This window comes from Bubalus bubalis, chromosome 1 (assembly GCF_019923935.1).
Source record: "Bubalus bubalis isolate 160015118507 breed Murrah chromosome 1, NDDB_SH_1, whole genome shotgun sequence".
Classification (NCBI taxonomy): domain Eukaryota; kingdom Metazoa; phylum Chordata; class Mammalia; order Artiodactyla; family Bovidae; genus Bubalus; species Bubalus bubalis.
In genome coordinates this window covers 193084403-193210217 of record NC_059157.1, presented here as the reverse complement: position 1 = coordinate 193210217, position 125815 = coordinate 193084403, and the positions used below count along the sequence as shown (strand labels likewise).

General features: G+C 47.2%; 10 protein-coding genes and 1 pseudogene across 20 annotated transcripts; 1 reads left to right on the top strand and 10 right to left on the bottom strand.

The window, feature by feature from the left end:
- Positions 1 to 9326: 9326 nt before the first annotated feature.
- Positions 9327 to 17117, bottom strand: LOC102414687 (annotated as a pseudogene).
- A 325-nt stretch (positions 17118 to 17442) lies between these two features.
- On the bottom strand, positions 17443 to 22611 carry LOC102415914 (carbonyl reductase [NADPH] 1). Its single transcript, XM_025293516.3, has 3 exons — positions 22293 to 22611; positions 21670 to 21777; positions 17443 to 18119 (listed from the first exon to the last, which is right to left on the bottom strand). Exons 1-3 carry the CDS (start codon positions 22579 to 22581, stop codon positions 17683 to 17685), a joined length of 834 nt encoding a protein of 277 aa, XP_025149301.1. The 5' UTR covers positions 22582 to 22611; the 3' UTR covers positions 17443 to 17682.
- A 1431-nt stretch (positions 22612 to 24042) lies between these two features.
- Positions 24043 to 27413, bottom strand: LOC123466179 (carbonyl reductase [NADPH] 1-like). Of its 2 annotated transcripts, XM_045166700.1 has the most exons (3): positions 26578 to 27413; positions 26216 to 26278; positions 24043 to 26046 (listed from the first exon to the last, which is right to left on the bottom strand). In XM_045166700.1, the coding sequence occupies exons 1-3, from the start codon at positions 26864 to 26866 to the stop codon at positions 26000 to 26002; spliced, it is 399 nt and encodes a 132-aa protein (XP_045022635.1). In that variant the 5' UTR covers positions 26867 to 27413; the 3' UTR covers positions 24043 to 25999. The 2 variants fall into 2 exon arrangements, with proteins under 2 accessions (XP_045022635.1, XP_045022634.1); XM_045166699.1 differs by having other exon boundaries at positions 24043 to 26278.
- Positions 27414 to 27737: 324 nt separating this feature from the next.
- Positions 27738 to 33234, bottom strand: LOC112586983 (carbonyl reductase [NADPH] 1). Its single transcript, XM_045166704.1, is given in 3 exon segments — positions 27738 to 28414; positions 31966 to 32072; positions 32581 to 33234. Coding segments are annotated over 3 exon segments (840 nt in total). The 5' UTR covers positions 32877 to 33234; the 3' UTR covers positions 27738 to 27977.
- Positions 33235 to 35773: 2539 nt separating this feature from the next.
- On the bottom strand, positions 35774 to 37928 carry LOC112577647 (carbonyl reductase [NADPH] 1). 3 transcript variants are annotated; one of them, XM_045166695.1, is made up of 3 exons: positions 37711 to 37928; positions 36867 to 37091; positions 35774 to 36567 (listed from the first exon to the last, which is right to left on the bottom strand). In XM_045166695.1, the coding sequence occupies exons 2-3, from the start codon at positions 37048 to 37050 to the stop codon at positions 36392 to 36394; spliced, it is 360 nt and encodes a 119-aa protein (XP_045022630.1). In that variant the 5' UTR covers positions 37051 to 37091; positions 37711 to 37928; the 3' UTR covers positions 35774 to 36391. The 3 variants fall into 3 exon arrangements, with proteins under 3 accessions (XP_045022630.1, XP_025149348.3, XP_045022627.1); XM_025293563.3 differs by lacking the exon at positions 37711 to 37928 and having other exon boundaries at positions 35774 to 36335; positions 36505 to 36567; positions 36867 to 37698; XM_045166692.1 differs by lacking the exon at positions 37711 to 37928 and having other exon boundaries at positions 36867 to 37698.
- Positions 37929 to 38026: 98 nt separating this feature from the next.
- Positions 38027 to 43278, bottom strand: LOC123464567 (carbonyl reductase [NADPH] 1). Its single transcript, XM_045166688.1, has 3 exons — positions 42879 to 43278; positions 42256 to 42363; positions 38027 to 38703 (listed from the first exon to the last, which is right to left on the bottom strand). The coding sequence occupies exons 1-3, from the start codon at positions 43165 to 43167 to the stop codon at positions 38267 to 38269; spliced, it is 834 nt and encodes a 277-aa protein (XP_045022623.1). The 5' UTR covers positions 43168 to 43278; the 3' UTR covers positions 38027 to 38266.
- Positions 43279 to 44631: 1353 nt separating this feature from the next.
- LOC102414811 (carbonyl reductase [NADPH] 1) lies at positions 44632 to 48174 on the bottom strand. The gene is made up of 3 exons (XM_025293615.3): positions 47167 to 48174; positions 46805 to 46867; positions 44632 to 46635 (listed from the first exon to the last, which is right to left on the bottom strand). The coding sequence occupies exons 1-3, from the start codon at positions 47540 to 47542 to the stop codon at positions 46589 to 46591; spliced, it is 486 nt and encodes a 161-aa protein (XP_025149400.2). The 5' UTR covers positions 47543 to 48174; the 3' UTR covers positions 44632 to 46588.
- Positions 48175 to 48325: 151 nt separating this feature from the next.
- LOC123466176 (carbonyl reductase [NADPH] 1) lies at positions 48326 to 53597 on the bottom strand. Its single transcript, XM_045166674.1, has 3 exons — positions 53177 to 53597; positions 52554 to 52661; positions 48326 to 49002 (listed from the first exon to the last, which is right to left on the bottom strand). The coding sequence occupies exons 1-3, from the start codon at positions 53463 to 53465 to the stop codon at positions 48566 to 48568; spliced, it is 834 nt and encodes a 277-aa protein (XP_045022609.1). The 5' UTR covers positions 53466 to 53597; the 3' UTR covers positions 48326 to 48565.
- Positions 53598 to 55436: 1839 nt separating this feature from the next.
- On the bottom strand, positions 55437 to 57905 carry LOC123464543 (carbonyl reductase [NADPH] 1-like). 2 transcript variants are annotated; one of them, XM_045166672.1, is made up of 3 exons: positions 57460 to 57905; positions 57098 to 57160; positions 55437 to 56928 (listed from the first exon to the last, which is right to left on the bottom strand). In XM_045166672.1, exons 1-3 carry the CDS (start codon positions 57746 to 57748, stop codon positions 56882 to 56884), a joined length of 399 nt encoding a protein of 132 aa, XP_045022607.1. In that variant the 5' UTR covers positions 57749 to 57905; the 3' UTR covers positions 55437 to 56881. The 2 variants fall into 2 exon arrangements, with proteins under 2 accessions (XP_045022607.1, XP_045022606.1); XM_045166671.1 differs by having other exon boundaries at positions 55437 to 57160.
- Positions 57906 to 58618: 713 nt separating this feature from the next.
- LOC112577706 (carbonyl reductase [NADPH] 1) lies at positions 58619 to 63862 on the bottom strand. The gene is made up of 3 exons (XM_025293538.3): positions 63471 to 63862; positions 62848 to 62955; positions 58619 to 59295 (listed from the first exon to the last, which is right to left on the bottom strand). Exons 1-3 carry the CDS (start codon positions 63757 to 63759, stop codon positions 58859 to 58861), a joined length of 834 nt encoding a protein of 277 aa, XP_025149323.2. The 5' UTR covers positions 63760 to 63862; the 3' UTR covers positions 58619 to 58858.
- A 5920-nt stretch (positions 63863 to 69782) lies between these two features.
- Positions 69783 to 92164, top strand: SETD4 (SET domain containing 4). 7 transcript variants are annotated; one of them, XM_006071979.4, is made up of 11 exons: positions 69783 to 69933; positions 73019 to 73188; positions 75340 to 75435; positions 79812 to 79849; positions 82228 to 82316; positions 83855 to 84284; positions 85084 to 85258; positions 86946 to 87027; positions 87916 to 87996; positions 90989 to 91112; positions 91995 to 92164. In XM_006071979.4, the coding sequence occupies exons 2-11, from the start codon at positions 73116 to 73118 to the stop codon at positions 92127 to 92129; spliced, it is 1323 nt and encodes a 440-aa protein (XP_006072041.4). In that variant the 5' UTR covers positions 69783 to 69933; positions 73019 to 73115; the 3' UTR covers positions 92130 to 92164. The 7 variants fall into 7 exon arrangements, 6 of the variants coding, with proteins under 6 accessions (XP_006072041.4, XP_044804051.2, XP_006072046.4 ...); XM_006071984.4 differs by having other exon boundaries at positions 69875 to 70024; XM_006071983.4 differs by lacking the exon at positions 69783 to 69933 and adding an exon at positions 70050 to 70287.
- Positions 92165 to 125815: the final 33651 nt, after the last annotated feature.

Sequence of the window (125815 nt, the reverse complement as noted above, 5' to 3'; positions counted from 1 at the left end):
GGCAAACAATGGAAACACTGAGAGACTATTTTTTTGGGCTCCAAAATCACTGCAGATGGTGACTGCAGCCATGAAATTAAAGGATGCTTGCTCCTTTGAAGAAAAGTCATGAGCAACCTAGACAGCATATTAAAAAGCAGAGACATGACTTTGGCAACAAAGGTCCATCTAATTAAGGCTATGGTTTTTCCAGTAGTCATGTATGGATGTGAGAGTTGGACTATAAAGAAAGCTGAGCGCCAAAGAATTGATGCTTTTGAACTATGGTGTTAGAGAAGACTCTTGAGAGTCCCTTGGACTGCAAGAAGATCCAACCCATCAGTCCTAAAGGAAATCAGTCTTGAATATTCATTGGTAGGACTGATGCTGAAGCTGAAATTCTAATACTTTGGCCACCCGAAGCGAAAAACTGACTCACTGAGAAAGACCCTGATGCTGGGAAAGATTGAAGGGAGGAGGAGAAGGGATGACAGAGGATGAGATGGTTAGATGGCATCACCAACTCAATGGACATGAGTTTGAGCAAGCTCTGGGAGTTGGTGATGGACAGGGAGGCCTGGTGTACTGCAGTTCTTGGGGTCAGAGAGTCGGACACGACCGAGCGACTGAACTGAGGTGGGATTGTGGTCCCTTCCTGGTATTTCTTTTGGCCTGAGGTGACCCAGACCTTAGGTTTACAGGCTGTGTCATCAATGGTGACTGCCAAGAGGGTTTATGCCAAAGGGGACCTTCCCAGACTGGTCCCCCATCCCAGTGGTGAACCCCTGCCAAGCCGTGCCTCCACAGGAGACCCTACAACACCAGCAGGTATTTTGGTTCACTCTCCTGCTCTTTTCCTCCGAGTCTTGGTTCAGGCAAGGTTTTGTTGAGCCCTCCAAGACTGGAATCTCTGTTTCCCCCAGTCCTGTGAAAGTCTTGTAATCAAATCCTTTGGTCTTCAAGGGCAGATTCTCAGGGGGTTCCCAGGCCCTTTGTTGGATCCCCAGGCTGGGAAACCTGATATGGGGTTCAGAACTTTCACGACAGTGGGAGAATTTCTTTGGTATTATCGTTCTCCAGTTTGTTGCCTACCTGATGAGTATGGGACTTGATTTTATCATAATTGTTCCCCTCCTACCATCTTGCTGTGGCTTCTTCTTTGTCTCTGGACACGGGGTATCCTTTTTTTGGTAGGTTCCAGCACTCCAGAACTCTTGCCTGGAGAATCCCAGGGATGGAGGAGCCTGGTGAGCTGCAGTCCATGGGGTCGCAAAAAGTCAGACAGGACTGAGCGACTTCACTTTCACTTTTCACTTTCACGCATTGGAGAAGGAAATGGCAACCCACTCCAGTGTTCTTGCCTGGAGAATCCCAGGGACGGGGGAGCCTGGTGGGCTGCTGTCTCTGGGGTCACACAGAGTCGGACACGACTGAAGCGACTTGGCAGCAGCAGCAGCATCCTTCTGGGCTTCCCTGCTGCCTCAGCTGGTAAAGAATCTGCCTGCAATGTGGGAGACCTGGGTTCGATCCCTGGGTTGGGAAGATCCCCTGGAAAAGGGAAAGGCTACCCACTCCAGTATTCTGGCCAGGAGAATTCCATGGACTATAGTCCATGGGGTGGCAAAGAGTCGGACACGACTGAATGGCTTTCACTTCACTTCACTTTAGCATCCGCCTGTCGTTGGTTGTTCAACAGCTAGTTGTGATTTTGGTTCACAGTTAAGGATTCTTGCTTACATATATAGTGTTTGGTTTTCTTTTTCTATCATTTGCTCTTACATGTTTTCTATCATCATAGAAATTATATATGATAACTTTATGTTTTTTGTTATGTGATAATAGTTAAGTGTCTCTAAAGAAACTTGATTGGATTGTTAGCTTTCTTTCCTTTCCCTCCCTTCCTGGCTTTTAAAAAAATGGTAGATAATCTTTATTGAGTTCCTGCTCTCAGCATTTAATGTGTGTATGCTGAGTTGTGTAGTTGTGTCCAACTCTTTGAGACACTTTGGACTTCCCCTCTGTCCATGGGTTTCTCCAGGTAAGAATACTGAAGTAGGCTGCCATGCCCTCCTCCAGGGGGTCTTCCTGGCCCAGAGATCGAACCCATGTCTCATGTGTCTCCTGCATTGCAGGTGGATTCTTGACCAGCATTTAATACTGCAGCTCAACTTATTATGACAGGAGGCTTTCTAATGGAGCCAAACTTGAGGGACCCCTTTTGGAAGCAGACTTGAAAGCATCTTGGTAGCCACACTAATGTTCTTTCACAGCTTTCTCGCTGTTCTCCACTGATGGGTACTCCCAGTTATCAGTGGTCTATCAAAGAGAAGATTGTTTGAGCAGTTTCCAGAGACGTTATATTCCTTGGGGAAGAATCTTTGTGCTGCTGTCAAAAGATGTATTTGTCCCCTGCTTTTTAGCAACTGTTATTCTTTGAACCTGTCCTTTATTATGAGGTAATACTGAATAATACACCCATTTAAAGCATACATTTCAATGGTTTTGATATGTTCACATAATTGTGCAACCATCACCACAGGTTTAGGACAGTTTCATGGCCCCGCCTGTGCCCCGCTCCCCGAAGATATCCCATACCTATTGGTGGTTGCATCCTTTCCCCCAGCCCTAGGCAACCCCTGATCTAATTTCTGTCTGTTGTTATGCCTATATGGAACACTTCACATGGATGGAGTCGTAAGATATGTGCTCTTTGTGACTAAATGATTTCTTTCACATTGTGTTTTAAGGTTTACTTGTTTTGTAGCATCTCATTGGCTTTTGAACTTCACATTTAGCAAGTCTGATTTTTGGTGGTATTTTATATTGAACTTTTCGGAGAAAGCAATGGCACCCCACTCCAGTACTCTTGCTTGGAAAATCCCACGGATGGAGAAGCCTGGTAGGCTGCAGTCCGTGGGGTCTCTAAGAGTCGGACACGACTGAGCGACTTCACTTTCATGCATTGGAGAAGGAAATGGCAACCCACTCGAGTGTTCTTGCCTGGAGAATCCCAGGGATGGGGGAGCCTGGTGGGCTGCCGTCTATAGGCTCGCACAGAGTCGGACACGACTGAAGCGACTTAACAGCAGCATATTGAACTTTTAGCTTGCAGGAATATTAATTTCTACAGGTATTAATTGAACAAAATGAAATTGATAGAATATTGGCTTTAGAAGTCACTTTTAAAGATTATAAGTAATTATAACTATTGTCAAAATTTCAGAATTTTAACTAGGTAAAACATTTCAGTATTCAGAATTTTTACTTAGTAAAACATTTCAGTGTTCTATTTTGCTCATCAATACTTAATATAAAAATTTTGTTTTAAAGTGCCAAAAAATGGTTGGTGTAAAATATATACTCATGAGAGTCCCTTGGACTGCAAGGAGGTCCAACCAGTCCATTCTAAAGGAGATCAGTCCTGGGTGTTCATTGGAAGGACTAATGTTGAAAGTGAAACTCCAATACTTTGGCCACCTGATACGAAGAGCTGACTCATTTGAAAAGACCCTGAGGCTGGGCAAGATTGAGGGCAGGAGGAGAAGGGGACGACAGATGATGAGATGGTTGGATGGCATCACTGACTCAATGGACATGGGTTTGGGTGGACTCCGGGAGTTGGTGATGGTCAGGGAGGCCTGGCGTGCTGCAGTTCATGGGGTTGCAAAGAGTCGGACACGACTGAGCGACTGAACTGAACTGAAAAATATGTAATCTGTAATACCAAATTTGTGAAGCTATAAAAGTCTTCAATACCTTAACTAAGTTATATCTAAACAAAATTTTACAGATATAGATTCCCCATTGCCAATTTTAATTTTAAAATTAAAGCTGTGTATTGGTAACTTTTGTTCTATTACAAATTAGTGAAACTTAGTGATTAAATCAAGAAGCATTTGTTTTCCCGGTTTCCATAGATGAGGAATTTGGTATTGGCTTAGCTGGGCAGTTCTGGCTCAAGGCTTGTGAGGTTGTAATCAAGATGTCAGTTGGAGTGTATCTTCTAAAGGCCCGACCTCAGCTGGAGGACCCCTTCCAAGTTTATTGGCTCATGTGGCTCTTGGTTGGAGGCTTCACTTCTTAGCCAAGTGGACTCTCTGTAGGCTCTTTGGGCATCTTCAAGATGTTGCTGCTGGCTCCATCCAGGGAACAGTGATAAAGACAGAAGGCAAAAAGGGTCTTTTATGACCTAGTTTCATAAATTACATACCACTACTCTGCCATGGCTGTTGGTCACACAGGCCAATTCTGGTCTAATGTGGGAGGGGACTACAAAGGGTTTGAATAGGCGATGGGGGTCAAGGGAACATCTTGGCTGGCTACTGTGAGTTGGAAAGTCATCTGACTCCCCAGACTGACAGTCCCAACATAATATGACGTCAATCATCAGGTAAGGTTTAGGTCAACTCTGGTCTTATATGTATTTTTAATATTTGCATGTGTGAACTTAAAGAATATGGCACAGACCATATGAAAATACAGTTTTTGGGTGTGTGCCATGTGGAACTTCATCAACTGGGGATGGAACTCATGTTCCCTTCATTGACAGCTTGAAGTCTTAAGCACTGGACCACCAGGGAAGACCTGACAATACGTTTTATATCTGTGTGTGGATGACAGATTTGAGTCCTGGTGGAATAATCATAGTTCACACAAACATAATGGGGTTGGGCAGCCATTGAGGATCTGGGCTCTGACATGTCCCTGTATCACTAAGAACTGAATCTTTCTGAACTGTATCAAATCCAGGGGAACACCTGCTACCCTCAACCTCGTTTTCTCAGATTCCCACTTGCACCTTTGTAAACATTGCGGAACTCAACCAATCCTTGTTTAATGAAAAACAAAACAAAACCCTTAATTTTTTGCCAGCTCCAATCATAATTCTTGGCAAACAACTTCTGTAACTGTGACTTTACTTTTCTTTTTTGCCTTTATATGCTTCCTTCTATTTTGTAGTCTAGTGGCACACAATTGAAGTACTTGAATCTACGTCTCCTGGATGCAGTCCTAACAAACCCCAAATATTAATAAATCTTTCCTTATTTCAGGTCTTTGTTTCTGAGATTTTGGTTTACAATGTGTGTATGTGTGTGTATGAAAGTGAAAGTCACTCAGTCGTGTCCGACTCTTTGCCACCCCATGGAGTATATAGTTGATGGAATTCTCCAGGCCAGAATACTGGAGTGGGTAGCCTTTCCCTTCTCCAGGGGATCTGCCCGACCCAGGAATCGAACTGGGGTCTCCTGCATTGCAGGCAGATTCTTTACCAACTGAGCTATGTTTTAAAAGTTTGTGCATTTACGATACTGGATGCTTGGGGCTGGTGCAGTGGGACGACCCAGAGGGATGGAATGGGGAGGGAGGAGGGAGGAGGGTTCAGGATGGGGAACACATGTATACCTGTGGCGGATTCATTTTGATATTTGGCAAAACGAATACAATTATGTAAAGTTTAAAAATAAAATAAAATTAAATAATAAATAAATAAATAAATCCACCAAAAAAAAAATAAAAAATAAAAGTTTGTGCATTTAAGGCAAAAATTCAACTTTTGAAAAAAAATTAGAAATTGTACACTAGCCATCACTAGTCAGTCTTATAAATTGAATCCTGAAGGAGAATTGTAATTAGTAGAGTAACATCTTCACATACTTGAGGAAAGACTGCATCATTATATTGAAGGAAAAAAACCCTTGTTGCCTAGTTTGGTAGTCACTCTTGCCTAGAGAATCCCATGGAGGGAGGAGCCTGGTAGGCTACAGTCCATGGGGTCACAAAGAGTCGGACACGACTGAGTGGCTTCTCTTTCACTTTTACAAGCACTCAACATTGTAAACAGTCTAAACTGTGATGTGCTGTAACTCTTAAAATGTCAAGACTGGACTTCCTTTGTGGTCCAGTGGTTGAGAATCTGCCTGCCAATGGAGGGGACATGGGTTTGATCCCCGGTGTGGGAAGATCCCACATGCTGAGGGACGACTAAGTCCATGCACTACAACTACTGAGCCTGTGCTCAGGAGCCTGTGCTCTGCAACAAGAGAAGCCACCGCCGTGAGAAACCTGAGCGCGGCCGCGAGAGACAGCCTGTGCAGCAAGGAACACACAGCACAACTGAAAATGATGAATTATCTCACTAATTTCCATCCTCAGTACATATTACAGGGATGATGTTCTGGTTGTGGTGGGTTAAATAAAATATGTGAGCAGTAATTTCACCAATTTCTTTTCACCTTAATGCACTTCATGTACATGGCTGAAATATCAGAGAGGAAACGCTTCCACAACCAGAAGAGGCAAAAAATGCTTTCCAAGAGTTCACTGAATCCTGAAGCACGGAATTATGCTACAGGAATGAACAAACTTATTTCTCATTGGCAGAAACGTATTGATTGTAGCGGTTCCTATTTTGATGAATAAAGATGTGTTTGAACCTGTCAACTAAAAAAGATGCCCAATGTGAGAGTTGCGAGTTAAGTTTTATTTGGGGCAAAACGAGGACTGCAGCCCGGGAGACAGCGTGTCAGGTAGCATGCCAGGATCTGCCAGCAGAGGTCACGCACGACGGCAAGGCTGATGCCCTTGTTGGCTCCGGTGACCAGTGCCATGGGGGTACAGGACATAGACATGGCAGGGCGCACGGGACCCTTTCCAGTTAGTAGAGCTTACCAGGCTGGGGGCCACCCGTAGTGGGGCAGAGTGGGATGTGGAGGCCCATCACAGGCAGAAAAGCCAAGGACTGTGTTCCCGGGTCCAGTGTTGTGACTTGAGAAGGAGAACCCGCCCCTTTCCCTCCCTCCGAGGAGGGGCCAGATGTTCCAGAAGGTTCCTAATGACCACTCCTGACTGCACCCCTTCCTGGTGCAGCATCCTGAGCCAAACCAGGACACAGCCCTCTCTTGATTCCCCTCTGAGATACACTGTGGTTTGCAGGGTGGAGTGGTGAACGTCCTCCAAACAAAATTGCTTGGTGAATGGTCATTAGGGGACTAGGGATTCCTGGCAGAGGAATAAAAATCATTAGAGTTGCTGCATGCACGCACATGTAGGTCTCCAAAAAGAGGAAGGAGTAGTTACTATCTTTTGCTGGGTCCATCAAACCCGCAGAATTGGAATGGTTGCTTCTTCCTAAGATGCAATGAAATTACTTAGTGTAACTGCTTTGAATTGCGGTGTTGGAGAAGACTCTTGAGAGTCCCTTGGATAACAAGGAGGTTAAATCCTTTTAGGTCCATCCGAAAGAAAATCAACCTTGAATATTCATTGGAGGGACTGATGCGGAAGCTGTAGCTCCAATACTTTGGTCACCTGATGCAAAGAGCTGACTCATTGGAACAGACTCTGATGCTGGGGAAGACTGAAGGCAAGAGGAGAAGGGGGCGACAGAAGATGAAATGTTGGATGGCATCACCGACTCAATGGACATGAGTCCGAGCAAGCTCCAGGAAGTGGTGGAGGACAGGAAGCCTGGTGTGCTGCAGTCCATGGGGTCGCAAAGAGTTGGACATGACTGAGTGACTGAGCAACAATACAACTACTTCTAAGGACACAGCTCTGCCTGCTCTCTTGATAGAAACTCAGCTTTTGACAATAGGTCCTGTGATTAGACTTTCTGTGTGGGCAGCTATCTGACTCTGGAATTCAGTGTGTCCCATATTGAAGGGTTGTTTATGAACCTCTAACTGTGCAGGGTCATAATTGGAATGTTGCATTTAAAAGTTACATATCCCTAGGTTTGTTGAAAGTGCATACATTTTTTTTTTGCCTTTTTTTTTTAAACTTTACAATATTGTATTGGTTTTGCCATATATCAACATGAATCCGCCACAGGTATACACGTGTTCCCCATCCTGAACCCTCCTCCCTTCTCCCTCCCTGTACCATCCCTCTGGGTCGTCCCAGTGCACCAGCCCCAAGCATCCAGTATCGTGCGTCGAACCTGGACTGGCGAATCGTTTCATATATGATATTACACATGTTTCAGTGCTATTCTCCCAAATCATCCTATATATCCCAAAAGTGCATACATTTTGATTTGTCTTAGGTCACAGTTAACAACTGGTTTATCACGTGGGCTTTATTTTTCTGGAACTAAGGGTGCATGATCATTGTGATTCCACTGTCCATTTCCAAACTAGCAGGTGTGATGCTGACTGTTGGTCTAGACATTGATGATCCTCTGCTGTCATATGGTGTGGGGTGTGGGGGAGGAAAATAACAGACTAGTTGAAGGCCTACAGTTGTGAAGTCAACCTGACTCTTCAGGAAGGGCCCTGTCTTTGCCTTCAGGGGCTGTCCCTTTTTACTTCCCCAGGGCTGACAATGAGAGGTGGACAGTGTCAGGTAACCATGACAGAAGGGGCATCTGTGCAACACGGAGCTTCTGTGAAGAGGCGATGTGGCAGACTGTCTTTGGGGCCTTGGGGACCCAGACGTAGTTCTGGGCAGCAGGAAGCTTCTCATCAAGGCCCTGGGTGCAGCTGCGCCCCTCTTACAGGGACTCATGACATAGGACACTTGGCACCTCCAATGTATTTTCAGCACTATCACCGATATCTGGACAATTTACAGCAATCCTATGACTGTTCTCTTCATTCTACAATTTAGGGGATAGAGTAGATGCGGGATTTTGCTCAAGGTTGCACAGGAAAGGGCAGAGCCAGGCTGTTTCAGTTCAAAGATTTTAAACAGAAAACTTAAAGCATAGTAAGGTGGTCACCCAGGTGTCCTCCCATCTAGGTTCAACTGTTATGAATATGTTACTCTAGTTATGTGTTCCACTTCTGTGTGTATTTTGCAGAACCATGCTAATGTTGCAGACCTCCTGACACCTCATCCCACAAAAATGACACATTCACCCTGAAGAGATTTGACAGTGGTCTCTCATACCCACTCATACCCACCCATTCTCAATTTTCCCCATTGTCTCAGATTCTTGTAGGATGTTATCTTTCATACCAGCACCCCCTCACATTTCACATTTACATTGCTTTTTTTCCCAATGAGTTTGGTGTTTACAGGCACCAGAGCAGATGTTTTCCCTGATGGTGTGGTCCATGTTATACTAGAGGCTGGTCAGCTAAAGCTGGCAGACCCAATATGGCCATGCTTGTTGGCTTATATATTGTCTCTGGCTACTTTCTTGGTAAAAGAGAACCGGTGAACAGTTCTCACAGAGACCACTTGAACCTGAAAACTAAAAGTATTTCCCATCTGGCCCTATTGATGATAATTCTTTCCCCAAGTAGTACTCTCACTTTCCTTGACCTACATTTTGGTCTATTAGACTTCTGAGCTGGTTCTGCATATAATCAGTTGGAACAAACAGACATTTATAAAGAACCATGTATTCATCTATTGATGTTTATTCATTATTTGTCATCCATTCTTCTTTTATTCCCTGGGATCACATAAGAAATCACAAAAGATCTCACAGAATAGTAGCCATTTCAAAGTGGCTTTGAAATTTACATAGAGGTAGGCATGTTTGGTTTTTTTCACGGGGAGATATTTTGAACACTGTATTTTCTTAGTCTAATCAGGACAGGTAACCAAGTGGGGCCTATGGGTAGAACTCAGGCATGCATTGCCATTTTGCAACTTTTTTCTCATGGACAAACTGTCCATGAGGCCCCTCGGCATCCGAGGGCAGAAGGGCCAAGTATACGGGGTCTCTATTCCTTCTTCTAGGCTTTGGGGGCTTTGGATCCCCCCATGTCGGTTCTCACCCACCCTGGGCAGCAGGCATTCAGAAGGATCTTGTCTCCTCGTCTCTGCTCACTCAGTTTCCTGGCTTGGATTCTGGACAGGGCCGTGATGCCGATTTTCGCCACTCCATATATATTATTATCTGGCCAGCCCTCCTTCCTGTGCACCCCGTTCTTTGTGTCTTCCACAAACTTGTTCATGAGCCCCACCAGCTCCTCCTCTGTGATGGTCTCACTTCTCAATTTCTGCTGCAGTTCAGGGCTGCAGCTTTCAAGAGCTTTGAAGGCCCATCCGCTAGACATGTTCACCACTCTGCCTAAAATGCAACACAAACCATTACTTGGGAAGGTATGTATGAGAATAATGAACACCCAATTTGCTGAGATGTTGGACTCGATTACCACTGGAGAGCCAGGTACCAGTTTCCTACAAGATGAATTTAGACTGCATTTGTGAGTGAAGCATCCACCTGCAATGTGGGAGACCTGGATTTGATCCCTGGGTTGGGAAGATCCCCTGGAGAAGGGAACGGCCACCCACTCTAGTATTCTGGTCTGGAGAATTTCATGGACTGTATAGTCCATGGGGTTGCAAAGAGTCGGACACAGCTGAGTGACTTTCACTTCACTTCACTATGAGTGAAGGGCATTAGACAGTCTTGTAACCTGCCCTAACCATGATCCTAGGGTAACTAAAGAGAAAGACATGGTATAATGGGGAGGGCAGTCCCCAGATTTCCATAAGAAAATGAAAATGGTATATCGAGGAAAGAGCTCCATAGGTTGGAGGACACCTTGCTGCACTCAGGAGCAGACAGCATCTTTTTCTCAAAGGCCTCCTCTGGAACCAGCTGAGGACCTTAGGTCACTTGGGCAGGGCTCTATGCCAGGCCTCTGTTGACCAGCAAAGGGCTGATGGGTTTGTGGATGGCAGTTCCAAGTTGACCAGAGAGCATCAGGTTGAAGGACAGTGAAATTAACTCAGTTCACAGGGCTGAACTGATGCTTGTTTCTTTGGGTTCGGGTTTATATCAGCTCGGGAGTGGTGAATCAAGTCCTGGCTGTATGATGACAGAGGCAGGCAGCAGACACTAGACTATTTAAGGGACGGTCACATGAGCATAATACTCTGGGAGTCAAATGGGAAGTTAGGAGGAATTAAAGTACAACTACTTAAGGCTCATCAGAAGAACCATTTCCAAAATTGGAAGGCAATTGGAACCACTGAGTGTTTTTCAGGTGTGCTTATTTGAAGTCCTACCTGGCCCCATGAAAGTGAAAGCCGCTCAGTTGTGTCTGACTCTTTGCAACCCCATGGACTATACAGTTCATGGAATTCTCCAGGCCAGAATACTGGAGTGGGTAGCCTTCTCCTTCTCCAGGGGATCTTTCCAGCCTAGGGATCCTACCCAGGTCTCCTGCATTGCAGGCAGATCTTTACCAGCTGAGTCACAAGGGAAGCCCAAGAATACTGGAGTGGGTAGCCTATCCCTTCTCCAGTGGCTCTTCCCAACCCAGGAATCGAACTGGAGCCTGGCCCCATGAGATGAGTGCAAATGGGGGTGCTGCAGGAATGGAGAGATGGGATCCTTGTTCATCCATGCCTCTCCCATTCCTGCTGTATCTGACAGCATGAGAGAAGAAGTCTTTGCCTGGTATGAGTCATATTCTTTGAGCCAAAGGATTGGCACAGAGCAGGTGAGTTGCAGGTAGTAGCCCTGGGAAGGTAGAAAATGTCCTGATGAGGTGGGATGCTGTCTGTGGGCGCGGCTCCATGTACCCAGCAGTAGATCCTTGTGCCCAAGTTGTATAATGGAGCAGAAGACACTGCATGATTTGGACTGATGAGGTATATTCCTCAGGCCAGGGAACACACTTTCATGCTCAGAGTAGAGGTTTGATACAGAACTGGGACAGGAAATGAAACTCTGGTTGTCTCAAACATTGGCTTACAGAAATTTGTGAGCTTATGCCCACAACCAGCATGATGGGAGCCTTGGAAGAAGCCCCCGGATAGATTCCTCTCTCCTCTGGGGAAGAAGGGGTGTGGAGGATGCCAGGGTGACTCTACAATCTTTTCCCTACTTCATTTCAACCTTCGTTTTTCTGGCTATACTGTAGTTCTGGGACCCATCTGCAATTTATGATCTGGAAGTCAGGGGATAACTGGTAAGCAAGAAAGTTAACTATAAACTTTTTTTTTGGTCAGAATTCTGAAAGGCCCGATGAAATGGACTGTGTCTTCACCTATCTGGCCAATTTGGAGGAAGAGCAACTGTAGCTGTTATTGTGTAGTCAGCAGCTTAAACAGTCCACCAGTCTGGGTCTGTGCAACCCGACTTGTGTGAAGGGGGTGGACTAAGGGGAGGCACTTGTTAGGTGAGTATTGCTGAGGGCAGTCAGCATCAGCAGTGACGGAACTTAACATCCCTCTGAAGGATGAGAAAGTATGGGTAAAAGTCGATGACATATGGGGAGTAGGGGGAATGGAACTGAGGATGTTTAAATGGGTTATGCAATAAGAGAAATCAATATTACTCTGAGAGCAGGAGGTGATAGCCTCTTTTAGCTCACTTATCCCAGATGCCTGACAGAGTGAAGCTCCCTGCAGTCAAGGTCACTCCTGCTTTAGGACCTGCCAGAGTCAAGCATGGATGTAAGAGTTGGAGTATAAAGAAAGCTGAATGCCAAAGAATTGATGCTTTTAAACTGTGGTGTTTGAGAAGACGCTTGAGAGTCCCTTGGACTGCAAGGAGATCCAACCAGTCCATCCAAAGGAAATCAGTCCTGAATATTCATTGGAAGGACTGATGCTGAAGCTGCAACTCCAATACTTTGGCCACCTGATGCAGAGAACTGACTCACTGGAAAAGCCCCTGATGCTGGGAAGGACTGAAGGCGGGAGGAGAAGGGGATAACAGAGGATGAGATGATTGGATGGCTTCACTGACTCAATGGACATGAGTTTGAGTAAACTCTGGGAGTTGGTGATGGACAGGGAGGCCTGGCGTGCTGAAATCCATGGGGTCACAAAGAGTTGGACACAACTGAGCAAGTGGATTGACCTGAAAGTCAAGCAGAAGCCCTGGGATGTATGTGGGATATTTTTATCCCACAGACGTGGGATGGATTGAACCAATCGTTAATCACTGAGTGTTTCTCTAGCCAGGTGCCAGCATCTCGTGAGTCTTAGTCTTCAGGTCACATGTGCTACCTACTGTCCTGTGATGGGGGTTATCACTGGCCTTGCTGGTAATAGTCAACTCTCACATGTAAAGCAGCCGTAGGAAGATACTGATAGGGATGACCAAGTGTGATGGGAGATGGAGGTCAAGTCTCTGCAGGGTGTAATACTAACGGAAAAGAACTAGTTGATGAACTCGGCACAGCTAACCATGAGCCAGTTTCCATGATGTAAATGAGTGAAACACGGAGGTCATTAGGCTGAGCTGGCTCTAATTCCTTGGTGGCCTCTGTAAGCAAAACAAAACGGAAGCCTGAAAATGCCTCAAGGTGACAAAATGGGAACCTAAGGACTGATAGTCACAAAGAGCCACCTGGGCCAGAAGCTGAAGACAGTGCACAGTTTCCTTACTTTGCTTCAGCCTTCTCTCCACGATAGTCTGTTCCTGAGTGCCTGTCAGCCGGGCCACGCTCAGTAATTCTGGTTTGGTGATTTCCCATTCAAAGAGTTCTTTGTCTCAAACTGAAATAATTTTTTTTTTTGGCCTCTTTTTCTCTCTTAACAATACTAAATAGACTGCACAAACAGTTTTATGCTAAATAAAAATCTGAGCACTGAAGAATTGATGCTTTTGAACTGTGGTGTTGGAGAAGACTCTAGAGAGTCCCTTGTACGGCAAGGAGATCCATCCAGTCCATCCTAAAGGAGATCAGTCCTGAGTGTTCACTGGAAGGACTGATGCCGAAGCTGAAACTCCAATACTTTGGCCACCTGATGCGAAGAGCTGATTCATTTGGAAAGACCCTGATACTGGGAAAGATTGAGGGCAGGAGGTGAAGGGGACGACAGAGGGTGAGATGGTTGGCTGGCATCTCCGACTCAATGAACATGGGTTTGGGTAAACTCTGGGAGGTGGTGATGGACAGGGAGGCCTGGCGAGCTGTGGTCCATGGGGTCTCAAAGAGTCAGACACGACTGAGCGACTGAACTGAACTGAAGGTACAAGTAGCAGTTGATCAAGGCGAGAATCAAGTTAGTATGAACTTGATTCATTCAAGTTCATCAAGGTGGATGAACCTAGAGCCTACTGTACAGACTGAAGTAAGTCAGAAAGGGAAAGATGAATATTGTGTATTAAGGCAGGTGTATGGAAAGTAGAAAGATGGGACTGATGAGCCTATTTGCAGGGTAGCAGTGGAGATGCAGATGTAGAGAACTCACTTGTGCACACAGTGGGGGAAGGAGAGGATGGGAGGCACTGAGAGAGGATCCCGGAAACACACACATTGCCACATGCAAGATACGGAGCCAGGGGGAATCTGCTGTGTGACTCAGGGAGATCAACCCAGTGCTCTGCAACAACCTAGAGGGGTGGATGGGATGGGAGGTGGGAGAGGTTCAGGAGGGAGGGGACGTAGGTATCCCTGTGGCTGACTCATGTTGATGTATGGCAGAAACCAGCACAATACTGCAAAGCAACCATCTTCCGATAAAAATTGAAAACAAATTAGTATCAGTAGAAACACATGAAAATGGAAGTAGTGGCTTTAGAAGCTGGAATATCTGTTGCTCTCAACTACTCCAACCCCACTCTGGCTGCCCCCGATGAGAGATGTTATTTCTGTACTCTTTCTGTATCTGTTAAATAAAATCTAGGCTAAACTTAGATGCTCGATGATCCTTTTGATGTAAGGGAGTCTTAAGGAAGGTGCAGAGGGTGTTCTCTATAAGTAAGGGGCTAAGCTTGGCCAGAGGAAGCTTCAGCCCTATTCCAGGACATCTGGGAGGTAACAGTGAAGCCTGAACATCCTTGCCTGAGAAGACTGTCCTCAATTACTTGTTTGAGGGTCAGGTTACCTAGTCCATGTTCGTGTGTGAGTATGGTGGCGGCCTTGGCCTAGCTGGTATTAGCTGGACCCCTGGATGGGCTGGAGAGCAGGGCCCGCCATGAGGGCAGTGGGCCATGCCTGCGTGACCACCCCTCACCAAGAACCCTGGACATCAAGGCTGGGTCGAGCCCACTGCTTGGTAATACCCCTTGTGTCTGACACAGGCTGTTTGGGGGAGAAATACGTGGTGCCCCCAGGGTCTGCAGGGAGACGTCAAGTCCCAGCTCCATACTGGGCTTCTTAGACCCTGGGCCATGAGACCTTTAACCACTGCTGAACTGAGTAACTGTCCACCTTTCTAAAACCATGTCCTTTTGAATATAATAGCTGTTTGCCTAGTTCTCGGTCCTTACAGTGAATTATTGAACTTCAGGATAGTCTGGGGACTTCCTGAACCTTAAAGACCGAAGTATGTATACTTGGTTTAGCATCTAGAAACCTGTATTGGTAATACACCATGTCAGTGCCATAGGAAGAAACACTCTGGTGGCCAGAAGCAGAAAAGTCTTCAGGGGTCGAATGAATGTGGTAGTATGAGCACCACAAACCCAAATCAGGTCACTCTGAGAGGGGCACGGGAGAGAGAAGGTCTGGGAGAGACTCCTGAGAGGACACCCCCTGTGATGGGCATGGAGCACGTGAAGGGCCTCTTGGAGGAGACCTTTGAACTAAGATGGGAAAGAGAAGAAAGAGCCAAATGTGCAAAGTGCAGATGGACAGAGAGCACCAACGACTCGGGCAGGGTGTAGAGGGACCAGAGGCCACCGGGCATCCTGCCGAGTGACCACCAGGTGGAAGTCAGTGCAGCTGAGAAGGATGAGACCAGATGCAGGTGGGCTCAGATCTTGCCAGAAACCCTGCAGTTTGGGCTCCATTGGACTCACCTCGGCATTTTATCAGAGGCCAGAGCTCTGTGCACACAGCTTGGGTACCAAGGATGTTTGTTTACATGGTCGCTTCTGCCTGAATTTCAATTGGTGTGGGATCACCAACTTTTAGGATAGAAAAAGAATAGGGCTAATAAACACAAGCCATATGGTAAAAATGCTTACTTGATACAGTATTTTTTCCGTGAACTCTGTTTTCCTCTAGTAATGTTTGGTGTTAGTGAACGGTATTGCACCAATGGGTGTTTTGTGGTTGATACTGCTTTATACTTACATAAGATGGCATCATCAGGGGAGGCTGAGTGAAAGAAGCCCATATGACCTCCTGTGTACCACTCTGCAATTTTAAATTGGTTTCAGAAGTTAAAAATTCACCCAACTCATCCAAAGTTCAGTGAAATCAATACTGTGAAAATCTGGGCGCTGTCCTTTACCCTGGTCAAAGCTATTTCAAGGCCTTCTTGCTGGAAAAGCTTGTAATGGCGGAGGACCTGCTCTCCCTGTGACCTCCGGCCTGTGCTCCCTCCCTAGGGAGAGGGTTCTAGATCCCACAGCGGAGGTTCAGGCAGCAGCCCCGCCCCGCCCGGTCAGGCTCCCCCCACAGTGGCTGTAACCCCCCAGCTCCCATTCACTTACTCTGGAAGGCGATGGCCTCGTTGTTGACCAGTGCGTCGAGGCTCCCGTACTCCTTGCGCAGGAAGTCTCGCAGTGCCCGGATGCTCTGCAGGTCAGTGATGTCCAGCTGGTGGAAAAGGGGGCTCGGGCCCTTGGTCTGCAGCTGCTGTGTGGCTGCCCGACCCCGCGCCTCGTCCCGTGCCATGAGCACCAATTTCCCCGGGAACCGCCGACACAGGTCACGCACTATGGCAAAACCAAGGCACTTGTTGGCCCCGGTGACCAGCGCCACTCGGGTGGAGGATGACATGGCCTGTGGGCAGGGCCCTTTGGAGTAGAGCTGACAAGGCTGGAGACCGATGGGGTGGCGCAGCGTGGGACGTGGAGACCCGCCACATTCCAGAAGGCAAAGAACTGTGTCCTGGGATCCAGTGCAGTGATTGCTTGAGAAGGAGGAGGCCCTGCCATCTACCGGCTTAAGGAGGGATCAAATGTTCCAACACCACTCCTGGCTCCACCTCTTTCCTCATGCTGTACCCTGAGCCAAAAGAGAGGACACAGCCCTCTTTTTCTTTAAACTTCTTATTTTATATTGGACGACAGGGCTTCCCTGGTGGCTGGGACAGTCAAGAATCTGCCTGCAATGGGGGGAGACCCAGGTTTGATCCCTGGGTTGGGAGGAGCCCCTGGAGAAATAAATGGCAGCTGACTCTAGTATTCTTGCCTGGGAAATCCCATGGACAGAGGAGCCCAGTGGGCCACAGTGCATGGAAGTGCAGAGGGCTGTGCATGGAACCGCAAAGACCTAGACAGGACTGGGCGACTAGCACTTTCACAGCTGATTGACAACGTTCTGAGTTCTCACCACAGTTTCAGCTGGACAGCACAGGGCCTCAGCCACACATATACACGTATTGGTTCTCCACAGTCTCCCCTCCTTCCCAGGCTGCCACGTAACACTGAGCAGGTGTCCCTGTGTTAGGGAGTAGTATCCTGTTGGATTTTGGTTCAAGGTCATCCAGGAAGGGGGCCGAACCAGGACTCTCTGGTTCCAGATGTTTGTCCTGAAAAATTTTAAATAGAAAAGTGGAACTAATACTCGACACCCACAAGTCCACCAAATTAGCTTCCACTATTATGAGTAATGGAGCAGATTCACCATTTAAGAGTTTGCACAAAGGGACATTTATAAAGAATTATTTATTTTTATTATTTGTCATCCATTCCACTTTTCCTCCCCTGGGATCACAGAAGAAGTCAGAAAACTCTTTACAAGATTAGCAGCCCTCTCCTAGTGAGACCTTGATCTGGATATTTTGATTCCTCTTTCTTTTTTCTGCACAGCGATAATTTTGTCAGTGTCTGTTTGGTGAATCGGGGACAGCAATATAAATGGATCCATGGTGTAGCCGTGAATGAGCTCACCATTGCAGAACTTTTTTCTCAGAAATGAACTCTCCGTGAGGCCCCTCGGCATCCGAGGGCAGAAGGGCCAAGTACACGGGGGTCTCTGCTCCTTCTTCTGGGCTTTTGGGGGCTTTGGGTCCTGCCATGTCGGTTCTCACCCACCCTGGGCAGCAGGCATTCAGGAGGATCTTGTCCCCTCCTCTCTGCTCACTCAGTTTCCTGGCGTGGATTCTGGACAGGACTGTGACTCCGATTTTCGACACTCCATATGCGGTATCGGGCCAGCCCTCCTTCCTGTGCACCCCGTTCTTTGTGTCTTCCACAAACTTGTTCATGAGCCCCACCAGCTCCTCCTCCGTGATGGTCTCACTTCGAAACTTCTGCTGCAGTTCAGGGCTGCATTTCTTTAGAGAGTTGACACTGACAAAGCTGGATACATTCACCACTCTGCCTAAAATAGAGCACAAATCAGTACATAGAAAGGCGAGCACGAGAGGATGATACCCAATTGGGGACAGGACTGACCTCTTGAAAGAGGACATTAGGGAAGGAAGGGAATGTATTTTGGGAGGGGGTTCCTCAATGAGTTTTATCTTTTTTATTATTATAAGTAACAACATGTTACTTCTAATGTTTTTTAAAATTAAGCTACATCTAATTATTTTAGAAATTACCAGAATGAACTATTTCACTCAAACTCAATAAAGAAGTCATGACCAGAGGAAGAAGTCTGTGAACCTATTACCCAGCATGACTTGTGAAAAGTATTTTCAAAACTGAACTATTTAGAATCTCTGGAAATGGTCCTGAGTGTGTGCAGCAAATGAAGAAACATTTTTTTCCAGACTATCTCCAATACCTCAGGTGAGAACAGAAAGAATCTATTTCAACCATGACTGCTCCTTCCTTTCCTCCTTTCTGACCGTAGCAATGGAAACTTCACTCTGGGATGGTGCATCTGAGATGCAGGACTCCCTCCCTGCCAAGGGGCTGTGGCATCTTCCCACCATGCGGATGACATCACATTTCTCATCCTATTCCTCAGCTACCTGCTGCAGAGGTTCAGTTCCTGGTAAGTGTACCTAGGAGATTAGGACTTCCTTCTCCAACCCAGTCCTCACTCGTGGGACCAAGGCTCTAACCTTGGGCTGGGCATCTTGAGAATGCCCTGAGACTATCACTGGTCATAGCAAATATCCTTTTTTATCAGCACAAGAGACAACTCTACACATGGACATCACCAAATTTTTGGTCAATACCAAAATCAGAATGATTACATTCTTTGTAACAGTTAGCAAAAACAAGACCTGGAGCTGACTGGGGCTCAGACCATCAGCTCTTCATAGCAAAATTCAGGCTTTCACTAAAGAAAGTGGGGATAAGCATTAGGCAGGTCAGCCACGACTTAAATCCAGTTCCCCATGACTATACAGTGCAGCTAATGAATAGATTCAAGCAATTAGACCTAGTAAACAGAGTGCCTGAAGATCTATGGAGAGAAGTCTCTAACACTATACTGGAGGCAGTGAACAAAACCATCCTAAAGAAAAAGAAATGCAAGAAGGCAAAGTGGTTGTCTGAGGAGGCTTTACAAATAACCGAGGAAAGAAGAGCAGCGAAAAGCAAGGGAGAAAGGGAAAGGTTCACCCAAGTGAATGCAGAGTTCCAGAGAATAGCAAGGAGAGACAAGAAGGCCTTCTTCAGTGAACAATGCAAAGAAATAGAGGAAAACAACAGAAAGGGTAAGACTAGAGATCTCTTCAAGAAAATCAGAAATATCAAAGGAAGATTTCATCCAAAGATGGGTACAATAAAGGACAGAAGTGGTAAAGACTAACAGAAGCTGAAGAAATCAAGAAGAGTTGGAAAGAATATACAGAACTATATGAAAAAGATCTTAAGGACCCGGATAACCACGATGGTGTAGTCTCTCATTCAGAGCCAGACATTCTGGAGTGTGAAGTCAAGTGGGCCCTAGCAAGCACTGCGATCAATAAAGCTAGTGGAGGTGATGAGATTCTGGCAAAACTATTTAAAATCCCGAATATGATGCTATTAAAGTGCCGCACCCAACATGTCAGCACTCTTCGAAAACCCAGCAGTGGCCACAGGACTGGAAAAGGTCAATCCTCATCACAGTTCCCAAGTTGGGGAATACTAAAGAATGTTCAAACCACTGGACAATTATGCTCATCTCCCATTAGCTCAAAATCCTCCAAGTGACACTTTAGCATTATGTGAATTGAGAATTTTCAGATGTTCAAGTTGGGTTTAGAAAAGGAAGACAAATCAGAGATCAAATTGCCAACATTCGCTGAATCATAGAGAAAGCAAGGGAATTCCAGAAGAATATCCACCTCTGCTTCACTGGCTACACTAAAGCCTGGGACTGTGTGGGTCATAACAAACTGCGGAAAGCTCTTAAAGAGACAGGAATACCAGACCTTCTTACCTGTCTCCTGAGAACCCTGTATGCGGGTCAAGAAGCAACAGTTAGAACCCTGTCTGGAACATCTGATTGGTTGAGAAAGGAGTATGACAAGGCTATTGTCACCGTGTTTAACTTTTATGCAGAGCACATCATGTGAAATGCCGGGCTGGACGAGTTAACAAGCTGGAAATCAAGATTGTGGGAGAAATATTAACCTCAGATATGCAGATGGTCTCTAATGGTAGCAAGCGAAGTGGAACTAAAGAGCCTCTTGATGAGGGTGAAGGAGGAGAGTGAAAGAGCTGGCGTAACGCTCGGTATTTAAAAAATGAAGCTCGTGGCATCTGGTCCCATTAGCTCACGGCAAATAGGAGGGCAAAAGGAGGAAGCAGTGGCAGAGCTCCTCTTCCTGGGCTCTAAGACCACTGCGGATGGTGAAGCCAGCCATGAAATCAGATGAGAGCTGCTTGGGAAGAAGCTATGACAAACGCAGACAGGCTGTTAAAAAGCAAAGACATCACTTCGGAGAATCAGGGGACACTTAGGAGCTGACTCCTGCGGTCCTAGTGAACCAAGTCTTTGAAGGGGTAGCACCTTCCAGAAGGCGTGGACAGGGAAACAGGTTAGAAGCTGAGTGTAAACTGTAAACACGTGTGCTCAATGTCTAGGCACTCTCTGAATCCTTCTTAAAGTATCTGCTTGTCTTACTTTGTGTGTTTAATGGGGGGTGGTTCCTCTCCTGGCCCCTTACGTCAGGGTAAACATTACAGTAGTTTAAGCTAGAGGAATGAGTTTGTTTTGTCCAGAACACCGAGCACACGGAAGGGCAGTGCTCAGATTAGAGATCTCTATTAGCCACACTCAGGGCTTGAACTTCATTCACACTTGTAGGATTTTGGGGAGGGGCAGTGAGCCTACCGAGAAAGAAAAGGATTCAAGAAGGGCAAGGGGTCCCTTAGGAGGGTTTACAAGTGTTTAGAGACAACAGCTGAGGGCCTGTTTGTAGAGCTAGGATGGGGCAGATGGCTGGGGAGAAACTCAGCTGGACGAATTTAGGACCTGGTCATGACAATAAGCAGGCAGGCTTACCTCCCACGTATGGGCAGGGTGCCCTCCAGGTTCCTGGTGCTAGGATGACGGGATTAGTTACCAAGATGTTTTGGGGAAAGGACGAGTCTTTGGAGGGAAGGGGTGAACTGGTGGTGGTGCGGGCTCCACTAGCCTGTGTAAGAGGGGGACAGGGGAAAGAAGGTCTGGGAAGGACTCCTGAGGGAACTCCCCCTGTGATGGGCACAGAGCAGCTCAAGGGCCTCTTGGAGGAGGAAACCTCTGAGCTAAGATGGGAAAGAGAAGAAAGAGCAAGATGTGCAAAAAGCAGGTGGACAGACAGCACCAAGGACCTGGGCAGTGTGTGGAGGGACCTCAGGGTGCAGGACACCCGGCTGGGTGGAGACACGGTGGAGGCCAGGGAAGCTGAGCAGGAGCGGCAGGGGACCTGTAGATGAGGCCAGAGCCAGGTGGGCCCAGATCTTGCCAGAAGCACTGCAGTCTGGGCTCCAATCAGACTCACCTTGGGGCTTTATTAGAGGCAGGAGCTCTGTGCACACATCTCTGGTGCCGAAGAAGTTTGTTTTCAGAGTCACCTCTGCTTGAATGTGAAATGGTGTGGTGTCAGCAGCTTTCAAGAGAAAAGCAAAGTGGAGTCAAGAAACAGTTCTCGCGGGGTAACATTCCATAAGAAGGCATCGCTCATGAATTTTGTGTACAACTAGTGAAGGTAAAAATCGGTTGAATTTTGTGCACAATACAATCAGTATTGTACCCGTGTGAATTTCCCAGTTTGATAATGAAGCATAGTTATGTAAGAACGCACCACTGGCACGGCGCTGTTCTAAGGGTGCAGACATGGGGCCTCTGTGTATCAGAAAGGGGCTGTGCATCAACCTGGAAAAGGTGCCCAGGATTCTGAGCCAGAGAAACTAAGTTCTCTCCGGCTAGAGAGCAGCCAATTCCTCGCAATTCCTCTAGCCGCACCCCCTTCCCCCTTCCCTTCTCCTTCTCTAGGGAGTCATTCTGGACCCCACAGGCGGGAGAAGCCCCTCTACAGCGATTCCCCGACAGATTTGGTCCATTCTGGACCGAGATGCTCAGAGCGGGTGACCGCCTCTCCTGGAGCACCCAGCCGCTTCTTACTCTTGAAGGCGATGCCCGCGTTGTTGACCAGCACATCGAGGCCCCCGTACTCCTTGCGCAGGAAGTCACGCAGGGCGCGGATGCTCTGCCGGTCGTCGATGTCCAGCTGGTGGAAAAGGGGGCTCAGGCCCTCGGCCTGAAGCTGCTGCACGGCCGCCCGACCCCGCGCCTCGTCCCGCGCCGTGAGCACCACGTCTCCCTGGAACTGCCGGCACAGGGCACGCACGATGGCGAAGCCGATGCCCTTGTTGGCCCCGGTGACCAGCGCTACGCGGGTGGAGGACGACATGGCCGGTGTGCAGGGCGTCCGGGTGCCTTCAGAAGGGAACCGCGGCTCTTGGCCTCTGAGCTAGATGCAGTGCGCGGAGCGATCACCCGCAGGAATCACCCCGGGGCGCCAGGGCTGAGGCACAGGCGCAGATGCAGGCTCCGCCCCTCGGGGCTGGGCTCCCTCTGACCCCCGGCGGTTCAGGGCACTTAGAGCGGGGCTACCTGCCGAGTTTTCAGAACAGTCCTGCTGAAAAGTGCTGCTGGCGATTTGCAGCCTGGAAGCAGAGCATCATTCTGATTGGTCGTGTTCTCTACGTTTAAACAGCCCCATCCTCATGGTTGGAAGCATCACCAACTCAATGGGCATGAGTTTGAATAAACTCCGGGAGTTGGCAATGGACAGGGAGGCCCGACGTGCTGCAGTCCATGGGGTCGCAAAGAGTCGGACATATTGACTGACTGGACTGAACTGAACTGAACTGAACTGAAAGTCAAGCAGAAGCCCTGGGATGTCTGTGGGATATTTTTTATAAGACGTGGTGATGGATTGAACCAATCGTTAATCACTGAGTGTTTCTCTAGCCAGGTGCCAGCATCTCGTGAGTCTTAGTCTTCAGGTCACATGTGCTACCTACTGTCCTGTGATGGGGGTTATCACTGGCCTTGCTGGTAATAGTCAACTCTCACATGTAAAGCAGCCGTAGGAAGATACTGATAGGGATGACCAAGTGTGATGGGAGATGGAGGTCAAGTCTCTGCAGGGTGTAATACTAACGGAAAAGAACTAGTTGATGAACTCGGCACAGCTAACCATGAGCCAGTTTCCATGATGTAAATGAGTGAAACACGGAGGTCATTAGGCTGAGCTGGCTCTAATTCCTTGGTGGCCTCTGTAAGCAAAACAAAACGGAAGCCTGAAAATGCCTCAAGGTGACAAAATGGGAACCTAAGGACTGATAGTCACAAAGAGCCACCTGGGCCAGAAGCTGAAGACAGTGCACAGTTTCCTTACTTTGCTTCAGCCTTCTCTCCACGATAGTCTGTTCCTGAGTGCCTGTCGGCCGGGCCACGCTCAGTAATTCTGGTTTGGTGATTTCCCATTCAAAGAGTTCTTTGTCTCAAACTGAAATAATTTTTTTTTTTTTGGCCTCTTTTTCTCTCTTAACAATACTAAATAGACTGCACAAACAGTTTTATGCTAAATAAAAATCTGAGCGCTGAAGAATTGATGCTTTTGAACTGTGGTGTTGGAGAAGACTCTAGAGAGTCCCTTGTACGGCAAGGAGATCCATCCAGTCCATCCTAAAGGAGATCAGTCCTGAGTGTTCACTGGAAGGACTGATGCCGAAGCTGAAACTCCAATACTTTGGCCACCTGATGCGAAGAGCTGATTCATTTGGAAAGACCCCGATACTGGGAAAGATTGAGGGCAGGAGGTGAAGGGGACGACAGAGGGTGAGATGGTTGGCTGGCATCTCCGACTCAATGAACATGGGTTTGGGTAAACTCTGGGAGGTGGTGATGGACAGGGAGGCCTGGCGAGCTGTGGTCCATGGGGTCTCAAAGAGTCAGACACGACTGAGCGACTGAACTGAACTGAAGGTACAAGTAGCAGTTGATCAAGGCGAGAATCAAGTTAGTATGAACTTGATTCATTCAAGTTCATCAAGGTGGATGAACCTAGAGCCTACTGTAGAGACTGAAGTAAGTCAGAAAGGGAAAGATGAATATTGTGTATTAAGGCAGGTGTATGGAAAGTAGAAAGATGGGACTGATGAGCCTATTTGCAGGGTAGCAGTGGAGATGCAGACGTAGAGAACTCACTTGTGCACACAGTGGGGGAAGGAGAGGATGGGAGGCACTGAGAGAGGATCCCGGAAACACACACATTGCCACGTGCAAGATACGGAGCCAGGGGGAATCTGCTGTGTGACTCAGGGAGATCAACCCAGTGCTCTGCAACAACCTAGAGGGGTGGATGGGATGGGAGGTGGGAGAGGTTCAGGAGGGAGGGGACGTAGGTATCCCTGTGGCTGACTCATGGTGATGTATGGCAGAAACCAGCACAATACTGCACAGCAACCATCTTCCAATAAAAATTGAAAACAAATTAGTATCAGTAGAAACACATGAAAATGGAAGTAGTGGCTTTAGAAGCTGGAATATCTGTTGCTCTCAACTACTCCAACCCCACTCTGGCTGCCCCCGATGAGAGATGTTATTTCTGTACTCTTTCTGTATCTGTTAAATAAAATCTAGGCTAAACTTAGATGCTCGATGATCCTTTTGATGTAAGGGAGTCTTAAGGAAGGTGCAGAGGGTGTTCTCTATAAGTAAGGGGCTAAGCTTGGCCAGAGGAAGCTTCAGCCCTATTCCAGGACATCTGGGAGGTAACAGTGAAGCCTGAACATCCTTGCCTGAGAAGACTGTCCTCAATTACTTGTTTGAGGGTCAGGTTACCTAGTCCATGTTCGTGTGTGAGTATGGTGGCGGCCTTGGCCTAGCTGGTATTAGCTGGACCCCTGGATGGGCTGGAGAGCAGGGCCCGCCATGAGGGCAGTGGGCCATGCCTGCGTGACCACCCCTCACCAAGAACCCTGGACATCAAGGCTGGGTCGAGCCCACTGCTTGGTAATACCCCTTGTGTCTGACACAGGCTGTTTGGGGGAGAAATACGTGGTGCCCCCAGGGTCTGCAGGGAGACGTCAAGTCCCAGCTCCATACTGGGCTTCTTAGACCCTGGGCCATGAGACCTTTAACCACTGCTGAACTGAGTAACTGTCCACCTTTCTAAAACCATGTCCTTTTGAATATAATAGCTGTTTGCCTAGTTCTCGGTCCTTACAGTGAATTATTGAACTTCAGGATAGTCTGGGGACTTCCTGAACCTTAAAGACCGAAGTATGTATACTTGGTTTAGCATCTAGAAACCTGTATTGGTAATACACCATGTCAGTGCCATAGGAAGAAACACTCTGGTGGCCAGAAGCAGAAAAGTCTTCAGGGGTCGAATGAATGTGGTAGTATGAGCACCACAAACCCAAATCAGGTCACTCTGAGAGGGGCACGGGAGAGAGAAGGTCTGGGAGAGACTCCTGAGAGGACACCCCCTGTGATGGGCATGGAGCACGTGAAGGGCCTCTTGGAGGAGACCTTTGAACTAAGATGGGAAAGAGAAGAAAGAGCCAAATGTGCAAAGTGCAGATGGACAGAGAGCACCAACGACTCGGGCAGGGTGTAGAGGGACCAGAGGCCACCGGGCATCCTGCCGAGTGACCACCAGGTGGAAGTCAGTGCAGCTGAGAAGGATGAGACCAGATGCAGGTGGGCTCAGATCTTGCCAGAAACCCTGCAGTTTGGGCTCCATTGGACTCACCTCGGCATTTTATCAGAGGCCAGAGCTCTGTGCACACAGCTTGGGTACCAAGGATGTTTGTTTACATGGTCGCTTCTGCCTGAATTTCAATTGGTGTGGGATCACCAACTTTTAGGATAGAAAAAGAATAGGGCTAATAAACACAAGCCATATGGTAAAAATGCTTACTTGATACAGTATTTTTTCCGTGAACTCTGTTTTCCTCTAGCAATGTTTGGTGTTAGTGAACGGTATTGCACCAATGGGTGTTTTGTGGTTGATACTGCTTTATACTTACATAAGATGGCATCATCAGGGGAGGCTGAGTGAAAGAAGCCCATATGACCTCCTGTGTACCACTCTGCAATTTTAAATTGGTTTCAGAAGTTAAAAATTCACCCAACTCATCCAAAGTTCAGTGAAATCAATACTGTGAAAATCTGGGCGCTGTCCTTTACCCTGGTCAAAGCTATTTCAAGGCCTTCTTGCTGGAAAAGCTTGTAATGGCGGAGGACCTGCTCTCCCTGTGACCTCCGGCCTGTGCTCCCTCCCTAGGGAGAGGGTTCTAGATCCCACAGCGGAGGTTCAGGCAGCAGCCCCGCCCCGCCCGGTCAGGCTCCCCCCACAGTGGCTGTAACCCCCCAGCTCCCATTCACTTACTCTGGAAGGCGATGGCCTCGTTGTTGACCAGTGCGTCGAGGCTCCTGTACTCCTTGCGCAGGAAGTCTCGCAGTGCCCGGATGCTCTGCAGGTCAGTGATGTCCAGCTGGTGGAAAAGGGGGCTCGGGCCCTTGGTCTGCAGCTGCTGTGTGGCTGCCCGACCCCGCGCCTCGTCCCGTGCCATGAGCACCAATTTCCCCGGGAACCGCCGACACAGGTCACGCACTATGGCAAAACCAAGGCACTTGTTGGCCCCGGTGACCAGCGCCACTCGGGTGGAGGATGACATGGCCTGTGGGCAGGGCCCTTTGGAGTAGAGCTGACAAGGCTGGAGACCGATGGGGTGGCGCAGCGTGGGACGTGGAGACCCGCCACATTCCAGAAGGCAAAGAACTGTGTCCTGGGATCCAGTGCAGTGATTGCTTGAGAAGGAGGAGGCCCTGCCATCTACCGGCTTAAGGAGGGATCAAATGTTCCAACACCACTCCTGGCTCCACCTCTTTCCTCATGCTGTACCCTGAGCCAAAAGAGAGGACACAGCCCTCTTTTTCTTTAAACTTCTTATTTTATATTGGACGACAGGGCTTCCCTGGTGGCTGGGACAGTCAAGAATCTGCCTGCAATGGGGGGAGACCCAGGTTTGATCCCTGGGTTGGGAGGAGCCCCTGGAGAAATAAATGGCAGCTGACTCTAGTATTCTTGCCTGGGAAATCCCATGGACAGAGGAGCCCAGTGGGCCACAGTGCATGGAAGTGCAGAGGGCTGTGCATGGAACCGCAAAGACCTAGACAGGACTGGGCGACTAGCACTTTCACAGCTGATTGACAACGTTCTGAGTTCTCACCACAGTTTCAGCTGGACAGCACAGGGCCTCAGCCACACATATACACGTATTGGTTCTCCACAGTCTCCCCTCCTTCCCAGGCTGCCACGTAACACTGAGCAGGTGTCCCTGTGTTAGGGAGTAGTATCCTGTTGGATTTTGGTTCAAGGTCATCCAGGAAGGGGGCCGAACCAGGACTCTCTGGTTCCAGATGTTTGTCCTGAAAAATTTTAAATAGAAAAGTGGAACTAATACTCGACACCCACAAGTCCACCAAATTAGCTTCCACTATTATGAGTAATGGAGCAGATTCACCATTTAAGAGTTTGCACAAAGGGACATTTATAAAGAATTATTTATTTTTATTATTTGTCATCCATTCCACTTTTCCTCCCCTGGGATCACAGAAGAAGTCAGAAAACTCTTTACAAGATTAGCAGCCCTCTCCTAGTGAGACCTTGATCTGGATATTTTGATTCCTCTTTCTTTTTTCTGCACAGCGATAATTTTGTCAGTGTCTGTTTGGTGAATCGGGGACAGCAATATAAATGGATCCATGGTGTAGCCGTGAATGAGCTCACCATTGCAGAACTTTTTTCTCAGAAATGAACTCTCCGTGAGGCCCCTCGGCATCCGAGGGCAGAAGGGCCAAGTACACGGGGGTCTCTGCTCCTTCTTCTGGGCTTTTGGGGGCTTTGGGTCCTGCCATGTCGGTTCTCACCCACCCTGGGCAGCAGGCATTCAGGAGGATCTTGTCCCCTCCTCTCTGCTCACTCAGTTTCCTGGCGTGGATTCTGGACAGGACTGTGACTCCGATTTTCGACACTCCATATGCGGTATCGGGCCAGCCCTCCTTCCTGTGCACCCCGTTCTTTGTGTCTTCCACAAACTTGTTCATGAGCCCCACCAGCTCCTCCTCCGTGATGGTCTCACTTCGAAACTTCTGCTGCAGTTCAGGGCTGCATTTCTTTAGAGAGTTGACACTGACAAAGCTGGATACATTCACCACTCTGCCTAAAATTGAGCACAAATCAGTACATAGAAAGGCGAGCACGAGAAGGATGATACCCAATTGGGGACAGGACTGACCTCTTGAAAGAGGACATTAGGGAAGGAAGGGAATGTATTTTGGGAGGGGGTTCCTCAATGAGTCTTATCTTTTTTATTATTATAAGTAACAACATGTTACTTCTAATGTTTTTAAAAATTAAGCTACATCTAATTATTTTAGAAATTACCAGAATGAACTATTTCACTCAAACTCAATAAAGAAGTCATGACCAGAGGAAGAAGTCTGTGAACCTATTACCCAGCATGACTTGTGAAAAGTATTTTCAAAACTGAACTATTTAAAATCTCTGGAAATGGTCCTGAGTGTGTGCAGCAAATGACGAAAGATTTTTTTCCAGACTATCTCCAATACCTCAGGTGAGAACAGAAAGAATCTATTTCGACCATGACTGCTCCTTCCTTTCCTCCTTTCTGACCGTAGCAATGGAAACTTCACTCTGGGATGGTGCATCTGAGACGCAGGACTCCCTCCCTGCCAAGGGGCTGTGGCATCTTCCCACCATGCGGATGACATCACATTTCTCATCCTGTTCCTCAGCTACCTGCTGCAGAGGTTCAGTTCCTGGTAAGTGTACCTAGGAGATTAGGACTTCCTTCTCCAACCCAGTCCTCACTCGTGGGACCAAGGCTCTAACCTTGGGCTGGGCATCTTGAGAATGCCCTGAGACTATCACTGGTCATAGCAAATATCCTTTTTTATCAGCACAAGAGACAACTCTACACATGGACATCACCAAATTTTTGGTCAATACCAAAATCAGAACGATTACATTCTTTGTAACAGTTAGCAAAAACAAGACCTGGAGCTGACTGGGGCTCAGACCATCAGCTCTTCATAGCAAAATTCAGGCTTTCACTAAAGAAAGTGGGGATAAGCATTAGGCAGGTCAGCCACGACTTAAATCCAGTTCCCCATGACTATACAGTGCAGCTAATGAATAGATTCAAGCAATTAGACCTAGTAAACAGAGTGCCTGAAGATCTATGGAGAGAAGTCTCTAATACTATACTGGAGGCAGTGAACAAAACCATCCTAAAGAAAAAGAAATGCAAGAAGGCAAAGTGGTTGTCTGAGGAGGCTTTACAAATAACCGAGGAAAGAAGAGCAGCGAAAAGCAAGGGAGAAAGGGAAAGGTTCACCCAAGTGAATGCAGAGTTCCAGAGAATAGCAAGGAGAGACAAGAAGGCCTTCTTCAGTGAACAATGCAAAGAAATAGAGGAAAACAACAGAAAGGGTAAGACTAGAGATCTCTTCAAGAAAATCAGAAATATCAGGGGAAGATTCCATCCAAAGATGGGTACAATAAAGGACAGAAGTGGTAAAGACTAACAGAAGCTGAAGAAATCAAGAAGAGTTGGAAAGAATATACAGAACTATATGAAAAAGATCTTAAGGACCCGGATAACCACGATGGTGTAGTCTCTCATTCAGAGCCAGACATTCTGGAGTGTGAAGTCAAGTGGGCCCTAGCAAGCACTGTGATCAATAAAGCTAGTGGAGGTGATGAGATTCTGGCAAAACTGTTTAAAATCCCGAATATGATGCTATTAAAGTGCCGCACCCAACATGTCAGCACTCTTCGAAAACCCAGCAGTGGCCACAGGACTGGAAAAGGTCAATCCTCATCACAGTTCCCAAGTTGGGGAATACTAAAGAATGTTCAAACCACTGGACAATTATGCTCATCTCCCATTAGCTCAAAATCCTCCAAGTGACACTTTAGCATTATGTGAATTGAGAATTTTCAGATGTTCAAGTTGGGTTTAGAAAAGGAAGACAAATCAGAGATCAAATTGCCAACATTCGCTGAATCATAGAGAAAGCAAGGGAATTCCAGAAGAATATCCACCTCTGCTTCACTGGCTACACTAAAGCCTGGGACTGTGTGGGTCATAACAAACTGCGGAAAGCTCTTAAAGAGACAGGAATACCAGACCTTCTTACCTGTCTCCTGAGAACCCTGTATGCGGGTCAAGAAGCAACAGTTAGAACCCTGTCTGGAACATCTGATTGGTTGAGAAAGGAGTATGACAAGGCTATTGTCACCGTGTTTAACTTTTATGCAGAGCACATCATGTGAAATGCCGGGCTGGACGAGTTAACAAGCTGGAAATCAAGATTGTGGGAGAAATATTAACCTCAGATATGCAGATGGTCTCTAATGGTAGCAAGCGAAGTGGAACTAAAGAGCCTCTTGATGAGGGTGAAGGAGGAGAGTGAAAGAGCTGGCGTAACGCTCGGTATTTAAAAAATGAAGCTCGTGGCATCTGGTCCCATTAGCTCACGGCAAATAGGAGGGCAAAAGGAGGAAGCAGTGGCAGAGCTCCTCTTCCTGGGCTCTAAGACCACTGCGGATGGTGAAGCCAGCCATGAAATCAGATGAGAGCTGCTTGGGAAGAAGCTATGACAAACGCAGACAGGCTGTTAAAAAGCAAAGACATCACTTCGGAGAATCAGGGGACACTTAGGAGCTGACTCCTGCGGTCCTAGTGAACCAAGTCTTTGAAGGGGTAGCACCTTCCAGAAGGCGTGGACAGGGAAACAGGTTAGAAGCTGAGTGTAAACTGTAAACACGTGTGCTCAATGTCTAGGCACTCTCTGAATCCTTCTTAAAGTATCTGCTTGTCTTACTTTGTGTGTTTAATGGGGGGTGGTTCCTCTCCTGGCCCCTTACGTCAGGGTAAACATTACAGTAGTTTAAGCTAGAGGAATGAGTTTGTTTTGTCCAGAACACCGAGCACACGGAAGGGCAGTGCTCAGATTAGAGATCTCTATTAGCCACACTCAGGGCTTGAACTTCATTCACACTTGTAGGATTTTGGGGAGGGGCAGTGAGCCTACCGAGAAAGAAAAGGATTCAAGAAGGGCAAGGGGTCCCTTAGGAGGGTTTACAAGTGTTTAGAGACAACAGCTGAGGGCCTGTTTGTAGAGCTAGGATGGGGCAGATGGCTGGGGAGAAACTCAGCTGGACGAATTTAGGACCTGGTCATGACAATAAGCAGGCAGGCTTACCTCCCACGTATGGGCAGGGTGCCCTCCAGGTTCCTGGTGCTAGGATGACGGGATTAGTTACCAAGATGTTTTGGGGAAAGGACGAGTCTTTGGAGGGAAGGGGTGAACTGGTGGTGGTGCGGGCTCCACTAGCCTGTGTAAGAGGGGGACAGGGGAAAGAAGGTCTGGGAAGGACTCCTGAGGGAACTCCCCCTGTGATGGGCACAGAGCAGCTCAAGGGCCTCTTGGAGGAGGAAACCTCTGAGCTAAGATGGGAAAGAGAAGAAAGAGCAAGATGTGCAAAAAGCAGGTGGACAGACAGCACCAAGGACCTGGGCAGTGTGTGGAGGGACCTCAGGGTGCAGGACACCCGGCTGGGTGGAGACACGGTGGAGGCCAGGGAAGCTGAGCAGGAGCGGCAGGGGACCTGTAGATGAGGCCAGAGCCAGGTGGGCCCAGATCTTGCCAGAAGCACTGCAGTCTGGGCTCCAATCAGACTCACCTTGGGGCTTTATTAGAGGCAGGAGCTCTGTGCACACATCTCTGGTGCCGAAGAAGTTTGTTTTCAGAGTCACCTCTGCTTGAATGTGAAATGGTGTGTGTCAGCAGCTTTCAAGAGAAAAGCAAAGTGGAGTCAAGAAACAGTTCTCGCGGGGTAACATTCCATAAGAAGGCATCGCTCATGAATTTTGTGTACAACTAGTGAAGGTAAAAATCGGTTGAATTTTGTGCACAATACAATCAGTATTGTACCCGTGTGAATTTCCCAGTTTGATAATGAAGCATAGTTATGTAAGAACGCACCACTGGCACGGCGCTGTTCTAAGGGTGCAGACATGCGGCCTCTGTGTATCCGAAAGGGGCTGTGCATCAACCTGGAAAAGGTGCCCAGGATTCTGAGCCAGAGAAACTAAGTTCTCTCCGGCTAGAGAGCAGCCAATTCCTCGCAATTCCTCTAGCCGCACCCCCTTCCCCCTTCCCTTCTCCTTCTCTAGGGAGTCATTCTGGACCCCACAGGCGGGAGAAGCCCCTCTACAGCGATTCCCCGACAGATTTGGTCCATTCTGGACCGAGATGCTCAGAGCGGGTGACCGCCTCTCCTGGAGCACCCAGCCGCTTCTTACTCTTGAAGGCGATGCCCGCGTTGTTGACCAGCACATCGAGGCCCCCGTACTCCTTGCGCAGGAAGTCACGCAGGGCGCGGATGCTCTGCCGGTCGTCGATGTCCAGCTGGTGGAAAAGGGGGCTCAGGCCCTCGGCCTGAAGCTGCTGCACGGCCGCCCGACCCCGCGCCTCGTCCCGCGCCGTGAGCACCACGTCTCCCTGGAACTGCCGGCACAGGGCACGCACGATGGCGAAGCCGATGCCCTTGTTGGCCCCGGTGACCAGCGCTACGCGGGTGGAGGACGACATGGCCGGTGTGCAGGGCGTCGGGGTGCCTTCAGAAGGGAACCGCGGCTCTTGGCCTCTGAGCTAGATGCAGTGCGCGGAGCGATGACCCGCAGGAATCACCCCGGGGCGCCAGGGCTGAGGCACAGGCGCAGATGCAGGCTCCGCCCCTCGGGGCTGGGCTCCCTCTGACCCCCGGCGGTTCAGGGCACTTAGAGCGGGGCTACCTGCCGAGTTTTCAGAACAGTCCTGCTGAAAAGTGCTGCTGGCGATTTGCAGCCTGGAAGCAGAGCATCATTCTGATTGGTCGTGTTCTCTACGTTTAAACAGCCCCATCCTCATGGTTGGAAGCATCACCAACTCAATGGGCATGAGTTTGAATAAACTCCGGGAGTTGGCAATGGACAGGGAGGCCCGACGTGCTGCAGTCCATGGGGTCGCAAAGAGTCGGACATATTGACTGACTGAACTGAACTGAACTGAACTGAAAGTCAAGCAGAAGCCCTGGGATGTCTGTGGGATATTTTTATAAGACGTGGTGATGGATTGAACCAATCGTTAATCACTGAGTGTTTCTCTAGCCAGGTGCCAGCATCTCGTGAGTCTTAGTCTTCAGGTCACATGTGCTACCTACTGTCCTGTGATGGGGGTTATCACTGGCCTTGCTGGTAATAGTCAACTCTCACATGTAAAGCAGCCGTAGGAAGATACTGATAGGGATGACCAAGTGTGATGGGAGATGGAGGTCAAGTCTCTGCAGGGTGTAATACTAACGGAAAAGAACTAGTTGATGAAGAACTCGGCACAGCTAACCATGAGCCAGTTTCCATGATGTAAATGAGTGAAACACGGAGGTCATTAGGCTGAGCTGGCTCTAATTCCTTGGTGGCCTCTGTAAGCAAAACAAAACGGAAGCCTGAAAATGCCTCAAGGTGACAAAATGGGAACCTAAGGACTGATAGTCACAAAGAGCCACCTGGGCCAGAAGCTGAAGACAGTGCACAGTTTCCTTACTTTGCTTCAGCCTTCTCTCCACGATAGTCTGTTCCTGAGTGCCTGTCAGCCGGGCCACGCTCAGTAATTCTGGTTTGGTGATTTCCCATTCAAAGAGTTCTTTGTCTCAAACTGAAATAATTTTTTTTTTTTGGCCTCTTTTTCTCTCTTAACAATACTAAATAGACTGCACAAACAGTTTTATGCTAAATAAAAATCTGAGCGCTGAAGAATTGATGCTTTTGAACTGTGGTGTTGGAGAAGACTCTAGAGAGTCCCTTGTACGGCAAGGAGATCCATCCAGTCCATCCTAAAGGAGATCAGTCCTGAGTGTTCACTGGAAGGACTGATGCCGAAGCTGAAACTCCAATACTTTGGCCACCTGATGCGAAGAGCTGATTCATTTGGAAAGACCCCGATACTGGGAAAGATTGAGGGCAGGAGGTGAAGGGGACGACAGAGGGTGAGATGGTTGGCTGGCATCTCCGACTCAATGAACATGGGTTTGGGTAAACTCTGGGAGGTGGTGATGGACAGGGAGGCCTGGCGAGCTGTGGTCCATGGGGTCTCAAAGAGTCAGACACGACTGAGCGACTGAACTGAACTGAAGGTACAAGTAGCAGTTGATCAAGGCGAGAATCAAGTTAGTATGAACTTGATTCATTCAAGTTCATCAAGGTGGATGAACCTAGAGCCTACTGTAGAGACTGAAGTAAGTCAGAAAGGGAAAGATGAATATTGTGTATTAAGGCAGGTGTATGGAAAGTAGAAAGATGGGACTGATGAGCCTATTTGCAGGGTAGCAGTGGAGATGCAGACGTAGAGAACTCACTTGTGCACACAGTGGGGGAAGGAGAGGATGGGAGGCACTGAGAGAGGATCCCGGAAACACACACATTGCCACGTGCAAGATACGGAGCCAGGGGGAATCTGCTGTGTGACTCAGGGAGATCAACCCAGTGCTCTGCAACAACCTAGAGGGGTGGATGGGATGGAGGTGGGAGAGGTTCAGGAGGGAGGGGACGTAGGTATCCCTGTGGCTGACTCATGTTGATGTATGGCAGAAACCAGCACAATACTGCAAAGCAACCATCTTCCAATAAAAATTGAAAACAAATTAGTATCAGTAGAAACACATGAAAATGGAAGTAGTGGCTTTAGAAGCTGGAATATCTGTTGCTCTCAACTACTCCAACCCCACTCTGGCTGCCCCCGATGAGAGATGTTATTTCTGTACTCTTTCTGTATCTGTTAAATAAAATCTAGGCTAAACTTAGATGCTCGATGATCCTTTTGATGTAAGGGAGTCTTAAGGAAGGTGCAGAGGGTGTTCTCTATAAGTAAGGGGCTAAGCTTGGCCAGAGGAAGCTTCAGCCCTATTCCAGGACATCTGGGAGGTAACAGTGAAGCCTGAACATCCTTGCCTGAGAAGACTGTCCTCAATTACTTGTTTGAGGGTCAGGTTACCTAGTCCATGTTCGTGTGTGAGTATGGTGGCGGCCTTGGCCTAGCTGGTATTAGCTGGACCCCTGGATGGGCTGGAGAGCAGGGCCCGCCATGAGGGCAGTGGGCCATGCCTGCGTGACCACCCCTCACCAAGAACCCTGGACATCAAGGCTGGGTCGAGCCCACTGCTTGGTAATACCCCTTGTGTCTGACACAGGCTGTTTGGGGGAGAAATACGTGGTGCCCCCAGGGTCTGCAGGGAGACGTCAAGTCCCAGCTCCATACTGGGCTTCTTAGACCCTGGGCCATGAGACCTTTAACCACTGCTGAACTGAGTAACTGTCCACCTTTCTAAAACCATGTCCTTTTGAATATAATAGCTGTTTGCCTAGTTCTCGGTCCTTACAGTGAATTATTGAACTTCAGGATAGTCTGGGGACTTCCTGAACCTTAAAGACCGAAGTATGTATACTTGGTTAGCATCTAGAAACCTGTATTGGTAATACACCATGTCAGTGCCATAGGAAGAAACACTCTGGTGGCCAGAAGCAGAAAAGTCTTCAGGGGTCGAATGAATGTGGTAGTATGAGCACCACAAACCCAAATCAGGTCACTCTGAGAGGGGCACGGGAGAGAGAAGGTCTGGGAGAGACTCCTGAGAGGACACCCCCTGTGATGGGCATGGAGCACGTGAAGGGCCTCTTGGAGGAGACCTTTGAACTAAGATGGGAAAGAGAAGAAAGAGCCAAATGTGCAAAGTGCAGATGGACAGAGAGCACCAACGACTCGGGCAGGGTGTAGAGGGACCAGAGGCCACCGGGCATCCTGCCGAGTGACCACCAGGTGGAAGTCAGTGCAGCTGAGAAGGATGAGACCAGATGCAGGTGGGCTCAGATCTTGCCAGAAACCCTGCAGTTTGGGCTCCATTGGACTCACCTCGGCATTTTATCAGAGGCCAGAGCTCTGTGCACACAGCTTGGGTACCAAGGATGTTTGTTTACATGGTCGCTTCTGCCTGAATTTCAATTGGTGTGGGATCACCAACTTTTAGGATAGAAAAAGAATAGGGCTAATAAACACAAGCCATATGGTAAAAATGCTTACTTGATACAGTATTTTTTCCGTGAACTCTGTTTTCCTCTAGTAATGTTTGGTGTTAGTGAACGGTATTGCACCAATGGGTGTTTTGTGGTTGATACTGCTTTATACTTACATAAGATGGCATCATCAGGGGAGGCTGAGTGAAAGAAGCCCATATGACCTCCTGTGTACCACTCTGCAATTTTAAATTGGTTTCAGAAGTTAAAAATTCACCCAACTCATCCAAAGTTCAGTGAAATCAATACTGTGAAAATCTGGGCGCTGTCCTTTACCCTGGTCAAAGCTATTTCAAGGCCTTCTTGCTGGAAAAGCTTGTAATGGCGGAGGACCTGCTCTCCCTGTGACCTCCGGCCTGTGCTCCCTCCCTAGGGAGAGGGTTCTAGATCCCACAGCGGAGGTTCAGGCAGCAGCCCCGCCCCGCCCGGTCAGGCTCCCCCCACAGTGGCTGTAACCCCCCAGCTCCCATTCACTTACTCTGGAAGGCGATGGCCTCGTTGTTGACCAGTGCGTCGAGGCTCCCGTACTCCTTGCGCAGGAAGTCTCGCAGTGCCCGGATGCTCTGCAGGTCAGTGATGTCCAGCTGGTGGAAAAGGGGGCTCGGGCCCTTGGTCTGCAGCTGCTGTGTGGCTGCCCGACCCCGCGCCTCGTCCCGTGCCATGAGCACCAATTTCCCCGGGAACCGCCGACACAGGTCACGCACTATGGCAAAACCAAGGCACTTGTTGGCCCCGGTGACCAGCGCCACTCGGGTGGAGGATGACATGGCCTGTGGGCAGGGCCCTTTGGAGTAGAGCTGACAAGGCTGGAGACCGATGGGGTGGCGCAGCGTGGGACGTGGAGACCCGCCACATTCCAGAAGGCAAAGAACTGTGTCCTGGGATCCAGTGCAGTGATTGCTTGAGAAGGAGGAGGCCCTGCCATCTACCGGCTTAAGGAGGGATCAAATGTTCCAACACCACTCCTGGCTCCACCTCTTTCCTCATGCTGTACCCTGAGCCAAAAGAGAGGACACAGCCCTCTTTTTCTTTAAACTTCTTATTTTATATTGGACGACAGGGCTTCCCTGGTGGCTGGGACAGTCAAGAATCTGCCTGCAATGGGGGGAGACCCAGGTTTGATCCCTGGGTTGGGAGGAGCCCCTGGAGAAATAAATGGCAGCTGACTCTAGTATTCTTGCCTGGGAAATCCCATGGACAGAGGAGCCCAGTGGGCCACAGTGCATGGAAGTGCAGAGGGCTGTGCATGGAACCGCAAAGACCTAGACAGGACTGGGCGACTAGCACTTTCACAGCTGATTGACAACGTTCTGAGTTCTCACCACAGTTTCAGCTGGACAGCACAGGGCCTCAGCCACACATATACACGTATTGGTTCTCCACAGTCTCCCCTCCTTCCCAGGCTGCCACGTAACACTGAGCAGGTGTCCCTGTGTTAGGGAGTAGTATCCTGTTGGATTTTGGTTCAAGGTCATCCAGGAAGGGGGCCGAACCAGGACTCTCTGGTTCCAGATGTTTGTCCTGAAAATTTTAAATAGAAAAGTGGAACTAATACTCGACACCCACAAGTCCACCAAACTTAGCTTCCACTATTATGAGTAATGGAGCAGATTCACCATTTAAGAGTTTGCACAAAGGGACATTTATAAAGAATTATTTATTTTTATTATTTGTCATCCATTCCACTTTTCCTCCCCTGGGATCACAGAAGAAGTCAGAAAACTCTTTACAAGATTAGCAGCCCTCTCCTAGTGAGACCTTGATCTGGATATTTTGATTCCTCTTTCTTTTTTCTGCACAGCGATAATTTTGTCAGTGTCTGTTTGGTGAATCGGGGACAGCAATATAAATGGATCCATGGTGTAGCCGTGAATGAGCTCACCATTGCAGAACTTTTTTCTCAGAAATGAACTCTCCGTGAGGCCCCTCGGCATCCGAGGGCAGAAGGGCCAAGTACACGGGGGTCTCTGCTCCTTCTTCTGGGCTTTTGGGGGCTTTGGGTCCTGCCATGTCGGTTCTCACCCACCCTGGGCAGCAGGCATTCAGGAGGATCTTGTCCCCTCCTCTCTGCTCACTCAGTTTCCTGGCGTGGATTCTGGACAGGACTGTGACTCCGATTTTCGACACTCCATATGCGGTATCGGGCCAGCCCTCCTTCCTGTGCACCCCGTTCTTTGTGTCTTCCACAAACTTGTTCATGAGCCCCACCAGCTCCTCCTCCGTGATGGTCTCACTTCGAAACTTCTGCTGCAGTTCAGGGCTGCATTTCTTTAGAGAGTTGACACTGACAAAGCTGGATACATTCACCACTCTGCCTAAAATAGAGCACAAATCAGCACATAGAAAGGCGAGCACGAGAAGGATGATACCCAATTGGGGACAGGACTGACCTCTTGAAAGAGGACATTAGGGAAGGAAGGGAATGTATTTTGGGAGGGGGTTCCTCAATGAGTCTTATCTTTTTTATTATTATAAGTAACAACATGTTACTTCTAATGTTTTTTAAAATTAAGCTACATCTAATTATTTTAGAAATTACCAGAATGAACTATTTCACTCAAACTCAATAAAGAAGTCATGACCAGAGGAAGAAGTCTGTGAACCTATTACCCAGCATGACTTGTGAAAAGTATTTTCAAAACTGAACTATTTAGAATCTCTGGAAATGGTCCTGAGTGTGTGCAGCAAATGACGAAACATTTTTTTCCAGACTATCTCCAATACCTCAGGTGAGAACAGAAAGAATCTATTTCAACCATGACTGCTCCTTCCTTTCCTCCTTTCTGACCGTAGCAATGGAAACTTCACTCTGGGATGGTGCATCTGAGATGCAGGACTCCCTCCCTGCCAAGGGGCTGTGGCATCTTCCCACCATGCGGATGACATCACATTTCTCATCCTATTCCTCAGCTACCTGCTGCAGAGGTTCAGTTCCTGGTAAGTGTACCTAGGAGATTAGGACTTCCTTCTCCAACCCAGTCCTCACTCGTGGGACCAAGGCTCTAACCTTGGGCTGGGCATCTTGAGAATGCCCTGAGACTATCACTGGTCATAGCAAATATCCTTTTTTATCAGCACAAGAGACAACTCTACACATGGACATCACCAAATTTTTGGTCAATACCAAAATCAGAACGATTACATTCTTTGTAACAGTTAGCAAAAACAAGACCTGGAGCTGACTGGGGCTCAGACCATCAGCTCTTCATAGCAAAATTCAGGCTTTCACTAAAGAAAGTGGGGATAAGCATTAGGCAGGTCAGCCACGACTTAAATCCAGTTCCCCATGACTATACAGTGCAGCTAATGAATAGATTCAAGCAATTAGACCTAGTAAACAGAGTGCCTGAAGATCTATGGAGAGAAGTCTCTAATACTATACTGGAGGCCGTGAACAAAACCACCCTAAAGAAAAAGAAATGCAAGAAGGCAAAGTGGTTGTCTGAGGAGGCTTTACAAATAACCGAGGAAAGAAGAGAAGCGAAAAGCAAGGGAGAAAGGGAAAGGTTCACCCAAGTGAATGCAGAGTTCCAGAGAATAGCAAGGAGAGACAAGAAGGCCTTCTTCAGTGAACAATGCAAAGAAATAGAGGAAAACAACAGAAAGGGTAAGACTAGAGATCTCTTCAAGAAAATCAGAAATATCAAAGGAAGATTTCATCCAAAGATGGGTACAATAAAGGACAGAAGTGGTAAAGACTAACAGAAGCTGAAGAAATCAAGAAGAGTTGGAAAGAATATACAGAACTATATGAAAAAGATCTTAAGGACCCGGATAACCACGATGGTGTAGTCTCTCATTCAGAGCCAGACATTCTGGAGTGTGAAGTCAAGTGGGCCCTAGCAAGCACTGCGATCAATAAAGCTAGTGGAGGTGATGAGATTCTGGCAAAACTATTTAAAATCCCGAATATGATGCTATTAAAGTGCCGCACCCAACATGTCAGCACTCTTCGAAAACCCAGCAGTGGCCACAGGACTGGAAAAGGTCAATCCTCATCACAGTTCCCAAGTTGGGGAATACTAAAGAATGTTCAAACCACTGGACAATTATGCTCATCTCCCATTAGCTCAAAATCCTCCAAGTGACACTTTAGCATTATGTGAATTGAGAATTTTCAGATGTTCAAGTTGGGTTTAGAAAAGGAAGACAAATCAGAGATCAAATTGCCAACATTCGCTGAATCATAGAGAAAGCAAGGGAATTCCAGAAGAATATCCACCTCTGCTTCACTGGCTACACTAAAGCCTGGGACTGTGTGGGTCGTAACAAACTGCGGAAAGCTCTTAAAGAGACAGGAATACCAGACCTTCTTACCTGTCTCCTGAGAACCCTGTATGCGGGTCAAGAAGCAACAGTTAGAACCCTGTCTGGAACATCTGATTGGTTGAGAAAGGAGTATGACAAGGCTATTGTCACCGTGTTTAACTTTTATGCAGAGCACATCATGTGAAATGCCGGGCTGGACGAGTTAACAAGCTGGAAATCAAGATTGTGGGGAGAAATATTAACCTCAGATATGCAGATGGTCTCTAATGGTAGCAAGCGAAGTGGAACTAAAGAGCCTCTTGATGAGGGTGAAGGAGGAGAGTGAAAGAGCTGGCGTAACGCTCGGTATTTAAAAAATGAAGCTCGTGGCATCTGGTCCCATTAGCTCACGGCAAATAGGAGGGCAAAAGGAGGAAGCAGTGGCAGAGCTCCTCTTCCTGGGCTCTAAGACCACTGCGGATGGTGAAGCCAGCCATGAAATCAGATGAGAGCTGCTTGGGAAGAAGCTATGACAAACGCAGACAGGCTGTTAAAAAGCAAAGACATCACTTCGGAGAATCAGGGGACACTTAGGAGCTGACTCCTGCGGTCCTAGTGAACCAAGTCTTTGAAGGGGTAGCACCTTCCAGAAGGCGTGGACAGGGAAACAGGTTAGAAGCTGAGTGTAAACTGTAAACACGTGTGCTCAATGTCTAGGCACTCTCTGAATCCTTCTTAAAGTATCTGCTTGTCTTACTTTGTGTGTTTAATGGGGGGTGGTTCCTCTCCTGGCCCCTTACGTCAGGGTAAACATTACAGTAGTTTAAGCTAGAGGAATGAGTTTGTTTTGTCCAGAACACCGAGCACACGGAAGGGCAGTGCTCAGATTAGAGATCTCTATTAGCCACACTCAGGGCTTGAACTTCATTCACACTTGTAGGATTTTGGGGAGGGGCAGTGAGCCTACCGAGAAAGAAAAGGATTCAAGAAGGGCAAGGGGTCCCTTAGGAGGGTTTACAAGTGTTTAGAGACAACAGCTGAGGGCCTGTTTGTAGAGCTAGGATGGGGCAGATGGCTGGGGAGAAACTCAGCTGGACGAATTTAGGACCTGGTCATGACAATAAGCAGGCAGGCTTACCTCCCACGTATGGGCAGGGTGCCCTCCAGGTTCCTGGTGCTAGGATGACGGGATTAGTTACCAAGATGTTTTGGGGAAAGGACGAGTCTTTGGAGGGAAGGGGTGAACTGGTGGTGGTGCGGGCTCCACTAGCCTGTGTAAGAGGGGGACAGGGGAAAGAAGGTCTGGGAAGGACTCCTGAGGGAACTCCCCCTGTGATGGGCACAGAGCAGCTCAAGGGCCTCTTGGAGGAGGAAACCTCTGAGCTAAGATGGGAAAGAGAAGAAAGAGCAAGATGTGCAAAAAGCAGGTGGACAGACAGCACCAAGGACCTGGGCAGTGTGTGGAGGGACCTCAGGGTGCAGGACACCCGGCTGGGTGGAGACACGGTGGAGGCCAGGGAAGCTGAGCAGGAGCGGCAGGGGACCTGTAGATGAGGCCAGAGCCAGGTGGGCCCAGATCTTGCCAGAAGCACTGCAGTCTGGGCTCCAATCAGACTCACCTTGGGGCTTTATTAGAGGCAGGAGCTCTGTGCACACATCTCTGGTGCCGAAGAAGTTTGTTTTCAGAGTCACCTCTGCTTGAATGTGAAATGGTGTGGTGTCAGCAGCTTTCAAGAGAAAGCAAAGTGGAGTCAAGAAACAGTTCTCGCGGGGGTAACATTCCATAAGAAGGCATCGCTCATGAATTTTGTGTACAACTAGTGAAGGTAAAAATCGGTTGAATTTTGTGCACAATACAATCAGTATTGTACCCGTGTGAATTTCCCAGTTTGATAATGAAGCATAGTTATGTAAGAACGCACCACTGGCACGGCGCTGTTCTAAGGGTGCAGACATGGGGCCTCTGTGTATCAGAAAGGGGCTGTGCATCAACCTGGAAAAGGTGCCCAGGATTCTGAGCCAGAGAAACTAAGTTCTCTCCGGCTAGAGAGCAGCCAATTCCTCGCAATTCCTCTAGCCGCACCCCCTTCCCCCTTCCCTTCTCCTTCTCTAGGGAGTCATTCTGGACCCCACAGGCGGGAGAAGCCCCTCTACAGCGATTCCCCGACAGATTTGGTCCATTCTGGACCGAGATGCTCAGAGCGGGTGACCGCCTCTCCTGGAGCACCCAGCCGCTTCTTACTCTTGAAGGCGATGCCCGCGTTGTTGACCAGCACATCGAGGCCCCCGTACTCCTTGCGCAGGAAGTCACGCAGGGCGCGGATGCTCTGCCGGTCGTCGATGTCCAGCTGGTGGAAAAGGGGGCTCAGGCCCTCGGCCTGAAGCTGCTGCACGGCCGCCCGACCCCGCGCCTCGTCCCGCGCCGTGAGCACCACGTCTCCCTGGAACTGCCGGCACAGGGCACGCACGATGGCGAAGCCGATGCCCTTGTTGGCCCCGGTGACCAGCGCTACGCGGGTGGAGGACGACATGGCCGGTGTGCAGGGCGTCGGGGTGCCTTCAGAAGGGAACCGCGGCTCTTGGCCTCTGAGCTAGATGCAGTGCGCGGAGCGATCACCCGCAGGAATCACCCCGGGGCGCCAGGGCTGAGGCACAGGCGCAGATGCAGGCTCCGCCCCTCGGGGCTGGGCTCCCTCTGACCCCCGGCGGTTCAGGGCACTTAGAGCGGGGCTACCTGCCGAGTTTTCGGAACAGTCCTGCTGAAAAGTGCTGCTGGCGATTTGCAGCCTGGAAGCAGAGCATCATTCTGATTGGTCGTGTTCTCTACGTTTAAACAGCCCCATCCTCATGGTTGGAAGCATCACCAACTCAATGGGCATGAGTTTGAATAAACTCCGGGAGTTGGCAATGGACAGGGAGGCCCGACGTGCTGCAGTCCATGGGGTCGCAAAGAGTCGGACATATTGACTGACTGGACTGAACTGAACTGAACTGAACTGAAAGTCAAGCAGAAGCCCTGGGATGTCTGTGGGATATTTTTTATAAGACGTGGTGATGGATTGAACCAATCGTTAATCACTGAGTGTTTCTCTAGCCAGGTGCCAGCATCTCGTGAGTCTTAGTCTTCAGGTCACATGTGCTACCTACTGTCCTGTGATGGGGGTTATCACTGGCCTTGCTGGTAATAGTCAACTCTCACATGTAAAGCAGCCGTAGGAAGATACTGATAGGGATGACCAAGTGTGATGGGAGATGGAGGTCAAGTCTCTGCAGGGTGTAATACTAACGGAAAATAAGTAGTTGATGAAGAACTCGGCACAGCTAACCATGAGCCAGTTTCCATGATGTAAATGAGTGAAACACGGAGGTCATTAGGCTGAGCTGGCTCTAATTCCTTGGTGGCCTCTGTAAGCAAAACAAAACGGAAGCCTGAAAATGCCTCAAGGTGACAAAATGGGAACCTAAGGACTGATAGTCACAAAGAGCCACCTGGGCCAGAAGCTGAAGACAGTGCACAGTTTCCTTACTTTGCTTCAGCCTTCTCTCCACGATAGTCTGTTCCTGAGTGCCTGTCAGCCGGGCCACGCTCAGTAATTCTGGTTTGGTGATTTCCCATTCAAAGAGTTCTTTGTCTCAAACTGAAATAATTTTTTTTTTTTGGCCTCTTTTTCTCTCTTAACAATACTAAATAGACTGCACAAACAGTTTTATGCTAAATAAAAATCTGAGCGCTGAAGAATTGATGCTTTTGAACTGTGGTGTTGGAGAAGACTCTAGAGAGTCCCTTGTACGGCAAGGAGATCCATCCAGTCCATCCTAAAGGAGATCAGTCCTGAGTGTTCACTGGAAGGACTGATGCCGAAGCTGAAACTCCAATACTTTGGCCACCTGATGCGAAGAGCTGATTCATTTGGAAAGACCCCTGATACTGGGAAAGATTGAGGGCAGGAGGTGAAGGGGACGACAGAGGGTGAGATGGTTGGCTGGCATCTCCGACTCAATGAACATGGGTTTGGGTAAACTCTGGGAGGTGGTGATGGACAGGGAGGCCTGGCGAGCTGTGGTCCATGGGGTCTCAAAGAGTCAGACACGACTGAGCGACTGAACTGAACTGAAGGTACAAGTAGCAGTTGATCAAGGCGAGAATCAAGTTAGTATGAACTTGATTCATTCAAGTTCATCAAGGTGGATGAACCTAGAGCCTACTGTAGAGACTGAAGTAAGTCAGAAAGGGAAAGATGAATATTGTGTATTAAGGCAGGTGTATGGAAAGTAGAAAGATGGGACTGATGAGCCTATTTGCAGGGTAGCAGTGGAGATGCAGACGTAGAGAACTCACTTGTGCACACAGTGGGGGAAGGAGAGGATGGGAGGCACTGAGAGAGGATCCCGGAAACACACACATTGCCACGTGCAAGATACGGAGCCAGGGGGAATCTGCTGTGTGACTCAGGGAGATCAACCCAGTGCTCTGCAACAACCTAGAGGGGTGGATGGGATGGGAGGTGGGAGAGGTTCAGGAGGGAGGGGACGTAGGTATCCCTGTGGCTGACTCATGTTGATGTATGGCAGAAACCAGCACAATACTGCAAAGCAACCATCTTCCAATAAAAATTGAAAACAAATTAGTATCAGTAGAAACACATGAAAATGGAAGTAGTGGCTTTAGAAGCTGGAATATCTGTTGCTCTCAACTACTCCAACCCCACTCTGGCTGCCCCCGATGAGAGATGTTATTTCTGTACTCTTTCTGTATCTGTTAAATAAAATCTAGGCTAAACTTAGATGCTCGATGATCCTTTTGATGTAAGGGAGTCTTAAGGAAGGTGCAGAGGGTGTTCTCTATAAGTAAGGGGCTAAGCTTGGCCAGAGGAAGCTTCAGCCCTATTCCAGGACATCTGGGAGGTAACAGTGAAGCCTGAACATCCTTGCCTGAGAAGACTGTCCTCAATTACTTGTTTGAGGGTCAGGTTACCTAGTCCATGTTCGTGTGTGAGTATGGTGGCGGCCTTGGCCTAGCTGGTATTAGCTGGACCCCTGGATGGGCTGGAGAGCAGGGCCCGCCATGAGGGCAGTGGGCCATGCCTGCGTGACCACCCCTCACCAAGAACCCTGGACATCAAGGCTGGGTCGAGCCCACTGCTTGGTAATACCCCTTGTGTCTGACACAGGCTGTTTGGGGGAGAAATACGTGGTGCCCCCAGGGTCTGCAGGGAGACGTCAAGTCCCAGCTCCATACTGGGCTTCTTAGACCCTGGGCCATGAGACCTTTAACCACTGCTGAACTGAGTAACTGTCCACCTTTCTAAAACCATGTCCTTTTGAATATAATAGCTGTTTGCCTAGTTCTCGGTCCTTACAGTGAATTATTGAACTTCAGGATAGTCTGGGGACTTCCTGAACCTTAAAGACCGAAGTATGTATACTTGGTTTAGCATCTAGAAACCTGTATTGGTAATACACCATGTCAGTGCCATAGGAAGAAACACTCTGGTGGCCAGAAGCAGAAAAGTCTTCAGGGGTCGAATGAATGTGGTAGTATGAGCACCACAAACCCAAATCAGGTCACTCTGAGAGGGGCACGGGAGAGAGAAGGTCTGGGAAAGACTCCTGAGAGGACACCCCCTGTGATGGGCATGGAGCACGTGAAGGGCCTCTTGGAGGAGACCTTTGAACTAAGATGGGAAAGAGAAGAAAGAGCCAAATGTGCAAAGTGCAGATGGACAGAGAGCACCAACGACTCGGGCAGGGTGTAGAGGGACCAGAGGCCACCGGGCATCCTGCCGAGTGACCACCAGGTGGAAGTCAGTGCAGCTGAGAAGGATGAGACCAGATGCAGGTGGGCTCAGATCTTGCCAGAAACCCTGCAGTTTGGGCTCCATTGGACTCACCTCGGCATTTTATCAGAGGCCAGAGCTCTGTGCACACAGCTTGGGTACCAAGGATGTTTGTTTACATGGTCGCTTCTGCCTGAATTTCAATTGGTGTGGGATCACCAACTTTTAGGATAGAAAAAGAATAGGGCTAATAAACACAAGCCATATGGTAAAAATGCTTACTTGATACAGTATTTTTTCCGTGAACTCTGTTTTCCTCTAGTAATGTTTGGTGTTAGTGAACGGTATTGCACCAATGGGTGTTTTGTGGTTGATACTGCTTTATACTTACATAAGATGGCATCATCAGGGGAGGCTGAGTGAAAGAAGCCCATATGACCTCCTGTGTACCACTCTGCAATTTTAAATTGGTTTCAGAAGTTAAAAATTCACCCAACTCATCCAAAGTTCAGTGAAATCAATACTGTGAAAATCTGGGCGCTGTCCTTTACCCTGGTCAAAGCTATTTCAAGGCCTTCTTGCTGGAAAAGCTTGTAATGGCGGAGGACCTGCTCTCCCTGTGACCTCCGGCCTGTGCTCCCTCCCTAGGGAGAGGGTTCTAGATCCCACCGCGGAGGTTCAGGCAGCAGCCCCGCCCCGCCCGGTCAGGCTCCCCCCACAGTGGCTGTAACCCCCCAGCTCCCATTCACTTACTCTGGAAGGCGATGGCCTCGTTGTTGACCAGTGCGTCGAGGCTCCCGTACTCCTTGCGCAGGAAGTCTCGCAGTGCCCGGATGCTCTGCAGGTCAGTGATGTCCAGCTGGTGGAAAAGGGGGCTCGGGCCCTTGGTCTGCAGCTGCTGTGCGGCTGCCCGACCCCGCGCCTCGTCCCGTGCCATGAGCACCAATTTCCCCGGGAACCGCCGACACAGGTCACGACTATGGCAAAACCAAGGCACTTGTTGGCCCCGGTGACCAGCGCCACTCGGGTGGAGGATGACATGGCCTGTGGGCAGGGCCCTTTGGAGTAGAGCTGACAAGGCTGGAGACCGATGGGGTGGCGCAGCGTGGGACGTGGAGACCCGCCACATTCCAGAAGGCAAAGAACTGTGTCCTGCGATCCAGTGCAGTGATTGCTTGAGAAGGAGGAGGCCCTGCCATCTACCGGCTTAAGGAGGGATCAAATGTTCCAACACCACTCCTGGCTCCACCTCTTTCCTCATGCTGTACCCTGAGCCAAAAGAGAGGACACAGCCCTCTTTTTCTTTAAACTTCTTATTTTATATTGGACGACAGGGCTTCCCTGGTGGCTGGGACAGTCAAGAATCTGCCTGCAATGGGGGGAGACCCAGGTTTGATCCCTGGGTTGGGAGGAGCCCCTGGAGAAATAAATGGCAGCTGACTCTAGTATTCTTGCCTGGGAAATCCCATGGACAGAGGAGCCCAGTGGGCCACAGTGCATGGAAGTGCAGAGAGCTGTGCATGGAACCGCAAAGACCTAGACAGGACTGGGCGACTAGCACTTTCACAGCTGATTGACAACGTTCTGAGTTCTCACCACAGTTTCAGCTGGACAGCACAGGGCCTCAGCCACACATATACACGTATTGGTTCTCCACAGTCTCCCCTCCTTCCCAGGCTGCCACGTAACACTGAGCAGGTGTCCCTGTGTTAGGGAGTAGTATCCTGTTGGATTTTGGTTCAAGGTCATCCAGGAAGGGGGCCGAACCAGGACTCTCTGGTTCCAGATGTTTGTCCTGAAAAATTTTAAATAGAAAAGTGGAACTAATACTCGACACCCTCATGTCCACCAAACTAGCTTCAACTATTATGAGTAATGGAGCAGATTCACCATTTAAGAGTTTGCACAAAGGGACATTTATAAAGAATTATTTATTTTTATTATTTGTCATCCATTCCACTTTTCCTCCCCTGGGATCACAGAAGAAGTCAGAAAACTCTTTACAAGATTAGCAGCCCTCTCCTAGTGAGACCTTGATCTGGATATTTTGATTCCTCTTTCTTTTTTCTGCACAGCGATAATTTTGTCAGTGTCTGTTTGGTGAATCGGGGACAGCAATATAAATGGATCCATGGTGTAGCCGTGAATGAGCTCACCATTGCAGAACTTTTTTCTCAGAAATGAACTCTCCGTGAGGCCCCTCGGCATCCGAGGGCAGAAGGGCCAAGTACACGGGGGTCTCTGCTCCTTCTTCTGGGCTTTTGGGGGCTTTGGGTCCTGCCATGTCGGTTCTCACCCACCCTGGGCAGCAGGCATTCAGGAGGATCTTGTCCCCTCCTCTCTGCTCACTCAGTTTCCTGGCGTGGATTCTGGACAGGACTGTGACTCCGATTTTCGACACTCCATATGCGGTATCGGGCCAGCCCTCCTTCCTGTGCACCCCGTTCTTTGTGTCTTCCACAAACTTGTTCATGAGCCCCACCAGCTCCTCCTCCGTGATGGTCTCACTTCGAAACTTCTGCTGCAGTTCAGGGCTGCATTTCTTTAGAGAGTTGACACTGACAAAGCTGGATACATTCACCACTCTGCCTAAAATAGAGCACAAATCAGTACATAGAAAGGCGAGCACGAGAAGGATGATACCCAATTGGGGACAGGACTGACCTCTTGAAAGAGGACATTAGGGAAGGAAGGGAATGTATTTTGGGAGGGGGTTCCTCAATGAGTCTTATCTTTTTTATTATTATAAGTAACAACATGTTACTTCTAATGTTTTTAAAAATTAAGCTACATCTAATTATTTTAGAAATTACCAGAATGAACTATTTCACTCAAACTCAATAAAGAAGTCATGACCAGAGGAAGAAGTCTGTGAACCTATTACCCAGCATGACTTGTGAAAAGTATTTTCAAAACTGAACTATTTAAATCTCTGGAAATGGTCCTGAGTGTGTGCAGCAAATGACGAAACGATTTTTTTCCAGACTATCTCCAATACCTCAGGTGAGAACAGAAAGAATCTATTTCGACCATGACTGCTCCTTCCTTTCCTCCTTTCTGACCGTAGCAATGGAAACTTCACTCTGGGATGGTGCATCTGAGACGCAGGACTCCCTCCCTGCCAAGGGGCTGTGGCATCTTCCCACCATGCGGATGACATCACATTTCTCATCCTGTTCCTCAGCTACCTGCTGCAGAGGTTCAGTTCCTGGTAAGTGTACCTAGGAGATTAGGACTTCCTTCTCCAACCCAGTCCTCACTCGTGGGACCAAGGCTCTAACCTTGGGCTGGGCATCTTGAGAATGCCCTGAGACTATCACTGGTCATAGCAAATATCCTTTTTTATCAGCACAAGAGACAACTCTACACATGGACATCACCAAATTTTTGGTCAATACCAAAATCAGAACGATTACATTCTTTGTAACAGTTAGCAAAAACAAGACCTGGAGCTGACTGGGGCTCAGACCATCAGCTCTTCATAGCAAAATTCAGGCTTTCACTAAAGAAAGTGGGGATAAGCATTAGGCAGGTCAGCCACGACTTAAATCCAGTTCCCCATGACTATACAGTGCAGCTAATGAATAGATTCAAGCAATTAGACCTAGTAAACAGAGTGCCTGAAGATCTATGGAGAGAAGTCTCTAATACTATACTGGAGGCAGTGAACAAAACCATCCTAAAGAAAAAGAAATGCAAGAAGGCAAAGTGGTTGTCTGAGGAGGCTTTACAAATAACCGAGGAAAGAAGAGCAGCGAAAAGCAAGGGAGAAAGGGAAAGGTTCACCCAAGTGAATGCAGAGTTCCAGAGAATAGCAAGGAGAGACAAGAAGGCCTTCTTCAGTGAACAATGCAAAGAAATAGAGGAAAACAACAGAAAGGGTAAGACTAGAGATCTCTTCAAGAAAATCAGAAATATCAGGGGAAGATTCCATCCAAAGATGGGTACAATAAAGGACAGAAGTGGTAAAGACTAACAGAAGCTGAAGAAATCAAGAAGAGTTGGAAAGAATATACAGAACTATATGAAAAAGATCTTAAGGACCCGGATAACCACGATGGTGTAGTCTCTCATTCAGAGCCAGACATTCTGGAGTGTGAAGTCAAGTGGGCCCTAGCAAGCACTGTGATCAATAAAGCTAGTGGAGGTGATGAGATTCTGGCAAAACTGTTTAAAATCCCGAATATGATGCTATTAAAGTGCCGCACCCAACATGTCAGCACTCTTCGAAAACCCAGCAGTGGCCACAGGACTGGAAAAGGTCAATCCTCATCACAGTTCCCAAGTTGGGGAATACTAAAGAATGTTCAAACCACTGGACAATTATGCTCATCTCCCATTAGCTCAAAATCCTCCAAGTGACACTTTAGCATTATGTGAATTGAGAATTTTCAGATGTTCAAGTTGGGTTTAGAAAAGGAAGACAAATCAGAGATCAAATTGCCAACATTCGCTGAATCATAGAGAAAGCAAGGGAATTCCAGAAGAATATCCACCTCTGCTTCACTGGCTACACTAAAGCCTGGGACTGTGTGGGTCATAACAAACTGCGGAAAGCTCTTAAAGAGACAGGAATACCAGACCTTCTTACCTGTCTCCTGAGAACCCTGTATGCGGGTCAAGAAGCAACAGTTAGAACCCTGTCTGGAACATCTGATTGGTTGAGAAAGGAGTATGACAAGGCTATTGTCACCGTGTTTAACTTTTATGCAGAGCACATCATGTGAAATGCCGGGCTGGACGAGTTAACAAGCTGGAAATCAAGATTGTGGGAGAAATATTAACCTCAGATATGCAGATGGTCTCTAATGGTAGCAAGCGAAGTGGAACTAAAGAGCCTCTTGATGAGGGTGAAGGAGGAGAGTGAAAGAGCTGGCGTAACGCTCGGTATTTAAAAAATGAAGCTCGTGGCATCTGGTCCCATTAGCTCACGGCAAATAGGAGGGCAAAAGGAGGAAGCAGTGGCAGAGCTCCTCTTCCTGGGCTCTAAGACCACTGCGGATGGTGAAGCCAGCCATGAAATCAGATGAGAGCTGCTTGGGAAGAAGCTATGACAAACGCAGACAGGCTGTTAAAAAGCAAAGACATCACTTCGGAGAATCAGGGGACACTTAGGAGCTGACTCCTGCGGTCCTAGTGAACCAAGTCTTTGAAGGGGTAGCACCTTCCAGAAGGCGTGGACAGGGAAACAGGTTAGAAGCTGAGTGTAAACTGTAAACACGTGTGCTCAATGTCTAGGCACTCTCTGAATCCTTCTTAAAGTATCTGCTTGTCTTACTTTGTGTGTTTAATGGGGGGTGGTTCCTCTCCTGGCCCCTTACGTCAGGGTAAACATTACAGTAGTTTAAGCTAGAGGAATGAGTTTGTTTTGTCCAGAACACCGAGCACACGGAAGGGCAGTGCTCAGATTAGAGATCTCTATTAGCCACACTCAGGGCTTGAACTTCATTCACACTTGTAGGATTTTGGGGAGGGGCAGTGAGCCTACCGAGAAAGAAAAGGATTCAAGAAGGGCAAGGGGTCCCTTAGGAGGGTTTACAAGTGTTTAGAGACAACAGCTGAGGGCCTGTTTGTAGAGCTAGGATGGGGCAGATGGCTGGGGAGAAACTCAGCTGGACGAATTTAGGACCTGGTCATGACAATAAGCAGGCAGGCTTACCTCCCACGTATGGGCAGGGTGCCCTCCAGGTTCCTGGTGCTAGGATGACGGGATTAGTTACCAAGATGTTTTGGGGAAAGGACGAGTCTTTGGAGGGAAGGGGTGAACTGGTGGTGGTGCGGGCTCCACTAGCCTGTGTAAGAGGGGGACAGGGGAAAGAAGGTCTGGGAAGGACTCCTGAGGGAACTCCCCCTGTGATGGGCACAGAGCAGCTCAAGGGCCTCTTGGAGGAGGAAACCTCTGAGCTAAGATGGGAAAGAGAAGAAAGAGCAAGATGTGCAAAAAGCAGGTGGACAGACAGCACCAAGGACCTGGGCAGTGTGTGGAGGGACCTCAGGGTGCAGGACACCCGGCTGGGTGGAGACACGGTGGAGGCCAGGGAAGCTGAGCAGGAGCGGCAGGGGACCTGTAGATGAGGCCAGAGCCAGGTGGGCCCAGATCTTGCCAGAAGCACTGCAGTCTGGGCTCCAATCAGACTCACCTTGGGGCTTTATTAGAGGCAGGAGCTCTGTGCACACATCTCTGGTGCCGAAGAAGTTTGTTTTCAGAGTCACCTCTGCTTGAATGTGAAATGGTGTGGTGTCAGCAGCTTTCAAGAGAAAAGCAAAGTGGAGTCAAGAAACAGTTCTCGCGGGGTAACATTCCATAAGAAGGCATCGCTCATGAATTTTGTGTACAACTAGTGAAGGTAAAAATCGGTTGAATTTTGTGCACAATACAATCAGTATTGTACCCGTGTGAATTTCCCAGTTTGATAATGAAGCATAGTTATGTAAGAACGCACCACTGGCACGGCGCTGTTCTAAGGGTGCAGACATGCGGCCTCTGTGTATCCGAAAGGGGCTGTGCATCAACCTGGAAAAGGTGCCCAGGATTCTGAGCCAGAGAAACTAAGTTCTCTCCGGCTAGAGAGCAGCCAATTCCTCGCAATTCCTCTAGCCGCACCCCCTTCCCCCTTCCCTTCTCCTTCTCTAGGGAGTCATTCTGGACCCCACAGGCGGGAGAAGCCCCTCTACAGCGATTCCCCGACAGATTTGGTCCATTCTGGACCGAGATGCTCAGAGCGGGTGACCGCCTCTCCTGGAGCACCCAGCCGCTTCTTACTCTTGAAGGCGATGCCCGCGTTGTTGACCAGCACATCGAGGCCCCCGTACTCCTTGCGCAGGAAGTCACGCAGGGCGCGGATGCTCTGCCGGTCGTCGATGTCCAGCTGGTGGAAAAGGGGGCTCAGGCCCTCGGCCTGAAGCTGCTGCACGGCCGCCCGACCCCGCGCCTCGTCCCGCGCCGTGAGCACCACGTCTCCCTGGAACTGCCGGCACAGGGCACGCACGATGGCGAAGCCGATGCCCTTGTTGGCCCCGGTGACCAGCGCTACGCGGGTGGAGGACGACATGGCCGGTGTGCAGGGCGTCGGGGTGCCTTCAGAAGGGAACCGCGGCTCTTGGCCTCTGAGCTAGATGCAGTGCGCGGAGCGATGACCCGCAGGAATCACCCCGGGGCGCCAGGGCTGAGGCACAGGCGCAGATGCAGGCTCCGCCCCTCGGGGCTGGGCTCCCTCTGACCCCCGGCGGTTCAGGGCACTTAGAGCGGGGCTACCTGCCGAGTTTTCAGAACAGTCCTGCTGAAAAGTGCTGCTGGCGATTTGCAGCCTGGAAGCAGAGCATCATTCTGATTGGTCGTGTTCTCTACGTTTAAACAGCCCCATCCTCATGGTTGGAAGCATCACCAACTCAATGGGCATGAGTTTGAATAAACTCCGGGAGTTGGCAATGGACAGGGAGGCCCGACGTGCTGCAGTCCATGGGGTCGCAAAGAGTCGGACATATTGACTGACTGAACTGAACTGAACTGAACTGAAAGTCAAGCAGAAGCCCTGGGATGTCTGTGGGATATTTTTTATAAGACGTGGTGATGGATTGAACCAATCGTTAATCACTGAGTGTTTCTCTAGCCAGGTGCCAGCATCTCGTGAGTCTTAGTCTTCAGGTCACATGTGCTACCTACTGTCCTGTGATGGGGGTTATCACTGGCCTTGCTGGTAATAGTCAACTCTCACATGTAAAGCAGCCGTAGGAAGATACTGATAGGGATGACCAAGTGTGATGGGAGATGGAGGTCAAGTCTCTGCAGGGTGTAATACTAACGGAAAAGAACTAGTTGATGAAGAACTCGGCACAGCTAACCATGAGCCAGTTTCCATGATGTAAATGAGTGAAACACGGAGGTCATTAGGCTGAGCTGGCTCTAATTCCTTGGTGGCCTCTGTAAGCAAAACAAAACGGAAGCCTGAAAATGCCTCAAGGTGACAAAATGGGAACCTAAGGACTGATAGTCACAAAGAGCCACCTGGGCCAGAAGCTGAAGACAGTGCACAGTTTCCTTACTTTGCTTCAGCCTTCTCTCCACGATAGTCTGTTCCTGAGTGCCTGTCAGCCGGGCCACGCTCAGTAATTCTGGTTTGGTGATTTCCCATTCAAAGAGTTCTTTGTCTCAAACTGAAATAATTTTTTTTTTTTTTGGCCTCTTTTTCTCTCTTAACAATACTAAATAGACTGCACAAACAGTTTTATGCTAAATAAAAATCTGAGCGCTGAAGAATTGATGCTTTTGAACTGTGGTGTTGGAGAAGACTCTAGAGAGTCCCTTGTACGGCAAGGAGATCCATCCAGTCCATCCTAAAGGAGATCAGTCCTGAGTGTTCACTGGAAGGACTGATGCCGAAGCTGAAACTCCAATACTTTGGCCACCTGATGCGAAGAGCTGATTCATTTGGAAAGACCCCGATACTGGGAAAGATTGAGGGCAGGAGGTGAAGGGGACGACAGAGGGTGAGATGGTTGGCTGGCATCTCCGACTCAATGAACATGGGTTTGGGTAAACTCTGGGAGGTGGTGATGGACAGGGAGGCCTGGCGAGCTGTGGTCCATGGGGTCTCAAAGAGTCAGACACGACTGAGCGACTGAACTGAACTGAAGGTACAAGTAGCAGTTGATCAAGGCGAGAATCAAGTTAGTATGAACTTGATTCATTCAAGTTCATCAAGGTGGATGAACCTAGAGCCTACTGTAGAGACTGAAGTAAGTCAGAAAGGGAAAGATGAATATTGTGTATTAAGGCAGGTGTATGGAAAGTAGAAAGATGGGACTGATGAGCCTATTTGCAGGGTAGCAGTGGAGATGCAGACGTAGAGAACTCACTTGTGCACACAGTGGGGGAAGGAGAGGATGGGAGGCACTGAGAGAGGATCCCGGAAACACACACATTGCCACGTGCAAGATACGGAGCCAGGGGGAATCTGCTGTGTGACTCAGGGAGATCAACCCAGTGCTCTGCAACAACCTAGAGGGGTGGATGGGATGGAGGTGGGAGAGGTTCAGGAGGGAGGGGACGTAGGTATCCCTGTGGCTGACTCATGTTGATGTATGGCAGAAACCAGCACAATACTGCAAAGCAACCATCTTCCAATAAAAATTGAAAACAAATTAGTATCAGTAGAAACACATGAAAATGGAAGTAGTGGCTTTAGAAGCTGGAATATCTGTTGCTCTCAACTACTCCAACCCCACTCTGGCTGCCCCCGATGAGAGATGTTATTTCTGTACTCTTTCTGTATCTGTTAAATAAAATCTAGGCTAAACTTAGATGCTCGATGATCCTTTTGATGTAAGGGAGTCTTAAGGAAGGTGCAGAGGGTGTTCTCTATAAGTAAGGGGCTAAGCTTGGCCAGAGGAAGCTTCAGCCCTATTCCAGGACATCTGGGAGGTAACAGTGAAGCCTGAACATCCTTGCCTGAGAAGACTGTCCTCAATTACTTGTTTGAGGGTCAGGTTACCTAGTCCATGTTCGTGTGTGAGTATGGTGGCGGCCTTGGCCTAGCTGGTATTAGCTGGACCCCTGGATGGGCTGGAGAGCAGGGCCCGCCATGAGGGCAGTGGGCCATGCCTGCGTGACCACCCCTCACCAAGAACCCTGGACATCAAGGCTGGGTCGAGCCCACTGCTTGGTAATACCCCTTGTGTCTGACACAGGCTGTTTGGGGGAGAAATACGTGGTGCCCCCAGGGTCTGCAGGGAGACGTCAAGTCCCAGCTCCATACTGGGCTTCTTAGACCCTGGGCCATGAGACCTTTAACCACTGCTGAACTGAGTAACTGTCCACCTTTCTAAAACCATGTCCTTTTGAATATAATAGCTGTTTGCCTAGTTCTCGGTCCTTACAGTGAATTATTGAACTTCAGGATAGTCTGGGGACTTCCTGAACCTTAAAGACCGAAGTATGTATACTTGGTTTAGCATCTAGAAACCTGTATTGGTAATACACCATGTCAGTGCCATAGGAAGAAACACTCTGGTGGCCAGAAGCAGAAAAGTCTTCAGGGGTCGAATGAATGTGGTAGTATGAGCACCACAAACCCAAATCAGGTCACTCTGAGAGGGGCACGGGAGAGAGAAGGTCTGGGAGAGACTCCTGAGAGGACACCCCCTGTGATGGGCATGGAGCACGTGAAGGGCCTCTTGGAGGAGACCTTTGAACTAAGATGGGAAAGAGAAGAAAGAGCCAAATGTGCAAAGTGCAGATGGACAGAGAGCACCAACGACTCGGGCAGGGTGTAGAGGGACCAGAGGCCACCGGGCATCCTGCCGAGTGACCACCAGGTGGAAGTCAGTGCAGCTGAGAAGGATGAGACCAGATGCAGGTGGGCTCAGATCTTGCCAGAAACCCTGCAGTTTGGGCTCCATTGGACTCACCTCGGCATTTTATCAGAGGCCAGAGCTCTGTGCACACAGCTTGGGTACCAAGGATGTTTGTTTACATGGTCGCTTCTGCCTGAATTTCAATTGGTGTGGGATCACCAACTTTTAGGATAGAAAAAGAATAGGGCTAATAAACACAAGCCATATGGTAAAAATGCTTACTTGATACAGTATTTTTTCCGTGAACTCTGTTTTCCTCTAGCAATGTTTGGTGTTAGTGAACGGTATTGCACCAATGGGTGTTTTGTGGTTGATACTGCTTTATACTTACATAAGATGGCATCATCAGGGGAGGCTGAGTGAAAGAAGCCCATATGACCTCCTGTGTACCACTCTGCAATTTTAAATTGGTTTCAGAAGTTAAAAATTCACCCAACTCATCCAAAGTTCAGTGAAATCAATACTGTGAAAATCTGGGCGCTGTCCTTTACCCTGGTCAAAGCTATTTCAAGGCCTTCTTGCTGGAAAAGCTTGTAATGGCGGAGGACCTGCTCTCCCTGTGACCTCCGGCCTGTGCTCCCTCCCTAGGGAGAGGGTTCTAGATCCCACAGCGGAGGTTCAGGCAGCAGCCCCGCCCCGCCCGGTCAGGCTCCCCCCACAGTGGCTGTAACCCCCCAGCTCCCATTCACTTACTCTGGAAGGCGATGGCCTCGTTGTTGACCAGTGCGTCGAGGCTCCCGTACTCCTTGCGCAGGAAGTCTCGCAGTGCCCGGATGCTCTGCAGGTCAGTGATGTCCAGCTGGTGGAAAAGGGGGCTCGGGCCCTTGGTCTGCAGCTGCTGTGTGGCTGCCCGACCCCGCGCCTCGTCCCGTGCCATGAGCACCAATTTCCCCGGGAACCGCCGACACAGGTCACGCACTATGGCAAAACCAAGGCACTTGTTGGCCCCGGTGACCAGCGCCACTCGGGTGGAGGATGACATGGCCTGTGGGCAGGGCCCTTTGGAGTAGAGCTGACAAGGCTGGAGACCGATGGGGTGGCGCAGCGTGGGACGTGGAGACCCGCCACATTCCAGAAGGCAAAGAACTGTGTCCTGGGATCCAGTGCAGTGATTGCTTGAGAAGGAGGAGGCCCTGCCATCTACCGCTTAAGGAGGGATCAAATGTTCCAACACCACTCCTGGCTCCACCTCTTTCCTCATGCTGTACCCTGAGCCAAAAGAGAGGACACAGCCCTCTTTTTCTTTAAACTTCTTATTTTATATTGGACGACAGGGCTTCCCTGGTGGCTGGGACAGTCAAGAATCTGCCTGCAATGGGGGGAGACCCAGGTTTGATCCCTGGGTTGGGAGGAGCCCCTGGAGAAATAAATGGCAGCTGACTCTAGTATTCTTGCCTGGGAAATCCCATGGACAGAGGAGCCCAGTGGGCCACAGTGCATGGAAGTGCAGAGGGCTGTGCATGGAACCGCAAAGACCTAGACAGGACTGGGCGACTAGCACTTTCACAGCTGATTGACAACGTTCTGAGTTCTCACCACAGTTTCAGCTGGACAGCACAGGGCCTCAGCCACACATATACACGTATTGGTTCTCCACAGTCTCCCCTCCTTCCCAGGCTGCCACGTAACACTGAGCAGGTGTCCCTGTGTTAGGGAGTAGTATCCTGTTGGATTTTGGTTCAAGGTCATCCAGGAAGGGGGCCGAACCAGGACTCTCTGGTTCCAGATGTTTGTCCTGAAAAATTTTAAATAGAAAAGTGGAACTAATACTCGACACCCACAAGTCCACCAAATTAGCTTCCACTATTATGAGTAATGGAGCAGATTCACCATTTAAGAGTTTGCACAAAGGGACATTTATAAAGAATTATTTATTTTTATTATTTGTCATCCATTCCACTTTTCCTCCCCTGGGATCACAGAAGAAGTCAGAAAACTCTTTACAAGATTAGCAGCCCTCTCCTAGTGAGACCTTGATCTGGATATTTTGATTCCTCTTTCTTTTTTCTGCACAGCGATAATTTTGTCAGTGTCTGTTTGGTGAATCGGGGACAGCAATATAAATGGATCCATGGTGTAGCCGTGAATGAGCTCACCATTGCAGAACTTTTTTCTCAGAAATGAACTCTCCGTGAGGCCCCTCGGCATCCGAGGGCAGAAGGGCCAAGTACACGGGGGTCTCTGCTCCTTCTTCTGGGCTTTTGGGGGCTTTGGGTCCTGCCATGTCGGTTCTCACCCACCCTGGGCAGCAGGCATTCAGGAGGATCTTGTCCCCTCCTCTCTGCTCACTCAGTTTCCTGGCGTGGATTCTGGACAGGACTGTGACTCCGATTTTCGACACTCCATATGCGGTATCGGGCCAGCCCTCCTTCCTGTGCACCCCGTTCTTTGTGTCTTCCACAAACTTGTTCATGAGCCCCACCAGCTCCTCCTCCGTGATGGTCTCACTTCGAAACTTCTGCTGCAGTTCAGGGCTGCATTTCTTTAGAGAGTTGACACTGACAAAGCTGGATACATTCACCACTCTGCCTAAAATAGAGCACAAATCAGCACATAGAAAGGCGAGCACGAGAAGGATGATACCCAATTGGGGACAGGACTGACCTCTTGAAAGAGGACATTAGGGAAGGAAGGGAATGTATTTTGGGAGGGGGTTCCTCAATGAGTCTTATCTTTTTTATTATTATAAGTAACAACATGTTACTTCTAATGTTTTTTAAAATTAAGCTACATCTAATTATTTTAGAAATTACCAGAATGAACTATTTCACTCAAACTCAATAAAGAAGTCATGACCAGAGGAAGAAGTCTGTGAACCTATTACCCAGCATGACTTGTGAAAAGTATTTTCAAAACTGAACTATTTAAAATCTCTGGAAATGGTCCTGAGTGTGTGCAGCAAATGACGAAACATTTTTTTCCAGACTATCTCCAATACCTCAGGTGAGAACAGAAAGAATCTATTTCAACCATGACTGCTCCTTCCTTTCCTCCTTTCTGACCGTAGCAATGGAAACTTCACTCTGGGATGGTGCATCTGAGACGCAGGACTCCCTCCCTGCCAAGGGGCTGTGGCATCTTCCCACCATGCGGATGACATCACATTTCTCATCCTGTTCCTCAGCTACCTGCTGCAGAGGTTCAGTTCCTGGTAAGTGTACCTAGGAGATTAGGACTTCCTTCTCCAACCCAGTCCTCACTCGTGGGACCAAGGCTCTAACCTTGGGCTGGGCATCTTGAGAATGCCCTGAGACTATCACTGGTCATAGCAAATATCCTTTTTTATCAGCACAAGAGACAACTCTACACATGGACATCACCAAATTTTTGGTCAATACCAAAATCAGGACGATTACATTCTTTGTAACAGTTAGCAAAAACAAGACCTGGAGCTGACTGGGGCTCAGACCATCAGCTCTTCATAGCAAAATTCAGGCTTTCACTAAAGAAAGTGGGGATAAGCATTAGGCAGGTCAGCCACGACTTAAATCCAGTTCCCCATGACTATACAGTGCAGCTAATGAATAGATTCAAGCAATTAGACCTAGTAAACAGAGTGCCTGAAGATCTATGGAGAGAAGTCTCTAATACTATACTGGAGGCCGTGAACAAAACCACCCTAAAGAAAAAGAAATGCAAGAAGGCAAAGTGGTTGTCTGAGGAGGCTTTACAAATAACCGAGGAAAGAAGAGAAGCGAAAAGCAAGGGAGAAAGGGAAAGGTTCACCCAAGTGAATGCAGAGTTCCAGAGAATAGCAAGGAGAGACAAGAAGGCCTTCTTCAGTGAACAATGCAAAGAAATAGAGGAAAACAACAGAAAGGGTAAGCCTAGAGATCTCTTCAAGAAAATCAGAAATATCAAAGGAAGATTTCATCCAAAGATGGGTACAATAAAGGACAGAAGTGGTAAAGACTAACAGAAGCTGAAGAAATCAAGAAGAGTTGGAAAGAATATACAGAACTATATGAAAAAGATCTTAAGGACCCGGATAACCACGATGGTGTAGTCTCTCATTCAGAGCCAGACATTCTGGAGTGTGAAGTCAAGTGGGCCCTAGCAAGCACTGCGATCAATAAAGCTAGTGGAGGTGATGAGATTCTGGCAAAACTGTTTAAAATCCCGAATATGATGCTATTAAAGTGCTGCACCCAACATGTCAGCACTCTTCGAAAACCCAGCAGTGGCCACAGGACTGGAAAAGGTCAATCCTCATCACAGTTCCCAAGTTGGGGAATACTAAAGAATGTTCAAACCACTGGACAATTATGCTCATCTCCCATTAGCTCAAAATCCTCCAAGTGACACTTTAGCATTATGTGAATTGAGAATTTTCAGATGTTCAAGTTGGGTTTAGAAAAGGAAGACAAATCAGAGATCAAATTGCCAACATTCGCTGAATCATAGAGAAAGCAAGGGAATTCCAGAAGAATATCCACCTCTGCTTCACTGGCTACACTAAAGCCTGGGACTGTGTGGGTCGTAACAAACTGCGGAAAGCTCTTAAAGAGACAGGAATACCAGACCTTCTTACCTGTCTCCTGAGAACCCTGTATGCGGGTCAAGAAGCAACAGTTAGAACCCTGTCTGGAACATCTGATTGGTTGAGAAAGGAGTATGACAAGGCTATTGTCACCGTGTTTAACTTTTATGCAGAGCACATCATGTGAAATGCCGGGCTGGACGAGTTAACAAGCTGGAAATCAAGACTGTGGGAGAAATATTAACCTCAGATATGCAGATGGTCTCTAATGGTAGCAAGCGAAGTGGAACTAAAGAGCCTCTTGATGAGGGTGAAGGAGGAGAGTGAAAGAGCTGGCGTAACGCTCAGTATTTAAAAAATGAAGCTCGTGGCATCTGGTCCCATTAGCTCACGGCAAATAGGAGGGCAAAAGGAGGAAGCAGTGGCAGAGCTCCTCTTCCTGGGCTCTAAGACCACTGCGGATGGTGAAGCCAGCCATGAGATCAGATGAGAGCTGCTTGGGAAGAAAGCTATGACAAACGCAGACAGGCTGTTAAAAAGCAAAGACATCACTTCGGAGAATCAGGGGACACTTAGGAGCTGACTCCTGCGGTCCTAGTGAACCAAGTCTTTGAAGGGGTAGCACCTTCCAGAAGGCGTGGACAGGGAAACAGGTTAGAAGCTGAGTGTAAACTGTAAACACGTGTGCTCAATGTCTAGGCACTCTCTGAATCCTTCTTAAAGTATCTGCTTGTCTTACTTTGTGTGTTTAATGGGGGGTGGTTCCTCTCCTGGCCCCTTACGTCAGGGTAAACATTACAGTAGTTTAAGCTAGAGGAATGAGTTTGTTTTGTCCAGAACACCGAGCACACGGAAGGGCAGTGCTCAGATTAGAGATCTCTATTAGCCACACTCAGGGCTTGAACTTCATTCACACTTGTAGGATTTTGGGGAGGGGCAGTGAGCCTACCGAGAAAGAAAAGGATTCAAGAAGGGCAAGGGGTCCCTTAGGAGGGTTTACAAGTGTTTAGAGACAACAGCTGAGGGCCTGTTTGTAGAGCTAGGATGGGGCAGATGGCTGGGGAGAAACTCAGCTGGACGAATTTAGGACCTGGTCATGACAATAAGCAGGCAGGCTTACCTCCCACGTATGGGCAGGGTGCCCTCCAGGTTCCTGGTGCTAGGATGACGGGATTAGTTACCAAGATGTTTTGGGGAAAGGACGAGTCTTTGGAGGGAAGGGGTGAACTGGTGGTGGTGCGGGCTCCACTAGCCTGTGTAAGAGGGGGACAGGGGAAAGAAGGTCTGGGAAGGACTCCTGAGGGAACTCCCCCTGTGATGGGCACAGAGCAGCTCAAGGGCCTCTTGGAGGAGGAAACCTCTGAGCTAAGATGGGAAAGAGAAGAAAGAGCAAGATGTGCAAAAAGCAGGTGGACAGACAGCACCAAGGACCTGGGCAGTGTGTGGAGGGACCTCAGGGTGCAGGACACCCGGCTGGGTGGAGACACGGTGGAGGCCAGGGAAGCTGAGCAGGAGCGGCAGGGGACCTGTAGATGAGGCCAGAGCCAGGTGGGCCCAGATCTTGCCAGAAGCACTGCAGTCTGGGCTCCAATCAGACTCACCTTGGGGCTTTATTAGAGGCAGGAGCTCTGTGCACACATCTCTGGTGCTGAAGAAGTTTGTTTTCAGAGTCACCTCTGCTTGAATGTGAAATGGTGTGGTGTCAGCAGCTTTCAAGAGAAAAGCAAAGTGGAGTCAAGAAACAGTTCTCGCGGGGTAACATTCCATAAGAAGGCATCGCTCATGAATTTTGTGTACAACTAGTGAAGGTAAAAATCGGTTGAATTTTGTGCACAATACAATCAGTATTGTACCCGTGTGAATTTCCCAGTTTGATAATGAAGCATAGTTATGTAAGAACGCACCACTGGCACGGCGCTGTTCTAAGGGTGCAGACATGGGGCCTCTGTGTATCAGAAAGGGGCTGTGCATCAACCTGGAAAAGGTGCCCAGGATTCTGAGCCAGAGAAACTAAGTTCTCTCCGGCTAGAGAGCAGCCAATTCCTCGCAATTCCTCTAGCCGCACCCCCTTCCCCCTTCCCTCCTCCTTCTCTAGGGAGTCATTCTGGACCCCACAGGCGGGAGAAGCCCCTCTACAGCGATTCCCCGACAGATTTGGTCCATCTTGGACCGAGATGCTCAGAGCGGGTGACCGCCTCTCCTGGAGCACCCAGCCGTTTCTTACTCTTGAAGGCGATGCCCGCGTTGTTGACCAGCACATCGAGGCCCCCGTACTCCTTGCGCAGGAAGTCACGCAGGGCGCGGATGCTCTGCCGGTCATCGATGTCCAGCTGGTGGAAAAGGGGGCTCAGGCCCTCGGCCTGAAGCTGCTGCACAGCCGCCCGACCCCGCGCCTCGTCCCGCGCTGTGAGCACCACGTCTCCCTGGAACTGCCGGCACAGGGCACGCACGATGGCGAAGCCGATGCCCTTGTTGGCCCCGGTGACCAGCGCCACGCGGGTGGAGGACGACATGGCCGGTGTGCAGGGCGTTGAGTTGCCTTCAATAGGGAGCGGCGAGTCCCAGCGTCTGCGCGAGACAGCAGTGCGCGGAGCGATCACTGGCTTGAATCACCCAGGTGCGCCTGGGCTGATCGCGCAGGCGCAGACGCAGGCTCCGCCCCTGGGGCTGGGCTCCCTCGGGACCCCCAGCGGTGCAGCGTGTGTAGAGAGGAGACTTCTGCGGAGTTTTCAGAACAGTCCTCTTGAAAAGTTGCTGCTGGCGACTTGCGGGCTGGAGGCAGAGAATCATTCTTATTGGTCGTGTTCTCTAGGTTAATGTAGAGAACGTTAAACGCTCAGTTTAAAACTCAACCCCATCCTCATGGTTGGATGGCATCACCGACTCATGGGCATGAGTTTGAGTAAACTCCGTGAGTTGGTGATGGACAGGGAGGCCTGGTGTGCAGGAGTCCATGGGGTCACAAACAGTCGGACACAACTCAGCGACTGAACTGAGCTGAACTGATCCTCAGATTTCCTCCTGTTCACCCGTGTTCACGGTTGCACTTGCAGAAATGAATCATATGTACTAACTTGATTGTTCCTGGTGTTTGAAAAATATCACTGTAACTGAAGTCTTGGGAACCCCGAGTTGTGGAATAAGTTGGAAGAAAATGGTAGAGATCAAGTGTTTGTTGGTTTCTCTCCTAAATATGAAAGCAAAGCTACTGGCTTAGCCTTGGCTGATTTTCACCTCTCGTGAGGAGTGTTCACTAAATCACTGTTTATTTGCAGGGTTGTCAGGTTACTTGTTTGCAGTTCCTGAAGTGTACAGGTGCAAAGGGGCGTTGCAGCCCTTTCTCCCACTCAAATAATGCCTTAGGATTCATCTTTTTATTTACATTTTTAAAGTGAGGAAATGGAGACTGAGAAGGTTCATAAATTAGTTCAGTGGTGGGAAATTAATTTTCTTCCTTACCAGTTAGTGCTTAAAACAGAGGATTTAAGGGGGTTATAATACCATTTTCATTTCTATGCTGTGTCCTGTCCACTGAAAGAAAAAGCACAAACTAAAAGTTGAGATATTTTTGGATAATATTGTTATGATTGGTTTGTAAATGAGTTCTAATCTAATTGGCCTACAGAAAAATAAAAGCTTACAAAGCAAATAATTCTAAATGCAAGAGAAATTAACCTAAATGAATTTCAGGTTCACATGAACTGGGAATTATTCAGTATTAAATACTTAGTGTTAATGTTTGCTTGTTGATCTAAGTAATATAAGCATGTTAAGAGTTATTAACATTAAGTATAATATTTTCATTGTGCCCAGGTTTAATCTGTCAAATATTGTTATATTGGGCTTGCCTGGTGGCTCAGATGGGAAAGAATACACCTGCAATGTGAAAGACCTGGGTTCCATCCCTGGGTTGGGAAGATCCCCTGGCGGAGGGCATGACAATCCACTCTAGTATTCTTTCCCGGAGAGTCCTATGGACAGAGGAGCCTGGCAGGCTATGGGGTCACAAAGATTCGGACTAGGTGACTAAGCACGAAAGTTGAGAATTACATTTTATTTGGCCGACTTACATGGATGTAAGAGTTGGACTATAAAGAAAGCTGAGTGCCAAGGAATTGATGCTTTTGAACTGTGGTGTTGGAGAAGACTCTTGAGAGTCCCTTGGACTGCAAGGAGATCCATCCAGTCCATCCTAAGGGAGATAAGTCCTGGGTGTTCATTGGTAGGACTGATTTTGAAGCTGATATTCCAATACTTTGGCCACCTGATTCGAAGAGCTGACTCATTTGAAAAGACCCTGATACTAGGAAAGATTGAAGGCAGGAGAAGAAGGGGATGACAGAGGATGAGATGGTTGGATGGCATCACCAACTCAATGGACATGGGTTTGGGTGGACTCCGGGCGTTGGTGATGGACAGGGAGGCCTGGTGTCCTGCGGTTTATGGGGTTGCAAAGAGTCAGACACAACTGAGCGACTGAACTGAACTGAGGATTTAAGCCTGGGATATAGCCTCTTCAGATACCTCTGAGGGATTGTTCTGGAGAGGTAAGGGAGGAGCCAGGATATACAGGAGTTTTTGCAAAAATAACCCAAAAAACCCAGGTCCTGGAACAACAATTACTGCTAATTAAATAAAACAAAACATCGCAAATTAATGAATTTAGCAGTTTTCAGTGTATGATAAGTGTTTGGGCTTACTGAAATTATTCCTTTAATGTGCACTTGAACTCTATCTGGGACCAGTATCCTGTTTTTCTCTGCTGTGAATTTCTTTCTGGGTGCACCATTGGGGTGGGCTGCAGTGGCTAATGACTCGATGGCTTCAATATCTTCTGTTTACTGAAATGGTAGGTTATATTCTTTGTCCACACTCTTTTATGGTAGCCAGAAGCTAGTGGCTACTTAAATGTAATTTTAATCAAAATAATACAATTAAAATTCAGTCTGTTAGTTCCACTAACCACATTTCAAGGGCTGAGTCACGTGTTAGTGCTGGCTGTACCAGACAGTGCAGGTATCGCTTTCCATCACAGCAGAAACTTTCTTTGAACAGCTATGCTTTAGATAGTTTCCAATTATATTACAACTTCAAGGAATTTTTCTAATCAGTTGCAAAAAACAAAATAATCAGGGAAGGACCTCTGCTTTTTGACAAAACTTTATTGAGATGATTGTAGATTCACGAACAGTAGTAACAAATAATGCAGAAATTCCTTATACTTTACCCAGTTTTCTCAATGGTAATGTTTTTACAAAGCTATAGTACAATGTCACAATCACAACATAAAGGAGCCTTTAAACTTTAAAGACCATAGCTTGGTGTTAACCACATAAGTCCATCCCATGACTGAGGAAGGTTATGATTTTTGAGTGAGATTCAGTTGGTTGTTCTGATTGAGCTTGCATGACTCTAAAGAAAAAATTATATTTATGGCCAGGGTCAGAGCAGGTATTATAACTGACCAAGTGATGGCGTGCCCTCTAGCAATATCAGCTGTGGCCCAAAGAGAACTCTGCTGCTGCTGCTGCTAAGTCACTTCAGTTGTGTCAGACTCTGTACGACCCCATAGACGGCAGCCCACCAGGCTCCCCCGTCCCTGGGATTCTCCAGGCAAGAACACTGGAGTGGGTGGCCATTTCCTTCTCCAGTGCATGAAAGTGAAAAGTAAAAGTGAAGTTGCTCAGCCAGACTTGGAGCGGGGAGATAATCCTCTGTTTTTGCAGTTGTGCATAACCTTTAACAAATTCTGCAATTTTATCTCTACATAAAGGAAAAGTGTTATGCCTTTAAAATTCAAGCCTGGGAGACAGGGCCTTGGGAAAGGGCTATGATGTATATATTTCAGGCTATGGACAAAGTTCTTTCTCTGTTCAACAACACAAAAGTGCAGAGCCAGCATGACTAAGCACAGGCAACAATACAAACAGCCTAAAGGGATACACCCACCATAGAACCAGGTTGTTCTTCTGTTACTGAACTAAGGTTACGGGTTTTGGAGGGTAATATCACAGAGGCCAAGTACCCTTCCTACAGATGGGAAACCTGCAATCAACATGACTTATCACTGTTGTTATTCTTTATTACTCAGCCAATGAAGCGTTGGCCAAGTTTCTCCACTATAAAGTTAATACTACCTTCCCCTCTTTTCCATATTGGGCTCTTTTGGAGGCTAGCTGATAAAAAGGGTGGGGTGGGTGCGGCTCAGATCGTGAACTTATTGCAAAATTCAGACTTAAACTGAAGAAAGTATGGAAAACTACTAGACCATTCAGGTATGACCTAAATCAAATCCCTTACGATTATACAGTGGAAGTGACAAATAGATTCAAGGGATTAGATCTGATAGACAGAGTGCCTGAAGAACTATGGATAGAGGTTCATGACATTGTACAGGAGGCAGTGATCAAATCCATCCCCAAGAAAAAGAAATGCAAAAAGGCAAACTGGTTGTCTGAGGAGGCCTTATAAATAGCTGAGAAAAGAAGAGAAGCTGAAGGCAAGGGAGAAAAGGAAAGATATACCCATTGAATGCAGAGTTCCAAAGAATAACAAGGAGAGATAAGAAAGCCTTCTTCAGTGATCAATGCAAAGAAATAGATGAAAACAATAGAATGGGAAAGACTAGAGATCTCTTCAAGAAAATTAGAGATACCAAGGGCACATTTCATATAAAGATGGGCACAATACAGGATAGAAATGGTATGGACCTAACAGAAGCAGAAGATATTAAGAAGAGGTGGCAAGAATACATAGAACTAAAAAAAAAAAAAAAAAAAAAAAGAATACATAGAACTATACAAAAAAGATCTTCATGACCCAGATAACCGCGACAGTGTAATCACTCACCTAAAGCCAGACATCCTGGAATGTGAAGTCAAGTGGGCCTTAGGAGGCATCACTATGAACAAAGTTAGTGAGGTAATGGGATTCCCGCTGTGCTATCTCAAATTCTAAAAGATGATTTAAGTTCTGCACTCAATACGTCAGCAAATTTGGAAAACTCAGCAGTGGCCACAGGACTAGAAAAGGCCAGTTTTCATTTCAATCTCAAAGAAGGGCAATACCTAAGAATGTTCAAACTACCGCACAACTGCACTCATCTCACATGCTAGCAGAGTAATGCTTAAAATTCTCCAAGCCAGGCTTCAGCAGTACATGAACCAAGAACTTCCAGATGTTCAAGGTGGATTTAGAAATGGCAGAGGAACCAGAGATCAAATTGCCAACATCTGTTGGATCATAGAAAAAGCAAGAGAATTCCAGAAAAACACATCTGCTTCTGCTTTATTGACTACGTCAAAGCCTTTGACTGTGTGGATCACAACAAACTGGAAAATTCTTCAAGAGATGGGAGTACTGGACCACCTTACCTGGCTCCTAAGAAATCTGTATGCAGGTCGAGAAGCAACAGTTAGAACCCGACATGGAACAACAGACTGGTTCCAAATTGGGAAAGGAGTAGTCAAGGCTGTATACTGTCACCCTGCTTATTTAACTTATATGCAGAGTGCATCATGGAAATGCTGGGCTGGATGAAGCAGAAGCTGGAATCAAGATTGCCAAGAGAAATATCAATAACCTCAGATATGCAGATGACACCACCCTTGTGGCAGAAAGCAAAGAAGAACTGAAGAGCCTCTTGATGAAAGTGAAAGAGGAGAGTGAAAAAGCTGGCTTAAAACTCAACATTTCAAAAACTAAGATCATGGTATCCAGCCCCATAACTTCATTGCAAATAGATGGGGAAACAATGGAAACAGTGACAGACTTTATTTTTTTGGGCTCCAAAATCACTGGAGATGGTTGACTGCAGCCATGAAACTAAAAGATGCTTGCTCCTTGGAAGAAAAGCTACGACCAACCTAGACAGCACAATAAAAAGCAGAGACATTACTTTGCGGACAAAAGTCCCTATAGTCAGTATAAACCAATAGCTAGGGTTTCCCCAGTAGTCATGTATGGATGTGACAGACCACAAAGAAAGTTGAGCACCAAAGAATTGATGCGCTTGAATTGTGGCGTTGGAGAAGGCTCTTGAGAGTCCCTTGGATAGCCAGGAGATCTAACCAGTCCATCCTAAAGGAAATCAGTTGTGAATATTCATTGGAAGGACAGATGCTGAAGCTGAAACTCCAATACTTTGGCTACCTGATGCAAAGAACTGACTCACTGGAAAAGACCCTGATGCTGGCAAAGATTGAAGGCAGGAGGAGAAGGGGCCGGCAGAGGATGAGATGTTTGGGTGGCATTACGGACTCCATGGACATGAGTTTGAGCAAATTCTGGGAGTTGGTGTTGGACAGGGAGGCCTGGCATGCTGCAGTCCATGGGGTTGCAAAAAGTCACACACTACTGAGTGACTGAACTGAATAGTGGGTAGGGCAGCAATTGAACTCCGTCTTCTGTAGGGAGAAGTTACGCTGTTCCTGGGACAGCCAACTGGGCCAGATGACCTGAAGTGCCCTTAGGCTGAAGAGGAACGCGACAGGGCACTGTGGCCCACGGATAGGCTGAGGGTCGAAGCAAAATCAGCCCGGAAATGGGGGCTAGCCTGGCCTTGCAAGGCCCCGGCCCCGCCCAGCAAGGCGGAAGTGGGTGGGCCACGGAGAGGGTCGGGCGGCCGCCCTGGCAGACGCGCACTTGGCTGCTCCTCCCTTGGAACTACGGAAGCAAAGAAGCTCCAGGTCGGCTTTCAGAGCGTAGACTCCTGGTCCACGGGCCACAGGGTTTTCTTACTCCTGGACCTGCAGTCCAGGCACGGACTACCCTAGCTAGGTCTGTCAGCCGTGCCATCCCCTTCCACCCCTCCCCCCGGAAGAATGCGCATGTGCAAGCCGGTAGGCGGAGGCCCGCGGCGCCGAGAGCTCAGCCTGGCGACCACGGACTTGGGTCAATGGGGCCTAGAGGCGGGCCTGGCGGCGCTCGGCTGTTCCCCCTGCTGCTGCGGCCCGCTTCTGTAACTCGCGAGCAACTGGCGTGCTGTTCCGGCTGTTCACGCGTTTCGGGCCCTCCCACCGCCATCTTGGAGCTGTATCGAGGTGCCCTGGCAAACTTCCGGGGCGGGGCCTCCGGTTGCCGGGGTAGCGGGGCTCGGCTTTCTCCTGGGCTCCCCTTCTATTTTTATTTAAAAAGAGAGCTGAATTCAGATCGTCCACCCTCTGCCATGCCGCTGCGCATTACACTTAACGCCCCCCAGTATTTGGGGCTCGTTCTTTTAGCGAAAGTCGACCCGAGAATCCTCGGCGCGAAGGGCCCTAAGTCAGGGCGTTTGTAAGCGGCCGGGGTCTCAGCCCTGTGTCCTCCGGCGGCGGTAGAGCTGTGGGGCGGGGCGGGGTAGGTGCGGAGTGTGTGCCAACGGAGGGGCGGCCTCAAGTCTGGCGCAGGAGAACGGGGGGCGAGGACGGTGCCGCCAGCCTTGGCGGTCACCCCGGCGCCACGTGCACACCTCGCTCCCCGGACCTCGGGTCTTGGGGGTCCGCGCGGAGGCGTCCCGGCCCGCGCGCTGCAGTGGCTCTGGGGCCGCCGAGGGGACGACCCGGGGTGAGCCCTGGGGCCCGACTCCACCTTCTGGTCGATCAAACACTGAACCTTCGGTCGCTGGGAAGGAATAGTACAGTAGTCATGCATTAGAGAAGGCAATGGCACCCCACTCCAGTGTTCTTGCCTGGAGAATCCCAGGGACGGGGGAGCCTGGTGGGCTGCCGTCTATGGGGTCGCACAGAGTCGGACACGACTGAAGCGAGACTTAGCAGCAGCAGCAGCAGCAGAGCCTGGGGTTCGTGTCTCTTTATTCCTGGGCTGCCTGGTAATTTTTAGTAACTTAAGAAAAACAGTGGTTTGGTTAAAGTGTACGTAGTACTAGTAGCGTTGGTCGCTCAGTCGTGTCCCACCCTTTGCGACCCCATGGACTGTAGCCCACCGGGCTCCACTGTCCATGGGATTCTCCAGGCAAGAGTACCGGAGTGGGTTGGTGTTTCCTTCTCCAGGGGATCTTCTCGACCCAGGGATTGAACCTGGGTTTCTTGCCTTGCAGGCAGATTCTTTACCATCTGGGCTACAGGGAAGTCTTAAAGTGCACATAATATGCACATAAGTAATATTAGGATTATGTCACTTATGTACTCATATATATATATATATATATACACACGTCAGAATAGGAAGTTACAGAAGGAATACTAAAAGCCCCCTCCCCTTGTACGTTTTTGAATATTTTCCTAAAATCCTCCTGTTTTGTAAACAGAAAATGTGCCCAACAGAGACCAATAAGGGGTCTTTGAATTTGTTCTGCAACTTTGTTTTTTCACTTAATATATCTTGTATATTATTCTATCTTCGTAGGTACTTTCAATTAATGGCTTCATAATACTCCATTACCTGTATCATGCCAGTGTGATTCATGGATTTCATTTTTGTATTTCTGAGGAAGTAACATGTAGAAACCGTAGTGGTCACTGTAGATTTTATGATCATCTCTTTGCTTTGTCTGCTCTCTTGGTTCTCATCTTCTCCCTAATCTCCGGCAACCACCTACTTAGTTTATGTTTACTTCAGGATCCTGGTTTTAAGAACAAATTATTACTTCACACTGAAAGAGAATCCTTTTTTTTTTCCTGTACAACTTCCTGGCAAATGGGGGCTTCGTTGCTTGTTTTTTTTTAAGTATAGTTGATTTACAGTGTTGTGTTAATTTCTGCTGTACAGAAAAGTGATTCCATATGTATATTTATATGTATAAACACACATATACATTTGTTTTTATATTCCTTTCCATTATAGTTTATCCAGGATATTGAATATAGTTCCCTGTGCTATACAGTAAGCCTTGTTCATTCATTCTGTATATAATTGTTTGCATCTCAATGCAGTCCATCCCTCCTTGCCTCCCTCTCCAGGCAACCGCAGGTCTGTTCTCTCTGTCTGACTCTGTTTCTGTTTCATAGGTAGGTTCATTTATGTCATATTTTAGATCAACATACAAGTGGCATTGTATGGTGTTTGTCTTTCCCTTTCTGGCTCACTTGACTTAGATAACCTCTAGTTCCGTCCATGTTACTGCGAATGGCATTATTCCGTTCTTTTTTTGAATGGGTGGATAGTACTCCATTGTATATATGCACCATATCTGTGGGTGGACATTTAGCTTGTTTCCATGCTTTGGCTATTGTGTATAACACTGATTTGAACATAGGGGTGCATGTATCTTTTTGAATTATAGTTTTGTTCAGATATATACACAGGAATGGGATTGCTGGATCCTATAGCAACTCGGCTTTTAGTTTCTGGAGAAACCTCCCATACTGTTTTCCATAGCGGCTGTACCAACTTATATTCCCACCAACAGTGTAGGAGGGCTCCCTCTTCTCCACACCCTCTCCAGCATTTGTTGTTTGTAGAGTTTTTAATGATGGCCATTCTGACTGGTGTGAGATGGTACCTCATTGTAGTTTTGATTTGCATTTCTCTAATAATTAGTAACGTTGAGCATCTTTTCATGTGCACGGCTACTGTTTATTCAGAGTACAGTTAGGCTGTTGCTTAGTAAACGTTGATTAGCATTGAGATGTGCACACAATTATAAACTCGATAATGAGAATTTCCGTGATTAATCAGCATTTAGTAGGAAGTTGAGATAAAACTGTTTTAGAGGGACCAATATAATGGTAATTCTATTACTGCACAGGGATCATGATTTAGCTCATAGTATAAACAATTTGTATACAAAAACATTTTAGAGAAATGGTTTATTATATATTTATATCCTTACAGGTACAAAGAACAGTGATTGTCATACAACTGGAAAGAAAAGCAAAGAAAATGCTTTTTGTTTTAGTTTGGACAATTAAACAAAAACTGCATTTTTAGTATGAAGAGCAGAGGAGGAAGAACAAGCCGGATCAGAAGACGAAACCTCTTCAGAAGTTCTGGATCAAGAGGAGGTACAGTTTTGATTCTTTTGGTGCCAGTGATGAAAAAAGGAATCCTTTGCTGGTTGATATTAACAGATACACAGACCTTTTCTCAAAGGCACATAAGCAGTGTTCATGGAGAATACTTGGAATACTGGGATGGGTAGCTGTTCCCTTCTCCAGGGGCTCTTCCCAACCTGGGTCTTCTGCCCTGCAGACAGGTTGTTTACCATTTGAGCCTCCAGGGAAGCCCTCTTAGAGAATCCTGCTTTGTAATAGTGCCATTTTATTCTTTTAAACCCTTATGGGATTACAAATGTATTGCTTCAGCTTTGTCTTCTCTGGGGATGACTCCCAGGTTTCTGCTTCTCGGCCTGACCTCTCACTACCTATAGGTTATCAGAGTTTGGACATAAGTTTATCATTTCAAGTTCAGTGTCACCCAGGCTGAGCGAGATACTGTATGTGAAGGCCCTTGGCCCACTGGAGAGGACTGCGTAAGTGCACTTGTTGTTTTTGATGAAAGTTAGCAAAATGTCTCCCCGCTGACCCGCAGCTCGTCAGCACCATCAGAGGCTGTCTTTGACTACGTAGCTTTCTCTGCCCTGTAGGCCATGTCCCACTCACTCTCACCTGGTCTTTCTTAGGTTAACTTCTCCCTCTCTGTTGTACCCAGAGGTGACCTCAGCCAGCTGTTCATCACATCGGTTTTTCTTTCCTGTTGGTAGTTCCAGTTGCCACCGTCAGTCTGACTTTCCTAAGGGACTGTTGACTCTGGTTTAGGAGCTTCCAGGATCTTCATTGTCTTTATTTTTATTTTAAAGACCCATTACCCTCTGTCTGTCTTCTTCTTTTTTTTGGTCGCACTGCGCAGCATGTAGGAGCTTAGTTCCCACACTAGAGATGGAACCCACGCCACCTGCAGTGGAAGGTGTGATGTCTTAGCCACTGGACCCCCAGGGAAGTCCAGCCTCATTGTCTGTTGAATGCTGTTCGCCATCAGCTCCCTTTCTAAGTGCCCCGCCCCCCGCCACTCCCTGTGCTAAAAGTGTGCTCTCTACCAACCTCCCCCACATCTGCCATTCCTCATAGTCTTTCTCCAGCCAAACCCACTTTCTTCCCTTCTCCCAGCTTGTTGCGTTTCTCTCTAACCTTTGAGACCAAGTCGAGGTCTTACGTTTTCGGTAATGCCATTTCCAGTTCTCAGTAATGTCGCCCGGTTTCCATGCTTCTTGGGTATTACTCTTCAGGACCTTCTGGTTTTCCAGTTGGTTTTTGGGGAAGTCTTGTTTCCCCAACCTGAACGTTGACTTCTCGAGGGTAAGGAGCGTGTCGACGTCCCCCACAGTGGCTAGCAGCGCTAGGACTATAGTAGTTGCTTGTTCAGTGCTCTTGCTGTGAACTCTTTAGGTTGTGATAACCTATTTTAGGAGCCTTATATTTTGGATCACATGTTTCTTAAGAAAACACTTTCATTGAGGTATAACTGACCCACAGTGAATGTCACACATTTGATAGAATTTGACATATGTATACACACAGGAGGCCATTACCAAGGTCAAGATGTGAACGGTATTTATCACCCTAAGAAGTTTCTCATTTCCCTTGGTAATCCTTTCATCTGGCCCCTCTCTGAACCCTCCTTTCCTCCATCTTCAGACTTTCACTATTGATTTGTGTTTTATGGTTTTATTTAATTATATAGTATGCATTTTTAAAAATCTGTCTTCTTTTACTCAGCATAATTATTTTGAGATAATTCTGTGGTTAACGTGTATCAATAGGTCTTTGTTTTAACATGAATTATAGTCCGTGATTTGTTTATTCCAAATGTTCTAGCAGTATTTATTAAAAAACAAAACAAAACTGTCCTTTCTCCATGGAATTGCCTTTGCATTAAAAAAAAAAAACCAAAAACAGTTGTCAGCATATGTGTATGTCTATTTTGGGCTTTCTTTTCTATTCCATTGATTTCTTTTTCTGTCTCTATGATGGTATCACACAATCTTAGTTACTGTCATTTTTAGTGATAAAAAGTTTTGAGGTCAGTATTTCAAAGTGTTTTTGGCTATTCCAGGTCTTTTGTGTTTCCATATGAATTTTAAAGTCATCTTGTCGGTTTGGAGTGATCCAGTTATATAGTGATTTTAGTCACCAGGTTTTCTTTCCTCTATTGATTAGTGAATGAGAGCTACAAGCCTGAATTTATAGAGCTTAAGAAGTGGCTGAAAGATAGGAGGTTTGAAGATACAACCTTGATACCTGCCCGTTTTCCAGGTAAGATCTGGCATTCATTCACCTGTCTCCTGAGAGACACATGGGCCCAGGTGATGGGAGAACCAGGGTGATTCTCACAGGCGGGCTGTATTCTTTCTGGGAGCACGTCTTCTGTTGTGTGGCAGGCTTCCTGCCTTGTAGGTGCAATATTTATTTACACTTTACCTTATTTGGAAAATGAGTTTTAAGGGGCTTGTGGACAGAAATTCTGAAATGGTGAAATAAAATTAAAAGTTAGAAAAGGGAAATGAGAATAGAAAAATAAGATGAAGGCAGGGATAAGGATAACACCTAAAAGCCATAATTATGACATCTTGTACCTCCAATTGAAGGCGAGAGGAGAAGGGGACGACAGAGGACAAGATAGCTGGATGGCATCACTGACTCAATGGACATGAGTCTGAGTAAACTCTGGGAGTTGGTCAGGACAGGGAGGTCTGGCGTGGTGCAGTCCATGGGTGGCAAAGAGTCGGACACAACTGAGCGACTGAACTGAACTGTACCCCTGTCAGAGGTGGGCTGCCAATTTGACTCCTCTGTCCAGCAGCCCAGTGTACATGGTCAGTTATCTGAATCTTAGTGTTCTGTAAGCACAACTAACTTGTTTACTCATCAGAGCTATAGGTATTTCTAGAATGTAGACGTGAGGGAAGTGTCTTCACTGGGTTTTTGTAGGGAAGATGCTGTGTAACGTGGGGACTTGTGACTCTATCAACCTGCTCGTGGTGGTTTTGTGAGATTTTCAAGCCCATGCAGCTGATGGGATTATCCCCTAGCTCAGGTGCATCCCAGGAGTTTTCTCAGGCCAGCGGGTTCCAGAGAAGCAGCGGGGGTGCTTGTTCCCTGGGTGGGTGGCTCGAGGAGAGGAGACCTGAGGGAAGCCTTAACTGAGGAGGAGCCCCCTCTGTGGCCCTGGAGTCCACAGCCACCTGAACAGGGATGGGTGAATATTCTTTTCTGAAAGTTTAGGTGTTTCCCTGTGGAGGTTGGATTAACATTTACCAAAAATTGAGAAATTTGCCATGAAGTTTGGGTCAGCATGCTCTTCTGGAACATTCTCTCACAGAAGTCGGGGAGCTGGCAGTTATGGGCATGTGCCTGCGGCAGGGCCACCCAGCTCTGTCCACAAGTGGGCTTGCGGTCACCAGCGCGAGGACCGATGTGCTCCTCAAACGGGTTTCGGGTCTGCTGTAGCACAGAGACAGTTGTGAGCTGAGGGCCTTGAAGTTCAGTATCACAGGGCAGGTGCAGACGTTTCGCCTTATAGAATGCTTAAGTCGTGAGCCTCTGAAGGTTCCCCTTGGCCCTTAAAGTGATCCTTCAGGTGCCCATTAGGTAATGTAACTTGGAGCACAGTGACTTCCTTATCCGCCCTCAAGATAAACTGTTTACCTCGTGTGCTCCTGGTCTAGTGAGGGGATGTGTGTGAAGCTGTTCCCTATGTGTTAGTAATACCTGATGACTGTGGGCTAACATACTTGATTTTGAACCATTCTCTGTTAGGATTGCTCCTTTTTTATGATGACGAACCATATTTATTAGCCTCTAACCCAGTGTTTAACTTTTTGTTGCTGTGTGTTGGGGAATGCCTAGTAAAAAAACATACTCTTAGATTTACTGAATGGAGTTTTTTTCCCTTAATGTATTTAAAAACTGTATTTATTTTTGGCTGTGCTGGGTCTCTGTTGCTGCACGTGGGCTTTCTCTGGTTGCACCGATCAGGGCTGGGGGGCTACTTTGTAGCTGCAGGCACAGGCTTCTTGTTGCAGAGCACAGGCTCTCTGTGCGGTGGCTCGCTAGTTGTGGTGCGTGGGCTCAGTTGCTTCAGGGCATGTGGACCTTCCCGGATCAAGGATTGAACCTGTGTCCCCTACATTGGCAGGCGGAGCCTTAAACCACTGGCCACCAGGGAAGTCCCGGATGGAATTCTTAGGGATGATCAAGAGAAAAGCAGTGTCCAGAGTGGACTTGCTGTGCCTGAGGCCTGCACTTACAATTCTGGGGGCAAGGAACCTTCATCAGTATGGGCTGCTGTAACCAATTACCATAGACCCAGTGGCTTAAACAGCAACTTACTTCAGACAGTTCTGGAGGTTGAGAAGTCTAAAACTGTGGTTTGGGCAGATTCAGTATCTAGTGAGGACTGATTCCTGCTTTGTGAATTGCCATCTTCTCGTGTCCTCACGTGAGGAACTCTCTTCTCTCTTCCTACAAGGGCACGAATTCCATTCATGAGGGCTCCACCCTTATGACCTAGTCACTTATCAGAAGCCCCACCTCCAAACCCATTGCATTGGGGGTTAAGAAATCAACATGAATTTAAGGGGACACAAGCATTCAGTCCACAACACCTTCCCTAAATGTTTTCTATATCTTTAGCTCTTAATCAGTGTAGGATAGCAGAGAAAGTTCATGGGATTCTGTCAAAATGTATGAAATTCTGGGGAATTAGTTTGTGGAGAGTCAAGGCGGGATTCCAAGTTAAAAGCAGGATTCAGTCTTTAGACTTTGATCTAATTTATGCTTTGGGAGCGGACCCTGGTGTTTCCTTTTATCTTTATTTTATTTTTTTCTAATATTTCCTTTTTAACACTAAAAGTACTGTCCAAATCTGGGCCTCTTGGATAGATAGCAGCAGAAATTATAAGGCAGTGAGTAGTCTAATAACATTCTAATGACCACTTCCTACCTTGCCTTAGTAAGTACAAGTTACTGTGATCTGTTTTCTGGTCTATTGACCACTATGTTGTGGACATATAGGTAAAGTACCTTCTGGATTTATTCCATCCACCGAGTTCTGTTCATATATATATTAGAGAGGAATTTCCACTTAAATTAGCACATGGATTTTTTTAAAGGATGAAAGTGAAAGTTGCTCAGTCTTGTCCGGCTCTTTGCGACCCCATGGACTGTGCGGTCCAGAGAATTCTCCAGGCCAGAATACTGGAGTGGGTAGTCATTCCATTCTCCAGGGGATCTTCCCAACCCAGGGATCTAACCGAGCTCTCCCGCATTGCAGGTGGATTCTTTATCGGCTGAGCCACCAGGGACTCCACAGGAAAAAATTCTTCCCATTTAAGGGTTCTTAAAAGTTTTGGCCCACAGGAATGGTTAACTTGACTGTGGGACACACAGAAGAAATTAAGTTCTTAAAATCAGAGCCATGTGTTCGAGCAGACAGTATGCTTCTAGGTAGGAAGGACTACTCATCAGATTAAACTTGCCAGACACCTGATTCCAGACTCGAGTCCAGAATTCTCTTCATGATCCAGAACCTCCCATTAGGCCTACAGGCATTGCCTTTTGCTGTATTACATTCCCTCCTATCTGCGAGTCTGAGCAAACTTCGGGAGACAGTGAAGGACAGGAGGCTGGCGTGCTGCCGTCCGTGGGGTCACAAGGAGTCGGACATGACTTAGTGACTGAACAACCACAGCAGCCAGCTGTCAGAAACTGTGGTTTGAGAAGACGACTAGAGATAGTTCATATAATGATTACAGGTCATATCGTGCCCATCTCTTCGAGAAAAGCTGTCAGCTGACTGGCAGGAGGGGAGCCCTGGGCACGGAGGGTAAACTTACGGATGTCGGTGGTGTTGCCAGAGCCACTGGGGAAGCTAGTGTCATGACTGTGCTCTGGTCAAGGCCTTGGCTCGTGGGAGCAGCTGGTTCTGGATCGACCTCACCGAGCTTGTCCGGTCAAAGCACGGCTCGTGGCTTGTCCTGTCAAGGAGAGCGCGGCTCGTGGCTTGTCCTGTCGAGAGCATAGCTCATGGCTTGTCAGGTCAAGGAGAGCATAGCTCATGGCTTGTCAGGTCAAGGAGAGCACGGCTTATGACTTGTCCTGTCAAGGAGAGCACGGCTCGTGGCTTGTCCTGTCAAGGAGAGCGCACAGCCCCAGGCTTTGTGGCACCTGAATGGGCTTTAGTGGTCATTCAGCCAAAGACTGGAGATCATTCCTGCAGAACGCTGGGTCTGGTAACGGGTAGAAGTAACCTGTGGGTCCAGCCTCCGAAGTTGGGTGGGCATCCTGGGGAGTTGGTCCCCTGCCTTGGCCAGGAGACCCCAGGGGAGAGAGTCCAGCTTCAGGTGGCCCGTCCGAGACCCAGCACCTGAGCTGCCTGAAGGCGATAATCTTTAGGTGTCGCGTCTAAGGTGGATTTTGCCCTTCAAGGATCATAAACCCAAAAGGAGGTTGAGACATCGTCCCGAATAGCTTCTTGATCCTCGGTTTCCCCAGGGAGTCAAAGGATGCGAGACACTCTGCTTCAGCTTTGTGTCATTTTGAAGTTCACCCACATCTCTTATGCAGAACGGTATCTCTAAGACCTTGAAGCTGTCATAGGATTTATCTTTTTTCTCTCTTTGCGTTTGTAGGTACAGGAAGAGGACTGATGAGCAAGACGTCCCTGCAGGTGAGAATTTCTCTCTCACCTTGAAACCCAAAGTGGATTTTTCTGCTTGGTTTTGGGGTTCAAGTCAAATGAATTAAAAATATTTTAGACAAAATTTTTTTTTCTTTTCAACTTAATGGATGGGTTTGAATACAGTTCTCTCAGAATTGTTTGCTGTGTGCAAGAAACAAAACCAATGTCACAGAGCGCACGTTTCTTTGGTAGTCAGGTCAACGAGCCTGGGTAGGTGGTCCTGAGCTGGTGTGGTGGTCCGGGCTCCATCAGCTCAGCTCCAGGGTGTAGTACCAGGGTGTAGCTCCAGCGTGTAGCAGGAGGGAGCAGGGGGTGAGGAGGGGCAGGCTTCTGCTCATCCACAAAGTTCCAGCCGCATCTCACCTGCCAGCGCCCAGGGAGGGCGAGAAGGGAAAGCGTGTTGGGGTGCACGACTAGCCGTCTCTGCCACAGTAGGTTTGTAAGTCTGATCATGTTTTAAATATGCTGAGGGTGGGCTGGGGCTGGAGGGGAGCCGCTCAAATCTGAGCCACCGTAGTAGGTAGAACCCAGCAGCCCAGCAGGCAGGAGAGGGGACCTCTCAGCCTGTCCTGGGGTCCCCTTCCGCCAAGCGAGGCCCCTGACCCTCTCGGCTTCGGTCTCCTGGACAGTGAGCAAGTAAATGACATAGCTGCTCTGCAAGGTCTGTTTTAGTTCTTCCGTGCTATTTAAAGGACAGCCAATGCACAGTTTTCTGTAGAGCTAGACATGAATTCCTTATTTGTAATTATTTAAATTTTCTGTTTAAAAATTGTTTTATGTTTACACCTTAATTTAGATAAAACCCAGCTGTATCTGTATCTTTAACCTAAAGAATGGTAGCTTTTAATGTTGTAATTTTATTATGCTGTCATAATTTTTTTTTTCATTTTTAATTGTGGTAAAATGCACACAACAGAAAATTTATTATCATCACCATTTTTAAGTGTGCAGTTGAATAGTCTTAAGTACATTCACCATTCACATTGTTGTGCAGTATCTTTCTTTTTGAGGGGAGGTATATGACTATTCTGTAGCAGACTTTGAGGGGGAGAAATATACCTCTGATAAATATAGTGGTGACTCTGGGTAGTTTTTGCTTGGATCAGGAAATGATACTTGGCAGTTACTTTACATGTACTTTCAAATGTGGCTTTTTTGCAAAAACTTTGAAAATTGAGACATATTTTACACATAGTGAAATACACACATTTTAAGTGTCCAGTTTGATAGGGTTTTGATGATGAAGACATTTATCTCAATCAAGATATAGAACCTTGTATTCAGAGGGTTGTTTTTTGTTTGTTTGGTTTTTTGTTGACATGGGATGTCAGAGCAGGAAGGGATTTTAGTGACCGTACCAACTCAGTCTTTTGTGTGTGAAGATAATCGTTCTTTAAATGTTTGTTGTTGTTTTTTTTTTTAATTTTTGGTCTTTGGTCTTTCTTTTTTAATTTTTGAGTCTTTGCTGCTGTGCACGGGCTTTCTCTAGTTGCAGTGAGCAGGGACCACTCTTTGCGTGGTGTGGTGGCTTCAGCCATTGTGGTGCACGAGCTTAGTTGCTCCGTGGCATGGGGGATCCTCCCGGATCAGGGGCCGAACCCATGTCTCCCGCACTGGCAGGCAGATTCTTAACCACTGGACCACAGGGAAAGTCCCAGCTCAGTCTTGATTGACAGATGAGGAGACCAGAAACTGAAATGAGATTTTTGGCCAAGATGTTTAACCCCTACTTAGGTGTCAGTTATGATGAAAGCAGGATCTTTTATCTGGCTTCTTAGTGCTTTATTTCTACTGGTCTGTTCCTTGGTGTCTTAATTTTTCTTTCTGTGTTTCTGTCTCAGTGGGAGAAACTGAAAACTCTACTTTTGCAGGTGATCAAGTGAGATTCTTGTGCTGGGGGTGCCACCCTTGCCCTTTCTTCAGCTACTTGTTACAGATTACATGGCGAATAGGTCATTACTGGGAATGACCAGGCACGTGCATTTCACTGAAAGAAATTTTTGGCGTGGTTTCTGTCTGTCGCCTGTAGGTGGCACTGTTTCCTGGTGTAAGAACATGAAGGAACACTATGACTTGAGTCATAGTGTTTCTGCATTCCTTTCTGATGGAAGGCTGACTGGTGGTGGGTGTCAGTCACACCGTTAACCTCTGACTCTCGTTGGGGTTGTAGTGCCCGGCGTGGGAGCAGTCCTGCCCGTGTCTGCTGACTCGGCCCGGGGAGCCCGTCCACTGGAAGCTCTTTGGTTGTCTATGGTTGGGCTCCGCTGGGTTCTTAGTAGATGACTGTGAAATCAGGGACTTCAGAAGATTCACTCAGGTCCTCCCCCAAGCACGGGTGTTCTAAACTTTACTTTCTTTCTGGTAAGGAGGGACAGACGATTATCTCATTGCCTGAGAGCTGCCTGCTCACCACAGACACCGTGATCAGAAGCTACTTAGGGGCGTACATTGCTAAGTAAGTGACTGCTCACCAGCTCATCTGGTGCGAGTGTTTCTCCTTTCAAGTTTATATCGTCAGCAAGTATGTCAGCTAAGACACAGTCCCTTAGGACCCAGTCCCTTCGTGTGGCTAGTATATGTCAGAAGTGATGTGAAAAGTTGATTCTATGAAGTTGGCTCTTAATTCATGGTAAACTGAATTTTTAAGGTTTTTAATAGGCTGCTTAGGAAGTGGATTTGAATCCTGAGCTGACCTTACCAAAAGATGAGGATTACATGGGAGCATAGACATACACACCATAACTGAGTGGCTTGACTCACAGCACTCCACTCCTCTTCCACTGTTGTAGGTCTTGACAGATGTTATTTACGCTTTTATTTTTACCCTTACTGTACTGCTTGAATTCTCCTTCAGCTATGAAGAGCTGTTGACAATATGAAGGAGCTGGTTAGATTTGGCATAGAAGAGAAGAGGCCAACATAGGAGCTGAAAACTACTTTCTGGCTGATGTTATAGGGGGGGGTCTCTCTTTCTTTTGGGTGGGTTTTCGAGGACAGATTGAGGAAGGTCCTCAGCATAAGAGGTTTCTAAATGATAAAGGAAGAAAGATTATGTTGTTTCTCAACCCACGGTAAGCCCCTCTGGCTTACTTTTGTAAGAAGGCTGATATATTTTCACGAGCCTGAGTAGAGGCAAGGATGCTCTTGGTATTAACATTTTCTGTATCCTTCTGGAGTTTTGAGTAGAATGCATGGTTATATAGGAACCTGAACTTTGAAGGATTAATGAAAACTTTTCTAAGTACACCTATGCCACATGAGCTCTTTTTATTGGTAATAAGCAAAAATACTGCAGTATATAATTTGCAATAGAATGGGGAGTTTAAGACCAAAAACTTGCAAACTGTAACAGGTATATAATGAGCTTATTCATTTTTCTGCCTGGGTTATTACTGCACAGTAGAACTCTCTGCAGTGATAGAAGTATTTCACGTTGAGTTCTCCTGTATGGTAGCCACATATGGCCGACGAGCACTTGGAATGTGGCTCCTATGACTGGGGAATTGAATTTTCAATATTATTTAACTAAAAAGCAAGAATTGGAATAGCTACTGGTGCCCAGTGGGTACTGTGTCGAATGGGGAACGTCTAGGTTCTTTCTATCAATTGCTCCCCATCTCCCCCAATTTATATCCTTACTAAAGTGGAACAAGTGAAATTCTAGCAACAGCTTTAAAACTGGAGAACAGAGTTGGAAGCAAAGAGGTCTTTGCAGAAAGTAATCTCTTGCAAACAAAGCTGGAGCTCAGGTTAGCGAGCCAGTTCTTGTGTCAGCGTGGCCTGTTCATGGCCTCTGTACTGGGGTGTGGTCCCGGGAGGAGCCCTTGAGGAAGGAAGACCCTCTCTTAGATGCATTCGGTGAACATGGAGTGTACTAACCACTTGGCCACAGCCCCTCTGGAAGCAGAACTAAGCCCTCAGGTGTCTGCATCTCTTGGTTATTCCATATTTTGAATGAAAGTAACTCCTCCAATCTGGATTTTTGTTTAAAAGGTGGCATCCTCCTCCATCTCCTCTGCTGGCTCTGTGCACCTTTTTAGTGTCAGAGAAGCATGCTGGGGATCGGTCTCCCTGGAAGCCTTACCTGGAGGTTTTACCAAAGGCCTACACCTGCCCAGTTTGTTTGGAGCCAGAAGTGGTGAATCTTCTTCCCAACCCTTTGAAAACAAAGGCCTGGGAGCAGAAAAGCCACGTGCAGGAGTTCTTTTCTTCTTCTCGAGGCTTTTTCTCCTCCCTGCAACCTCTGTTTTCCGAGGCCGTTGAGACCATCTTTAGCTACGGCGCCCTGCGGTGGGCCTGGTGCGCCGTCAACACCAGGGCTGTGTACGTGAAGCGCCCGCCGCTGCTGTGCCTTTCCCCAGAGCCAGACACCTGCGCACTCGCCCCCTACCTGGATCTGCTGAACCACAGCCCCGACGTCCAGGTGAGACATCCACCAGGGGACCTGGGTTCGGTTTCAATAGGGCCGTGTAGAACCTGCGACTGGAGTAGTGAGCAGAGCCCCAGGGAACAGTGCAGCTGGTCAGCCTCCCTGCCGTCAGGTCTGGTAGGCTTCTGTCTTTCCTCCTGACCCTGTCTCCCCCTCCTGGCATCCTTTTCCTTTGCCCCATTTCCTGACTCTGCTCTCCAGACCCGCAGAGCCTGGTGCCGTGTCCCCTGGAGGGTCTGAACCAGCAGCTCCACAGGGGGCAGCATCTTTTGTCCTTTCAGATCTGGGACCAAAGCCTCACTTGCTTTCCTGTCTCTTTTCCTTCCACACTTGGTGGCATCGCTCTCAGGGTTTAGCTGTGATCCCTGAGGGTCTTGCTGCTTTCCCCTGGAGCTCTGCAGCCTTGGAGGACAGGGCTTTTACCTTGCACTTGGAGTAACCGCAGTGCGCAGCACAGGGCCTGGCACGGAGGTGGTGTTCAGCCAACAGTTTCTGACTGGATGGGTGTTTGTGGGAAATCGAGAAGGGATCCCACTTTGGGAGTCAGCTAGAGACCTCTTCATCCCCAGGCTTCTGCCCTCTCCTAAAGGAGATGACTATATCCCCAGTGGAGTGAGATCGAGGCAAACCAAAGAGGCTGAAGTTCAGATGTGGCGTTTTTTTCTTCATGTGGATACATTCTGTGCTGAGGACTTGAAAGCTGCATCTTGCTTAAATGAATATAATCAGTTAATCTTTTTGGTTTTCTGCCTTGCTTTAAGAGACATGTTTTGCAATTTGTTTTTTTTTCTAGGTAAAAGCAGCATTTAATGAGGAAACTCGCTGTTACGAAATTAGAACGGCTACACGCTGTGGCAAACACAAGGAGGTTTTCATCTGCTATGGCCCCCACGATAACCACCGCCTGCTCCTGGAGTACGGATTTGTCTGCGTCAGCAATCCTCACGCTTGTGTTTATGTCTCTAAAGGTTGGAACTGACTTTGGTTTCATCACTAAGATAATTGGATTCCCTGCTACCAATCTGGTTCTTTTTTTATAAAAATGACAAAACCTTAAAATGTGTATCAGTTACTTTCTCCTAGGTAGAGCTATCCTAATTCTTACTGACCACGTCATTTCAATGTTGAAGTAAAAGCAGCATAGCTTTGATCCATATTGAGGTTAAGACCTGAGAAAAGTTTTATTGCATTAGGTTGGACAGTAGAATGAAAGCAAAGGAAAACTAGGGAAATAGAGTACCTGTACATGACAAGAAATGGAAATTTTGTCCTGAGACATTGTCACTAAAGATAGAGCAGTGGGGGCACTTGACTGCCATGGCGGTCCAGTGGCTAAGAATTTGCCTTGCAGTGCTGGGGATGCAGGTTCGATCCCTGATTGGGGAACTAAGATCCCACCTGCTGCAGGGCAACTAAGCCTATGCGCCACACCTAAAGACCCCACATGACACAGTGAAGATGGTGTGTGCCGCAAGCAAGACCTCGTGCAGCTCAATAAGTAAAGGAATACTGAAGAAAGAATGGAAGCACTCTAAAAAATAAAGTGCAGGATGAGAGTTCCAAGTAAAAAGGACTTACGAAACACCCATTGTGTGTAATCACACTGCACCAATCACAGGATAAATATGTTACACACAGCCCTTGTTTGAGGGGGTTTAAGGCCGTGATAAAAAAATGGATTCCATTTGTGTTCTTTTGTTACTTATAATCATCATCATATTTTAAAAATACTTTATGTATTAAAGTTGTAAAAATTCCAAATATAGTATTAAAAATAATACATGGAAGGCTGATTTATTCCCCCTTCCCTTCAAGCAGCAGAGAAGCAGTTTTCTAGGCGTTGAAGAAATGGCTGGAGATTTATCGAGTGTATAATTTGAAGTAATTTTAATATAAGTTCTAGTGGAAATAGAAACTTGGTCAAAGTGCTACCACTCCATCCTATAGCCAGAGTAATAATGCCGTTTTTCAAAATGAAATAGAACAGCAGAAACTGGGTCTTGCTGGGTCTCTTAGAAAGCTAGCTTTGAGACTAGCATTGTATTATCAGAATAACTTTTAATATTGATGACCATGCAGTATCGATTTGTTAAATACTTCGAACAAAATTCACACTTTATTTTTGCATGTAAGAAAAGATAAAAAGAAGTTTTATAAAAAAAAGAAAAATCCTTCATTATCCTATTACCTCAAATGCTTTGTTAATTTTCATGTCATCATTTTCAGTTGTTTTATGATTATAATCACTAATATCCAGATAGTTTTGAATTCTGACTTTTAAAAACCTGAAGCCTGGAAACATTTCCTCACGATCGTCTGCAGCCTGTGCTTCAGTGGGTGTGGCTTCCCAATGGTCCTGTCATGTCTTCATTCCCCGATTTTGTGGGTCGATTAGCTTTGTGGGAGCAGGAGCTGAGGTAGTGGATGTTTTGTCTGCTGTCTGGTAATTCTTGTAGCCTTTCAAGGGCTAAGTTGTGACCTCATTGAGTTGGACCAAAAGACTAGATTTTTTTTTTTTATGTGAAACAGGTAAAATTGTTTACATGTGTCTAAATTGCTGATGGGATGGAAAGTAAGCTGAGAAGGGTCTCCCTTTTTGCCTGAATTTTATGCTGTACATCGCAGCCTGATTTTTTTTTTTTTTTTTTAATGCAGATATACTTGTTAAGTATCTGCCATCCACTGCTAAACAGATTAACAAAAAGATTTCCATTTTGGAGGATCATGACTTCATAGAGTAAGTGTTTCTCTTGAAATTTTTCCTTTAGGAAATCTTGATGAAAAATTGAGGGTTTGGGTTTTGAAAGGTGTGAGAGGCCTCCTGGCTCAGATCTGGTGACAGACAGCTATTTATTGAGCTCTTACTGTATATAGTACATTGTGCTTGATGTGTGGTGGGGCACACAAGGAGGGGAAGATACTTGTCAAGAGACTTTTCTGGGGACCTGAGATAGGAACTTGACGTCTTAAATGATTGTATGTTCTGACTGGTGGCCCTGAGTGCTTGTTGCTGACATGCAGTCAGGCAGCGTGGCATTGCTCCTGCAAGCCAGCCTGGCCGTCAGTCACCCAGCAACTGGGTGCATGCTCTTGGGATGGGAGGTGCTGAGGTGATTCCACACCAAATGGGATAAACCGGGTTTGAGACCCTCCCTTCTGCCCCTTGCGGATTTTCTGCTTTAGATAAAACTGAGTTCTCAATACTCCAGCAGCAGAGTGAGGGCCAGCTAGCTGTGATGCCACCATTGGTTTGATCTTCAGGACAACCCAGACTTTTCTTCATCCGTCTCACTGTGGTCTCCTCATCCAACTTCAGCTTCTTACCAGATCAAAAGAGCTTTCTACTTAAGTATTTGCAGACCTATTTTTTTCTTTTGTCTTTGTGACTGAGACTGCGGGCTGCACCATGTTTAATGGCTCCTTTAAAAAAATGTGTGGCCCTTGAGCCATTTGCTGGGGTGTAATTAAGTGTCGCAGTGACAGATTTGTCGTTTTTAAAAATTAATTTTAGGGTTAGGGTTAGTTTGTATGGGAGCGTAGTTGGTCTACACTGTTGAGTTAGTTTCAGGTGTAGGACACAGAGATTCAGTAATCGATACATACACCTGTCCTTTTTCTGCTTTAGGAATCTGACGTTTGGATGGGATGGACCGTCTTGGCGGTTGCTCACAGCTCTTAAGTTGTTATGTCTGGAAGCTGAAGAATTGTAAGTCCCCTGTCTGCTGGTCACCAGCTGCCGCTACAGTTTGGACATAACTGTGGCTTTTGGTTTGGCCGACACTCAAATGCCCCATTTCAGAGGAGAAAGAAATGCCCTTGTATACTGGGGCTGCTTATTCTTCGTGCGGCTTCCCAGGTGGCACTAGTGGTAAAGAGCCCACCTGCCAATGCAGGAGATCCTAAGAGACACTGATTCAATCCCTGGGTCCGCAGGATCCCTTGGAGGAGGGCATGATAACCCACTCCAGTGTTCTTGCCTGGAGAATCCCATGGACCGAGGAGCCTGGTGGGCTACAGTCCATGGGGCCGCGAAGAGTCAGATACGACTGAAGCGACTTAGCACGCACATTCTTTGTGTAACTTGCCCCACGTGGGGGAATGTCTAGCTTTCTATGGTTTCTGGAAGTATCTGGTTTTAGACTCATAATCTGAGTGCATGGTCCTGAGAACTGGCCTCTCCTTAGATATTTCTCCCCCCGCAACCCGGGTGACCTGCAGTTCGCTGTTCAGGGTGAACACTTCAGAAAGTGTGCGCACTGACGCTGGTCACAGGAGAGTCTCTGAGTAGGGAGGTTTTTCCCCAGAAGCAGACAGGGCTCCTGAGCACAGTCCCCGCCTGGTTCCGTCTTGAGGGCAGACCCCGACCCCTGCTGAGGAGAGGCCTGGGTCTTTCCAGAGGGCAGGCGGGTAGAGGAGCCCCGCTGGAGACTCGTGTCCAGGTTGGGACCTCAGCACTCCCGGACAGGCTGCTCGTCCTCCCCTTAGCGTGGCAAGCGTAGTCAGAGGAACGCGCTGCGCGCCCTGGAGCCCCTTGCCAGGGAGTCGGGGAGGAGTAATGCCCGCTACTCAGAGGAGCTCAGCTGAGAGAAACCGGAGCGGGTACATCCTGGAGGTGGCGGAACCCGTCCTCGAGCTCTGGCGGGGACTCGGTGCTTCAGCGCCGAGACCTAGTCCCCAGCTCGGCAGCAGGCGCTCCTTCCGTCACGCCTGCGACATTCCTGTTCGCGACGTTGCCTACGTTTCAGTAGGGACTCAGGGAGAAAAAAAAACTCCCTCCCGGGTCTCCACGCCAGAAACCGTGCGTTTCTTCTTAGCAGACGCTGAATTCTGTATCTGACGCACTTCCTTCGTCTTGTTGCTTGCTAGAAAACTCAGGCAACTTAATCTGTGGTCCGTCCAAGTGTGCCGGATTTTAAGGCATGCGAGTCATCACGGACTCATCCCTGACTCGCCATCTCATCTTTCCTCCCCTTGTCTTTCCTTTGTCTTGTTTTGCCCATCCATTTGTCTTCCGTTTCATTTTATCTCATGTGTACCCACCACGTAAGTTTCTTTGCATCTTCCTTGGAAAAAGATACGAGTGCTTTTTCAAGACATGTTAACCTCGGATTAAAAAAAGCAACTGGGTGTTTCCCAGGGCTCCTGCTGAGGCCTCTTTGCTTCCCTTGGAGTTATTATTATTTTTTTTAATCGAAAACTTTTTATTTATTTAATTATCGGTTGTTCTGGGTCTTCGTTGCTGCAGGAGGGCCTTCCCTAGTTGAGGAGAGCAGGGGTTGCTCTGTCGAGTTGTGGTGCATGGACTTCGCGTTGGGGTGGCTTGTCTTGTTGCAGAGCACGGGTTCTAGGGCCCTTGGATTTGTATAGTTGCGGTGCATGGTTTCAGTAGTTGTGACTCGGGTGCTAGAGCGTGGGCTCAGTAGTTGTGCTATACAGGCATAGCTGCCTTGAGGCATGTGGGATCTTCCCAGCCCTGGGATCGAACCTGTGTCCCCTGCATTGGCAGGCGGATTCTTAATCCCTGGACCACCAGGGAAGCCCTCCCTTGGAGTTCTTTCTGACTGACTGGAGTGGTGTGGCAGAGGAAGCGTGCATTTGGAATTCTGCCTGACTGGTGTTTGCACGCTTATTTCTGCCTCTCACTAGCTCTGTCACTTATGCTCAGTTCTTCACTGTTCTGGATTCTCAGTTTCTTTGTGTCTAAAAGGTGGGGATGATAATGCTTTCTTTGCTGGGCAGTCGTGAGGGTTAAAACAGATAGCAGTTTAGTAGGAAACGCTGCGCCCAGCGCAAAGGAATGTCCTTTCTTCCTTGCTTCCCCTCTCTTCCTCCCCTCCCTCCTTTCCCAAGAACCTGTCTGCTGCTGAGGTTGCCACCGTCGTCTCTAGAGATGTCTGAGACTGTATGCGTGTGTGGCTTGGGGGCTGTGGGGAATTTCTCAGCGACTCCCGTGCCCTGCACTCGGAAGGTGCAGCCCTCGCTTGCTTCTTCCTCCTCGGCCGCGTCCACATCCATGTTCTTCGCATCTGGAACCTGTCCTCCACCCCGCTTCCTTCCTCTTTGTGCTTCTACCCGGCGTGTTGATTTCTGCCTGGCCACCTCCTGCTCGGCGTCTTGCCTATCCGGGCACAGCAGCACTGTTCTGCCTGCAGAAAGTTGTCCCCACCAGCCCACAGAGCCCCCTTTCCTACAGACTTTCTTGTATAAAATTGGCATGACCTGCATGGTGAAAAAGACTTCTTTTCCATCTGTAGAGCACTTTACTTTCTGAGACACGTCCTGTGTTGAGTTTGTCATTTTTTTTTGTTTGTTTGTTTAAAGGAGACGCTGTGATTTGAAGAAAATGAAACCCGCCGCCTTTGCTCCTTAGTCTGTGGTCCTCTGGCTGTGGGCTCGCCTTTTCATCCATCCTCTGTTCCCTCCCTGTGGCCGGTGGCCGTGGCTCCGATTGCTTGTGAGCCAAAGGACTGTGATGCTAGAAAACTCAGCCCCCTGCTTCTGATCCCCAGGGTTCCTTCCTTCTTGTCTACTGTGTCTGCTTCAGCACAGGACCTGCACGTTGGCAGGAGGTTTGAGGGAATGCGCTGATGGAATGAGTTTCATTATGTTTTTGGAAAAATAGGACAAGTGTTGAAGTGGAAAAGCCTTTATTTCTGAGAACCTGCTGAAATGATCTTCTTGAACATTTTTGGTTCTAGTACGTGCTGGAAAAAAGTATTTCTTGGGGAAATAATTTCTGATACAAATGAGAAGACAAGTTTGGACGTAGCCCAGAAAATATGCCGTTATTTCATAGAGGAGACTCATGCCGTGCTTCGAAAGGTATGATTCTAGAATATCTCATTCTTAAGTGTTTTGATTGAGGAGTTGTTTTGTACTTGTTGGATAGGAGTAGTCCACCTTATTGGGGTGCTGTTAATGCCTTAATAAATAAACACTGACGTAATCTGTGTTTTCGACTATTAACATGTGTTTATACTGTTCAGTGGGCTCCCCAGGTGGTGCTAGTGGTAAAGACCCCACCTGTCGATGCAGGAGATGTAAGAGACAGGGTTCAACCCGTGGGTGGGGAAGATCCCCTGGAGGAGGGCCTGGCAGCCCACTCCCGCATTCTCGCCTGGAGAATCCCATGGACAGAGGAGCCTAGCAGGCTACAGTTCATGGGGTCACAGAGTCGGACATGACTGAGCGACTTAGCACACAGCACACACACACCTTTTAGCAGGTGAATTAGTGCATGAATTCTTTTTCATAGATTTTTAAGGTACTTTTTTCCCCTTTGTGTAGTGAATGTTTTAATTAAACGAGGGTTCAGCTCATTTGAATGAAAACATTACTGGGATTAATAAATGATTTTATTGAACCTTGGTGACATTGTGTTGCATGAAATAAACCAGGACATGAAAAGACAGATACTGTATGATTCGAATTAAATGAGAGGTCTGGTATTCCAGAATTTATGGAGACAGAAAGCAGACTAGAGGTTCCCAGGGATTTGGGGAGGAAGAGGTGGGGAGTTAACGTTTGATGGGTGCGGTTTCTGTTTGGGAAGATGAAAAAGTCTTGGAGATGGATGGTGGCTGTGATTTCACACACTGTGAATGTACTTAGTGCCACTGAATTGTACGTTTAAAACTGGTCAGAGTCTTAAATCTTAGGTGTATTTTACTACACTAAAAAAAACCATTTAAAAATAACTTCCAGGTTTCTCGCATGAAGGATGAAAAAGTGGCTTTGATGAACCAATTGACTTTGGTAGAAACACTGCGGACGGAAGAGTTGAAGATTCTCCAGGCCTCTGCCAAGGCCCTGACCACCTTGCAAACAGCTTTTACGTAACACACTTCACCAAGTGCGTAAGGTCACCTCCTCTGGTGCGTGTGGCTTCTTGAAACATTTTTAAACTCAGGTTTATTTTATATGGACTCATTGAGAGTCAACGAAGAGTTATCTGTTCAGTCCCATCCCTATGCTTCTGTCTGTCGGTGGGGGGAAGTGGTGGCTGCTTGGGGATGTGGAGGCGCTCTGCAGGGGCCGAGTGGTTCTGAGGGGCCCTGGAGCTGTCGGTGAGGGGGACGTGCCGTCCGTCCCAGCAGCCCTTCTGATGCCCTTGGGGTAACTCACAGTCAGTCCTAGAGGAAGATGTCTGAGCAAAGTGCGACCTGGAATGGAGAGGGGAGGCTGGGATGGAGCCAGGGTTGGCCCGGGACTCCATGTGTGGTAACAAGAGGCTGTGCTTTTTTATGCTCAGAGCCCCCCACCACCCCCTCACCATTCAGGCTTTTGAAGTGGGGTTGTGGGGGACGCACAGCCGTCCCGGGTCTCGGCCGCCCTGAGCTGGAGTGACTCACTTTGAATTTTTCACCCTTGATTGCACATCTGAAAATGAGGTTGTTGGACTGGGATGGGGAGGGGGGTTTCCCTGTGCTCCCACCCAGCAGCAGGGTGGAGGAGCTGGCACGGAGTGCTCCTCATCCCCTCCCCTCCCCCTCTCCTCTCCCCACTCTCCAGTCTTCCTTCTGTTTACAGTTTTTTTTCCAGAATGTGTTTGAATCTCTGCTCAGCTGGTGTCCTCCCTTTACCATTCTTTGTGTGTCAGCTCCTCCATCCGACTCTGCGACCCCATGGACTGCTGCCCACCAGGCTCCTCTGTCCATGGGATTCTCCAGGCAAGAATACTGGAATGGGTGGCCATTCCCTTCTCCAGGGGATCTTCCTGACCCAGGGGTTGAGCCCGGGTCTCCTAAAACACAGGCAGATTCTTTACCGTTTGAGCCACCAGGGAGGCCAGTTGTTTGTGGTGGGGTTTTGACTCCTTTCTTCTGCTGCTTTTCTTCATTTTAATGGGGGTGTTGTGAGGAATCAGAGGTCAAGTTTTGTGCTTGGGGCTCACCCCGCACAGCTCTTTTAGCTCTGCTCCCGGGATCTTCCCTCTGCAGCTCTCGCTGGGGTCCCAGCCCCACCCAGCACAGCCCAGCCTCAGTGGGGCCCTCTGCTTGGTTCTGGGACTCTGTGTAGGGAGACTGACCTAGGGCAAAATGGGCATGCTTTAGCCTTAATCCTTACCAAACAGTATTTCTTAGCCTTTTTAGGACTGGGGTGGGAAGGGGACGTATCCCCTCCTCAGGCCTCGGCAGTCTTTGGTCTCAGGGAGCCCTGTATAAGTCAGAGGAGGGGGTACTTTCAGAGAAGCTGGGGCCCTGAGGTTGAGGAGGGATGCTACCCACCCCTGCCACCACTGTGCCGGGCACCTTGGGAGTCAGAGTTAGAAGTAAAACATCTTCACTGTTGTATCGTGAACCCCTTTTCCTGTTCATAGATGTAGTTGGTGTTGAGTTTGTTTTTCACTGGCTGCAGCGTGTTTCAGGATACGCTCTACCATGCGTTTGCCAGCTTTTTCTGTAAAATTGTAAACATATCTGTAAAATAGTAAATAATGAAGCTTTCGGGGCATTTGTCCAAGCTGTAGGACACAGCAGTCATGGGCGGTGTGCAGACATAAACGCGTGGTGTGTCCTGGTGAAGCTTGAGTCACCGCTCAGGCCGTGGGCCCCGTGCCCTGACCCTGACTGCACCATCGTTTATTTTCCTGTTCCATCTCTGTGGACATTTAGGACCTAAATATATTAATTCTTGGGCTTCCCAAGTGGGAAAAGAACCTGCCTGCCAATGCAGGAGACATAAGAGATGTGGGTTTTATCCCTGAATTGGGAAGATCCCCCTGGAGACGGGAATGGCAACCCACGCCAGTAGTCTTGCCTGGCAAATCCCGTGGACAGAGGAGCCTGGTGGGCTGCAGTCCATGGGGTCGCAAAGAGTTGGACCCGACTGAGTGAGTGAGCGCACACATATTAATTCCTGCTTGTAGATGCTTTACGCCTTTTGAAACTAAAGCCTCCCCTTGACAAGAAAAACTTGATAGACCCATGTGGTAATTGTGTGCTTTCGTTGTCCACAATTAGAAAAAATGGACAGTGACAAGAAACAACCACTCAGACATTTGCAAATGAGAACTGTTTCATCATCTGCAACAGATCTACCCTGTTTGAAAAGAAAACAGTAGTCTAATAGGAACCTACTGCAGACACAGGGACCTCTCCTCAATCCTCTGTACTATTACGGGAAAAGAATCTTAAAAAAAAGGATGTGTATATGTATGCATGTCTGCATATCACTGGTTTGCTTTGCTGTACAGCAGGAACCAACATGATGTTGTAAACCAACTATACTCCAATAAAAATTAACTGGAAAAAACCCCAGTATTATAAGACTCTCAGTTTGCAGATGATGCGTGTCGTGTAAATGTATTCTGACTCCTTGCGAGACTCGCGTGGCTCCTGGTGGACAGTGTGGCCCATGGGGTGGGTCACAGGCAGGCCACGTACCGCCTGCCTGGGCTCATCCGTGCTGGTCTCCATGAGGGCCGCAGCGGGTCTGCCCCCGCGGGGCAGCGCTGTGTCCCCTACCAGCGGTGCTGTCTGGGCCCTTCTCTCACTCACCACCCCTCCCCTGTCGCCATTTTCCTCCTTCCCCCTTTTTTGTGTTATCTTTCCTAGACCTTGGGCCGGCCTGAGGTTCCTGACACATCTGCCCTTGTTGGTGTCTGGTTCCAGAGTTTGTGGCTGGTAAAGCTCCAGCTGCTGACTGGCCCGAGGGGATAGGTGCCAAGAGGTTAAGGATGGTTCGAGGCGTTGCTCGAATCTTTCAAGCTAGATGTAGAGGAGGCTCGCCTTAGACTAGGGCACTTTAAGTGCTGCTGCCTGAAGGTGGAGACTGGGGATGACCTTTCAGGAAACCAGGGCTGTGATTCCGTGAAGACGGCTTTCATCGAAGCACCTGGACACCCCCTCGAAGGAGCCGTTGGCACAGAAGTGAGGGGTTTACTTTAGCCCCTCGGTTAGTAAACAGCAGCTACATTCTCTGATAGATTAGTGTGGGGCAGTAAGCATTGTCCCGAGGAGGAAGTATAGCAAAAGCTGTTCTGGTTTATCAGCTGACGTTTGAATGTGGAGCTTTGTCAGGAATGCCACCGTGTGAGTTTACTGGAAAAGAGCTTAGCTTTGCAGGTCCAGGAGGTCACGTGTGAGTTACAGGGAACAAGATTAGGAGGAAGGCCTGATGCACTTCTCTACATCCCTGCCAGCGTAGCACGCACAGCTGTGTCGTCGCAGCACAGGCAGCAAAGCAGGGCGCCACACACCAGTGTGACCTACAGTAATGTCATACTAGACACCGCAGTGCAGTGTTCCCCCCCCACACACACACAGCAGTGTGACGGCACCGCAGACAACGATGCAGTGTGCCGCGCACACGGGCGCCGTACCCAGGCAGCAGGGCAGCGCGCCCTGTGCCGCAGTGCCATCTGCCCTCTCCAGGACTGTTGCCTCTCACCCTGCAGAGGACATTTCTGTCTTCTATCATTCTGTTGTAACCTTTCCTTGAGGAGTTGGTTTCTTGTTTAATTTCCTCCTGTTCCAAGTAGTTTTAACACTAGGCTATGACTAAATTAAAAATAAAACCGCTCACAAAAATAGAGTACGGTTTAATAAAGATGTAAGTGCACCGCTTCACACCCTCTAGCACAGCAGTGTTAAGGGTGGGTAGCAACAGGTGTGGAGGATGTGGAGAAGCCGGGACCTCGTACGCTGCTGGTGGAAAGGAAAGGGGTGCAGCCGCTTTGGAGAACAATTTGGCAGTGTCTCAGAACGTTAATAAGCATATACGTTATTTTATGACTCAACACTTCCCCTTTTAGGTACATACCCAAGAGAATTGGAAACGTATGTCTATGTCAAAGCATGAGCATGAATGTTTGTAGCAGCCCCCAACCCAGATGTCCGTCAGCGGATGAATGGATAAACAAGTGCGGTCTACCAGTGTTACTCACCAGGGAAGGGTGAGCCCCGACACACAGGCCGCATGGATGGACCTTAACAACATCATGCTGAGCACAAGAATCCAGCCGCACATCCCCAGACGTGGGGCACTTCCCTGGTTGCTCAGTCTGTAAAGAATCTGCCTTCCATGCAGAAGACCCAGGTTCGAATCCTGGGTCGGGAAGATGCCCTGGAGAAGAGAATGGCAACCCACTCCAGTCTTCTTGCCTGGAAAATCCCATGGACGGAGGAGCCTGGAGGGCTACGGTCCATGGGGTCGCAAGAGTTTGACGCAACTTAGTGACTAAACCACCCCCTAGAGGTGGGAGGTAGACTAGTGGTTGAAGGCGGGGCAGAGTCCTGGAGGGATTGGAGGGCGATAGCTAAAGAGTGCGGGGCTCCTTTTTGGGGTGATGAAAATATTCTAAAATTGATTGTGGTGATCACTGCACAACTAAATATACTAAACCCCCTTGAATTATACAGTTTAAAGGGGTGGATTGTATGGCATGTAAGCTATATTTCAATAAAACTACTTTTAAAAATGTAGGGTTAGGGACTTCCCTGGCGGTCCACTGGTTAAGTGTCCACCTGCCAATGCAGGGGGCACACTTTGGATCCTTGGTCTGGGAGGGTCCCACATGCCAGGGGATGACTAAGAAGGTGCACCAGAGTGACTGAGGCCTGCTCTGCAACGGGAGAAGCCACTGCAATCGAGAAGCCCAAGCATCACACCTGGAGCTGTGGGCAGCCCGTGGGCAGCAATGAAGACCCAGCACAGTCAAAAAATGAAAAAATACAGGGTTAGTACTTATCGGAAAATTCTGGCCGTCTTTTCATGCCCAGCTAACACTTTTTCACAGGCAGGACTGAGTGCATGCTAAGTTGCTTCAGTCGTATCTGACTCTTTGAGGCCCCATGGGCTGTAGCCTGCCAGGCTCCCCTGTCCATAGCATTTTCCAGGCAAGAATACTGGAGTGGGTTGCCGTTTCCTTCTCCAGGGGATCTTCCCGACCCATCTCTCACATCTCCTGCGTTGACAGGCAGGTTCTTTACCACAAGAGCCACCTGGGAAGCCAGGCCTAGAGTCTGTCAACCTGAGGATGATGGTAACGCCCTGGCACTGTTAGGCCCTGTGCCCCATGCATGCCATTTATCACCCTCTTTAATCCTTAAAACCATCTGTGAGGTAATACCGTCCTGGTTTTGTAAATCTGGAAGCGGAAGTTCGGAGAGGTCACAGCTGGGGTCACACAGCTAGGAGTCCCTCCACCCCCATCCTCCTAAGGTTCCTGCTGCACGACTGTTGGTGAGACACAGGCCGGCTTCCGTGGGCACCTCCCCTCACCCGATCAGAGCCTCCTGCGAGCCAAGCGCAGCTGGAATGGTCTCCCAGGGACAAATGGTCTCCCTGGACGAATGGTCTCCCTGGGACGAATGGTCTCCCTGGGACGAATGGTCTCCCTGGACGAAGGGTCTCCCTGGGACGAATGGTCTCCCTGGGATGGACACGGAGGGCTGGGTTCTGCGGTTCTGCTGCTGAGCACCTTCCCTCCTGGCATGGACCACCACCTCCCCTTGACAGAGAGCCCTCCATACAAGAAAGCTCAGACCAGAGCCCCTAATTTCACACTGACCCCAACAGGGTGTGTTACGAGTCACATTTTCTAGAAAACCTGGGCCTCCCAGGTGGCTCAGTGGAAAAGAATCCACCTGCCAATGCAGGAAATGGAGGAGATGCGGCTTCCATCCCTGGGTCGGGAGGATCCCCTGGAGGAGGAGGAAACAGCAACCCCGCTCCAGTATTCTTGCCTGGAGAATTCCATGGACAGAGGAGCTTGGCGGGCTATCGTCCATGGGAATCGCAAAGAGTCAGACACGACTGAACGTGGCACGGCTTCGGCTGTAGAAAAGGAAACAGGCTCTGCGGAGAGTAGGATCGTGACAGAGGACAGGTTAGCTGGGGTGATGTGCCCTCCGCCTCAGGCAGGCGGGGCTCATGTTTGTCAGGATGGGTCCCCTGACTCAACGTCAGAAACGTCAGGGGGCAGGAGCCCAGCCCAAACCCACCGAGTCAGTCTCGAGGGGACGGGGGTGCGGTTCCACGAATGTGTATTTGCTGAGCCCCTGGGGGATTTCAGGGGGTGCTGGCTGCAAAGAGGAGGCCTGTGCCCTTAACTCTGAGCCCTGGTCTTCCCAGGGCTTCCTGCAGTTATCATTCTATGGACTCTTGATGTGAAGTGTTGGGCGGTGAAGTGGCTCAGTCGTGTCTGACTCTTTGCGACCCCATGGACTGTAGCCTACCAGGCTCCTCCATCCATGGGATTTTCCAGGCAAGAGTACTGGAGTGGGTTGCCATTGCCTTCTCCAGGGGAATGTTCCTGATCCAGGGATCGAACCCTGGTCTCCCACATTGCAGGCAGACACTCTATCATCTGAGCCATCACGGAAGCCCTGTGTTGGCCAGACCTGACCCTAAATTGGGCCCAGCAGCGTAGTCCCTGTGCACCTCTGTCGGCTCAGGTCAGAGAGGTGCAAATGGCCAGAGTCCTCTGTGCGAAAGTCCTCCTCTGGGTACCATTGGCAACGAAGGGTTTTGGGAACCTTGGAGGTGAAGGTTGCTGGGTCTTCTGTTCTGTTTTCCCCATGGGAGGAGCTTCTAGCCAACAGGGTCCCTGTCGGCTGTGATCTGGTGTGCTGGCAGACCTGGTGTGGACCTGGAGGCCTGGGGCCATTTGCTGAGGCAGAGGCGCTGCTGTCTAAGGTGTGGGTGTGTGTGCAGACCACCTGTGGACCGAAGTCCGGGTCTCGGGGGTCTCTCCACAGTGACTCTGGCGGGGGTGGTAGTGGTGCAGAAGAGGCTGAGGTCCTGAAGTGACAAGGTGCAGCAGTGGCTTGGTCCCTGGCCCCGGGTGCAGGGTGCAGTCGCCACCCAGCCTCCAGATGGTGGATCAAAGCCCCAACTCTGGCTCCAGTTAAGGGGCAGTTGTAGGATGGTGATAGCACCTTCCTGGTTCAGTTCAGTTCAGTTTAGTCGCTTGGTCGTGTCTGACTCGTGTCTGACTCTTTGCGACCCCGTGGACTGCAGCACACCAGGCCTCCCAGTCCATTACCAACTCTCGGAGTTTACCCAAACTCATGTCCATGATGCCATCCAACCATCTCATCCTCTGTCGTCCCCTTCTCTTCCCACCTTCAATCTTTCCCAGCATCAGGGTCTTTTCAAATGAGTCAGCTCTTTGCATCAGGTAGCCAAAGTATTGGAGTTTCAGCTTCAACATCAGTCCTTTCAGTGAACAACCAGGACTGATTTCCTACAGGATGGACTGGTTGGATCTCCTTGCAGTCCAAGGGACTCTCAAGAGTCTTCTCCATCACCACAGTTCAAAAGCATCAATTCTTCTGCACTCAGCTTTCTTTACAGTCCAACTCTCATATCCATACGTGACTACTGGAAAAACTATAGCCTTGACTAGACGGACCTTTGTTGGCAAAGTGATGTCTCTGCTAAACCATGCCGTGGAGGGCCACCTACCTGGTGGTGGCCCGTTAAAGCCTGGTGGCAGGATCCAGGGAGCAGGGCTCAGGGCGATGACAGTTGGCCTCTGGCAAGGACAGTTCAGAGCTTTGACCTGGGCCCCAGGGGCAGGGCTGGGAGCGTGGACAGTGTGTCTCGGCGGTGATGGCTCAGAGTGTCGATTGGGGGCCTGGGCGTGGGGCCTGGGCGTGGGGCCTGGGGCAGTAGCAGGGCGCGGCTGGGAATGGTCAGGTGTGACCCGGGACCCAGAGGCTGACCTGGATGTGGTGGCGCAAAGCTTGGGCCGAGACTGAGAGCAGGGCTCCGGGCCGCTGTGGCTCCCGTCCTGCGTGTGGTGAGCACTCGAGCTCTTGTCTCGAGCATGGGGTGACACATGAAACACTTCCTGTTCTTGTCCATGTGACCATCCCAGTTTTTGAGCTCTGCAGGGTTTTGCCTGCTTTGTCATTGTACTCCAGAGCTTTCCTGAGCTAGTCGGTTTGCAGTTGTTTACTGTTTTTATGAAGAGATAAACAATGGGGCCTCCTAGCCCTCCCTCTTGCTGATGTCACCGCCTTCTCACATGTTGAGCTTTCAGTACTGAGAAGGCTGGGGTCCCACTCCAGAGGGTCTGACTGAACTGGCCTGGAGTGTGCCGAGATCCTCGGGGTCCTAAAGCTCCCAGGTGACTCTGACGTCCAGCAAACTTCCTTCTCAGAGTCTCCTGGCTACAGGACCAAACTCGTTTAACTTCTCCCAGCTGGAACATTCTGGATTTTCAAACCTATAACTGCAGTAGTCTGGGAAGGCAGGACAGAGAGCGCCAATTGCTATACCGCTGTACAAGTTTATGCTGCCTAAGTATATTTTAAATATAGTACCAGTCCACGTGGAGCGCAGATGGCTCCAAAGCACAAATGTTTCAGCGTTCGGTTCCGCCGTCAGTAGGGTTAAATAGGGTGGTCGGATTAGAACAGGTGCTCAGTACACTTTAGTTCTTTTCACGCGTCTCCTTTAAAAACAAGCTGTACCAGTGAGGGTCCCGAGTGTCGTGGTTGGTGGCTGAAAAATATGAACCGGATCTCTGAGTCCAGGGGACTTTGCGATGACCTTGAGACACTTCTATCTTTGAACACTAGATGGCACACGAGGCCCACCCAACTGAGAATGCTGACTCAGGTCAGGAGGCTACCGTGGAAATCAGGCAACAGTGTTGGTTTGTGTGTGTGTGTGTGTGTTTCTTTTTCTCAGATGTTAGTAGGATCCAGACAAGGCAAAAAACTGCTCTGTGTGTTGCTTCTGGGATAAAGTCAGACTTCATATTCTCCTGTGGGCCCCTAGATCTCCTTTGGTGAAAAACATAGGCAGATAAACTTTAGTTCAAGGTGAGGGCTGCTAGAGAAGGGACCTGGCCAGGTGTGGCGCCCTCCAAGGTGGGGGTGAGAGGAGGGGCCTGTGATAAGAGGCAGGAACTGCCCGGTCTCTGCCAACAGACAAGCTATAAACAGAGGTTGATATTTGGGACTTGTTTTGAGAAAGAAAGAATCTTTCATGCACCGGCTCACAGGTTTTAATTTCCATCATCACTGGCGGCTGGTAGACAGGTCCTGACATGCAGGCAAACAGAGCAAGGGTCCTTTGAAGGAGTTTAAACTGACCACCCACACAAAGGAAAGGGGGGTTGGTGACTCCTGTGTCTCCTCTTCTGCCAGATGCTTCTCGAATTAGGAATCGGTCCCTTCGGTGGAGAGCTGGAAAGGAGCCATTTCTCCCAGAGCAGGGGAGGGCTGCCCGTCTGCTGTTACAGGCCCACGTTTGATCTGAGGATAGAGCTTCAAAGTGGAATGAAAACAACACCAGGGTGCCCTTGAACTGCTGAGTCTGCAGGTGGCCGACAGGTTCCAGACCCCGCAAGGCCGGGCATGGGATGTGACCCAGCACAGCGTGGCCTAGTGACTGTGCAGTGGGGTGGGGTGTGGCGGGGGAGGGTATGTCTCATTTGAAATGAGCTCTTTGGTTTGCTGGACTTTCCCAGGGCACCCATGACCTGTCCTTTCATCAAGACGAATCCAACTTGCAGACCAGAGGAGCTCCGATCGTCATGGTTTCTGCCTTCTCCTCTTTCCCTTCCACTCCCCTTGCTATTTATACATATCCCAGCCTTGTGCTTCCCAGGTGGTTCTGATGGTAAAGAATTCGCCTGCAATGCAGGAGTCCCGGGTTCAATCCCTGGGTCGGGAAGATCCCCTGGAGAAGGGAATGGCTACCCACTCCGGTATTCTTGCCTGGAGAATCCCCATGGACAGAGGAGCCTGGTGGGCTGCAGTCCATGGGGTCACAAAGAGACGGACAGGACTGAGTGATTAACACACACAGCCTTGTCTTGAGTGGGTGTTTGCTTTCTCTTGGGCATTTCGCCTAGAGCACGCTAGCATGACCTGGTGAGGCCTTTACTGTGGTATTGAAGCTTTCTCCCTTAATTGGAAGAGTGGAGAAAACTATGGATGACTGTGTCTCTGATTGGAGTTTCCTTACCAGAGGTAGCTGGCTATTGGGAAAACCGATACTGCACCCAGTGTTCAGGTTGGGATGACAAGCGCTGGTTTGTGATTGTTGTGGTTCATCCTTCAGGCCAGGGAGCCCCACCGCAGCCCAGCTTGGGAGCCGTGCTTCACATGGACACAGCCATCAGCAGAAATTGTATGGAAGAAGTATTCTGTCCCTTATAGTTAGAAGGCAGCATCTCACATACTAGTAGGAGCCAAATATTGGCAGTGAGCAGCTGTTGGGATCCATCATCTTTTATAGTTTACTTGTTGGCAGGAATCTATGGGCGAGGCTTCTGCCACCAAAAATGTCCCTGAGGAAGCTAAAGAAGCTCTTTCAGTATCTTTTACTGGGGTCGCTTGCCTTAGGACCCTGGTCCTTAAAAGGTGATCTGCAGACCAACAGCATCAAGGAGCTTTTGAGAAATTCAGTCTCAGATCCTGCCCTGGACCTGCTGAGAGTTAGAGAAGCAGTTCCTCAAAGTGTGGCTGGGGACGTCCCTGGGGGTCCAGTGGTTAAGACTCTGGGTTCCCAACACAGGGGACCTGGGTTCGATCCCTGGTCAGGGAACTAGACCCTACATGCCACAACCCAGTACCTGCAGAGCCAAATAAATAAATACATTAAACAAAACAGAACAAAAACAGAAGTGTGGCTGTCTGCAGACTTCAGGCCATTTGGTTGAGAATTCCCAGTCTCCTGGACCAGTCGGCCTGACCATCAGCAGATATTTGGCACAGCTGGGGGATGCCCATCCTTGACATGAGGCTGCCGTTGGAGTCACTCACCTACAGGCAGTGAGGCAGGGCCCAGGGACTCTGCTGGGAGGACCCCGGAGGCCAGATTCTCGGTGATTATCACAGTTTTGCCCCTTTGAGTTTGAGGGATGGAAGTTCTCAAATACCTGTGAAGTGCCAGGGGAGGTGGCCTGATAGAAGCCACCCAGCTCCTCACCCACACCCCTTGCTGGGAGCAGCTGGGCAATCAGCCTCGGAATCCCAGTCTCCCTTTCTTACATTTCTGAGGTTCGTGTTCACAGGGGAAAAATAGATCCCAGTGCAGCAGTGTGCTTCTGAATTCACTGAGCAGCTGTGATGCCTAGGGGCTTTGGAGCTTGGACTAGAAGAGTCTGGGGATTTTTCAGACTGGGCTATGCCATTAACTTAGGAGTTCCAGGGAGTGCATGCTTCCTAGGGGCCAGCACTGCACCAGACGGGTGCCACGTGTGAATGGATTTCGTCCCCACTGGGCACTGTTCTTCCGATACACAGGGAAAGCCCAGCCCAGGGGAGCAGGAGGCGAAGTCCCTTCCGGGTAGCCTTTATACCCATCCAGCTTCTTTCTGGCCATTTCCACGAGCTACTTTCTGATTCCCTTCAGCACTAAGGTCGACTTTCCTTGGGGTCTTGAAGACCAAGGTGATGATGGTCATGGGGGTGGATGTGGTCCTCATGTGTCAGAGGCCACCCATGGGTTCTGGGACGGAAAGACCTCAGAAGTGGAGGAGATTTCAGGAGAGATGGGATGCGGGTAGGACCAGTCAGCTGCCCCCTAAATGCCGGCCTTGGTGCCCTGCAGGTTCTGACATGCTCCACACTCAGATTTGAGACAGGTTGATTTCACAGCATTGTTCTCATCCATTAGCTCATATTGTGCAGAACGGGGATTGCGGCAGTGCCTGCCATCCCTTCCTTTGTTTATAGAAGTATTTTCCTTTGTGGGGGGGAAGAAAAGAGCAGACTCCCTTTCAAGGGACTTGAAAACTGAGTTTTGTCTTCTCTTTCTATTACTGTCAAACAAAAGTCACCTTAGAACTCTGGATCACATGGGGCCCGTCCCTGGCAGGAAGCAAGGCCTTCCCCCGTGAATGGATAACTTACAGTAAGTTCTCAACAGACCAAAAAAAATGCCTTTTATCATGCTCTGTTTTTTTTTCCTCCCACTGTTTTATTTCACTTACAGCATCACTCAGGCCCAAATGGTATTTGTCAGAAGTAATTGGCAAACGCTGGAGGCGGTGTTCGAGGCTGCCTGAATGGAAAATCTCAAAGCCCGTTGTCCATGTTGAAAGTACATATTGCATTTGATCTTTTTTAATGATTTCTGCAGACATGATGCGCGTCTGCATTCTTTAGCCTTATAACCCTTTATATTTGAGGGAGAAAAAAAAAAGTCCCAGTAGGAAGTAGCCCTTCACAGCTAATTTACAGTGTGCCCAAGAAGTAACCACAACACATGGGAAGTCATTTTAAAAACATGACCATGATTTATTTTTATTAGCCATCTAATAAACTTGAACTGGTTTGTGAGTCCTTAGACGTTGAATTATGACTTCAAGGTTCGCATTTCATGTCTCTTCCTACTAGGATGTTTATTCCTCGGGGTGAAAATATGCCTGAGGATAGTGGTGGCCGTAAGTATGCAGGAATGCCCTCTCTTGAGGGCTCATTGGCGGCTATGTGTTTTTCTGGTACAGGGCGTCTTGTAACCAGCAAATGAGAATCATCTGGTCACATTGGGGCCCAGAGAGCAGAAGCAAACCATCTGAGGGCCCAGAAATGAATGTTCACCAGCTCCCAAACTGTAAGTCTTCACACTGTATTAGACAGGCCCCCTTAGGTACACAGCAGAGTGTAAAGGCCATCGTTTGGAGGCTTTTTAAGGTCGCACATGTGTGCTAAGTTGCTTCAATTGTGTCCGACTCTTTGCGACCCCATGGACTGTAGCCCGCCAGGCTCCTCTGTCCATGGGATTCTCCAGGCAAGAACACTGGAGTGGGTCGCCATGCCCTCCTCCAGGGGATGTTCCTCATCCAGGGATTAAACCCAAACTCTGATGTCTCCTGCATTGGCAGATGGGTTCTTTACCGCTAGCTCCTGGTGGCTCAGATGGTAAAGCATCTGCCTGCAATGCGGGATACCCAGGTTCGATCCCCAGGTTGGGAAGATCCCCTGGAGAAGGAAATGGCAACCCACTCCAGTATTCTTGCCTCGAAAATTCCATGGATGGAGGAGCCTGGTGGGCTACAGTCCATGGGGTTGTAAAGAGTCGGACACGAATGAGTGATTTCACTTCACTTCCACCTTCAGTTCAGTTCAGTTGCTCAGTCGTGTCCGACTCTTTGCGACCCCATGGACTGCAGCATGCCTGGCTTCCTGTCCGTCACCATCTCCCAGAGCTTGCTCAAACTCATGTCCATCGAGTCAGTGATGCCATCCAATCATCTCATCCTCTGTTGTCCCCTTCTCCTCCTGCCTTCAATCTTTCCCAGCATCCGGGGCTTTTCCAATGAGTCAGTCTTTGCATTAGGTGGCCAAAGTACTGGAGTTTCAGCTTCAGCATCAGTCCTTCCAATGGAAGTCCCAAATTGAGGTATAACTGATAATTAAACATTGTATGCATTTAAGATGTAAACGATGATTGTATGTATATTATGAAAGAATCACCACAAGCAAGCTAATTAACATACCCATGACCGCAGGTAGTTACCATCTTTTTTAAAATAAAATTATTATTATTTTTGGTGGTGAGGACACCTAAGATCCACCCTCTTAGCAAATTTCAAACACATCGTATGGTATTGTCACAGTGTTAGACATTAGATCTCCAGAACTTACCTTGTATCATCACTTTTTTTTTATTGTGGTAAAAACATAACATACAATTTACCATCTTACCCATTTTTAAAATGTATGGGCAGTAGTGTTAACTATATTCACTGTGTCTTGCAACAGATTCCTAGAACCTTTTCATTTTGCAAACCTGAAGCTCTGTACCCACTGAATCATGCCTCCCTTTCCCCTCTCCCCTCTGTCTCTGGAACCAGCATTCTGCTTTTGTTTCTAAAATTTTGATTCCTTTAGATACACCACATAAGTAGAATCATGCAGTGTTTGTCCTTTTGAGTCTGGCTTACTTAGCATCATGTCCTTAAGGTTCCTCCATGTTGTAGTATGTGACAGGATTGCCTTTTCTTTCTTTCTTTCTTTCTTTTTTTAGTTATTTTTGGCTGTGCTGGGTTTTTGTCATGGTGCACAGGCTTCTATAGTTGTGACATGTGGGTTTCTTCTTTAATTATGGTGAATGGGCTCTAGAGCATGCAGGCTCGGTAGTCAGGACATGCAGGCTCTCCAGCTGGGGCATCATTGCCCCACTGCCTGTGGGATGTTAGTTCCTTGACCAGGGATCAAACTCTGCATTGGAAGGGTCCCCCGAATTGGAAGGTGTATTCTTAACCACTCGACCACCAGGGAAGTCTCAGGCTTTCCTTCTTTTTTATGGCTGAATAATATTCCATTGTTTGTATATATATCATATTTTGTTTATCTGTAAATTGGTGGATGAGCACTTGGATGTTTCTACCTCTTGGCTATTGTGAATAATGCTGCTATGAACTTGGATGTGAAAGTATCTGTTTGAATCTCTGCTTTTACTACTTTTGTATATACCCAGGTGTGTGTTAAAGAAGTTTTATTGTAACACTGTTGGATCTATTTCTTTACCAATTGTCTGTGGCAGAGTTTATGGTAGTAGAGTTGAATAGTTGTGACAGAGACAGGATGGCTCACAAAGCTGAACATATTTATTATCTGGCCCTTTGCAGAGAAAGCTTGCTGACGCATGCCCTGGATCTAATCAAACGTGTACTTTCTTTGGTGGTTCTGTTGGACGTTCTTCCTCCTGGCCACTGGTTTTGAACAGAGCCTAGTTCCTTACCTGGTGTTTGGTACCCACTTTACTAGGTATTTGGTACCTGGTATTTGGTATCATGCTCCAACTGCAGACAGACTCTTCAGGCCCTAATAATCTGCTCTCCTAACAGCCTGAACTAGCAGTAATGAGGTTCTGTTCTTTCTCTCCCTTAAAACCTACTGATGACCTGTGCTGCATCATCATTTTTTTTTTCTTGCCACAACACGTATGTATTAGTTTCCTGTGACTGCTATAATAAATGACCACAAACTTGGTGGCTGCAAGGAGATCCACCCAGTCCATTCTGAAGGAGATCAGCCCTGGGAGTTCTTTGGAAGGAATGATGCTAAAGCTGAAAGTCCAGTACTTTGGCCACCTCATGCGAAGTGAAGAAGAACTAAAAAGCCTCTTGATGAAAGTGAAAGAGGAGAGTGAAAAAGTTGGCTTAAAGCTCAACATTCAGAAAACGAAGATTATGGCATCTGGTCCCATCACTTCATGGGAAATAGATGGGGAAACAGTGGAAACAGTGTCAGACTTTATTTTCCTGGGCTCCAAAATCACTGCAGATGGTGACTGCAGCCATGAAATTAAAAGACGTTTACTCCTTGGAAGGAAAGTTATGACCAACCTAGATAGCATATTCAAAAGCAGAGACATTACTTTGCCAACAAAGGTTCGTTTAGTCAAGGCTATGGTTTTTCCTGTGGTCATGTATGGATGTGAGAGTTGGACTGTGAAGAAGGCTGAGCACCAAAAAATTGATGCTTTTGAACTGTGGTGTTGGAGAAGACTCTTGAGAGTCCCTTGGACTGCAAGGAGATCCAACCAGTCCATTCTGAAGGCGATCAGCCCTGGGAGTTCTTTGGAAGGAATGATGCTAAAGCTGAAAGTCCAGTACTTTGGCCACCTCATGCGAAGTGAAGAGGAACTAAAAAGCCTCTTGATGAAAGTGAAAGAGGAGAGTGAAAAAGTTGGCTTAAAGCTCAACATTCAGAAAACGAAGATTATGGCATCCGGTCCCATCACTTCATGGGAAATAGATGGGGAAACAGTGTCAGACTTTATTTTTTGGGGGCTCCAAAATTACTGCAGATGGTGACTGCAGCCATGAAATTAAAAACCCTGATCACTGTAATCAGTCCCTAAAATGTTAATCTGTTTAGTTCAGTGCAGTCACTCAGTTGTGTCCGACTCCTTGCAACCCCATGGACCTCAGCACGCCAGGCCTCCCTGTCCATCACCAACTCCCAGAGTTTGTTCAAACTCATGTCCATTGAGTCAGTGATGCCATCCAACCATCTCATCCTCTGTCATCTCCTTCTCCTCCTGCCTTCAATCTTTCCCAGCATCAGGGTCTTTTCCATTGAGTCAGCTCTTCACATCAGGTGGCCAAAGTTTTAGAGCTTCAGCTTCAGCATCAGCCCTTCCAACAAAATTTTGATAAATACTAACTAATGGATATTTCCCACAATTGTAATGTATCTGAAAAATAACCAGTAATACACAAAAATGAAGTCATTTATCACATATGAGAAACCCTTGCACACAAAAGTGTGAATTCTCATGATTGACGCTGCGACTACCAAGGAGAAACACAGTTTTTTACATCCTCTAATTACAAGAGCGTACTTTTATGGTTTGTTTTCTTTCATTTTGAAATATGACTGTTTTACAGTGTTGTGTCCATTTCTGCTACACAGCAAAGTGAATCGGCTATATGTATACATATATCCCTCCCTCTTGAGCCTCCCTCCTGCCCCTCGAGGTCGTCAAGGAACCCGGAGCTGAGCTCCCTGTGCTGTGCAGCTGCTCCCCACTCGCTGTCTGTGTTACACACGGGAGTGTATACATGTCCATGCTGCTCTCCCAGTCCGTCTCACCCTTTCCTTCCCACGGTGTCTACATGTCAGTTCTCTATGTCTGCGTCTCTATTCCTGCCCTGCCAATAGGTTCATCTGTACAGGTTTTCTGGACTCCATATATAAAGAGCATAAACTCTATATTTTGAATACAGGAAAAGAAAAAGGCCCATGTCTTACATATTTTTAAAATGGATGTTGAACGTGCAGACCTTTGAGACTTTGGGGAATGTTGTCCAACATTTTACTGAGCAAATTTAACGAAAGAGTGGGTGGAAACGCAATGAATTTAGGATGGAGAGGCTGTGGATTGAATTTCCAGCCAGGCCTGTCGGGGAGTCAGTTCATCTGTATTTCTTATTTTGTCATTTTGCACATCTGACACATTTAGTAAGTGAGATTGATTTGCTCATCTTCAGAAGAGCAGTGAGTCCAGAAACTGTTTCTAAATGACTATGCAGTAAAATGCCATCAATTAGGACTCATAATAGTTTAGATAGAGTGCATCCTTGAGGAGTTTTGTATTCACATCCTGCCCTGAGTTGTGCTGTGTAAGGAAGCACAGCCCCAAAAGAGTTTTGTGTCTTTATTAGAGCTTTTAGAAGAATCTTAAATGGATACAAGAATATACTTCGAGGTGGCTCCTAAGAAAAATCTGTTTCTCTCATTCTTTTGCCCAGAAGAACTGTCTTCCTCAAACATGCTTTCTCTCCGGTCTGAGTCCTTGGGCCACCAGGTCGCTCCCCAGGGTCCTGTCCCTTCGGAGGAGTGCCTTTCTCTGCCTTCTAAGTTGCTTTCACACCTTTCCACTCCTGCTTCCTTTCCCGAGGCCCCTTCCTGGTTTCTCTGTGACCTCTGTCTTGGATTCCGTTCCACTCGTTCTCCTGAAAAACAAACATTTCTCACCCACCACCCCACACGCATACAGAAGCCCCTACTTCTCATTGCCTTAGCAACACTCGTCCTTTCCACCCCCTTCCCCTTATATCTTTTGGGGGAACACTCTTAGGAACTTCAAATTCTCGCTGTACTTTTAAAAACTGAGATACAATTCACATGTAAAATTCACCCTTTAAAAATATCCAATTCTGTTGTTTTCAGTATATTCAAAATCTGTACAACTATCAGTGCTGTCTAATCCCAGAAAGTTTTCTTCACCCTCAAAAGAAACACCTGGTCCCTTAGCAGTCACTCCCCACTTCCTCTCCCTTCAGCCCCTTCTAACCTTTAATCTACTCTGTTTCTAGACTTGCCTATTCTGGACATTTCATACAAATGGAATTGTATAGTAGCTGGCCTTCTGTGACTGGCTTCTTTTATTTAGCATAATGTTTTCAAAGGTCATCCATGGTTTGGCATATATCAGTACTTCACTGAGGCTTCCCAGGTGGCTCAGTGGGAAAGAACCCACCTGCCAATGCAGGAGATGCAGGAGATGAGGGTTCAATCCGTGGGTCAGGAAGATCCCCTGGAGGAGGAAATGGCAACTCACTCCAGTATTCTTGTCTGGAAAATTCTATGGACAGAGGAGCCTGGCAGGCTATAGTCCATAGGATTGCAAAGTGTTGCACGCAACTGAGTGACTGAGCACACACACACACAGTACTTCATTAATTTTTATGTGGAAGAATATCCCATTATAGGGATGTGTCATATTTTTGTTTATTTATTCATTCACCAATTGGACATTGTATTATTTTCATTTTGGGCTGTTATGAATATGGCTTCAATGAATATTTCCGTACAACATTTTATGTGAATATATGTTTTTAATTCCCTTGGGTATATATGTAGAGTGGAATTTTGCAGAGCTGCCAAACTGCTTTCAAAAGTGGCTGCATCATTTCAATGTCTACCAGCAATGTATGAGGGTTGCAGTTTCTCTGCATCCTCACCAACACTTATTTTGTCTGTCTTTTCAATTATAGCTATCCCAGTAAAGATGAAATAGTATCTCATTGTGCTTTCTGGTTGCATTTCCTTATGACCATGGAGTTGAGCAAATTTTCATGTTTCTTATTGACCATTGTGTATCTTCTGTGGAGAAATATCTATTCAAGTCATTTGTCCATTTTTATTTTTTTATTTTTTTTTTGAATTTTATTTTATTTTTAAACTTTACATAACTGTATTAGTTTTGCCAAATATCAAAATGAATCTGCCACAGGTATACATGTGTTCCCCATCCTGAACCCTCCTCCCTCCTCCCTCCCCATTCCATCCCTCTGGGTCGTCCCAGTGCACCAGCCCCAAGCATCCAGTATCGTGCATCGAACCTGGACTGGCAATTCGTTTCATACATGATATTTTACATGTTTCAATGCCATTCTCCCAAATCTTCCCACCTTCTCCCTCTCTCACAGAGTCCATAAGACTGTTCTATACATCAGTGTCTCTTTTGCTGTCTTGTACACAGGGTTATCGTTACCATCTTTCTAAATTCCATATATATGCGTTAGTATACTGTATTGGTGTTTTTCTTTCTGGCTTACTTCACTCTGTATAATAGGCTCCAGTTTCATCCACCTCATTAGAACTGATTCAAATGTATTCTTTTTAATGGCTGAATAATACTCCATTGTGTATATGTACCACAGCTTTCTTATCCATTTGTCCATTTTTAAATTGGATTGTTTGTCTTTTTACTGTTGAGCTATAAGTCTTCTCTTTGTATATTCTGTAAACTCAACCCTTAGCAGATATGTGATTTACAAATATCTTCTCCCGTTCTATTTTCACTTTCCTTTGAAGCACAAGGGCTTCCCTTGTGGCTCAGCGGGTAAAGAATCTGCCTGCAGTGCAGGAGACCTGGGTTCAATCCCTGGGTTGGAAAGATCCCCTGGTGAAGGGAAAGGCTACCCACTCCAGTATCCTGGCCTAGAGAATTTCATGGACTGTATAGTCCATGGGGTCGCAAAGAGTCGGACACGACTGAGCGCTTTCACTTGAAGCACAAAAGTTTTTGATTTTGATGAAGTTCAATCAACTTTTTTCTTTAGTTGCTTGTGTTTTTGATGCCATATCCTAGAAACCAGTGTCTAATTGAAGCTCACAAAGATTTACACCTATGTTTTCTTCTAATAGTTTTATAGTTTTAGCTTTTACTTTTAGATCTTTGATCCATTTTGAACTAATTTTTTGTATATGGTGTGAAGCAAGGGTCCAACTTCATTCTTCTGTGTATGAACATCTAACGGTCTCAAAACCAATTGTTGAAAAGACTATTCTTTCCCCCATTGAATTGCCATGGCACCCTGTTGGAAGTCAATTAATTGCTCATAAGTGTATGGGTTTGCTTCTGGAATCTCAATTCTTTCCCACTGATCTATAATGTCTGTCCTTATGCCAGTATCACACTATTTTGATTACTGTAGCTTTGTAGTACATTTTGAAATTGGAAAATGTGAGTCTTCCAAATTTTTTTTTCAAGATTTTTTCGGGTATTCTGAGTCTCCTGAATTTCTATACGATTTTTAGGATCAATTGTCAATTCCTGCAAAAAAAGCCAGCCAGGATTTGGAATGAGATTGTGTTGAATTTGTAGAGAATTTAAGAGGTATAACCATTATATCAGTTAGGGTTCTATCAATGAAAAAGAATGGACAAGACACACACACACACACTCAAACACACACACACATGCACACACACTCACACACACATCCCTAAACTGACTCATGCAATTGTGGGGGCTGGCTAGGCAAATCTGAAATCTGTAGGCCAGGGTGTCTAAAGGGCAGGGTAGAACCCTGGGACATGAGCAGAAATATTAGACCACAGTAGAATATTTTCTACTTGGAATGTTGTTATTGTTTGGTCACTAAGTCATGTCTGATTCTTTTGCAACCCCATGGAATATAGCCCTCTGTCCATGGGAGCCACCAGACTCCTCTGTCCATGGGATTCTCTAGGCAAGAATACTGGAGTGGGTTGCCATTTCCTTCTCCAGGGGATCTTCCCAACCCAGGGACTGAACCTTTGTCTCCTGCATTGGGAGACAGGTTCTTTACCACTGAGCCAGCAGGAAATTAGTTTTCGACTTGGAAACCTCAGTTATATTGTTAGGACTTTCAACTGATTGATTCAGGCCCACCAAATTATTTAAGATAATCTCCTTTACTTTAGTTAACTGTTTATAGATAATAATCACATTTATTAAAAAATACCTTCATAGCAACACCTTGATTAATATTTGATTTAATAGGTGGAAACTATAGATAGGCCAAACTGACACAAAAAATTGACTGTTATGACTATCTTGACTATGTTAAGTCTTCCAATCTATGAATATGAAATGTCTTTATATTTGTTTAGATTTTTAAAAATTTCTTTCAATGATGTTTTGTAGTTTTCACTGTATATGTTTTATACTTCTTTTGTTATATTTAATTCCTGCATATTTTATTCTTTTTGATGTTATTCTATTTTATTTTTTTTGATGTTATTGCAAATGGAAGGGTTTTTTTGGATTGTTCATTAACCTTTATATACAGAAACACAGTTAATTTCTGTAAACTGATCTTGTATCCTACAGCCTTCTGAACTCTTCATTAACTCTAACAGTTTATTTTGTGGATTTCTTAAGATGTTCTCTATATATCATCTGCAAAGAGAGAAAGTTTTACTTCTTTCTAATCTGGATGCCTTTTTTTCTTTTTCTTATCTAATTTTGCTGGCTAGAACCTCCAGTACATTGTGGAATAGAAGTGGCGAGGGGACATTCTTGTCTTGTTTCTGCTATTAGTGGTGAAGTTTTCAGTCTTTCTCCATTAAGCCTGACGTTAACTGTGGGTTTTTGTAGAGCATTTATTAGGTTGAGAAAGTTCCATTCTATTCCTACATTTTTGAATGATTTTACTATAAAAGTGTATTGAGGGTTTCCAAATGCCTTTTCCACGTCTAATCATGTGGTTTTTGTCTTTTATTGTCTTGGTGTTGTTCAGTTGCTAAGTCGTGTCTGACTCTTGTGACCCCATGGACTGCAGCTCGCCAGGCTTCCCTGTCCTTCACTATCTCCTAGAGTTTGCTTAAATTCATGTCCATTGAGTAGGTGATGCCATTCAACTGTCTTATCCTCTGTTGCCCCCTTCTCCTGCTTTCAGTCTGTTTATTCTCTTAATAATGTGTATTATGTTGTGTGCTTCCCTAGTGGCTCAGGTAGTAAAGAATCCACTTGCAATGCAGGAGACCCAGGTTTGATCCATGGGTAGGAAGATCCTCTGGAGAAGGGAATGGCAACCCACTCCAGTATTCTTGCTTGGAGAATTCCATGGACAGAGGAGCCTGGCAGGCTACAGTCCATGGGATCGCAAATTGGTTTTCATATCAACTAACCTTGCCTTCCTGGGATAAGTCCCACTTGATCATGGAGCATAATCCTTTTCATATGTTGCTAATATTTTGTTGAGGATTTTTGTTTTTTCTGTTCGTATGGGATATTGGTTTATAGTTTTCTTGTAATATCTTTGCCTGATTTCAGTATCAGGGTACTACTGACCTCATGGAATGAGTTTGGAAGTGTTTGCTCTTCTTTTCTTAGGAAGACTTAAGACCTTGTAAAGTACTGGTGCTTTTCACTGTATTTTGCAGCAGAATGCAGATCTCCTCAGCTTTCATTCTATAATGTTATGAGAGGCAAGTAAGAAGGAATAGTCCTTTTGTGCATCTAGATGTTATCATCTCTGCATGATGCCTGGATTTATGCAACTTCCTTGGGACTGTGAGGGGAGTCATTCCAAGTCAACACCCTGAGGATGGCAGAGTATAAAGAAGGAAAGAACCCACATTCATTATGAGTAACTGAATGATCCATCCTGGAGTCTCCCTTTTTCTCCCCAGTCTCTTATTATTTGAAGTAACACACTCTTTATTATTGCTTAAGCCCCTTTGGCTAGGTTTTCAGTTATTTGCAGCTGAAAATTTCTACCTGATAGTTATTATTGTATCATCTGCAACAGGAGCATTCCCTGTTTTCTCTTTTTTTCCCCCATTTTATATGTCATGAGGCTAAAAGAACACCTATAGTAAGGTATCCTAAGAGAGACTACACATTCACTGCATTCTGCATAGAACAAATCAAGTACAGCCTCGAGGTTACGTGGGATATAGCTCTTCCAGGGCCCTTTAGCTGGCATGGACATTAAAAAGCCTCAAGGGATTGCCATTTTTGCTCACTGCAAGACAGTGGATAATATAAAGTTACTGATCGGGTTTGGAGTGACATACAGCAGGGCCTGAGTTGTATGTAATTCATACAATGAGCATGGGTATTAGTTAAGGTTCTCCAGAGAATCTAAACCATAGAATTGTGAGGCAGTCCCACATTCCTGCTCCCTGATGTACATAAGCTATATAACACCCTTCTCTCTCTCTTTGTTTTTTTAAATTTCTATTTGGCAATCTTCCTGACCCAGGGATTGAACGCACGTCTCCTGCATTGGCAGGCAGATTTTTTTCTTTTACTGCTAAGCCACCAGGCAAGCCCTCTCCCTCTCTCTCTTTTTTAAAAAAATTATTCCTTTGGCTGTACTAGGTCTTAGTTGTGGCATGTAAACTCTCAATTGCAGCTCGTGGGATCCAGTTCCCTGACCAGGGGTTGATTGAACCCAAGCCCCCTGGATTGGGAGTGCAGAGTCTTAGCCACTGGACCACCAGGAGAGTCCCAATACCCCTCTCTTCTTAAGTGTGAACAAGACTATGAATATCATGTTGCTGCTGCTGCTGCTGCTAAGTCACTTCAGTCGTGTCCGACTCTGTGCGACCCCATAGACGGAAGCCCACCAGGCTCCCCCGTCCCTGGGATTCTCCAGGCAAGAGCACTGGAGTGGGTTGCCATTTCCTTCTCCAATGCATGAAGGTGAAAAGTGAAAGTGAAGTTGCTCAGTTGTGTCAGACTCTTAGCGACCCCATGGACTGCAGCCTACCAGGCTCCTCCGTCCATGGATTTTCCAGAGTACTGGAGTGGGGTGCCATTGTCTTCTCCGGAATATCATGTTAGGTAATGCTATAGGACATAAGAGAAGGGATTTTAAAGGTTCCAAATCAGTTAACTTATTGAGTAATCAGGCCTGATTAAGTCAGCCCCTCTAAAGGGACCGAGTCCTTCCTGAAGAGGTAGATTTGAAGTGTAAGGGGTCCTGTGGAGGAGGCTACATGGCAAGGGCTTGAATGTAGCCTCTGGTAGCTGAGAGTAGCCCCCAGTTGGCAGTAAGCAAGAAGATGAGGACCTTGTGTCTACAGCCGGAAGGCCATGAATTCTACCACCACACTGTGGTAGCCTAGAAGTGGATTTTCCGTCACTGAGCCTCCAAATGAGGATGCACCTGGTTAATCAATTAACAAGTTGGTTTCAGCCTTGTGAGGCTGTCTTGGTCAGCTCACGCCGCTATAACAAAAATACCACAGACTGGGTTGCTTAAACAACAAACAATTGTTTCTCACTGTTCAAGATCTTGGAAGTCCAAGATCCATGTGCTGGTGGATTCCGTGTCTGCTGAGGACCCTCTTCCTAGTTTGCATGTGGCTGCCTTCTTGCTGTGTAATCACAAGAAAAAGAGAGCTCTGGTCAGCTTCCATTTCTTTTAAGGCACTAATCCTGTCATGGGGGCCCACCCTCTTGAACTCTTCTAATCCTAATTACTTCCCAAAGATCCCATCACTTGGATGATTAGAGTTTCAACATATTAATTTTGAGGTGGCACAAACAGTCCATAGCAGAAATCCTGAGCAAAAACCCAGTTAAAATGTGCTGAATCTTGGCCTATGGAAACTGAAATAATACATCTGTGTTACTTTAAACCACTAAGCTTGGATAATTTGTTATTTAGCAATAAAAAATTAATAAAGGTAGCATTTTAAATATCACCCCTTTATTTTGGAAAAGATATGCTAATGATCAATATAAAGTAAATTACTAAAAGTAATGTTTAATAACTCAGGAAAGGGCATATATCAAACGCCCCAGAAAATTACCTTTTCTTTTTTTTTTTGCATTAAACATCGTCACTTCTGATGGGATCCCAAGGACAAGGAGAGCATAGGGGATGTTCTTTCCTCTCCCCAGGAGAGTTGGCCAGGTGTGACCAGCTCTTGGGAGGCCAGTGCATCTGAGAGACTCTCGTCCTGGTTCTTGGCCAATGGAAGCCACAGTCAGCACCAGCTTGTACACATTTGGGGGTTCCTTCTATCAAAAGGAAATCTATTCGAGATAAGCGTATTCAAGTTAAGGAAAGCCATGGCATTGGGAAAGATGGCTTAAAATACATGGAACCAATATCTGGTTGAATTTTTTTTTCTATGTAATGAGATATAACTATTTCTTGAAACATTATTACTCAGAAAAAAGTGTTCAGGCAAATGCAGTTTGCTAAATAATTCCACTTGTCCTGTTACCAGTTTGAGCCTCAGTCGTGGTTGTTTGGTATGGCAGGAAGACTGTGTCCTGACTGTATGTTATTAAACTGTTTTTTAAAGTGATTTTTTAAAAAGACAAAGATCATCAAGATTGCTGACCTTTTATTAATCTTAAGAAAGTTCTTGGGATTATTCCTTAATGTTACAGATTTTTATGGAACAACTTTCTGTCTTTGGTTTTGATGGGATCAAAAGTAGTTGTGTTCATTTCTAGTTTGCAAGATGACAGAAAAGAAGAGGCAAAGAGGTACTATTTTTCTTGTTGGATTGACAATGAAAATGAGAATCAGATGGAGGCTTTTTTTTTTGTAAATGTAAAAAATGTTCAGTCATTTGTATAAATGGTTTAAAAGCCTTGAGATTTTAGGACTGTGTATTTGCAATTATTCTCTTTTAATAATTAATTTCTAATATGTTTTAATCACTGAGAACATTGTTTTGATCATTAAGAATTTACAATGTAAAGATTATTTCAAGGTCAGATTTCAAATGTTAATCATTGTAACCTAATGCATGTAAATCTCTACTGAATTGAGCTTAAAAATAAAAGTAAGTCATTAATTCGAGCTAGCATACTTACTGGAAATTGTCTTTTATTATTCTCTGCTATGGCTGAAGGTCATTTCTTTACTCAAACCTCAGAGTTTGATCCAGTCTTGGGAAGAAAAATCATTCTTCTCCCTTTCTTTCCCTAAAAATACAACTCTCACAGGCAACCTCTTCCAACATTCCTTTTCTCTTCATTGTTCTCATTTCGTCTTTAATTTTTGCCACTGATTATATGTATATTTTTTAGGTTTGTTTTTATTTTGAAGTTTTGAGGTTGGATCGTGTCACCAGGCACGAGGCACTTTGAAGGAAGTTATGTAGCTTTGCTGGCCAGTAGTGTATTTTTGAAAATTTGTTAGGGAAACTTTGAACAGAAACTGCCCACCTTGGCCAAGCACAATGATAACCACTTGCATGAGTTATCTCGCCAAAAGAGGTACCGAACATGGTGCTGCAACTGGAAACTAACCGGGAGAATTCGGGAGGGGCTGCAGGGAGGGAAGACACCAGTCCATATGTCCTACCAACCCTCCAGAATCCTTCATGCTGGAATCCATCTTTGCTGAGAGATGCCCGAGCCACCAGCAAGGACCCTGAGTCATACCAAACATGGGCCAGGGTGACTGGCCAGAAAGAACCTGGAAACGAATCCCAATACCATCAGCCCTGAGACCGTGAGTCACATGGCTAGCAGCTCTCCTGGGTTTCGTTATCCTGCATGGGTGCCCCTTCCCATGAAAGTCTCTTGCTATGTCAGCCTGTGTATCTCCTCAGACAATTCGTCTCCACGTGTTAGACAAGACCCACTCTCAGGCCCTGAAAGGGGGTCCCCCTTCCTGCAACTCTCTTCCTGCAACAAAAGCTTCACATGGTATCTTCCTTTTGATTTTTAATGGGCTCCTGATGATGTGAGCTTTTTGCTTAGTTATACTCTGATCAGGGACCCTGTGGGGTATGGATTACAAGCATGGGTTCTAGATTGGGCCCTAACCTTGACCTGTGATTGTGATGTTTTGATTGTGATTTTCAGTCTGTCTGCCCTCTGATGGAGACTGATAAGAGGCTTAGGAAGTTAGGGAAATCAGTCTTCAATATTCATTGGAAGGACTGATGTTGAAGATGAAACTCCAATACTTTGGCCACCTGATGCGAAGAGCTGACTCATTGGAAAAGACCCTGATGCTGGGAAAGATTGAGAGCAGGAGGAGAAGGGGATGACAGAGGATGAGATAGTTGGATGGCATCACTGACTCAATGGACATGAGTTTGAGTAAGCTCTGGGAGTTGGTGATGGACAGGGAGGCCTGGCGTGCTGCAGTCCATGGGGTTGCAAAGAGTCAGACACGACTGAGCGACTGAACTCAACTTGACCTGGGTTTGGGTCCTAGTACACCACCACTCACTGGTTTTGTGACCACGGAAAGTTTATATCTATTTGTACCTCCTCCTCCTCATTGTAAATGTGGATAAGCACTGATGCCTGAGGACTGTTGTCAGGATGAAACATACCTCTGTGTGCAATCAGGCTTGGCTGCTGTACAGCAGCATCCGTTTAACTCCTGCTTCAGAGAAAATGTGATGCCTTCATTTTGGCTGTGTGACCCGATCCTTCTCTGGACCCACCTGTGGGTTATTAGGCAAAATTTGGCTTCTGGTTCTATCCAGTTTAAATCTTGTCCCATCCAATTTAATTGAAAAGGCCTCAGTTGTGTTGAAATAGCTCCTTTAAAGTGAAATTTGCCCCAGTAGCCTCTCTTGGCTTTTCCCCTAAGATGGCTTTGGGTTGTGAGTCTCCGGCCTGGAACTGGGGAAGTGGCAGCCTGTTCTTCGTGCCCAGGAAGTACCTCTGGGATACATCTGCTCTCTCTGTTTTGCTGTCTGCAGAGCCCTGAGCCTGATTCTAGAACTGGCCCCACGAAGCTGACCTTCAAGGAGTCCTTTAGAATGATCATGTTTTTGTGCAACCAAATTTTGTAACATGTCTGGACCCAGCATTGGAATACGGGGTAGCCTGTAAGCTGACTCCGTCATAGCCTGACCCAGTAGTAAGGCCAGAACTCCATCCTGGGTAGGTATCCTCCCTTGAACTATTATGTACCTGTTGGCTTGTAGGTTTAGACTGCATATTTGCGTCCCTCCCCACAAATTTCATAGGTTGAAACCTTACCTCCCCAGAGTGTCAGTTTTGGATCTTTGAGGAGTGGTTAAGTCTAGATGAGGTCCTGAGAACGGAGCCCCCATAATGGGATTAGTGTGCTTGTAAGACCAAGAGATCAGAGCTTCCTCTCTTTCCCTCCACCGTGTGAGGACACGCAAGAAGATGATGGATGCAGACCAGAAGGAGGGTTCTCCCCAGAAACTGTGCTATCACCCTGATCTCAGACTTCCCAGCCTCTAGAACTGTGAGCGTTAAATGCTTGTTGCCTAAGCCACCCAGGGCTTCCCTGGTGGCTCAGCTGGTAAAGAATCTGCCTGCAATGCGGGAGACCTGGGTTCGATCCTTGGGCTGGGAAGATCCCCTGGAGAAGGGAAAGGCTGCCCACTCCGGTGTTCTGGCCTGGAGAATTCCATGGACTGTATAGCTCATGGGGTCACAAAGGGTCGGACACAACTGAGTGACTTTCACTTTCACTACATCACCCAGTCTATGGTATTTCTGTCATAGTAGCCCAAAGCACTTGTCTTGACCTCCTTCCTGCCTCTGGGTCCCCTTCCCCTCCTGTATGAACCCTACATGGTTTAGTCCTCCAGGCCTGGCTCTTTATACACTAATGGAGAGACAAGGAAAGCTGGGCATCCTTTCTCTGGTCACCAGCCTAGCCTGGAAGACTATCTCTTGCTGAAAAACCATTATTGTTAGTGCATGAAGGTGAGAATTACCTTCCTCTGCCTCTTTGCTTTCCTTATATAATTCTCATTTCCCCTTCCAAGCAGTGGCATGTCTCCAAAGATCAGAGCAAAGAGAAAAACAAAAGAGAAACACATACTAATGCTTTGCAAATGGTTACCCTTGTAACACTGATGCTAGACTAAAGTTGCATGAAGTTGATATTACCTTGGTCTCTTTGCTTTCCTTATATAATTCTCATTTTTCCCTCCCAACCCAAAGCAAAAGAGAAAAGCATACTAATGCTTTGCAAACGTCTATCCTTGTAACACTGATGCTGGACTAAAGTCTCCAGCGTGGACTGTGTCTGCATGCTCCCAGTGCTTTCCCAGGACCAGGCAGTTTCTGGCCAAAATCCAATACGCATTTGTAGAGTAATGATGATGATGGAGAATACTAGTAGAAATCCCTATAAACAAACATATATGCTTGCCAGCAATTTGCAGCAGATATCTTACAGACATTATACCCTGAAGGAATTGTGGATCCTTTGTTATGAATAATTGCGAAACAAGTAACTCTTTGAAGCTGAAAGAAGAGGATCTTTTACCTTTTATTCCTTGAAGGGCAGAGCTGTAGTAATGATAAACCCTTGTCAAAGCAAAAATTGCACTGGTCAAATTTAAACAGGCAAGGGAAAGTTTATTGAAGGCTATTGCAATAGGAGAGCAAGAGGCTAGAAAAAAGTCTGAGCTCAAATCTACTGCAGCAAAGGGCAGGCAGTGTTTTAAGGGCTGGGATGAGCTAGTGGAAAAATACTGGAGGATGGTAGGGGAGGTTGATCAGTGGGATGTGTTGAGCACATGGAGTTATTTCCTGAATTTGCAGATATTGAATTTTAATCTCTGTGATTAAGGTCATCAAGTTAGGTTCCTACCCTCCTATAGGGACTGGGATATAGGGGACTCTCTTCCTTGATGATTACATTTTAAGAACATGGTTCCCATGTCCTTGAGGAAGACACCCCTAGGTTGTAAAGCTAGCAGTAGGCTTTATAACACTTTATATACATCTCAAAGTGGCAGACAGAATTTATGATGACAAGTCTACAAAAAAATGCTCTAAGTAAAAGGAGGTCAAGCGCTAGAATGGAGAATTAGGTTGTCTAAACTTAAATCAAGCTAGGGGAACCAATAGGGCCATCTTTACTCTAAGCCAAGTGAGAAGATGGTTCAGTTCAGTTCAGTTCAGCTCAGTCGTGTCCAACTCTTTGCAACCCCATGGACTGCAACATGCCAGGCCTCTCTGTCCATCTTGAGAATTTAATGTAATATGATACTTTGTACTACTCACATTTAAAGTTCCTTACTGAAGTAACATAAAATTTGCTATTTTATAGCAATAGGAGAATATAGGTTCTGACCTATAGTATACTTTTGGGGCTAATAACTTGGGAGCAGCAATCAGGAAAGAAATGAGCCAGAGTAAGTCCTACTTGTGGAAGCTCTTCAGAACTTTGGTGTCATCGACAGAAAGAACTTGGCCTTGGTTCTTCTCACTTTAGAGGAAGTGTCAGAAATGAGAGTTTCCTCAGTTCTGACACTGTTATCGGCCATATTTGTCTTGACTCAGATATTAATACCTTAATGGTAAAATATGTTATAAATCTATAAATACATTTACTGCAAAGAAATCTATTCTCTGGCTATTCCTTCTTGTGTGTCCTTCTCAATTGCACTGCTCCCTCTTGCTATTGTTGCTCAATTGCTCAGTTGTGTCCAACTCTTTGTGACCCCATGGACTGCAGCACACCAGGCTTCCCTGTCTTTCACCATCTCCCGGAGTTTCCTCAAACTCATGTCCATTGAGTCGGTGATGTCATCCTACCATCTAGTCCATCCCATTTTGCTAATAATTATTAGTAGGTCTTCATCACTCTAGCACTCTAGCACCAAAGAAGTTGAAAGAGAACCTCCATGGAAGTTCGAACACATTGTATGAAGATTTAGTCATACATAATAGCATGGATTCGGAGAAGGCAATGGCACCCCACTCTAGTGCTCCTGCCTGGCAAATCCCATGGACAGAGGAGCCTGATAGGCTGCAGTCCATGGGGTTGCTAGGAGTCGGACATGATTGAGCGACTTCACTTTCACTGTTCACTTTCATGCATTGGAGAAAGAAATGGCAACCCACTCCAGTGTTCTTGCCTGGAGAATCCCAGGGAGGGGGGAGGCTGGTGGGCTGCCGTCTCTGGGGTCGCACAGAGTCGGACACGACTGAAACAACTTAGCAGCAGCAGCAGCACCAATAGCATGGATTTGGGACTTAACCGAAAGGAACCTAATGCTGGAAGCAGGCAGAAAATGACAAGGAAAAGCAAATGGGAAATTTAAACTAACTATATTGATTAGGCTAAGAAGACACTGGCACATTTTTACTTTGATGATGTCAGGTGTGGGGCAGCTGATAGAAATGCATGAGCTGCCAAAAAAGGTTGGTTACCCTGAGGTTCAGGAAAATCTCTCTGTAGGTTTTGGTTAAATGTGTTTTAAGATGCTGTTTGGTATAACCTAAGACTGTTCCCAAGACCTTACCCTTCCTTTCAATGTTCCCATGTTGTAAGTTACCCCTGGCTGTTCATTTACAGAACAGATATATGTCAGTCCTCAGGGAGTTGTAAAGTCAGGCATCTTTGTGAAGAAAAATAATAAACACCAAGGGCCAATAGTGTTGCAGTGCCGGAAGCTGTAACTCCCTCATTGGCTAGTCACATTTGATGATTTGCATAGATTTTACAATCTTGGGTTAAGTGCCTTCTGGATTGTGTCTCATTGCTTATTGAAACAGTAATGGATATTAAGTTTAACAACAGTAGTTTTTCAGATCATAAGGACATTGAGTGAAAAGTTGTTGTCTTTTATTTATTAAATGCTATAGCCACATTTTTTCCCCATCAGAAGCTAACTACAGATGATTTCTAAGATATGTATTTTGACTTACTTTATCATTTTGATCTGAAATGAATGTCCAAGGGGTTCTGATTGAGGGGAAGCCCCTTTAAATTATATTAAAAGATAAAGGTTAGGAATAGAATTTACTTCCCATAAATTTACTTCCCAGTGTTTTATTATAGATAGATAACAAATAAATGATCATAAATTTACTTCCCAGGTGGCTCAGTGGTAAAGAATCCGCCTGTCAATGCAGGAGACGTGGGTTTGATCCCTGGGTCAGGAAGATCCGCTGGAGAAGGAAATGGCAATCCTCTTCAGTATCCTTGCCTGGGAAATCCTATGGACAGAGGAGCCTGGTGGGCTACAGTCCACAGGGTTGCAAAGAGTCAGACACAACTTGGTGACTAAACAACAAAAAGATAGATATTTATTTTAGTGGTATGGTTTAACTCATGGTATTTGTACATTAATGCTTTTATGGGTCAAGTTAAAAGAGAGTAATACCTTAAACTTATCCATCATTCTACAGAGTTTTTAAAAAAATATTTTTATTTATTTATTTGGCTGTGCTGGGTCTTAGTTGCAGCATGTGGGATCTAGTTCCCTAACCAGGGATCAAATCCCAGCTCCCTGCATTAGGAGTGCAGAATCTTAGCCACTGGACCACCAGGGAAGTACCCTCTACAGAGCTTTAACAGTTGGTTCTGCTAATGTTTCTGGCATAATCTCTGTCATGGTCTGCATTGTGTTCCCACAAATTCACATGTTGAAGCTCTAACCTTCGATGTGAGCGCCTTTGCAGATAGGACCTTGAGTGAATAATTAAGGTGAAAGGAGTGTGATAGCTAATTTTATATGTCAGCTTGACTGGGTGAAGGCATAGCTGGTAAAACCTTCTTTCTGGATTCGTGTGAGAGTGTTCTAGAGGAGACTAGCATCTGAATTGGTGAACTCTGTAAAGCAGATACCCTCTGCAGTATGGGTGCGCATTATCCAATTCACTGAGGGCCTAAACAGAATTAAAAGATGGAGCAAGGGTGAATTCACTTTCTGTTCATCTTCTCCTGACCTTGGACACTGGCACTCTTGGTTCTCTGACTCAGATCACCAGCCCCTTGATTCTCAGACCTTTGAACTCAACAGAATCATACCACTGGCTTTCCTGGTTCTCCTGCTCGTAGATAAGATTGTGGGAATTTCTGGCCTCCGTAACCATGAACCAATTCCTATAATCTCTCCCCTACTCTCCTGTTCTGTTTCCCTGGAGAGATCCACTAATACAATAGAGTCAGCAGGGTAGGTCCTATTCCAACTGGACTGGTTCCCTAAAAAGAGGTAAAGACGCCAGGGGTGTGTGCACACGGAGAAGCCGTGTGAGGCGCAGGGAAAGGCCTCTGTGTGCAAGCCAAGTGGAAAGGCCGTAGGAAAAGCCAAACCTACTGACACTGTAATCTTGGAGGTCCAGCCTTCAGAACTGTGAGATGACAAATGTCTGTTGTTTAAGCCATTTAGCTGTGGGATTTTGTTATGGCAGACCTAGCAGGCTAATAGATCCTCTCTTTAAGGAAATAAGTGTTGGACCAGGACTCAGGAAATGCCCCGACAGATCAAAGCCACAATTCAAGTACCGAATCCCCTATCCTACTGGAAACATCTTTTCCTTTCAGTAATTTGCATTTGAATAATTAAAAAAGAAAACACTGGAAAATAGAATTACCAAAATGACTATATGAAAAAGATGAGACGTTTAAGAAGCTTTTCTTCCTTTGGTGGTTAAACGAACCCTAGTTCTATCTGCTATGTAGGCTCTTCTGGGGCTCTTTCACTTATGCAATGAGTTCTATTGATTTGTTAGAGCAAGTGTTATGGAAGAGAGTGATGAAAAGATTGGTAACACACATAAAGAAAACACGCAAAAAAAGCACAGGAAGGTGCTTGTTTTTTTTTTTTTAATGAAAAATTTAATGAAAAGTTGATTTGCAATGTTGTGTTTGTTTCAGGTGTACAGTAATGTCATCTCATTGTATGTATACATATATATATGTTTTTTCCAGATTCTTTTCCCATATAGTTTATTACAAGATATTGAGGTAGTTTTCTGTGCTATACAGTAGCTCCTTGTTGGTTCTCTATTTTATGTACAGTAGTGTGTGTATGTTAATCCCCAGCTCCTAATTTATCCCTCACCCAATATCCCCCGTGGTAACCTCTAGTTTGTTTTCTCTCTCTGTGGGTACATTTTGTAAATAAGTTCATTTGTATCTTTTGTTTTCCATTCCACCTGTA

Excerpts from the sequence above, each read along its gene's own strand:
- LOC112577706 (XM_025293538.3), bottom strand. The coding sequence starts at position 63,759 with ATGTCGTCCTCCACCCGCGTGGCGCTGGTCACCGGGGCCAACAAGGGC. Across the intron at positions 62,956-63,470 it reads CGCGGGCATCGCCTTCAAGA|CTGCTGACACCACACCATTT; the intron begins GTAAGAAACGGC and ends TTCTCTTGAAAG. Across the intron at positions 59,296-62,847 it reads GCCTCTAATAAAGCCCCAAG|GCAGAGTGGTGAATGTATCC; the intron begins GTGAGTCTGATT and ends GCTCTATTTTAG.
- LOC102414811 (XM_025293615.3), bottom strand. The coding sequence starts at position 47,542 with ATGTGGCGGGTCTCCACGTCCCACGCTGCGCCACCCCATCGGTCTCCA. Across the intron at positions 46,868-47,166 it reads CGAGGCCATCGCCTTCCAGA|AGTGGTACACAGGAGGTCAT; the intron begins GTAAGTGAATGG and ends TTAAAATTGCAG. Across the intron at positions 46,636-46,804 it reads CCCTGATGATGCCATCTTAT|TTGGTGATCCCACACCAATT; the intron begins GTAAGTATAAAG and ends CTATCCTAAAAG.
- LOC123464543 (XM_045166671.1), bottom strand. The coding sequence starts at position 57,748 with ATGTCATCCTCCACCCGAGTGGCGCTGGTCACCGGGGCCAACAAGTGC. Across the intron at positions 57,161-57,459 it reads CGAGGCCATCGCCTTCCAGA|AGTGGTACACAGGAGGTCAT; the intron begins GTAAGTGAATGG and ends TTAAAATTGCAG.
- LOC123466179 (XM_045166699.1), bottom strand. The coding sequence starts at position 26,866 with ATGTCATCCTCCACCCGAGTGGCGCTGGTCACCGGGGCCAACAAGTGC. Across the intron at positions 26,279-26,577 it reads CGAGGCCATCGCCTTCCAGA|AGTGGTACACAGGAGGTCAT; the intron begins GTAAGTGAATGG and ends TTAAAATTGCAG.
- LOC123466176 (XM_045166674.1), bottom strand. The coding sequence starts at position 53,465 with ATGTCGTCCTCCACCCGCGTAGCGCTGGTCACCGGGGCCAACAAGGGC. Across the intron at positions 52,662-53,176 it reads CGCGGGCATCGCCTTCAAGA|CTGCTGACACCACACCATTT; the intron begins GTAAGAAGCGGC and ends TTCTCTTGAAAG. Across the intron at positions 49,003-52,553 it reads GCCTCTAATAAAGCCCCAAG|GCAGAGTGGTGAATGTATCC; the intron begins GTGAGTCTGATT and ends GCTCTATTTTAG.
- LOC102415914 (XM_025293516.3), bottom strand. The coding sequence starts at position 22,581 with ATGTCGTCCTCCACCCGCGTAGCGCTGGTCACCGGGGCCAACAAGGGC. Across the intron at positions 21,778-22,292 it reads CGCGGGCATCGCCTTCAAGA|CTGCTGACACCACACCATTT; the intron begins GTAAGAAGCGGC and ends TTCTCTTGAAAG. Across the intron at positions 18,120-21,669 it reads GCCTCTAATAAAGCCCCAAG|GCAGAGTGGTGAATGTATCC; the intron begins GTGAGTCTGATT and ends GCTCTATTTTAG.
- SETD4 (XM_006071979.4), top strand. The coding sequence starts at position 73,116 with ATGAAGAGCAGAGGAGGAAGAACAAGCCGGATCAGAAGACGAAACCTC. Across the intron at positions 75,436-79,811 it reads GATACCTGCCCGTTTTCCAG|GTACAGGAAGAGGACTGATG; the intron begins GTAAGATCTGGC and ends TTGCGTTTGTAG. Across the intron at positions 84,285-85,083 it reads ACCACAGCCCCGACGTCCAG|GTAAAAGCAGCATTTAATGA; the intron begins GTGAGACATCCA and ends TTTTTTTTCTAG.
- LOC112577647 (XM_045166692.1), bottom strand. The coding sequence starts at position 37,155 with ATGTCATCCTCCACCCGAGTGGCGCTGGTCACCGGGGCCAACAAGTGC. Across the intron at positions 36,568-36,866 it reads CGAGGCCATCGCCTTCCAGA|AGTGGTACACAGGAGGTCAT; the intron begins GTAAGTGAATGG and ends TTAAAATTGCAG.
- LOC123464567 (XM_045166688.1), bottom strand. The coding sequence starts at position 43,167 with ATGTCGTCCTCCACCCGCGTAGCGCTGGTCACCGGGGCCAACAAGGGC. Across the intron at positions 42,364-42,878 it reads CGCGGGCATCGCCTTCAAGA|CTGCTGACACCACACCATTT; the intron begins GTAAGAAGCGGC and ends TTCTCTTGAAAG. Across the intron at positions 38,704-42,255 it reads GCCTCTAATAAAGCCCCAAG|GCAGAGTGGTGAATGTATCC; the intron begins GTGAGTCTGATT and ends GCTCTATTTTAG.